Raw genomic sequence first — 136,119 nt, forward strand, 5'->3', positions numbered from 1 at the left:
GAGATCTGGGGGTTGTTTGTTGAGGTAGCTAGTGCACGCCACCACACTGCATACAATACTACTATTATTTCTGCTTGAGGCCAGGTCATGGCCTGTGGCCACACGGCTCATAAGCGGATAGAGCCGGAACCCACAGTCAGGCCCAACTTACAGGGCCGGTTTTTCGAAACCGTCCATCCCTCACCTCATGACAGCCTGTCTTCAAGCACTGCTATCACATCTAAGATCTTAAGAAGATGTCCTGCAGGGACAGCCGGATGAGCAGCTCGAACAGTCAGAACACTTGGCAAGTTCAGTGTGAAATCCTGTCATTCTGGATGGCTCTGAGCACTTGAAACACTAGTTTGACTTCTGCTGGTGCTGGTGGTTCAGGATAAGCAACACACAAGGAAGACATGGCTTGCCCTGGCTTGGTGGACTATAGCTGGGGACCGGAACGCTCATTGTGCAGAAGGACTCACAAGGGAAGAATTCCTCCAGTGTCACGGTTTCACCCTCAGCCCTTACCCGCTTGTGCCCCAGCCCAGAAAGGCAATTCCACAAACTGTAAGCTTTCAGAACTAGACTTGTGCTTGAATCCCTGTTCTGCCACTTACTGGCTGTGCAACCTTAGGTAAGTCACTTTGCTTCTCTGAGCCTCAATTTCCTCATCCTTAGCAATACTAAGTCCTCATAGGATGGACTCCGGCATTAGAGATGATGGATGAAGGGTACTCAGCATAGTGCTTGGTACGTGTAAGCTTGTTTGCAATTTTTTTTAATGCTTATTTATTTTTGAGAAAGAGAGAGCAGGAGAGGGGCGGAGAGAGGGACAGAGGATCCCAAGCAGGCTCTGTGCTGACAGCAGAGAGCCCAATGCAGGGCTCAGACTCACGAACCGTGAAATCATGACTTGAGCTGAAGTCGGACGCTTAACAGACCGAGTCATCCAGGCGCCCCACAATTTTTTTTTTTAATTAAAAAAGATTTTTTAGTTAAAAAGAGAGAGGCAGAGTGAGAGCGGGGAAGGGACAGAGAGAGAGAGAGACACAGAGTCTGAAGCAGGCTCCAGACTCTGAGCTGTCAGCACACAGCCCGATATGGGGCTCGAACTTACAAAGTGTGAGATCATGACCTGAGCCAAAGTCTGGTGCTTAACCAACTGAGCCACCCAGGCACCCCAATTTTTTTTTTTTTAATTTTAGGGAGAAAGAGAGAGAATCCTAAGCAGGCTCTGTGCTCTGTGCCTCTGAACCTTGGGAGGACCCAAGGTTCAGAGAGTAACATGAGGCTCGATCTCACGACTGTGAGATCACGACCTGAGCCGAAATCAAGTCAATCAGATGCTTGACTGAGCCACCCAGGCATCCTGTGTAAGCTTGTTATAATCCAAGGCAGACTGTTTTTCTCCCAGGGATGACCAGGGGGCTTCCCAGGGAAGATCAGAGGAGAGGGACTCCATGTACAGATTTATACCAAGATTGCTTATATGTTTATTTACAAATAGGAGACACACACACACACACACACACACACACATATAGATATCACTGGACATTTCAGGAAACTTGGACCAGGGAACAGCCCTTCTTCTCTGTCTGCCTCTTCTCTGGGCTCCCTCCAAACTCAGCTTGAGCTCTCTAGAAAAGGGCTCCTGACCCTTTCTTGCTGGGAAGCCTGTGGGTGTTCTGTTCTGGCTGGGCTCTCGTTGCCTCCCATGTCCAAATCTGCCTGTCCCAGTGGGCCATGGGCAAGGGGCTGTTAGCCTTTGCTCAGTCATTCATGTCCAAGCCAAATTCTGCATACAACTCTTTGGTGGTGACACCTCGGATCACGGCTGAAAGGAAAGAAGGAAGAAAGAATGTGTCCGGGTGGGAGGCATAGGAAGGAGAATGGCCCAAGGACTGAGCTACCCAGGACCCACTCCTACACCTTATTCCTTCTCCTCTAGTTGGCCGAGATACCCTTCTGCTACTCCTTCTAGACCCCTCCACTGTGGGCCCTGCTTGGCCACCCCAAACTAGACTCATTGAACCCTCACCCCACTTCGCAGAGGAGCCAAACAAAGCTGAGACTGCACTGAGCATACGCTGAAAATGTAAATTTATATTCACATTGCACCTGGGGCCTGCTGAAAACTCTCACTCCTTAGGCTGCCCTATGGGCCATGTCCTGGCCATTTGGTGATGCCATGCTTCCTGCTCCCTCAAGGACTCTTTTTTCCTCTCAGGGAAAAGAGGTCTCCTCAGAGGCCTTCTCTAACCACCTTAGCTCATCCCCACCCGCCACCCTGTTCATGTCTCAGTATTCCCCAGCTCTGGCATTTGTTTCCTTCATAGCAGTTAACACATTTTATAATTCCTTTCTTTGTGCTCCTTTGCTTACTGAATAGGCCCCAGAAGACTGGGAACCAAAGCCCTCAACCTGGCAGGTTGGTGAGTTCATGCTCAAACCTGTCTCTGGCTCTGATGCAGGCTCTATACTTGAAGGAAAAAACCTCAGGGACTCCTGTAAGAGCTGTCCAGCTGCTTTGGGGCATTTGGGGAGCAGGGCAGCTGAGGATGGGAGGGCTGGAAAATTAGAGGGCCCAGGAACAAAATCCAAACATCCTGGGGAATGGGGACTCCTTCCCTCTGAGCCCTGGCTACTCCTCTGGGGTCCTGATGCTCACCTAGCTTGCCTAGCAGCATCTGGCCTACATCCTTGATGTCGTTATACTCGTGGAGCTGGGAGATGTGGTCCTCCAGTTCATCCACACTATAGCCTCTGGGATGAGGGATGGAAGAGAGAGAGAGAGAGAAAATGTTTAAGAAAGCTGGGGAGGACCCAAGGTTCAGAGAGTAACAAGGCATCTATTTAACAAATGTTCACTAGGGGCCTACTAGGGACACAGGGAGGGCCCTGAGGAAACTTACAGTAGGGCGGGGATCTGTTCAGCCCCTCGCTCCTGGCAAACGTCTCTGTGCCCTTAGGGGGTGGTTCCCAGCCACACGCTGGTACTATGTGACCCTGGCCATAGCCGAGGGATTCACAGATAAGCACAGGAGTGGCTACTCAGATCCCCTCATGTGTGAAAGGCACATTCAAAGGCTGCTCAGTCTATGCCACATGGCCAGAGCATGGGGCATGGGAATATCTAGGAGTTGCGAAAGAGCCAGCTTCCCCCCAGGCACTGAGAATCCCACCTGCAGAGAGAGAAAGAATGGAGTCCGTGTGCAGATGGGAGCAGAGGCAGAGAACCAGGGCCGAGAGAGACCGCGAGAGGGATGACCTCTGTTCTGGACAGCTTTCCTCTTCCTAGTTCCAGGTCCTCCTGGGTCTGACCACACCCTACCTGAAAGATTCAGCTGAGACACCCTGAATCCAACAGCAGGGCATGGGGTACGGTCCTTAGTTTTACACTAAGCTAGTGTGGCTGGGTTTCAGTTACTGGGCACTGGTTAAAAGTTATCTTAAACATGCTGAGGGGTCCAGCAAGACCCCAGCAAGACTTACTCAGATATTAGTTGGGAGATCTCCGTGTCCAGCAGGTCCCTCTTCTCCTTCAGTTTCTGAATGTCAAGGTGCAGAGAATCCTCACTGGCTCCATCAGCCTGGCCAGACTTGGGAGATGGCCGCTGAGGGGCACAGAAAGTCATTAGCCAAGGGCGCCTGGATGGCTCAGTTGGCTGAGCATCCAACTTTGGCTCAGGTCATGATCTCATGGGTTTGTGAGTTCAAGCCCCACATCAGGCTCGCTGCTGTCAGCGTGTAGCCTGCTTCGGATCCTCTGTCCTCCTTTCTCTCTGCCCCCCCTCCCCTCAAAAATAAAGCAATAAAAAATAAAAAAGTCATTAGCCACACTGACCCATTATCCACAATTTAGAACCTACAAGTTGTCCTCAACAGCCTAGCCCTGCTTCTGCCTGCTGACAGACTCCCCCCACCTTTTAATAAGATTACATTTCCCTGCTTCCCTTGGAATTAGATGTGGTCCCTGTAAGTTCTGGCGAGTAGAAGTTAATCAGAAATGGTGTGTACGTCTGGGAACTGTCCTTCCAGGAAGAGGGCCTCCCTTTCTCTGGCGTTCCTCTTTCCCACTGGCTGGGATGTGAATCTAATGATAGAGTTGATCAGTATCTTGGGCGATGAGGTGGAACCCATGTTGAAGATGTAGTAAAACAAGATATAGACCTGGGTCCCTGAGGGTTAGGGTTAGGCCACCATTATTTGGGGTTTTCTTTCATTCCCAGCCAGACGTAATCCTAACCAGTGGGCTCACCCTGGCCCCTAATCTGACCTCAGATAATCTGCTTCAAGTCTACTTCTTGGATTCTCAAGTCTATGATGTCGCTGGGCTTATCATCTCATTGGATAACAAAACCCTTCCCGGGAGCTGCCGTTCACCTTTGCCCTTTCTGCCTCTAAAAGCTGCGAAGTCCAGTGCCTGGGACGCTGCTAATCCTCAGGAAATGTGTGTTGGATCAACTGTCTGCACAGGACAGAAGAGACCGAGGAAGGGATTCAGCAACGGATAAGACCGCAAGCCTGGCCCCTGCCTTCACAGAATGTATATACAACAACCAATAACTGTTTTCCCTCCAGAGAGCTCCACTGAAAGCTCTACTCACACTTCACCAGAAAGGCCTTGCCTGGCCACCCCGCCTAAAACGGTCACTTCTCAATGGCCCACTATTCCTTTGTCCTGATACTTTATAACATCCATCACCACCCGACATAGACGTTTCATTAATAACCTTATGCTCCTTGTTGGCCTTACACCACTGGAGTGTAAAATGTATGAGGGCAGGGACTTTGTTTTGTTCACTGTGTCCCCAACAGTGCCTGGCACGTGGTGGACATTCAATAAAATGTGCCAAATGAATAAGTGAATGACAAATAATTAACCAACTAACAACAACCCTGAAAAGTGCTTTGAACTTGAAGTACCTTGTGCTAAGGGAGCGCCTAACAGGGCAACCGGACTGAGCCAGAAGTTGGGGTGAGGCTTCTCTTAGGGACTTCAACTCTAAAGGATGAGCAAGCATCGGCTTGGCAAAAAGCTGGAAGGAAAGTATTCCAGAAGGGGAGCGTGTATCTAGATGGCCAAGGCAGGAAAGAACACATGCGTCTGAGGGAATGAGAATGGTTTCTGCGTGGGGTGGATCGTGGTGTGAAAAAGAACAAAACCAACCACTTGTGGTGCTGTCAGGAGGGAGGAGAGACAGAGCCGGCTTGGAGAACGTGGGGTACCGCTGGCAAAGGCCAGGACACCGTTTCTTCTTTGAAGCTTGGTGGGCAGGAGGAAAAGAAGGGGAAGGCTTGAGAAATGGCCTGGAGTTTCTCAGCAGAACAAGGTCTGCTGGGTGAAGGCCTGACGAGGGCTGGGGTGGGTCAGCTACTGTTGGGGACGGGGAGGAGGGCTGGGGGCAGCACCCACTTACCGCCGTGGAGGGTGAGAAGGGGGGCGGGCACAAGGGTACTCACAGGGGATTGGAAGGCCCCGCGGCAACTTTTGGAAAGTCCTGGTTGAGTCCTGGAGAGGAATCCGAGGGAAAAAAAGACTGATTGAACCTAGAATCCGCGCTGGGAGGAAACGGGTATGTGGGGGTGTAGGAGGTAAGGAGTTGGGAAGGGGGCAGATAGGGTCCGGGATCAGGGCAGGGATCCTCAAGGAAGGAGGATTCTGAGAAGGGGAGTGTGGAGGGCTAGATGGGGGCTCTGGAAGTGATCTCTGAGATGAGAGTTGGGCAGGGCTATGAGGCATCAGGAAAGGGGCCGTGAAGGGATGCGCTTTCGCCCTGCTGTCCGCTCTTCGCCCACCTTCTGAGCCCTGGGGTCCGGGGCCCCCGACTCGGGGGAGTCTGCAGTGCAGGAGCGTCCAGGGCGGAGGCGGGAGAGCGGCCTCTCAGGCCCGCCAGGTAACCGGAAGCTTAGGATGGAGACCGGCAACGGACAGGTAGCGAGCTGCGCGCGCATCCTGCTAGCCCAGGACCCGCCCCGCCCCCCGAGGTGGGCGGGGACAGCGGCTGCGCGCGCAGCTTTCATTGTGACTCCACCTGTCCGTTTGAGCTCGCGGGGCTCTAACCACGCCCCTTTTCCCTTTCATCTCTCTTATCGACCAATAGGATTGGCGGATTGAGGCCACGCCCCACCCAGCTGGAGCTAGAAACGCCCCGTCCCTCCTTTTCTGGCCATCACGTCTGCGCGGTGACTACCGGGAGCAGTTCCGCAGTGGTTGCTGGGATCGCGATGATGTGGCCCCCCCCGCCCCCCTCCCCTTCCCGTGATGTCGGAAGAAACCCGACAGAGCAAATTGGCTGCGGCCAGGAAAAAGGTAAAGCGTGCCGAGTCGCGGCTCCCTGACCCAGCCAAAGGCCCCTTCGACGGCCGGGCGGTGGTCAGAGTCTGTGCTGCCCCTAAGGCACACAGGGAGAGCCCCTCGGCGCCCCTTGGCGGCCCCCCGCCCCCCCACCAAAGTCTTCTCAGGCCGTCCCGCCCCCTGGCAGCCCAGCCCCCGCCCTCTCCCGTCGCCCCTGGGTGACTTTGGGCAGTGACTCCCTGGGCTCCCCACTCCGGGCTCGGCTCTCGCCTTCTGCCACCCAGAACCAGACGACCTGGGCTCCCCGGGCCGATCCCGGTCTCCAAGGACCTGGGTCCTAGCCCTGCCTTCCCCTCCCCCACCGCGGAGCGGAGCCGCGGGCGTCGGTAGGGAGGAGTGGAATGTAGTTACGTCACAATCCCCCTCGGAACTGTCATTAGCGCCAGGAGCCTGGTGTTTGATCTTAACTACTCAGTCCTATGTTTTCATCCCCTTTCCGGTGTCTGGTCATGGCACAAATTTCCAGTTTGAAGGGAACTGGGGACTGTAGGACCTAGGTGGGAGGGGTTTCAAGCGCCCTTACTAGACTGTACCCCATCCTTAGACATTGACTTCACTAGTGATCGAGACACGTTGATAACACCTTGGTGACAATGGGGAGAATGTGTTTCCTTTAGTTTGGTATCCTCCTAGGTTTCTACTGTTCAGAAAGACTTCTGACATTTTAAATCTAAATCCTCTACCTCACATTTTAATTTCCTATGATTCTGGAACCAGTGCCTCTTAATCACTGCTCTTTGGAGTGAGATCTGCTTACCCTCTGTGGAACAGATCTCTGGAAACTGAACTTCACAGCTGGGAATCTTCCCCCAATCATCATCTGAACATGGAGTGTCCTGAGTGCCACAGGATAAATATGGGACCAAAGCCTCAGTTTTTGCTTAGTTCTCTTGAGAAAAATCCTTTTATGTTAATACACCTAGGGATGACATTTGCATAGATTTGTAAGATTATAATAGACTTCTCTCTGAAATGGTGCTTGGGTTGCCCTTGTTCTGTTGTGTTTCCAAATTCACCAGGCGTGTGCCTTCACTGCTTTCTGCTGTCAGGGTCGGTTGGTGTAAAAGTTTGAGAAATACCAGTCTGCAGCCTTGACAGATGTGCAGGAATGGACTCTGATGTCTGATTATTCAGATGTTTCAGATGTTTACTTTTCCACCTCTGTGCCTCTGGGATTGCCTCTTGGCACCTGCTGATTTTGTAGCATAACCCCAGAACTCAGAGGCAGAAGACCGGGTTTAAATTCCATTATTGCCCCCCCACCCTTTATTTTAAAGCCCCGTCACCTATCCATTTCTGCAGTCATTAAGGATTACAACATCTTGTCGGGTTGCTGGTGGCATTAAATCAGGTGGCGGATAGAGGAGTATATTGTAAACAGCAAAGTTGGATGTGAATATGGGGGTTTACGGTTCTCACGAGTCCTACTGCTTTTCCTTGCTGCAGTTGAGAGAGTATCAGCAGAGGAACAGCCCTGGTGTTCCTGCAGGAGCGAAGAAGAAAAGGAAGATTAAAAATGGCAGTAACCCTGAGACAGCCACTGCTGATGGTTGTCACACTCCTGAGGATGTGAGTATTGGCTGGCTAGGCTTCCGGGGGCACAGGGGTACGTGAGGGGTAGTAAAGGGCAGTGATGAAGGTTGTGGAGAAAGTGTCAGGTACAGGTTTGAATCCAGCTGTCCCTCTGCTGGAGACCTGTCCCTGCTGGGGATATACTTCCACGTCAGTAAAAATTGGGGTCATTGTGGTCTGACTTACACTTGTGACACTTATACTTGAGATGATTGATGTTGTTTTTAAATTTTTTTTTTCAATGTTTATTTATTTTTTTTGGGACAGAGAGAGACAGAGCATGAACGGGGGAGGGGCAGAGAGAGAGGGAGACACAGAATTGGAAACAGGCTCCAGGCTCTGAGCCGTCAGCCCAGAGCCCGACACGGGGCTCGAACTCCCGGACCGCGAGATCGTGACCTGGCTGAAGTCGGACGCTTAACCGACTGCGCCACCCAGGCGCCCCTTGATGTTGTTTTTAGAATAATCCCTTAGTATAGGGCCTTGTGCGGGGTAAACATTCAGTCAGGGGTGGTGCTGTGTGACTGATGGGGTGACTTTCCTCATCCCCAGCTTCAAGGGGAAGCCAGGCAGTGCGAACAGCCATTTGCCACCACAGCCTTCCCTTAGGAAGCACCAAGAGAGGCCCAAGCACTTGGGTCAGGAGACAGTGGGTTTTGAGTCCATCTTTGCCACCTGTTGGCTGGGAGACCTCAGGAAAATCACTTCCTCCCCCGGGCCTCAGTGGCCTCATCTGTAAGATGATATTGCTGGAGCAGGTCAGTGTCTTCCAGACTTCTAGCTGGAGCCCCCTTTGTCCAAGTGAACCCTTCCCTCGGCAGTCTGGTTTTCAAAACAGAGATGAGATTCCTGTCAGATTCATCCCCGGCATCCTGGGCCTGAGGAGAGGGTCTCACGGATGTATTCAGAAAACAGCTGCATCGGGCAGGTGACTGCATTCTGTGTCACTGCATCTTTCAGGGGACTTTTCTCTCTGTGCACGTTGATTTCTGCAAGGTGCCAGGTGGCCGTTTGGGAAGGCGGCACAGGCCGTGGATTCGTTCCCGTCTCTCTTTTCCAACATTCCATTCTCGTGACCCCATCTCTTCTTCCTTCCCTGACTCTCTCACCTCTCTCTAAGCCACTTTTCTCTCTCTCTCCCCCTGCCCTTGTTTCTCCCTTTTCGCCTCCTGTAGATTCAGGACATTCTGAAGGTGCTGGTGTCCGACCTTAACCGCTCCAATGGGGTAGCGCTCCCCCCATTGGACAAGTGGAAGGTGAGGCAGTGCCGAGCCCCCTCTCTGGCTTGCTCTTTCCCAGCTGTGCATGCTCCAAGGCTTCTCTGGTTTGGGGGATACTTTGCCTCTGGCTTATTTTATGTTGCTGTCATTAACCCTCAGCCTGTTCATGTCTGCTTTTTCACCTGCTTGGTTGATTGGGTTTGTTTTCCTTCCCCCACATCTTTTATCATCTTAGAGAAGGTGAGACATACCTTATGGGCTCAGAGGAGCTGCTAAGGGGCATGGGGAAGGGAGTACAGGCCTAGAGGAGTCTGGAAGCTTGTATTTGCACTGAGTTCTACGATTCCGTGTCTGTATCCTGCTGTGGTCCTGGAAATGAAGACCCAGATCCTTCTTGTCTTATTATTTTTAACGTTTACTTATTTTTGAGAGAAAGAGAGAGACAGCGTGAGTGGAGGAGGGGCGGAGAGAGAGGGAGACACAGGATCCGAAGCAGGCTCCAGGCTCTGAGCTGTCAGCACAGAGCCCGACGTGGGGTTTGAACTCACGAGCTGTGAGATCATGACCTGAGCCGAAGCTTAACTGACTGAGCCACCCAGGTGCCCCTGCTTGTCGTTTTTTAAACCCTCTCTGTCTCAGTAACTGTTTCCCACTTTGATTTTCTGCTCCCGCAATGCAGGCTTGTGGTTGCAGGGTCCTGGACAGAGCTGACAGCATTTCCAGAAATGGGGAATCATGGAGAGATTTGTTTCAATGGGACATTTGGAGGGGGTGGACAGTGTTTTTTAAACACTCCAGACTTTAGCTACAAGACCTAACGGTGTGAAATAACCTGGTTGTTCACAGGATTGTCGTGTTATATATACTTAAGTCCTCAGAAAATTACTTTTGTCCTTTTCTGAACTTTCTTGTGTTCAGTGCTAGGGATCCATGGGAACCCAGGTTCCCTGAACAGGTTGGCATGGCAACACCAGGTTCCGGGGTCAAAGGTCACAGCACGGACAGTAAACATGCAAATGATTCATCTTCAGCTCCCCAGGCTCTGCAGCATTTGCTCTAAGGAGGGAGGTAGGGGTGGGTTGTCAGAGGCCAGGGCTGATGGGTCCAGAGAGCAGCTAGCCCTGGGCCCTGCAAGAGGTATGGCCTCCTCCTGCTGGCTTCACTGGCTGGGCCTTTGCTCCCTAGTCCTCTCCCCTCATCAAACTTGAATTTGTCAGCCATCTTCCCCATCTCTTTGCTCATCTGTCCTGTAGGACATGAGAATCTCTAGGGGCCAGACGCTTGGACTAAGTGTCAGGCCTGAGCCTGGAAAGAGTCTGGGTGGGGCTCTGGTCAAGCAAGTAGGTCCAGGTAGGGAAGAGGAAGTGGTTTCTCCATGGCTCCTTGTCCCCACTCCCAGGATTGTTCTCCAGGATGTCAAGAATCAGAGGGTAGACATCTTCCCTCTGGCTTTTCGGGTTGGTTCTTGGTTTTAGAGCCAGGAGATTGGGGTGGGGGTAGTGGCCATGTTTTTCTTTTTACTTGCAGGCATAGGGTGAGGCTTCTAGTTGGGCAGCTGCTTTCCCAGAAAAGGCCTGAATAAGGCAAACATGGCCAGTGATTGGGGGGAGCAGCGGGGAGAGGAAAAGAGAGCAAGAGAGGAAGGAGGCAGAGGGTGGCGTTGACCACATCTCCATCACCACCACCCTCTTGCCCAGCAGGGGCTCAGGGTGAGGGTCACTCTGGCGTTCCGGAAGAGCCGTGCCTGTCTCCTCCCTGACTGGGCACACCTATCTTCCACCTGCTGTGGCTGCCAAGGTCAGAGCCTGGTACTGTCTCTTGCTGAGCTCCAGGGAGAGCAAAGCCATCATGTATTCATGAAGGAGGTCATGCATACCCTGCTTTGAGCTTTGGCCATCCAGAAGGTTGCAGAGCGGCCCTCCACGCTCCAGAGTGGCTCCCAGCATGTGCGATTGTCACTCTGACCACAGCAACCCCAGTCCTGCCCGCTCTGTACCCCTGCATCCATGGCAGCAAGGCACCTTCTTACCTGCATGGCCCCTAACCCCCTGCTCTGTTCCGTGACAGGCGCCCAAAGACCGCGCCGCTCCTGCTGCACCAACTGTTGATGACACTGTGTCACCTGGCGGTGTCCCTTCCCCCTGTGCTAGTCCCCCCCGTGTCACTAGCATGGCATCAACTCAGGTTTGTGCCCCCTCCCCCCTTGCCTGCCACCCCACTGTACGTTCGCCCCATGCTCCTCCTCAGAGGACCGTACCTGCTTTGGGCCCTCGTCCCCTTTCTTCAGGTAGTTTGGTTTCTAGAGCCAAGCACCCTTCCCGAGGACTGAAGTGAGGGAGGCCAAGACCAGGTCTTTCCTTGAAGTTTGGGAAGATGGAAGGTTGTCAGAATGAGCTTGGCTCCCCCCCGCCCCCACCCCTGGGTGGTCTTATCAGAAATTGAGTGACTACCTCATGCATTTCTTCCCTAACAGAACCATGATGCAAAAAATGAACCTTTTCTCATGGAAGAAAGCAAGTGAGTAACTCCTATGGGGGCAGCGGTCCCTAGGCTGAGGGAGTTGGGGCGGGCCACTGCCCGTGACCCCCTCTTTCTCTTCGAGCCTCCTACACCCCTGACTCCTGTGTTCATCCGCAGATGTCTGTCATCTACCGAGAGCCTGCGACAGCTTTCTCAGCAGCTCAATGGTCTTGTGTCTGAGGTACCCCAGAACTTGAAGCCCAAAGGGGAATAGATGGGGAGGGAAAATATAATAGAAAGCAACAGAGGCGGAGAGAGGGAAGAGCCTGGGACCAGCTGGCCTGCTGGCTGATGTGTAGCTCGTCACAGCTCCTCTGAGTATCCTCTTTGAAGCTCCCCGAATGAAGGGGTTGGACCTCGAGGCTGGTTACCTCGTTTGATCCTGCTGCAGAAAGCACAGAGTGAGAGCTGCCTGGGAGGGGGATGGAGGAGGGGGAGATAAGAACCAGGAGGAGTTGGTACAAAGGGGTTACTGCCAAGTTAGAAAAGTTTGCAGTTGTTGGGCAAGACAGGAAGTTGGAGAGCTTAGGCACCGAGGGGGACAGCGCGCGTCTCCATGTGAGCCCTTTCGTGTCTCCTAGTCTTCATCCTACATCAATGGGGAGGGCCTGGCTACTTCTGCTAACATAAAGGATCTGGAGGTAAGTTGGCCTGGACCACGGCCCAGTGATCCTGCAGGCCAGCCCCCACCTCCTCCCACAGCGGGGGCTGGGTGCCCCTCTGCCAGCTGAGACAGCCCAGACAGCCCCCAACCCTAATGACTGCTCTCTCTACCTCTCCCCCCGCCCTCGTCCAACTCCTCCTCCTCCTCCTCCTCTGCATGCGCCTCAGAGCCGGTACCAAGAGCTATCACTAGCCCTGGACTCCAGCAATCTAACAAACAAACAACTCAGTAGCAAGATAGAGGAATTGGTAAGAGTCCAGTGGGGTCCCCTGGTTTCACGCTGCCAATCTGGGGCTCTAGTTTTCCCCTGGGGCTCTGAAGAGAGGGGCTGGGGGCCCCTGCTGCCAAGGGAGAGTGGGGTGCTGGGGGGCCTAGGTCTCAGCTGGAGGGACCCCGGAGCACGGAGCATGCAGCATGGCTCTCTGTGGCTGTCCTCTTTGTCTCATCTCTGTTCTCCAGACACCCCTGCTCGAGTCCTCTCCCCACTTGCCCCGGGGCTGTTGCCTCTGGAGGAAGCACTGGCTTGACTGGTGTGGTCTGGCCCTGACTCAGTCCCTAATTTGCTCTGTCTCTGAACTCGGACAAGTCACCTTTCCTCTGTGGGCTTCAGTTTCCTGAGGAGGTAGAATTCGAGGTGTCCGAGTCTGTCTGATTTAGCTCAGAAGATCAGGGCCCTTCATTCCCATATCCCTGCTGTTAGGAACCGAACGGGGCCTATGGTACATGCTCAGTAAATATCTGCTGAATGAGTGCACCCTTCCAAGCCACGAGCTGGCAGAAGGGTAGTCTCGTTTCTCAGCTCCCATTTTAGAGGTTTATGTCCTTGGCCTTTTCATGGGTATTCTGGATTCAGACTCTCACTTGTGTAGATGTGAGGCAAACCACCCAAGACCCAAGGTCTCTTTCCTTGGGAGCTTGAGGAGAGTCTGTCAGTTCATGTCCCCATGAACTTTCCCTTTAAAACCCATTTCTGGCCCCTGCCCATCCCTCCGTTTTGGTCTGGGGAGGGTAGTAAAAGGGGGACAGCCTCAGTTACCCTCCTTTGACTCTCTCCACAGAAACAACAGCACCAGGAAACTTTGGATCAACTGGAAAAAGTAACGTAACATGATTTGTCTGCTGATTACGTGGCGGATAGGTTTGGGGAGGATTCAGTTGTAGAGGCCCATTCTCGTCTGGGTCTGCTCCCAGCCTGGAGAAATAAAGGGCCCCCTCTTCCCGCACCCCTGCCCTACCCCTCTGCTGCCCCCCCCCCCCAGGGCCCCAAATCTGGCCTCATTGTTGGGCCTGTCCTGGGCCATCGGTGTCATTCCAGGAGCGTGTCTTTTGCTGTTTCAACTCTGCCTCCTTCCAGTCAGGGATGTTGTATCCTTCTTGCAGGAGAAGAAGGAGTTTGAACAGAAGCTTATGAAGGAACAGGGTTCTCTAAGGGAACAGCTACAGGTGTGTGGTGTCAAGGTCTCCCTCCCACCCCCCAGGAAACGCTTCCTTTCCTCCTCTTGACTACTGCTTCCCCTTTCCTCCCAAAGGTTCACATCCAGACCATAGGGATTCTGGTGTCTGAGAAGACCGATTTGCATACAGCCTTGGTCCATACACAGCAGGCAGTCAGGCAGAAAGCAGGTAGGAGTCTAGACACCCATGTCTCAGCCTGGCACATTGGCAGGGCTTTGGTGGGATTCCTTCCTGGGTCCCACTTCGAACTCTTGTCATTCCAGGAGAGTCTGAAGATCTTGCTAGTCGCCTGCAGTCTTCCCGCCAGCGCGTAGGAGAGCTGGAGCGCACGCTGTCTGCTGTCTCTACACAGCAGAAACAGGTGGACAAGGTGAGCCCAGCAGCTGACCCATCCACTGGAGGCGCAGCTACCCTGACAGGGGAATGGCCTGAAGGTCCCTTCTGTACGACGGGGTGTCTTGCTGCCCAGAAGGCAGCACGGGCCATTTCTCGCTGCTTTAAAGTTATGTGGTTATTAAAAGCAACCTGGGGCTGAGCTGGCTGACTTGAGGGAGTTGGCAGGGGTGGGAGCTGCTTTCTGGAGGGAGCACTGAATGCAGAGCCCAGAGGCTGAGAGCCAGCCCTGCCCTCCATGGGCTGTGGACCTTGGCCAGTACAGAACAGTACTTTTTTTTTTTTAATGTTTGTTCTTGAGAAAGACATGTGCCAGTGGGGGAGGGGCAGAGAGAGAGAGAATCCCGAGCAGGTCCCAGGTGGTCATCGAGCCTGCCTTGGGGCTCGATCTCATGAACCATGAGATCATGACCCGAGCCGAAACCAAGAGTTGGATGCTTAACTGATGCAGCCACCCAGGTGCCCCTAGAACGGTACTTTTAGTATGCTACCATTTGTACAGGAAGGGGAGAAGGGTGTGTGTGCTAGACACGAAGTGTGTGAAAGGATGTATAAATACCCAGGGAGAGAAACAGAGTAGCTGGGAGGCATGTCACCTCTGTCCTTCTGGGTGGTGGGCTGTGTGAACAGACCATCCATTAAAAAAAAGGAACAGAGATCACGATGCAAACTCACTTCCCCTCCTTGTGTCTGCTCCCCCACCCCAGGGGGAAAATGGGTGAAGAATCAGATGTTTAATCCCAGCTCTGTCTCGGTGACGACTTAACTTGTGCTACTCTGTGTTGTTCACCTGTAAAACAGACATGCACCCATGCCTCCCCCAGGCGGTGATCGCGGGGATTCAGTGCGATTGTTAGCTCGGCGCCCAGTAAAGTGCCCAGTAAAGGTTCAGAAGTGCTGGTGCCGCTAGTAATAATGATTGCAATCCTATCTGCCCTGTGTGGGCCTCTGCTAGCCAGCTGTGGCTCTCTCCCACCCTTACCAAGTTCTTAGCTGAGGCACGTGAGAACATGGGCTTGGGAATGCTTTGAACAAAATGTCAAGGGCGGGTGCGGGCTGAAGAAGCACAGCTCTAGAGGAGTCCCTGTGCTGCCATTAGTCCTTGAGACGCACCTTCTGCCTGCCCGATCCTGACCTCGCCTTTCTGTGTTTGCAGCACAACAAGGACTTGACCAAAGAGCGAGATGCCCTCAAACTGGAATTATACAAGAACAAGTAGGATGGCTGGGGGCTGGGAAGTGAAGTGGGAGGGGGATAGGAACATGGGCGGGGGGGGGGGCATATGGGTTAGGACAGATGCAGAGCCAGGCTCTGGGCCCAGCTGTGCAATCAACACAGGCCGTGGCCTCAGGCCGCTCCTGTCTTCTCTCTGGCCTGCCACTTGTGACTCCTGATCTCCGGGTCCCTTCCGACGCCACTGTTCTGTGGCTCTGTGGTGAGGGTGGTGGGTGGATCACCAGAGCGCTCTTTTCTTTTCTTTACTCGTACCTTTCTTTGCTGCCCGTGGCTACAGCAAAGACAACGAGGACCTAAAGGAGCATAACTCGGAGCTGGAAGAGAGGCTGCGTGTCTGTATGAAAGAGAAGGAGGCCCTGCAGCTTGGGGTGCAGGAGCTGGAGAAGAAGCTGGAGATGTCGGAGCTCCTGTTGCAGCAGGTAAGGCCAGAGTCCCAGGGAGTTGGGGCCCCATCCATCTGGGGCTGCCGTCTCCAGCCAGGAGCTGGAAGATTTGCATTCTCGTTCTGCTCCTGCCATAGAATCCTGCTGCAGACATTGATAAAGCATCTACAAATCGGGCCCCGCCCAGACCTGTGGAATTAGAATCTCAGGGATGGGGCTTTTTTATTTTTGCTTTTTTTTAAAGCGCCCCGGTTGAAAACCATTGTCGTATAGATGATAGTTCCGAGTCATGACACATAACAAGGCAGTTCTAGCCCATGCGTCTGTCTGCTTCCTCTTGGAGGCCGGGCCACCAGGTCGTCAGGGTGCCTGGGTCAGAGAGCTTCCCCTTGTCAGTGCTTCTTCACACTGAGTAACACTCAGCCTTCATGTCACTTCCTTCGGCAAGGCTCTTCCTTCCAGATCAGCACAGGAAAAATCTTGCCTCTTGCCCAAGACAGACCCTCAGATACTCTGAGAAGGAGTGTGCGTAGGTTCCTTGTCCTCCCTAAGATCTTTTCCTACCGAAACAGCCCCAACTGTTTCTCCCACGGTCTGTCACCCTCCTGATTGCTTTCTTCTGGATGGGATCTGAATTGTCAGGGCTCCTCTGACAGTCAGTCTTCCAGAGCAAAACACGAGTCTGCAGATTCGGCCTGGCCTGGGCAGCATACAGAGCTCTGTATCCATCCATCCACCCATCCATCCACGCAGTACGACTGGAATGCCTCCTTTGTGCCCATTCCTGTGATGGGCAGTCTAACAAATGGCCTGCTGGAGATAGAAAAAGTGAGGGCTTATGCTTGCTCCGGAGTTGATGGATGCCTGTCCTCTGTGACATGAACACCCCATCTCTGGGACAAGCACCACTCTGTAGCCTTAATCATTATAGCCAGAAAGGATCTGGAAGGATGAACACCAGGTTGATGGGCCTGGGAGGCAGAGGGCCACTTACAATGAATATTCAGAAAACATGAGGCTTGCGGATGTAGTACTAATGACGTGAGGGTGGACCTCTTCATCGATGTGGATGCACGTTATCCTAGCGCACACCCGTTTGCGGGAACCTGCATAGAGCAGCCCGGTTTCCCAACGCTAACCTTCTCATTTTCTACTCTCCAGTTTTCTAGTGGGTCTAAACCCCCCGACAGCAACCAACAGTTACAGCAGGCCCTGGAAGAACGGGCACGGCTGGAGACACGTGTGGGGCAGGTGAGGCCTTGCAGGGCGAGGGGTGTGGAAGCAGGATGATCGCAGGCAAGCAGGAGCTGGTGAGGCCCCGTGGCTGCCCCTGCTAACCTCTGTGCCCGTTCTTGCAGCTGAAAGACACCCTCAAGCATATGCAGCTGGAGAGAGACAAGTACGTAGAGAATCTGAAAGAGGATAATGCCTTTTGGCAGGAAAGGATGAAACAGATGTCTGAAAAGGTAAGGTGTGACCTTCGGCCCCCCCACCTTAGGTCATTTGATCTTTCGGGGCGTCAGTAAAATGGGAAGCCTGTCACTTGCTGTGTGCAGCCAGAGGTGGCTGGGTGGTTTTTGCGGGGGCGGTGGGGGTGGGGTGGGTGGAGAGGGCGACGGTTGCCTGGCCGTCCCTCCCTCCGCACCCCCCACATGTCCATCCCTTCTGTGCTCTGGGCAGATGCAGCAGTTGAAGGAAGAGAAGGAGCACAGCGTGAGTCAGGTGCAGGAGCTGGAGGCCAGCTTGGCTGAACTGAAGAAACAGATACGTAAGCTGGGGCCGGAGTGGTAGGGGAACAGGATTGGTGTCAGAGGGCCAGTGAGGATGCCTTCGAATGCTCTAGGAAGGCGGACAGATGGAAGGGCACTGTGGCCAAGGGAAGGAGGTCTGGACCAGGAGTTGGCATATCTGGGTTGAGTGCCCACTGTCAACTACCCAGAGTTGTCTTGAGCATAAAAACGTGAAGAACTCTCTTCATAAGTGTCTGGAAAGATTGCACGTCCTATGAGTGTGAGGGATTATTGGTCAGGAAGCCAAGGTTTGGGGTGGGGAAGCCCAGTGGGGAGCCGTGGACCAAGGGGCGCCTGGCTGGCTCAGTCGGTAGAGCGTGCGACTCTCGATTTTGGGGTCGTGAGTTCCAGCCCCTTGTTGGGCATGGAGCCTCCTTTATTTATTTATTTATTTATTTTTATGTTTATCCATTTTTGAAAGAGAGAGACAAAGCACAGGCAGGGGTGGGGGGAAGAGAGAGGGGGACACAGAACCCCAAGCAGGCTCCAGGCTCTGAGCTGTCAGTACAGAGCCCAATGCGGGGCTTGAACTCACGAACCGCGAGATCATGACCTGAGCTGAAGTCGGATGCTCGACCGACTGAGACACTCAGGCGCCCCGTGGAGCCTCCTTTAAAAAAGAAAAAAAAACAAAAACTAGGAGCTGCGGACCAGAAAGAGGGGTTTTTTGAAGGCACAGGGATAAGAAGCCTCTACCATGTGCCCCCCGCAGAGGTCCCCCCAGCCCAGGAACCTCCAGCAGGGCCCTCGGAGGTGGAAGAGCGACTGCAGGCGGAGGCTGAACAACTGCAGAAGGAGCTGGAGAACCTGGCAGGGCAGCTGCGGGCCCAGGTGCAGGACAACGAAGGTCTGAGCCGCCTGAACTGGGAGCAGGAGCAGCGGCTGCTGGAGCTGGAGCGGGCCGCCGAGTGCTGGGGGGAGCAGGCTGAGGAGCGCAAGCAGATTCTGGAAACCATGCAGAATGACCGTACCACCATCAGCCGTGCGCTGTCCCAGAACCGTGAGCTCAAGGAGCAGCTGGCTGAGCTGCAGAATGGCTTCGTCAGGCTGGTGCGCAGCCCTTCCTCCCTGGCTGAGTTCTTTGGTGCTGGGCAAGACTCTTGACCTCTCCGGGCCTTTGTCTCCCCGCCTGTAAAATGGGGCCGGTGGGGGGCGGGGTACGGACCTTACGTGAAATGGTGCCAATCACGGCACCTGTGAGCGCAGATGAGTGGGGTGGGGGGATTTTCCCACCTGCCTCCACCTTTCCCTGAGCTGTGGGAGGCAGACACCAAGCTCTGGGGTCTCCAACCACACTGGGTAGCCGCTGATTCCTTCTCTTCGTCCAGAGCAACGAGAATATGGAGATTACCAGCGCGCTGCAGTCGGAGCAGCATGTCAAGAAGGAGCTGGCCAAGAAGCTGGGCCAGCTGCAGGAGAAGCTGGCGGAGCTGAAGGAGATGGTAACCCCTGCGTCAGCTGCGGAGGCCCCGGGGGGGGGGGGGTGCGGGGGGCGTGGCCAGGACCCGCGGTTCCAGCCTGGGGTTGGTGGCGGGGGCATGTGACTCCAGAGTCCTTCTGAGCACAGCTCCTCGTGGCTCCTTGCTCCTGACTTTGAGAAGTGGGTAGCCCCGGGCCGAAGGTCATCATTCCAGCTAGAGCCTTCAAGCTCCCAGTGAGGGGGGAAAGCTTCTTGGACTCAGCTGTGGCTTCTGACCCCAGTGGTCACTCTTCACTTCTCATCTCTCAGGCTCAGTTTCCTTAATCTAGAAGGGAGATGACCCTTTTGCTCACAGAGGTGTCGAGGGTTAAATGACAACCATGCCCTTAAGGGGAGGGGGGGGCCCGCGCTTTGATTTTCCACTAAAGTTAAAATGGAAAGAAGGTTGTCAGGAGGTGTGAGGCTGGGTGAGGGAGGCGTGGGGCTCTGCGCCAGGGGGCAGTCACTTAGGTCCCGGAGTGAAGGAGCCAGCCCCCCCCCCCCCAACCGCCCACGGCAGGGCGGCAGAAAGAGCTGTTGCCCCTACTTCCCCGGTCCCGGCTCGGAATCTGCAGGCCGCCACCTGCCTCACTCCCAGGGTCTTCCCGCAGGTGGAGCTGAAGAGCCAGGAGGCCGAGAGCCTGCAGCAGCAGCGAGACCAGTACGTGAGCCACCTGCAGCAGTACGTGGCGGCCTATCAGCAGCACGTGGCTGCCTTTCAGCAGCTGGCCTCCGACAAGGAGATGCTGCAAAAGCAGGTGCTGCTGCAGACGCAGCTTATGGACCGGCTGCAGCACGAGGAAGTTCAGGGCAAGGCGGAGGCCGAGATGGCCCGCCAAGAGTTACAGGAGACCCAGGTGAGGGGCTTGGAGCGCCGGGCCCCCGGGGAGGGCCTGCGGCCTGTATCCCTTCTCACTCCTTCCTGGCCCCTCAGGGACGCCTGGAAGCTGCCACCCAGCAGAACCAGCAGCTCCAGGCGCAGCTGAACCTCATGGCTATGCCTGAGGAAGGTAAGCGGGACCTGCCCAGGGAAGAGGACGGAGCCCAAGGAGGAGGAGGGGGGACTTCAGGGCGGCGAATCCTCCTCCTCCTCCGGGGACGCGCTGGCCCAAGGTCGCTCTGGGAGGTGGGGCAGAGCCGGCTTTCCTCCCCTGCCCGCTCCACCTCCCCCGTTGGGTTGTCTGAGGCCCCTCCGGCTGCCTCGACAGGAGACGGACTGGACGGTGAGGAGAAGGACGGGGAGGCAGCCCCGCCAAAGCTGAGCATGCCGGAGGACCTAGATAGCCGCGAGGCCATGGTGAGCGGCCCTTCCCCGTCCCACCTTCCCGCTTCCCTCTGGGGTCCCCCGCCACCCTTCTCTCTTGGTTTGCCCCCCTCGGCTTCTCTTGACCCCCAACCTCCCCCGGGAGCCGGTGGTCCGGCCTTGCACCATCCTCGAAACACCAGGTGTGCCCACCGAGGCAGTGAGAGGAGCTCCTCTCTGCCTCCCCGGCCCCGGCTCGTCCCGAGCTTCCCCCACAAAGGCGCACGCGTACACGTCTTGCCCGCAGGTGGCATTTTGTAACTCGGCCCTAGCCAGTGCCGAGGAGGAGCAGGCGCGGCTGCGCGGGCAGCTGAAGGAGCAGAGGCTGCGCTGCAAGCGCCTGGCTCGCCTGGTGGCCCCTGGGACCACCGAGGACAGCGTGCCTGGGGAGACCCACCAGGCCCTCCAGGTGGCCATGGACAAGCTGCAGGTGAGTGAATCGGCTCCGGCACGGCTCCGGCACGGCCCCGGCGGGGGGCGGAGATGGCTAGGGAGGGCTGCCGAGCCCTGATCCCGCTGCTGTGGCCGCAGAGCCGCTTCCTGGAGCTCATGCAGGAGAAAGTGGATCTGAAGGAGCGGGTGGAGGACCTGGAGCATCGCTGCATCCAGCTTTCTGGAGAGACGGACACCATAGGTGAGCGGGCTGGCCAGCCCCCGGGGTCGGGGGAGCTCCGTGAGGGCTCGCAGAGCCTGAGCGTCAGCCGGTCTGCCCCGCAGGAGAGTACATTACCCTCTACCAGAATCAGAGGGCCGTGCTAAAGGAGCGGCACCGGGAGAAAGAGGAGTACATTAGCCGACTGGCTCAGGACAAAGAAGAAATGAAGGTGGGCCCTCAGCGTCCCCGGGAGCAGAGAGGGGGCGGGGTGGTGCCGGGGTAGAGCTGGGGCTCAGCACCTCTCCCTCCAGGTGAAGCTACTGGAGCTGCAGGAGCTGGTGCTCCGTCTGGTGGACGAGCGAAATGAATGGCAGGGCAAGTTCCTGGCCACTGCCCAGAACCCTGCTGGGGAACCCACTACGGCACCCCCAGCCCAAGAGCTTGGCGCTGCCAGTGGCCGCGGTGGTGAGTAGAGCCCGCGGGCGGGCGGGCGGGCGGGTGGGTGGTGGGGGAGGGCTTGCACAGCGCTCAGGGCCCCGCCCCTCTCTCTCCCCGAAGATGATCTTCGAGAAGTGAGCCTGGCCGACAGTGACAGTGCGGAGCCTCCCCAGGGAGAGGCCCTGTCACGCCACACTGGAGCTGAGAACCCCACCGCTCAGCAGATCATGCAGCTGCTGTGTGAGATCCAGAACCCCCGAGAACGCCCAGGCTTGGGCAACAACCCCTGTGTCCCCTTCTTCTACCGGGCCGATGAAAATGATGAGGTGAAGATCACGGTGGTCTAGGAGTTAACACTAGCACACAAAGCCTAGACAAGTGGGGCTGGGGGCTCTGCCCCCAGCCTGTCCCTACCACCCTATCATTCCTTCCTGACCACGCTTTTATCCTTAGACTACCAAGATAAGACCCTCGAGAGGGGTATGATGAACCCCCTAACGAGGGAGACAAATATGTGCAGACCCCTTGCCACCTTGGCAACGGCTGTATCTTTATCTCTGGGCTGTTCACAGTTCCAGAAAAACAAAGAGCCAGAGGCTCAATAAATATAGTTTATTTAGGAGGTTGCCTCTTTTGGGGAGCAGAGGCTCCCTGGTGGCCTCCTCGCCCCCATCAGGTAGTCCTTCATTCAGAGGGGCTCATGCATCCTCTCTTCAGAGGCACTTTGGGGCACAAGTGGCCCCCACACTGTCCAGTTAGGTGACTGGGCAGCACTCTCCCAGGCCTTGGGATGTCAGGGCTAACTGAGGCCAAGCAAAGGCGTAAGCTGGTGGTGGGGTGGGCTCCTCCCCAGCTCCCTCCCCAGTGTACATACTTATCTGTGTAACATTTTGTATATTCTGGGGATAGGGCAGCCCCTGTACCATAGCAGAGGTTTGAACTGGCAAATGGGGAGAAACTTCTATTAAATATTTGAATATAGGGCAACTTATTTATTGATAGCATAGGACAGAGAGGAAGGGGGTGGGGATGGGGTCCTGCAGGGGTAATTCGACTCCTGTTTTGCTTTTTATCTCAGAATAAATGGATTTAGCCATACTGCTTGGCCTCGTGTGTGCCTCTTTTCCAGTCACCGGTCACTAGGTCCTGGGGTCTGTGCTGTGGGTGCTGAACAGGGAGCAGGTCCTGCCAGCAGAGGGCAGGCTTCTGGATTGTGCAAAGCCCCGCTGTGTCTGAACCTGCCCAAAGGAGCTGTGAGAGACGGTCCAGCCCTGTCGCCCTCCTGTTGCTTGGGGAAGCCTGGGGGATCTCAGGGGGACTCGAAGGTGGGTGGGGGTGGGGAGGGGCAAGCAAGGTCCCAGCACTCAAGAGTGCCGACTTCCAGGTCAGGCAGTTTCTGTGGCGTCACCCTGCCCCTCTGGTGGCCTGTTGTCCCATCCCTCCATAGTGCGTGCCAGTGCCCCCAGTCCTCCCTCCAGGCTGAGTTAGTGGCCCTGCCCCCCTAGTGGGCAGAGCAGGCTTCCTAGAATAAGGACCTGTGAGCCCCCCGGTGCTTTCCCAGTAGGCCTGGGAAAGGGTGAGGCCTTTCTTTGCCACTCCTCACAGCACACTAGCAATGACTGGGCCCTTCCCCACCCCTGCATCCCAGGGTTTAAGCCTTCACCTTCTCCTGAACTCCACAAAGAACACAAGCCGACACAGGACAGTTTCCCATTGTCCAGAAATGGGTTTTATTCTCAGCCAACAGACAGCAAGACTGGTGGTAGTCAGGGAACCACACAGCTGCCAGTATGGCACCCCCGTGCTCGACTGGGGGAGGGACGGAAAGGTGGCTGTCCACGGGCTGGGCATGATGGGGAGGCTCATCAGAGGTGGCACACGCTGGAGAGGGGGATGTCAGGGTGACAGTGTTCCCTTGTAGTTGGGCCACAAGACTCCTCAGGGACAGCATGGTGATTGATTCCCAACACTAGCGGCGAGGCTGTGGCGGCCGTGTGTGTGTGTGTGTGTGTGTGTGTGTGTATGTATATATATATGAATATTTATAGATATTTATAGAATGGGGTAGGAGCAATACCACAGAGGGGGCACAAGTTTTCACCAACATCACGCCTGGATGTGTCAGCTCACCACTACAACAGACTAAGTCACAGATGAAGGGGGAGGCTTTGGGGCTGGGGAGCCACTGTCAAGTCACAGAACAGCCGTCCAGGCAGGCTTGGAAAGGGAGGTCTCCGAGGAACAGAGGGATCTGGTTAGAGGTCGAAGGGGGGCCTGGGGCTCTCAGGACGGGATGGACTTGCCTGACCCGATCGGCTGGCAGTTGGAGAGAAAGCAAAGAGAGAACGGAGAGAAGGAGGGAGAGAACTGGTAAGGCAAGCAATGCCAAGCCCGGTGGGGCAGGAGGGGAGGGCAGGGGGAGAAAAGGAAGCTGCGGGTATGGGCAAGGGTTCTGGAATGGAGGAGAGAGATGAGAAAGGGAAGGTGGGAGAACTGGAGATGAATGGGGGCCACAGCTTCCCCAGGGTCTGGGGTGGAGGTCAAGGCAGCCCCCCCCCCCCCCCCCGCCACGCACGCTGGTCTCTCATACACCACCAGGCAGTGCACCCACAGCTCCAGACACATGCTCGGCCCCTCTGCCTTCCCTCTTTTTGTGGCCCCCTTGTCTTCCAACGTACTGGCCCAGGGCCACCCCTAGCCTTGGAGTGTGGGGCCGCGTGCCCCGTGGCCACAGCTACCAGTCCTCATGGAGAGAGACAGGAGAAAGAACACTGTTTGAGCCAGGAGGGCGAAGCTAAAAGGATGGCTGGAGGGGGCACTGGATACCCCTCTGGGCGGGCAGAAAGCCCGGAGTCCTCGGAAGGGACCCTGGGGAGGCAGGGAGGTCAGGCAGCCGGATGCCAGTTGGCCACAGGCTTATAAGTCTAAGAGGGGAGCCTCAGCTGGTCGGGGGACCACAGGTCGCGTAGGTGAGGCTGGGCCCTTCCTGCTGGGGAAAAGCAGAAGAGCAAGAGTCAGCGGCAGGGGCAGAGTGACAGGCGGGTCGCTGGGTGAATGTGCGGCCCAGACAGGGTGGGACTCGGAGAAGTTGACTAGGCTCAGGTCAGTGGACACTGTTGTCCCCTTGGCTGAAAAGTGTAGGTCACCCCTAGGAGCAACAGGCCCAAGCCCATGAGCCCGTGGACGGGCTATGGTGCTTTGTCTAGGGCCGAGGATGCTGTGGTTTGTAGTGTGCCTTCACAGGCGTGACAACACCAAGGAGGTAGGGGAAGGGGCCGTGTGACCCTGCCTCACCTGTGAGGTGTGGACAGGGCCCTCCAGCTTTCAGAAATCAGCACATAACCAGAGCCTTAGCCCCAGATTGCTGCTCAATCGCTGGCTATCTGATAGAGGAGATGGGGCTCTGACTTCCTCTGCCCTACCGTGGATTCGGTTCCCAGAGCTCCTTGCCCCAATAGCACAGCTCAGATGGGGGAATGAGCGTGGCATCCCCAGGATGAAGTTCCAAGGCCTCTGGCTGTCTGAGTCCAGCCCCACACACAACGACGCCCGCCCCCTCCGAGTTCCCTGCCTCTACACCATAAACTGTGAGCTCTCTGCCCTCCCTGACGGCTCCAGAGAGCACCCATGTCTGCCAGCCTGGGTGCGGAGCCTGTCCCAAGAGCTCCCCAGGCTCAGCCATGGAGGTCTTGAGCAGTGGCACTGAGTCCCGAGGCTCGCTGAGAAGGGAGGTGAGAGAGCCAGCTGGCAGCAAGGACAGAAAGAGGAAAGAATAAGTCTGGAGCTGCAGAAGGGAGAGGGAGGGGAGCCTGGCTCTGAGGTCCCGGGTGCGCCCCCCAATGTGGAGCTGGTGCAGCGGGGGGCAGACACACCGTTCATGCAGCAGGCAGAGAGGCATGTATGTACCTACCGTGGCTGACGCTCCTCAGGGGTCACTGATAGTGATTCTGAAAGACAGCACGAAATCAACATGGCAGTTCACACGCACGGACGGGGCAGGCCCGCGGGGTGGGGTCACGCACACGCACACGCCCGGGCGTGCACACACATGCTGTGAGGCCCCCTGGCCCCGCATGCGCACGCTGACACATGCCCACAAACAACACGCACACGTACACACCTCCCCCGCCTCCCGCTGCCCAGCAACCTCACTGGCCGGCACGTGCAGCACGGATCCGGGGCATGCAGCCACTCGGCACATTGAAGCACACGCGCGGGCTGAGTCACAACACAGAAGCTCGCCCGGACACAGGAGGCATTTGCACCAGCTCCCTGCACACTCGTGCCTGGCGTGCTCAGAGGGCCACCTGCAGTGCTCCGTAAGGGACAGGTCTTGCTTTCTCAGGGTCCAGCTGTCATTTCTCTGCCCAAGAACCTCCCAGGGCTCCCTACTCCCCACAGCATTGAGCCTCAAGAAGACAAACTTCTGTGAACTTTTAAGGTTTTGCAGCCTGCCCCACTGTACTCAGGGCAACCTTTTCTTATTCTTCCTCATTCCGTCTGCACTCTCCTCTGGCCAGCGGCTCTCCTCAATGCATCCCCACTAAACCTTCGCCCACACCACCGCTCCATACCCAGATGCCCCTGACTTCTCACCACCTGAGACTTATCCCAGTCAGCCCCCGGACCTCCCCCATGTCAAGCTGTCTTGAAGCTTCCCAGACTGTTCTCTTCCCCGAGGCAGGGCCGTGACTTGCCAAGTGTTTCCTGTGTGTTGGCAAGACTGGAGTTAGAGAAGGTGCCAGATCTTCCTCTTCCCCTATGTCACACCTCAGCGCGCACCTGGGCGTGCCAAATTCCCTTAAGAATCTGAACACCCAGGGAAGTTAGCAAAGTGTTCCTACAGCCACATTTGCACTTCATGCGGCTTCTCTACAGTCACTGTCTCTCTCCCTCCATCTTCACGCCAACCCTGGGAGAAAGGCAGAATGTTAAGTATCATGTGGTAGAAGGGACACTGAGGCCCTGGGAGGGAAAGTGACTTGCTTACAAGCACAGGGTTAACCAGAACCTCTGGGCTCCAGTCCAGCGCTCTTGACCAATACCATGCTGCCTGCTTTACCCATCTGCTTTGGTCATCAGAGCACCGTGGAAGCAAGTCCCATCTCTGCTTCATCTGGGGTTCATGGAAACTAGACCCATGAAGGCTAGGTCCTACCCTCCAGCCATCTGGAAACACAGGTGAATGCTATTGGTCTGATGTGCTCTTCCTCAGAGAATGTGGCCAGTGGAAACACGGGCTGAGATATTAGCACGAGCTTCCTTGAAAAAGGGTCATGAATCAAGAAGGCAAAGCCAAGGAATGAAGTAGAATTCTTTTCCCTGGAAATCTCTGGGAACGGGGCAGCCTTTCACCCACTGCTGCCCCCCACCCACCATGTTGGTCCAGGCCAGGTAGGGGCAGGGGGAAAGAAGAAAGCCATTAGATTGCCCCGTCCCTCCCAGTCCCCTTTCCCAGCTGCTCGGCGTCCTAGCCCCGTGCCTGAGTGCCATTCTTACACTCACACCCGTGTGCACGCCCACACACACATCACACACACCTTGCTGGTCACAGTCACAGCCTGGCCTCTGTTGCTGTGGGCCAGAGGCCAGACACCCCTCTTGGGACAATTCAGAGTCAGGACTCAGAAGGGGGGCATCAGAGTAGCCCTGAGGGTAAGTGAACAAACTCCACATCTGGAGAAGATCTGAGTTCAAATCCCCAGACGTGAGGTGGGTCACTAGGGGCTGGGAGAGAGAAGTGGAGGACGGAATGGAGAAGGCGGAGAGCGAGGAGAAAGGAGGAGGTAGGCAACAGTGGGAGAGAGAAGTGAAAAGGGAGGGAAGCGCCATGCAAGTGCTGGAAAGAAGGGGGCAGGTGGGATGAGTCCCACGGCCCCCTCCGCAGAAACGACCACCTCCGGGACTCAGCGCTCCCTGGGGGGGCAGGCTCCGCCAGCCCTCGGCCACACCTCCCGTAGCTCCGGCACCCACGTCCGAAGCGCCCCGGATGGAGGGGGTCGGCTCTGGCCCCACCTCCCTCCCGGCCACGCCCGCCCGGTGGTCTCTTCCGACGCTTTCAGCCCCTACTCACCTGGGGACCCCGGGCGGGGCGCGGTTGGGGCGCGAGGGCACCTGGGGGGGAGGACCGAAAGGGTCAGGGGAAGCCCCCGGCCTGGAGGGCACGGGGGGCGCCCCCCCCAGGGCGGACCCAGCAGGCGGAGGCCCAGGAGCAGGGCCCCGCGACCCGGGCCGGGCTGGGGGCACGGCGGGGGCTCGGCGCTGCGGAGTGGGGCTGGACGTGGGTGACCTGCGGGCGACAGGGTGCGGAAGACAAGGAAGGGAGAGATGAGCAGCTCCGCCCCACCCTGAGCCCCGCCCCCAGCCCCGTGCCGGTCACGCCCATGCGCGCAAGCCCCGCCCCGCCCCGCCCTACTCGTTCCCGGAGTTTAAGGCCCGCCTCCGGTGGCTCTAAAGTTCCAGCTCCACCCAGCCCCGCAGCCAGCGCTTCACGGCAAGCCCCGCCCCGCAAACAAGCCCCGCCCATTTCTAAGCCCCGCCCCCTGCTCCAGGTGGGAGCCGCTCCGGCGACGCGGGCGCGCCACTGCCCGGTCCCGGCCCTCCTCCCGCGGGCCCCGGGCTGGGGGGCTTTGGGGCCGTGGGGGCCGGCCCTGGTACCTGCGTCCGGCCGGTACGCTCTGCACCTGCAGCCAGGAGTCGTCCACAGGCGGGGGCATGGGCGTGCTGACAGTGGTCGTGTTGATGTCGCCGATGATGCTGAGCGCCTCCTTCAGTGCGTGGTACATGCGCAGCATCTCGTCGCGCCGCTGCGCCTGCTCCGCCGACTCCTCCATCAGTGTGTTCTGGTCCCCGCACGAGTACAGGTTGGCCAGCAGCTCCGAGAAGATGAATTCCTTCGTCTGCGGGCGAGGAAGCGAAGAGAGGACAGGCTGGGCTCTGACGCCTGTACTACACTGACTGCGCCGTGGTGTGTGCGCTGGACTGAGAACTCGGGGCCGGGGGAGAGGGAAGTGTCCTGGCTTTGCCGCCACCTGAACTCGGAGATCTCCCCCGCCCGCCACTTCTCCGTCTCCGTCCTTGCTCTTTCCTCAGATAGTCCAGAGAGGAAAAGTGACCTGTTCCAAGTCATAGATTGGGGAGGGCTCCCAGGGCCTATCATGCAACCAGGACACCTAGTTGTTCAGCTTTGTTTCGGTCTCAGTTTCCCCATCTGTAAAATGGGGCATTTGCACCCTGTCCAAGGACTTGCATGCTCCACTGGGCCAAAATAAGGTGGATGACAGTTTAAATTTTCTGAGCCCTTGAGTGACAGGTGTAAATGTGTGTTTGGATTGGATGAAATGTATCTGTGTGTGTAGGGGGTTGGGGGGGGGAGTTAATGTTCTCCTTAAACTCCGCAGGTGCTACCTGGCCCAGGCTCTGGGATATTCACGGAGAGGCACTGAGGTTTTTTATGCCACAGGCCTGTGTCTTACTTACTCATTCGTTATTCAGTGATGTGCTGAGCACCTACTATGTGCCAGGCACTGCGTTACTCTGTTCTTTTTATCCCTTTAATTCTCAACTCTGTTATTATCCATATTTTACATACAAGGGAGCAGAGGCTCAGAGAGGGTAGTTTACTGAAAGTCAAACAGAATTTGTGGCAAAGCCAGGATTCAAACACAGTACTAATTCTCTGGCAGCCATGCTTTTTTTCACTAAGCCATGGATGGTAGTGGTTCTCTGGGGTATGTATTTTTTTTTTCCACGTTTATTTATTTTTGGGACAGAGAGAGACAGAGCATGAATGGGGGAGGGGCAGAGAGAGAGGGAGACACAGAATCGGAAACAGGCTCCAGGCTCTGAGCCATCAGCCCAGAGCCTGACGCGGGGCTCGAACTCACGGACCGCGAGATCGTGACCCGGGCTGAAGTCGGACGCTTAACCGACTGCGCCACCCAGGCGCCCCCTCTGGGGTATGTATTTTAAAACACAGTCTGGGACTTCTCAAAAGATGTGATTCCCAGTCCCTTTTGGAAAACATTTAAGAACATTTGTAGTGACTTGGATATGTGAATCTACAAAATAATACAAGGAACTCACATTTTATTTCTTTTGGACAGCTCTGGCGTGGCCCTATACCTACCTCTCTAGACCTGGTCCCATGGGACTGGCCTGTGCCTCCCCGGGGCCAACCTGGCTGCTGCTTCCCTGGTCCCAAAAGAGCACCCACCGCCCACGAAGCGTTGCACCCACATTGTTGATCATGAGATGCATGATGGTCTTCGGCATGAGGTCCCTCACGGTCTTGTTAACGATGGCCATGTACGAGTCCACCAGGTTCCGGATGGTCTCCACCTGCCGCTCTAGCTGTGGGTCCATGGAGTGCATGAAGTTGTCCGAACCATTCTCCTCAGTCTCGCTGGCCTGCCATTGAGAATAGAGGGCATTAGGGTGGCTGGGCTCTCGCAGCCAGGTTCTAGGCACCCCCAGGGGCTTGGCCCCTCCCTCCAAGGGCAGCCTGGAACACTGAGGCGCACAGAACAAATGGCCTGCACACACAGATGCCAACTCCCCCAAACGCTCTGCATCTGGGCTCTGCCCAGTGCCTCTGAAGACCCCAGACCCTGTTCAGTCTTATCTCGGCTCTCAGTCTAGTGCCTAGAATTTGCCTCAGTTTCCCAGTCCATCGATTAGGAAAGGCTTTCCAAGGTCCCTTCCTGATTCTAAAGACCTGGCCGGAGCTGTGGCCAGGCTGGAGACACCTGGCTGAAGGCGAGGGAGGGGCACACTCACTTTCTCCTTGTCCTGGGAGGCCCACGCCAAAGCCACAGAGGTCACGCCACCAGCATTGCCACCGCCGCCGCCACCAGCAAGCAGAGCCGGAGCAGACACACACAGAGAGGAGAAGGGGAGTGAACTCAGGGCACCCTACCCCCACTCTAAAGCAACTCTAGACATCAGGGAAAGAGAGGAGGAAAGTGAAGTAGCCACAAGAAACCACCATTATATGCAGGGGATGCGCGAAATGCCAACGGGGCAGAGGAGGGGGCAGAGGAGGGTCACGTAAAACCAGCATTGGAGGACGGGAGGAAGGCTTAACTCTGATCCCGCCCCAGGACAGGTAGGGGGGGGATCTGTGCTGTTTCTGAGCCCGTAAGGGCTGAGGCTGGTGACCCAGGTGGATTGGCCCCCTCCCGGCACTACCACTCACCCCAACGCGCTCCGGATACACGCCAGCCCTCAGGAAGGAGGCCTTCCAGCTGTCCACCTCCTCCTGTGTCTCACAGGCCAGTTCCAGCTGCCGATAATCCTTGTAGACATTCCTGCAAGGGCAGGCAGGGAGGGGAAAAGGCATGAAACCCACTCACCCAGGTGGTTAAGGGCATGCATGGATGGGGGGGGGGGCGGTCATCATGCCTGGGGTCCAGTCCTGGCTCTCTCACTTCCCAGCTGTGTGACCCTGGGCAATCCTCCTCTCTCCAAGCTTCAGTTTCCTTGTCTAGAAGATGGGTTAATAATGACTCCTACCTCCCTGGGTCACTGTCAGGATTCAGTGAAACCAGCAGTACGATGCTCTAAGAAAAAGGGGGACTGAGCCCCTCATAAGAGGGGCATCCCTGACCAGGCAGTCCCCAGTGGCTCCCTCCCTGGCCCTCTGGGAACCTCCCTGATGGCAACTGTACTGAACCCTCATCTCGAGGGAGGTGAAGCCCACAGGAATCAGCCCTGGCTTGGGAGGGGAGAGACCCGGTATTGTCACGGACCCCACTGGACACTGAGCAACAAGAAGGGGGCCAGGCCTGATGGGCTTTTCTTCGTCCCCAGTGCCCGGCAGAGTCTATGCAGAACAGGCACTAACCCACTAACCGAATGACTGGAAGGTGGGGGGTGGGGGCGGCGGAAGGGGGAAGGAGATTTTGATATGAAGTCCAGCACCGAGTAGGGACTGGGTAAATATCTGTCAAATGAATGACACGCTGTGGGGCTCAGGGCAGGGTCCCTCCCCTCTCTGCCCAGTGAGGCTGGTTTGGGGCTTGCAGGGTCTGGGGACCCACCTCTGCTCAGTGTTAAAGAGGGCAAAGATGTGCTTGCTCGACATGAAACCTTTCTCCACATCCCGCAGCTTCAGGTTGTCCACGGAAAGCATGTATTTCTTCTCTTTCTCCTGCGGATAGAGATGGGAGCAACGGTGAGGGGGGCCGCGCCTCACGTCCGAAGAGCACTCTGTGCTGGGGCGGGGGGCTGGGGCTGCGGACCCCCAGAGTGGCCCCGGGCTTCTGGGCGCCAGGGCCCCCCTGCACTGAACAGGTGCTGTCTGAAGAGAGCTGGAGCCCTGGGCCTGCTGAGCACCTCTGGTGCCCAATGACCTTCAAGCCGTTCCCAAGAGCGCAGGGTGGCCAGGCTGAGGGTGGGTCCCAGTCCCACCCCAAGTGAGCCCTGGATGCAGTCCAGGCCGGCCCTAGCCAGGGACCCCGCCCTCAAAGCCTCTCTCCCCGCCGGCCCGGCCAAAGGAGACCTGCTTCGGATAAGCTGCTGACTTCATTTCCTGACTGTGGAGACAGAGAGACAGAGAAGGGGGGGCAGCCGGCAGCCCCGGCGGCTTCAAAGGGCCGGCTCAGCCCACTCCCCCCAACCCACCCATGTGTTAGCAATCAGGCGCGCGGCACAGACCCGGAGGTGGTACGCCTGTGTGTGCAACGTGTGTGTGGCCGTGTGCCTGTGCGAACGCATGCCGGCCCGAGCACGTACGCTGTCACCACCGTGTGTCAAGGCGGATGTGTGCACGCTTTTGTAGATGCGGGTGGCAACTGTAAATACCTGTGTCGTACGGAGCGTGCCCGCGGGCCACACTGTGGGCACACACATTTGCGTGCCTGTGGCCTGTTTAATGGGATTGGTTTGGCCGGAGCCCTCTGGGAGGAGTGATGTGTATCTGTGGATGCGCATGTGGGCACCAGGCCGACGTGCACGCGCGTGTGTGCCTGCCATGGGCTGAGATCTGTCTGTAGGTTGCTACGTTCAAGGGAAGGCCCGGGGATCTGCGGACGAGATAGTCCAGGATCGGGCTCTGGGAGGAGGACAAGGGTTTCTGCTGCCGGCACCCCACTTGCCCACACCGCAGGACCCATGCTGTGACCGGGGGTGGGGTGTGGGGGGCGGGCGGGGATGTCTATGTGGGTCTCAGGGACTCAGGGCTTGGGCACGAGCCTCGACCAGGACCACGGGTCAGGGGCTGGGTTTAGGAGGGCCCTGCTCCCAGTCCTGCCCACCTCCTTCTGCCCCCCCCCCTCCACCCGCCTGGCCCATCCAGCCACATAAAGCCTTCTTTATGCCAGGCGGGTGGCCAGGAGCCCCAGAGGGCGGCTGGGGGAGGAGAGGAGGAAGTTGCACACGCGGCCAGGGAACATCTGGAAGCGTTCGAGGGAGGCCCCGCCACCACCCGCCCTGCCGCCCTGCCTGCGCTCTGGGGTTGGACTCTAGGTAGGAGCGGCCTCCTCCCCCCACCCCTCCCTTCCTGCTGGCCGGCCCCCTCCCCAGGCTCCTCCTTCCCAGCCACAGCTCCCGCTCACCCCTGCCACGTCAAAGGAGGCAGAAGGGGAGTCGGGAGCAGAGAGGGGACCACGGGCTGGCTGGGCTGGGGCTGGGGGGCCTTGGATCTCCAGGAGACGGGGCCGAAGCTCCCACCCGACCGACAGACACTGCTGCCTGGATGGATCAGAGGACACCTCCACTCCGTCTACCCAGTGTTTAGACTATCTGTTCAGGACTCCCAAATTGTACAGTAGTCTGCACATTGGTTAGGCTGGGCTGGGTTAGACCCTCGGCACCGCCGCTGGAGAGCTGGACCGACCCCCACACGCCATCCCAGAACCGGAGTCTGGAGACCGGGCAGGGGACTGGTGGGGGGGGGGCGGGTTGGGAGGGATGCTGGGAGGAGGTGCAGAGGGAAGGGGGGGTACCCTGCTGTGAGACGGGATGTGGGTGCTGACGGGTGGCAGAGGAAGAAATGAGAAGCTGGGGGGTCAGCGAGGGCTGGGGGTTTGGGCAGCCGCCTGTCTGCCCAGAGGGCCACCCAAGTCCCAAAGGCCAGAGGGCTGGCGGCTGGGGTACAGAGGGGGACAGATCACGCTCCTCACAGCCCAGACCACCTCCATGTCCCCCAGGTGTTCTAGTGCAAAACTCCGCTCACATCCAACACACACACACACACACACACACATGAACTCAACGAGTCGACACGCACACCCCCCACAACTCAGGCACATACATTCCCACACCCAAACTAAAATCACACATCTGTGACTCCTGCACATCTCACGCACACACACGTGCGCGTACACGCGCACCCTCACCATGGAACACCGGCCCTCTCCCATCCTTACGTCCCAAGTACATGCATATTGTTCCCTGTGCACACCCTCCCTCCTCAAGTCCATCTGCCACATACACGCACCTTCACTTATACACCGAGCACAGGCGCACACGCCCCAGAGTCAGACCTCAGGCACACAGTGTCTGCCCCCAACCACACCTAGATGCTTACACCCCAAACGCTCTCCCACAACCCCCCCCAACATCCACCAGCCTCGCACACCCCGCCTCCCGGCATTCACTGCCCACCCCCACCCCGCCCACACCAACTCAGCACGGCTCCCACAGGCGACCCCACTCGAATGTGCACACAAAGCTCAATGAGACCCCGTCACGGGAAGACAGGGCCCCTCTTGGATACATTTCCCTGCAGTGTAGCCCTCAGCCCCAGGTCACACGGTCCCTTGGCCCCGTATGAGGAGCCCAACATAAGGGCACCAGGAATTCTGGGGCCAGTGGTCAGCACCCCCGGCCCACGAGGGGTCTAGGTAGCCTGCCTGAGCGACAGAGCAGGAAGCGACCCCCCCCCAACCTCGTCACGCCACCTCACACTCCCTCCCTTCCAGGGGCCCCATGCTCTGGGAGAGGCCAGCGTTGGGGTAATGAGGTCCAGATGGCTTGGCGCCCCAGCCAGTGACGACAGAGGGCCCGGCCCAAGATGGGGGGGGGGGGGGCTTGCCCGGGATGACTTGGAGGGGGCGGGGATCAAGGAGGGGGCTCGGAGACCAAAATCACAGCCCCCACCCCAGCCCCACTCCCCCACCGAGAGCGCCCTCTCCTCTAAAAGCTTCCTCAGGAAGAGGGTCCCCTCCCCCACTCTGTGGCCAGCTGGAGTTCATTACTACAAGCCCCCCCCCCCCGCCCCCAGCCCTCCCTATTCTCTCTGGTCACCTCTGGAATCCAGATGTGGAAGCCAAATAGACTCATTCTTAAAGGAGACCAGCAGCAGGGGAGGGAGACGGCAGGGGCTCTGTCTGCCCCTGTGGGCAAGGAGGGGTTTTCCGTGGCTCCTCTACAGGGCCCCATCACTCCTGGTCCTTCAGCCTCAAGGCATCTGGGGCACCTCCTCTGCACCGACAGGGTCTGGGGGACTGGGGTGCAGGGGTTAACAGGGCGTCTGGCAGCTGGACGTGTGTGTGTCATAGGCCTGTGGGGGCCACGGGGGAGGCGGCGCGCCCTTGGAGCAGGAAAACAGGAAGGCCACAGGGCTGGTGGGGTCAGGGGGGTGCCCAGCACCCCTGCCCACCCTCTCCAGGGCGCTGAGCCCCAGGCTCCCCGATCCTGATAAGCCATCTTCTCTGTCCAGCCTGGATGAGCTCCCGGGATTGCCTGGATCTTTGCAGCCCAACTCCATCCAAGGGTCTTTGATGGGATTAAAAAAAACCCGTTTGTTGGGTGGTTGGGTCTACTCCTAGCCCAGGGTGTCTGAGCCTCACCCCCTGACCAGTGGCTCTTTCCTTACCTCGTCATCCTTATACCAGGACAGATTCTCGGCCGTCAGCACAAACCAGTACTCCTTGGAGCCCCCCTTCATGATGCCAATGTTGTTGATGGTCAGCCAGCCCTTCCGGATGACCTGGAGGGTGAGAGGGCAGGAGGTCAGTGGGCAGAGGCCTGGATTCCCTGCGGAGGATGGGGTAGGCAAAGAGAGGTGCTCAAAAGCCCGCCCCTCTTCTAGCTCTTGGAGGCCTGGCCGGTCAGAGCAGGCCAGACCTGCTCTGGTTTGAACCACAAGTGAATAGACTGGAAGAGGCAGGAAGGCAGAGGTCGGGTCGGGATAAAGAGCCTTTTGATAGTTAGAGCCACCTGAGTAGGGGACTGGTAGCCTTCGTAGGGGATGAGCCCCCCACTGCTCAAAGTGTGGAGTCGAGTTGAGGTGGCCAACTGGGCCACACGATTCTGAAGGTCTTTTCAGCTTGAGATGCACCTTATTGTAAGACTTGTTTCTGACCTCAGGGACTTCGCACATGCTGCTGCCGCCTCTGCCTAGAACGCACTTCCCCTCCTGTTTGTCTGTCAAATTCCTATGCCCCCCCCCCCCCCGCCCCGGGCATCAGCTCAGCAGTCACATTCTCAGGTGGGCCCTCCCTGGCCCCCAGTAGGAGTCAGGACCCCCACTATAGTCTTATTGTCTTTTATCACTCCCTTCTGTGACAATGGCTGATATTCAAAATTGTGTGTGTGTGTGTCTGTGTGTGTGAGAGAGAGAGAGAGAGAGACATCATCTCTTGATGCCTGTCTTGCTAAATTGTGAGCTCTCTAAAAGCTCACTGGTATATTCCAGCACCTTGCAGTGTGCTTGACAGGCAGAAAGTGATCAATAAACATCTGTGACATGAACACATGAATGCAACAGAAGTAGGGTTCTCCGGGTCTCTGGCCCCAGGCTCTGGACAGGAGTGGGGTGTTGGGGAGTGGGAGCAAGGGGAAGGGCTGAGCACGAACTGAACAGGCCCCTTTGTCCCTGGGGAGCCCAGAGTAACAGGCAAAGGTCTCTTTTCATTGTAGGAAGCTGCTGTCCCCAAGACCATCCTGAGCCATCACCGCAGACCAGGGCCTGCAGATTCTACTCCAAGGTCAAGGCCACTAAGTAGACCCTAGCGGTGGGCCATCCTGAGTGTGAGGAAGCTTCTTCTGCTCCATCCCCTGGCCCTGACCTCCCTGGCTTTTCTGAGCATCCAGAGAAAACAAGAGGAGCCTGGGGCTCGCAGGAAAGCCCTCTGGGGTCAGGCCCACTTCCGAGGCCCCCAAAACCCTCCTGGAGCCTTCCTTGACCCTCTCTGGCTTCCCCAAGAACCTTGCAGAGAACCCAAGTCACGCGGTGGATCAGTAGCGGCGTAGCTGTCTTAGCCTTTAACAGAAACAAGAGAGCCAGGTGCCCCATGATCCTGCTTCCACCCTGTCCCGGTTCGGTGAGGATCCCCTCAGTGTCTTGCCACTGTCTTCAGAATTGAGTCCAAATGCCACGCCCCGGCACTCCATGCCCCAGGATCTGACCAGCAGACCTTGTCATGCTACTTCCTGCTGACTTGCAGCCTTCATCCTCCCTCGGCCACCCCCAGCTCTGCCAAACCTCCTTCCAGAGCCCCTGCACCAGAGACCTCCTGCTCTTCCAGCTCCCACCCTGCCTGGGTCCTGACTGCAGGCTCAGGTCTCCAAGGGACAGCACCAAGGTCTGACTCCTGTCCAGGGACCAGCACAGCGTAGACGCCACCGAGCGTTTGCTGAACCGAAGTGCCCTGGGATATTACATTCATCAGTGCCTTCATTCTAGGGAGCACCTACTGTGTGCCAGGCCCTGGGCTGAGGGCTGAGAATGTGCTGATGGACAAGAGAGACCCAGCCCTTTCCCTCATGGGGTTTGAGAAGGAACCAGATATGAAGCCAATAATCACACAAACACCTAGATTATTGTAAAGAAACTATAGCCTCTGGACAATTCCAGATTATGGCTTGTGTGTACAGGTGAGGATGAGAAGTGGTGTTTCAGCAGAGATCTGAAGGGCAGAAGAAGGCAAAGAGGGACATGTTTCTTGATATTTCACTCATCTCTTTACTCAACTCTCTGGTGGGGATGGCTACCTTAAAAATAGATTTCTCTCTCATCCATCCATCCATCCATCCATCCATCCATCCAACAGATATTTAAGGAGCACCTAATGATTTCCAGGCCCCCACCAGCCATTTTCACTCACCCGGCCCATATGATCTACCTCTGACTGAAGTAGATACTTAGCTCATGCACGCTGATGGGTAGGCTGATGGGCTCTGTGTATGGCTAAGCCTTGACTCTGGACTGAGATCGTGTGTGGACACCCATGTGCTGGTGTGTGCAAGCAGCTCAGGCCAGGGTGCCCTTTCCCCCCCGTGTGTCCCCACTACAAATGGGCCCCCTCCTCCCCCTCACTACATAAGCCAAGAGCCCCAGTCCTGGTACTCACCAGAATCTCATCCTGCAAAGAGGTAACCATAGCAACCACGAGAAGCATCGGGAGAGAGGAGAGAGGGTTACTGAGGCAGAGTGGGAGGCTTGTGGCTGGCAGCTGACAGGCTCCCTGGCCCCTGTGAGACCCTTCCCCTCGGGGGGGAGGGGACTCTCAGAGCTTGGCGTCCGTCCGGCACCCTCCATCCTTCCGGCTGGGGCACTGGGGTTCACTCACCTGGTTCCCTGAAGCCTTCTTCTTGTTCATCTGGTTGCTCCTCTGCTGAGCACTAATAGGGAGCAAAGGAAGAGTCTCAGAACTTCTCTCAAGAGGCCTTGCTTCAATGCCACTACCCAGTGGGCACCACGCTCAGAGGGTCAGCCCAGCAGGCCTGTGTCCTATACATGCATGCATGCATGCGCGCGCACACACACGCACACGCACACGCACACACACACACACACACACACACACTCCCGGGAGCTGTCACCTTCTCTGCCTAGGGAGCACTCACTTGGCAAAGCCTATGAAGTCCTCATGATTGGTATTCATGTAAGCCAACTCAATATCGATGAGAAGCATGACCTTTGAGGATGCACACGTCAGCAGGCAAGGGTAAAAAGTACGGCAAAGTTTTAAAATGCAGGAAAAGCTGGAAGAAATATACTTATGGCACCTATAGAATCCATAATAAATCAATCAACGCGTCAGTAATAGTATCCATAATAAATAAAAGAGTTCCTACAAGCCAATAAGTGAAAGGCAGACAAGAAACACAAATCAAAAATAGAGAACATGGTTGCATAATTCATAGAAGAAACGCATATAATCAATAAGGATGTGTAAAAAAAAAAGCTCACCCTCATTAATAAAGAAATGTAAATGAAAACAATGAGACCCTTTCATAATCTATCAAATGAATAATAAATACTGATAGTGACCAGTGCGGGCACACTGTGGGGAGACAGATTCTCATACACTGTTGGTGGGAATGTAAATTAGCATCACCTTCTTGGAGGGTAATTTGGAAATATTTAACAATATTAACATGCACATATTCATTTCTAGAAATCTATTTATCTATCTATCTAGCCGGTATCTATCTGGTAGATAAGCTCATCAAGTGAGCAAAGCTATGTATCCCAGGGTGTTCAGTGTGGTGTGGTTGGTAATAGTGGAAAATTGGAAACAAGCCAACGGCCATAAGAAAGTGAAATAAATTATGGTCGCTTCTAAGCAATAAAGCACTCTACAGCTGTTCAAAAGAACGAGTGCCTGGGTGGTGCAATCGGTTAAGCATCCGACTCTTGATCTCGGCTCTGGTCACGATCTCGCAGTTCGTGAGTTCGAGTCCCACGTTGGGCTCTGCGCTGATGGTGCAAAGCCTACTTGGGATTCTGTCTCTCCTTCTCTCTGCCCCTCTCCTGCTTGTGCTCTCTCTCTCTCAAAATAAATAAATAAACTTCTGAAAACTTAAAAAAAAAGAATGAGGACAATTTCTAAGTTCTGGGATGGGAAGATCCCCTTTGCAAATAATGAGGACTAATGGGATTCAGAACTGAGTCACGACCAGAGTGACTTTTTTTTTTTTTAAGTGGAAAGTGGAAAAAATAAAATTTCTTTAAATGTTTATTTTTGAGAGAGGGAGAGAAAGCAAGAGCGGGGGAGAGGCACAGAGGGAGGGAGACAGAGGATCCGAAGTGGGCCCTACGCTGTCAGCACAGAGCCTGACGCGGGGCTTGAACCCACAAACCGTGAGACCGTGACCTGAGCCGGAGTCGGCCGCTCAACCGCCTGAGCCACCCAGGCGCCCCCAGAGTGACATTCCTGAGGCACACTGCCGGGGTTTGACCCAAGCCCCACTGCTCCCTGTAATAAGCCTGTGCTCACTGAGCCTCAAGTTCCACAGATGAAGTGTTTCTGCCTCACAGGAGTGGTGAAGACACATGAAATGAGGCAGATCACATGTCTGACATGTAACGGGGGCTCCACAGATGTTAGCTACCACCACTATCGTTAGGGAAAAAAGGCAAGGCACACAGCAGGGCTGTGGTTATGGAAGATTAAGATGGAATCTGGAATCTGGATGCGCCTAGAAGAAAAAAATTCCTGGGCCTGGAAGGGAACACATCGAACTGTGCGTGATGGCTATTTCGTGGGAGGAGCTGGGGGCAGGGAAGAGTCAATGAAGGAACACTTACTTGTAATTTAATCGCTTTTATACTGACTGAATATTTTATTAAGTATTTATCACTTTTGAAATGAAAGAGATCTGTAAGGATTCAAAGACACCACATCCAAACAAAGACGTGGACAGCACCATCATGGAGAAGGGCTGGGAATTGGGAGCCAGAGGCAGGTAGAGACAGAAGGATGACTGAGAGATGGACAAGCAAGGAGGACTCGCCTGTGAGCTTCGTGAGGGCCACGAGGGAGCCTGCTCATCTCTGCTCCTCCGGCTCAGAGGCAACATTCAGGGACCATGTTTGTGATTGAATGAATCAGTGAACGAATGAATGAATGAATACTTGATAAATGACTACGTAAATGGAAGAGGGGGTGGCTATGACAGGTATATGGTGACCCGGAGAAGTAGAAAATAGAGAGAGAGGCCCCAAGAGAGACGACGAGAGGACAGACTGTCAGAAGGTTGAGAAGGAGAGAGTGGAAATGCAAGATGGCACAGCTCCCGTAAATAGTATGGAAATAGTATGGAAATACTATGGAAATAAATAGTATGGAAAACAGTATGGCGGCTCCTCAAAAGGTTAAATACAGAATTACCAAATGATTCGGCAATCCCACTTCCGGGTGTATACCCCAGAGAGCTGGAAGCGGGGTCTCAAAGAGACATTTGCACACTAATGTTTGTAGAAGCATTATTCATAAGAGCCAAAAGGTGGAAACAGCCCAAATGGATAAACACTATGCGGTATATACCTTAAAAGGCTTTCAAAGGACGGAAATTCTGACACCCGCTACAACAGGGATGAACCCTGAAGAAATTGTGCTAAGTAAAATAAGCCCGACACAAAAGGACAATTGTTGGGGTGCCGGGGCGGCTCAGTCAGTTAAGCGTCTGACTCTTGGTTTCGGCTCAGGTCATAATCTCACGGTTTGTGAGATCGAGCCCCACATCAGACTCTGAGCTGGCAGCTCAGAACCTGCTTGGAGTTCTCTCTCTCTCCCTCTCTTTCTGCCCTTCCCTGTTCACACGCCCTCTCTCTTATCTCCCTCTTGTTCTCAAAAATAAATAAACTTAAAAAAAAAAAAAGAAACAGAATTAAAAAAAAAAAACAGGACAGTTGTAAGCTTCCACCTAGAGCGGTCAAATTCATAGACACACAAAGTAGAAAGATGGTTGCCAGGGGCTGGTGGGGAGCAGGGGACGGCGAGTCCCTGTTTAATGAGGTTCAGTTTGGGCAGATGAAAAAGTTCTGGAGACAGATGGTGCTAATGGCTGCGTGACACTGTGAATGTGCTTAAGGCCACTGAACTGCATGCTTAAAAATGGTTAAAATAGTAAATTTCATGTTATATATATTTTACCACAATAAAAAAGAGAAGCAGAGGGGAGCCTGGTGGCTCAGTGGGTTAAGCATCCGACTTCCGCTCACGTCATGATCTCATGGCTCGTGAGTTTGTGAGTTCGAGCCCCGCGTCGGGCTCTGTGCTGACAGCTCAGAGCCTGGAGCCTGCTTCCGATAACGTGTTCCTCTCTCGTTCTGCCCCTCCCCCTCTCACGCTCTGTCTCTCTGTCTCTGTCTCTCTCAAGATTAAATAAACATTAAAAAATTTTTTTTTAAAAAGAGAGAGAAGCAGAGAGTAGAGGCGAGAAAGTGTAAGGGAGATGGAGACAGAAGAGACAAAATGGGAAGGAGGAGGAGAGCCGGGGGGGGGGGGGGGGGAGGGGGGGAGAAGCGGGGGGGGGGGGGGGGCAGGAGGGACTCACCTGCTCCTTGGTGCGACCCTCGCGCTCCCGGATGTGGGTGGTCACGATGCGCTCCATCTCCTCCCGCAGGCGGGGGTACTGCTGGAGCTGGGGAAGGGCGGGAGGGGAGAGAGCCACGTACACAGGGGGCACCGGCGGGGGGCACCCCCACCCCACCAGAATCCAGGGATCCAGGGGCGTGGGGTGGGAGGCACACACAGAATGCCCGAGATGAGGGGAAGAGAGGCCTGGGGTCCCAGGAAGCTGAAGGCACCAAGCCACGGCCACCCTTTCCCCCAAGTGTAGGATCCAAATGGCAATTCAAAGGTCTTTCTGGTTCCAGGCCCTCTTCTCTGGCCTACTTGGGCAACTTCCGGGGGAGGGCAGTTCCCAAGGGCGGAAATGCCACGGGGCTCAGCCTCCTCGGCCGCCTTGGTGGCAGCCATCTTGTTTGGGGGACCGTTAGCTCCCAAAGCTTTCGCTGACCCTTGGGGCTACTCCTTGTCCTCCCAGCAGCTTGGAGGAATCAGGTGGAATCAGGAGTCGGGTGGAATCAGGCAGAGAACAGCCTCGAGATTCCTATCCAGGAAGAGTCTGGGGAGGGCAGGGCCCAAGGTGCCAGCTGGCCTCCTGAGTCAGGCTGGGGACAGGCAGTGGCCCTGTCAGAGCTGAGGGAGGGGCCAGGGGAAACAAGCAGGCACATACTGGACATGCAGGAGCCCCAGGCAGGACATGCGAGGGCACAGGGTGGGCGGCATGCGGAGTGGGGTGCCAGCAGCATGAGCAGTACCCCGCGGGGGCCTGACTGGGCCCCGGGCCCTCTTGGTAGGATCCACCCAGTTTTGCCTCCCTTTGCATGCCCCGGCCTGGCACCATCATCCCCAGCGGTGTCCGACCAGCTCTGAGCTGGCCAGGCGACCGGTCTCTACCCCACTGCTTTGGGGTAGGAGCTCAGCAGCACCCATTTCCCTCCAGTTTTTATCAACTGAGGACGAAAGGGAAGTTGCTCCAAACCTTTCTCTCTCTGCCTGTGAACTCTGCCCTCAGCTCAGCCCGGCTCTGGACAAAGCCCAGGCTGCTTCATTCTCCTTCAAGACTCTTGGCTGCCACCTCCTCCAGAAAGCCTGCCCTGACCACCCCAAGAGCTGGGTTAGGGGCCTCTCTGTGGCCCCCCCACCCCATGAACAGGATTGTGGCTGCCCTGAGGGCAGGGGCAGGGCCAGGCATGAGGCTGGGGCTCAAAGAGGGCATGTTGAAGGAAAGACAGAATGAATGAAGGATGGATGTCTTTGCCCTCCTTGCCAGGGTGAGTGGACGCCAGTTCCTCTGGCTCACGGTCAAGCTCCTCCTCGGGGAGGGGGCCTCGCTGAGCTCCTGTGGGAACCCACCCACAGGAACCTCGAGTCCCACTGGCCTGCCCTCCCCACTTGGTGGTCACGTGGGACCCAGGTAGGGCCAACCTCAAACCAGTCCTGTCCCTCTTCCCATGCCTGGGTCAGGCCCCTCAGGTGAATCCTCCTATGTGGGAAGAGACCTGGAGGTTAGCGTGCCTGGGTCGCAGGTAGTGATTCTGAGGGCGAGATGGAGGCTGAGAAGATGGGGCGGGGGGGAGGGGGCACGGGGAGAGGCAAGAGGTTGGGGAAGAAAGTGGCACCCTGGATGCCCAGGAGAGGTAGACATGAGAGATGGGACATTCCCCCCTCCACCCTCGGCCATCCCATGCCTATGCCAAGGTGCGGCTGACGTGGCCAAGCACAGGGGACCCGGGGGAGAGGTGGCCTGAGACCTGGGGCTTCAAAACAAACGCTGGCTGGACGGGCCTGGTGGGTCCGCTGCCCCACGAGGCCCAAGGAGGGGCTCCTACTCCTCCTCGAAGTCTCCAACTTGGGGCAGAGATTCAGGACTGAGTCACCACCAGCAGAAGGCTTCCTCTGAGGTGGTCCCAAGCGCTCCCTCCCAGGGTGGGGCTGTGACAGGGGTGTGGGGGGGGGGGGCCGAGGGAGCAATTTGCCAAAGACCATGACCAGTTCTCCCACCAACCGCCTGGACGTTACATTTGTCAACTTTTCCACGTGTCACACAGGACAGGGCAGCCTCAGCCTCTTTGAGAAGTTCTGTTCCCTTTGAGCATCTTTTTCCATTCTGGCTGCCTCTGAGCATTTCCAGGACTTTTAGCCAGTTTTTAAAATGGAACATTTCTCTCTCAGTCCTTGGCTGAGGGAGCGCGGCGGTCAGTTTGGAGCCCACGAGTTCGTGGCCAAGGACACAGGCCCTGGAGCCACATGACTCTTGTTTCAGAGCCAGCCCCTGCCCTGCCGACTGTCCTTAAAAAAGTGACTGCAGCCTCTCCGAGCCTTGGCTTCTCCACACGTAAAATGGGGTAGTAACAGCACCTTCCCTTTTGGCGTTGTTGAGAGGATTGAGCAGTACGTCCCACGTGTGACATTAAACTTTAGATTTTATCCAAAGAGGAAAGTTGTAGTCCCAGCAGGTCTGGGAATAGTTAAGAGCTGACTATTTAGAAGCCTCTGTCAGGGGGGGCCTTGCTAAACTTCTAGAAGACTTGGGGAGGAAAAAATTAGACGAAGATGGGTGTATTTTGCCGTGTAAAGAAAAGAGATCATTACTACTCATTAAATAAATCAAAAGGCAAAATTATTTTTTAGAAATAATTTATGGGGCACCTGGGTGGTTCAGTCGATTGAGCGTCCAGCTCTTGGTTTCAGCTCAGGTCATGATCTCACAGTTCGTGGGATCCAGCCCGGTGTAGGGCTCTGTGCTGACAGTGTGGAGCCTGCTTGGGATTCTCTCTCTCCCTCTCTCTCTCTCTGTCCCTCCCCCACTCGCTCTTTCTCTCTCAAAATAAATAAACTTCAGAGATAAATAATTTATAAGGTTTCCCCTTTAAAGTTTTTGTTGATCCATATTCCTCCTGACAAAAATCTACAGACTCACCGTAAGACTAAATTTTTCAGAGTGGAAATGAGAAAGTTCCCATTTTTCCTTGCCTGCTCTTTTTTTCAACGTTTTTTTTTTTTGTTTTTTTTGGGACAGAGAGAGACAGAGCATGAACGGGGGAGGGGCAGAGAGAGAGGGAGACACAGAATCGGAAACAGGCTCCAGGCTCTGAGCCATCAGCCCAGAGCCCAACGCGGGGCTCGAACTCACGGACCGCGAGATCGTGACCTGGCTGAAGTCGGACGCTTAACCGACTGTGCCACCCAGGTGCCCCTCCTTGCCTGCTCTTAAAGTAACAGTTAGCAATTTGGTGACTGTGCCTTTGGGATTTTGTTATTTATCTATATTATTTCCTCCCCCCAAATATTATACATTGTCTTCTGAAACCTGCTTTTTCCCCCCACAGTACACTGTAGAGGGACATGTGAATGGAAATAAATATGCCTGCCCTTCTAACATATAGTCTGCCGTTGACTGGGTGATACTTTACATAATCGATCGCCTCTTGGTGGACATCTGGGTTGTTTCCAAAATTTTACCATATACGATAATTACTGCTTTCTTTTGGAATGCAATTCAGCAGAGTGTTTCACAGTTTTTATTTAAAAAAATTTTTTTTAATGCTTATTATTTTTGAGAGAGAGAGACAGAGACAGAGAACAAGCAGGGGAGGGGCAGAGAGAGAGGGAGACACAGGATCGGAAGCAGGCTCCAAGCTCTGAGCTGTCAGCACAGAGACCGACACGGGGCTCAAACTCACAGACTACGATATCATGACCTGAGCTGAAGTCAGCCGCTTAACCGACTGAGCCACCCAGGCGCCCTGTTTCACAGTTTTTAAAAAGTGTTTGTATCTAGTAATCCGTCTTCTAGGAATCTATCCTAAGGAAAAAATCCTAGAGATAGAAAAATAAACATTTGAACAGATAAAAGATGTTCGGGGGCGCCTGCCTGGCTCAGTTAGTGGAGCCTGCGACACTTGATCTCAGGATTGTGGGTGTAGAGCTTACTTAAAAAAGGAGGGGGGGAGGTGCCTTGGTGGCTCAGTCGGTTGGGCATCTGACCTCGGCTCAGGTCATGATCTCACAGTTCACGAGTTCAAGCCTGGTGTTGGGCTCTGTGCCGACAGCTCAGAGCCCGGAGCCTGCTTCAGATTCTTGTCTCCCTCTCTGCCCCTCCCCTGCTCACACTCTGTCCCTCTCTGTCTCTCTCAGAAATAAATACACACTTAAAAAAAAAAAAAGATGTTCATTGTCAGATTATTTATAATATTGAATAACTGGAGACAATTTAAATGTTCACCAATAGGAAAACTGTTATGTAAACCATGATAAACCTATTATGCAACCACTAAAAAATGTTTATGTTGACTCTGTGATAATACCCCCCAAAATGTATGCTACTAAAAGAAAAAGCAGAATGCTAGTACGTTTACAGTGTGACTACCTAACAGAGTAAATAAACCTACATATAGAAAAAAATATTTGGAGGAATAAGTAGGTAACACTTTCTGGGGAGCACTCTTGTGGAAGTTACCAAAATCGTGAAATGCTCATCTCTCTCGACTAGGCGATTCTCTGGGTAAAAATTTGCTCTAAAGAAACAACAGGAGAGGCATCTGGATGGCTCAGTCGGGTAAGTGTCCGGCTCTGGATTCAGCTCAGGTCATGACCTCACGGTTGGTGAGATCGAGCCCCGCGTTGGGCTCTGCGCTGACAGCACGAAGCCTGCTTGGGATTCTCTCTCCCTCCCTCTCTCTCTCTCTCTCTCTCTCTAAATAAATAAACATTAAACCAAAGAAGAAGCAACAGGATATATGTTGTAAATACATCTATAAGGATGTTCGCTGCAGCACTGTTTGTAAGAGAAAAAAAGTTTGAAACAATCTAAATGTCAAGAGGTATTGAATATGTAGATCACAGCACATTTCTACCGTGGGCTACGATTCAGCAGTTCAAGGGCACATCTTCCTGTAGTTACATTCCCATGACACACTGCTTGGTAAAAAAGAGTTCCCGAATCAGTGTGTGGAGTATGGTCCATTTAGGTTAAACTGGCATATATACGTAATTAGTTAGGAAGCGTGGTCCACGTATTTTTTCTTATCTTCAGAGTTGTTCAATTGTGGGGATTTGCTTTCTCTGTGCTGCTTGAATATTTTTATAACAATCCTGCATGATCAGAACAAAATCAAGAAGGATCGTTTCTTTTTCTTTTTTTCTTTCTTTCTTTTTTTTTTTTTAAAGGAGTGTACATTGCAAGAAATGTACAAAAATCTCCATGGTGCCTCCCTGGAAAGGGAGGGGGGCGGCCTTCTCTCTAAGCCTTGGCGTTTACCAAACTTTTAAAACGGAGAATGTACTAGTTTTACAATTAAAAGCCAAAGTTAAAAAAAAAAATGTAGTCATACCTTGTCTTCGTTTGTAAAGAGATTTGAGGCAGCTTAAACTAAACTCGGTATTTTTAAAAATTTAACAAAAGTGAGATTGTGTGGCTTAGTAGTCAAGGTGCAGTGGGACCATGACTCAGACGTCGTGGTAAATACTATGCAGTGGGGAGTCCAGCCCAGATTTTATTCCACCTGAAACAGGGATGGAGTGGATGTTAATTTGCTTACCGTCTGCATTAGGCATGAAAAGTGGGCAAAGTGATAGAGGATAACGAGGGGGGGGGTGCACATGACTAATTATGTACGAGCCATGAAAACCCATGTATTTGAAACATGAAGTTGGGGCAGAAGGACCCCCACCTCCCAGCATAGGGAGCTTTTTCAAGTACAGGTGAGGCTGGGCTCTCCCTGAGATTCTGATTCAGCCAGCTGGGCAGGGACATTTGAATTCTGGAAGAGTTCCCCCAGGCAACTGATTCTCATGCACTCCCCCGAGGGAAGAACTGTGTTGGGAATATCTGGCTAAAAATCCTCAAAATGCCCCAAAGTGGACAAATAGGAAGAAGGCATCTAAAAGGTCACAGACCCAAAAGAGGCTGACCCTGTCGAATGCATATGGATTACTAGAAAGTGAATAATCCAATATGCTTTTAGGCAAATTTGTTTTAAGGAACTGGGATAGTTCCCCGACTCCAGGAGGCCCTGATCCCAGGTCTACTCCCTCAGCTTTCCTAAATCAGAACCCCACTCTGCTCTTCTTGTCCGAGACTCAGTTTGTTCATTGTAAAATGGGGATAATACTACCCACTTCTTAGGGTTGTTGAGAGGCTAACGTGAGATAAAAAGGATAAGCACTTAGCTCGGTGCTTGGCACATAATAGGTGCTCAATAAATAGCAGCTGTCCCCTTAGCATTGTCGCCATTGTCCTTATTATTGGTGAAAAGGGGCCACTGAGGATGCGCGGGTTCTGGCAGAGATGGGGGCCTAAAAGGATCATAAATTTAAACAGACCCAGGGTGATAAGCTGGCACGAAACTTAAGGGCCCGGAGTCACCTGGCCAGCACAGGTGTTTGGGTCCACGTGGGTGGCCGAGAGGCTGCCGGGTCTGTTCAGCAGATGGTTCTGCCCACGGGAGTCCCTGGCCATGAGGAAGGGACGGCCAGGCCCAGCCCCGCCCTGGTGGCCGTCATACCTTTTCGCTACACTTTCTGATGGTGGCCGTGAGCTCACTGACTACCATATCCACACACTTGATACTGGGCTCTTTGAGCTTCTGCACCTGCTTTTTCACTGTGGCTTCAAAAGCGAGGTCAGGTGTGAAGAGGCCCGTCCTGCACCCGGGGAGGAGGAGGGGACAGGAGGAGAAGCAGCCATGGGCAGGGCCAGGAGAAGGAAGGGGAGTGAAAGCCAAGCAGAGCCAGGATTCAGGAGTGGAGGATGGCACAGGCGTGGGGGAAAAGAGAGAGACACCGACACAGAGAAAGAGAGAACAGAAGACAATGTGAGTGTGGGACCGGCCCTCCCTACCGCCCCCCAGGGCCGGCACCTCCTAGGAGCGGCCAGGTATCTTGAAGGGTTCTGTGGGTATGGGGCGGGGGGGGGAGGGCTTCTGAGGGACCAACCCCCTGTTCTGTACAAGGCCCCTTACTGAGTTCAGATCCTCTCCCCAGGGCTTGGCGTCCTCCACCCCCAGCTTACCCTGAGCCGGCCCTCTCTGTCTTTCCTGATGCTATCTTTGTCCCAGCCTTGAGTCCTCCTAAGGGGCTGGCCCAGGCCAGGACCCCACCCACCCATTCTGTTCAGTTCTAGGTTTGCCAGCACCTCCTGCATTCACTTCATCCTGACTCCGAAGCCCAGCACAATTCCGTACGTCCACCAGGATTACTGCATCCAGCTGCCCAGGCTGTGCACTGCAAAACTCCAGGGGGCTCCATTTGCATAGACTGTGGTGCAGATGATGCCTCCTGGAGTTGCAGGGTAGCTGCCTGACCTCCACTCTCCAGCTCCCTACTCTACTCCTGCCCTTCCCTTTCTCCTCAAGGGGCATCCTTTGCCTCTCTTCCAAAAGGGTCTGGAGAACTCAGCTGGGAAAGACAGAGAGAGAAGAGGAAAGACAGAAAGAGTGGAGGTGGTAGAGAGGGGCCAGGGCAGTAGTGAAGAGAGGAAAGGAAGGGAGGCTGGGGGGTGGAATTAAACAAGGACTGGATTTGGAGTCCAAAGCCGTGGCTTCGAGTAACAGCTCTGCCATCTGCCGGCTCATATGACCTTGGACAAGTCACTCGATCTCCTAAGCCTCAGTCTTCCTGCTGTGACATGGGCACCATCCTCCCTGCCCTGCCCTTCCCTCCTTGCGTGGTTCTGTGAGGCTCAGATGACATAGCAGATGGAAGAGGATTCTGTCCCTGGAAGGTTGGATGTGGATGGAAGGGAAGGGCAGGGTCCTGAGTGAGGCTAGGGTGGGAATGGGGGGGGGGGGTGAAGGACAGTGGGGAGTCAGGTACCTGCCAGACCTGGGTCCTCTGCACCCCTCTGGCCATCCAGATCCCCAGAGCAGCAGCCAAGTAGGCCTGTAGCTCTCCTGTCTGCAGGGCCAAGGTGTTCCCCAAGACCCCTCCCTGGAGCCCCTAGAGATGACCTCACCTCTGAGGGCAGGAAGAGGGCTCGGGGCCCTTCAAGGCCTATTCTCCCTGAGCTGGGGGAGCTCTTGGTGGGCTCTCAGGACAAAAGCCACCATCACACCTGTCTTATCAATGTCTGTTCCCTGTGCCTGGGGGCCAGGAGGTGGGTAAGGCCCCCTCGGAGAGGCCCCCCATCTTGGTCTGTGGTGGCCTGCCTCCCCCACCCCGCTGAGGTCTGTACATGCTACCGAGGAGGCAGTGGGGGGTGTGGGAAAGGAGAGCCTGGCAGCAATGCAGGATGGGGGCAGAGGCGGGGGGGGGGGGGCTGGCCCGGGCCACCGGGTTACCTTCTTGGTGCACTGTCTAACCGTGCTGATTAGCTCCGAGATAACCATGTCCACACACTTGAGACACGGTTCTCGGATCTTCTTCACCTGCTTTTTCACAATGGTCTCAAAGGCCATGTCTGGGGTAAAGAGCCCCGTTCTGAACGCCCGGAACGGGAGAAGGGCACAGTGTCACAGGCCAGCTCCTGCCAGGAGTGCCAGGTCAGGGCCCCACCCCGACCGCCTGAACTCTGCCCTTGGGGTCCTCCCACTACCCCTCTCTGGGCTTCAGTGTCCTTCTCTGTAAAATGGGCAGGAGGGATTTGAATGAAGGACATTCCATGGATGCTCTTTGGGGGCAAGGCAAGGTCTGCTTATAATTGTCATGTATGTCCGGCTTGCTCTTAAGATTCTATTCATACAAAAGTTTCTATGGCCAGAAATGGTACGAAAAATGCCAAACTGGGTTCTCTTTAGGAGCCTTTCTGGGAATAAAACATTTTATTTTAAGCTGAGGAGTGATATATATATATATTTTTTTCTGTGCCTCGGCCAATGCAGTTATCAGTCTGTAAATTCCATACCAAACCTTGGAATTCAACCTGTATAAAAGCAGGGACATTTTGTCTTGTTCACTGCCTGGCACATAGCAGATGCTTTAAATTTTCTTGTTGAATGAACGGTGTAGATCTGGGTCCTTGAAGGGGGCTAAGCTTTTAAGGAACAATCTTTTTTTCCAGTCCCCCCCTTCCTGTTCCAAAGGCAGTGGGGTTAGCTAGAAGGAGGGAAGTGGTGTAGAATGGGGCCCACTTCGGGCTAATGGGACTATGGGAGGATCTGGAGGGTTGAGAGGCCCTGTCCTATCATAAAAGGACACAGACCAATACCTCGATGCTCCATCCCAGACCCTCCCCAGTGGTTTGGCCAGCTGTGTGCAGCTACCTGGATAGGACTGGGGGAAGCTGTCTCATCCTGAGGACAGGCAGGGGCCCAAGCCCAGAGAAGCTTCCCCAGCCACCTATGTCCTGGGCTCTGCCCACCTGGTCCAGCCTCCAGGCCCTGCTCCCAGGGACAGCAAAGGAGGACAGCAGGTGCGGGGAGGGAGCGGCCCAGGCCTCCCGTCCACCTCCCCCAGCTCGAGCCCGTTTGAGCTGGAAGCCAGAAGGGGTTGAGGGGACTGGGGACCAGAGCTCTTGGTCTTTCCTGAGGGCGGCTCACTTCACCACTCCCTGTGCCGTGGCACCAGAACCCCTGCCTTCCAGGGCTCAGCCCCCTTCCCCAGTCCCAATACGTGCCTAATGCCATGGATATTCTTGATGGCGTAGCTGATCTCTCTTCGGAGCTCCTTCTCATCAAACTCCATCTGTGTAGGAGAGCCAGAGACAGCCGGTCAGGGCCTTCCTCCTCCCTGGAAGGCCAAGACAGACAGACGCCCCACACCCGGGGCTGGGTGCCAGGTCAGCAAAGATATGTGTGAAAGTCCTGGGGGGAGGGTGGTAGTTCTAAGCCTCCCCTCTCCCCCCGCCCCCGGGGAGATCATCCTACCTTGACTAGCTCAAAGGGGAAGCGCTCATGGAAGATCCGGTTGATGCGGGCTCCCCCTGACAGTTCATAGGTGTCGATCTGGTCCCCTGAGCCCTCAATGCGCTTCTCAAAGTCCACGGCAAACTGCTGGACCATCCTGGGGGGAGAGTGGTGCGACGTCAGGAGCCTAGTGGAGGGAGCCCTGGGCGAACCCCGCGCTGGAGGGCAGCTCAGTGCTGGGGAGTCAGGAGTTGGGGAGGGCCTCACTGCAGCAGAGCCTTGGTCTTGCGAGCTGGGTCATCTGGCCGGAAGTTCTTGTACTCCTCCACCTCCTTCTCGATGGACAGGAGCTGGCTCTGCAGCTTGTTCCGAAGCCCCGGCAGGGTGTCCCGGATGTGGTTGGTCAGTTGCTGGGGCGGGGATGAGACAAGGGTTAAGGCCATGGGCACCAACACAGATCCCCACGGGGTCAAGAGGGACCAGGATGCCCGGGGGCGGTGGAAGGGGGGGGGGTACTGTGGGTGTGGTCAGGTTGAGAGCTGCAGAAGGCAGCCATGACCCTGCCCACTACTGCCCTGCCTACGAGAAGGAAAGCTGCCCAGGGCAGGGCCTGGCATACAGGGGGGTATTAACTAAATTCATAAGCGAATAATACAAGTTTCAACAGAAGCCAGAAGTCTAGATTTTTATCTGAAATTACCTGATTTTTGACTAACAATATTTTTAGACACGATGAGGGCCAAATAAAATCTCTCTGGGACAGGGATGGCTGGGGGGGCTGTCCCCTTGTACCCTCTGGGTTTAGGCCTCCTGTAAGGTAATTCTCAAGTACTGGGGCTCGCTCTGGCTCGGTCCCCACACACAGTATCTCCCTGAAGCTACACAGGGATCTTATGAAATGGGGCCTTATTCCCATCATCAGGATTTTACAGAAATGGAGGTTCAGAGAGCTCAAGTGTCAGGTCTGTGGCCTCCAGAGTCCCCAATTCTGCCCCTACACCACCCTGCCTTCCCCACTGCCTCCCTTCCATCATCACATACACACATGCCTCAGTTCTGGAAGCCCCGTTCCAGATGGAGAAACATCCTAGGGAAGCCCCTGGGATCGCCCATCCCTGTCTCCAGACGAGCCAGTCTCCATTTCAGAAGGAAGCAAGGTCTTCGGCCAAGTACACTCTAGTGATGGCCCCCAAACCCAAGCCCTTGTCAGTGCCACCCTCCACACAAGGTCTGGGTCTTCTCTCCACCCGCAGGGGCTACAGGGCTCCCTTTCCAGGCCCCTGTCAGGGAAAAGTCAGCAAAGCTCTGGTGCTACCTCACGGTGGGTGGGGCTGTGGGCAAGTTGCTTTGTTTTCTGGGGCTCAGTTCGTACGCACGATGTGGACGCTAACCTCTGTTGGCCACCCTCCCAAAACACATGTAAATGATTCTGTCCTCATGCTGGTTTCCCCAGGCCTGAGCTTCTACCTGGTTGAGGACCTTCTGCAGGTAGGGCGTGCCCATGCGGTCAGCCAAGTGGCGGTAGGACGGATGGGAGAGGAAGAACTTGCGTTCAGCGGCCAAGGCCGCCGTGATGTCCTTCTTGCCATCAATGTCCTTCTGGCTCCGGTTCACCACCCCAATGTAGCCTGTGGAAGGGGGTCCAGGTCAGGGGCAACCGGCCTGGCACAGGGCGGGGTGACAGGGAAGGGCAGTGGAGCGGGTCAGGGGAGGAGCCTGCCTACCTCTGCGCAGGGGGAGCAGTTTGTTCTCCAGCACATCACGGGCATCTGTGCCCTCGTCCATTAGGTCCAGCTTGGTGATGACCCCGATGGTGCGCTGGCCTGAAGGGGAGGGCAGCAGGAGAGGGCCGTCTACACCTGCACTTGCCCTCCCATGGGACCCACATGCACCCCGACTGCCATCCCGCTCCCCACATCTCCCTCCCCACGCCCTCCCTCCCCCACTGCCTGCCTCTGCTCTCCCGCCTCATTCATTCTTCACAGAGCAGCTCCCTCCGCCTGGCACTGAGAGTAGACCCCCAGGGCCTTGCACTTTGCTGCCCTTAGGAACCTACCCTGGGGGTCCACCTCCTTGGCAACCTTCAGAGCATCGGAGTTGGCCAGGTCGGAGTTGGCCGGGGATACAGCCAGGATGAGGCAGTTCTCTTTGGTGACGAACTGCATAAGCATGTCCCGGATCTGGAACTCGATGTCAGGAGGTTGGTCCCCCACCGGGACCTTGGTCATTCCGGGCAGGTCCACCAGTGTCAGGTTCAGCACTGGACAGGGCGGCGAGAGGGCGGGCTCAAGGCGAGGGGCGTGGCCGTGGGCGGGCGGATTAAGGAACAGGGCCGGGTTTAGAGAGGATCCATTTGGGAGTTTGGCGGCAGGTGGACGGGATTAGGGAAACGCGGGGCTAAAGCGGCGGCCCGTTAAAGGCGTGGCCAGGGGTGGGCGGGGTCATGGCAGGGTGGAGCTTGGGGTAGGATGGGCAGAGGAGGGGTCGCTGTGGGGGCGGAGTCTGCAGGAGGCGCGGAGCCCGCCTTAGGAGGAACCAGCGAGGGGGCGTGGCCAAGACTCAGTCCCGGGGGCGGAGCTAAGCGAGGGAGCCAGGAGGCCGGGGGCGGGGCCACGTCTCCTCACCGTGCGGCGAGTAGACGCGGAGGTTGATCGGCACCGGCGAGATGCCCTTGTTAGTGCCAGTGACTCGGTCGGTCTCAGCCTCGATCTCCAGACGCACCTCCTCAAAGTCGGTGAATTTCTTCCCCTTGCAGTGCAAGAATTCGGCATATTCTGCCCCCAAAGTGTGGGTGGGGTGGAGGGAAGAAGGGTGGATGGGTAAGCATCTTAGCCCGGAACCCACCTGGGACCCATCTTCCACTGGGAATAGACCCCCACACACTCCCAAATACCGCCTTCTCTCCCCTCCCTCTCCACAACAACGCCAGGTCTAACGTTATGCATTTTTGTTCCCCACTGTCCTGGTGGGGAATCTAGGGCCAAAGTCACACAGCAAGCAAGTTCAGCGGCTAGGTTGGACTCCTCCCTGGGGGATAGGGTGGGGGACTGAAGAGGCCCGGTGGGGATGCTCGTGGACGAAAGCGCGTACCTGTGGTGGCATTGACCAGCTGCAGGACCAGGGGGCGTCGGGTGACGATGCCTGACCCTCGGGGCAGGAAGTCTCTGCAATGAGTTGGGAGTGAGAGGAGGGTCAAGGCCTGTCCCAGGGGCACCTGTCCTGCCACCGGGAGCTCCAAAGCTCTCCTAAAGTGCCCACTACACCTTAGCCTGAGGGTTTCAGGTCACTAAGGGGAGATGACAGGCAAGAAAGGTGGAAAGAACCTCCCCCATGTACCCTGGGTCACAGATTTATGCGTGTGAGCTGCCAGGAGACAAGACTAATAACTCCCAGATTTCTCTCAGGTATGCTCTGTGTTGCTTCTGGGCCAACAAGTCGCTGCCTCAACCCAGGCACTGCCATTCAATTGAGGCACGGGGTACCCCACACGCCCAAGTGTCCAGTGGCCACAGAGTGCGTCTCAAAGAAATGGAGCTGCACCTTCTTCCCTCCCTTCCGCTGTGGGGAAAGGCAGCATCTCACTTCCCCTTCCCAGGGCCCCATCTGGCTGGGGTTGAGGATGAGGGGGCCATGGGGGAAAGGAGGAAGCAAGGACAAGAATTCATGCTTCTTAAGTGCCTACTGCATGCCAGGCTCTTTGTGGGCAATCTCTCGTGATATTGCCTTGTGAGGTAGGTGCCATTATTATTATTTTTATTTTAAATATTTATTTATGTATTTATTTATGGAAGAGCACAAGCCGGGGAGGGGCAGAGAGAAGGGGAGAGAGGATCCAAAGTGGGATCTGCGCTGACAGGCTGACAGCAGTGAGCCCAATGTGGGGCTTGAACTCACGAACTGTGAGATCATGACCTGAGCTGAAGTCGGATGCTCAACCCACTGAACCACTCAGGCGCCCCGCCCCGGTAGGTGCCATTATTATCCCCATTTTGCAGATAAGGAAACTGAGGCTCAGAGGTGTTTAGGTTGCACAGTCAGTATCTAGCAGAGCAGACCCTGGATGCAGATCTGTTTGACTCTGCAGTGAGAGCTCCTTGCCCTTCGGTCCCCTGAAGACCCAGTCTTTGAAGGACTGGACCTGAGCTTCCTAAAGTCGCCCCTTGCCCTAGACCTGATGTCTATACCTCAGATTTCTGCTTGTGCCAGTGTGAACCTCAGCAGTCCTTTTGGCTAACCCTTGTGGGTGGATTCTCTGTCCTGTCAGCTCTTCTCATATCCCCGCCCGCCCTTGGCCCCACCCAGGCCAGCACAAGCATGAGGGTGGGCACCTCTTCAGGGACGAGGCTGTCAGAACTGCAGTCACGGGATCCCCAGGACCCAGGAAAGGGGGAGCAGGCTACAGCCTGAGGGACCATAGGGCTCCAGCTGGCCACCTCATTCATGGAGAGGCACATGGAGGCCCAAGAAGGGGAAAACACACATTCAAGTTCCTATAGGACTTGGACAGAGCCCGAGAAGAACCCAGGCCTCCTACCCCCAGCTCAGAGCCTGACCGGGACCACACAGCTTTTTGCACCACCCCCCGGCCCCCACTCCCTAGCCTGGAGGGTCCCGGGCACAACAGAGTAGGCCCAGGCTCCTGGGTTCAAGGTCTCTTCTTGGGCCCTGGGGAGGACTCTCTCATCCTGTTCTCACCCTGCCCCTCCTTTGGGGAGGTTAGAGGCTAATAGGGAGGAGTCAGCCACTTCAATGAGGAAGGAGAAGCATGATGAATCCTGCATTTATTCATTGTTTCCAGGTGCTAGGCAAGCACTTTTCATTTTTGCAAGACTAAGCCTCTGAAGGGCAGGACTGGCGTCTTCCTGTCCACCACTGTATTCCACTGTCCAGCCCAAGGCTTAGCACCCAAGAGGTACTTAATAAATGTTGACTGAATCCCCAGGTCCTCAAAACAATGCTCTGATATGAAAATTGCTTTACAGATGAGGCATCTGAGGGTCAGAGAGGTGAAGGGACTTGTCAAGGTCATCCAGATGGGAATGGCAGAGCTAGGATTCAAACCCAAGGGTCTGTTGGGCCCCAGAGCCTGGGAACTTCCCTGTCAAAGTGTGCTGCTCCTTCAATCCAAGAAGCCAGACGTGGCTTTTTATGTAATTCAATTAAATTCAGTCTAGGACATATTTGGGAGCAGCTGCTCTGTGCCAGGCCCTGTGCTGGGCCCTGGGGAAGCGAGCTGATGAGTCAGACCGCTCCCTACCCGGAGGAGGAGCTCACAGTGTGGTGGGAGAGACAGACAAGTAAACAGATAATGCAATACAGTGTGACATGTGCTGGAACAGAGGTGCACCAGTCAGCAGAGAGAAGGAGGGGATTAACGGGGGTGGGGGGGGGGTTCCTGTCTCTATCTCTGCCATCCTTTACTCATTCCTTTGGGGGGGTAACCCTCTAGTATTTGGGATCCCCCAGGGCTGTGGAGATAGGACATCTGTTCTCAGAGGCTGGGTTGGGCTTGGGGGCCTGGGGTCCACCCTTTTCCCCACCCGCTCCTCACCCAGCGATACCATGGCAACAGTAGTTGCCATGGAAACTGCAGGAGGGGCTGGAAAGGATGGGACTCCCCACAGAAAGCCCCCCACGCAGAGACATGGACCTTCCCTGGAGCTCTTCCCTGAGAGGCCTCCCCTGCACAGATGGGCCCACTTGGTCCCTGCCGACCTGCAGGTCAGAAGTCAATGAGGTGCCACCTAGAGGGTACCGGGGCGGCGCCCAGGGCCCAGCTGGAAGGGTGGTCAGGGGTCTGGGCCAGCGGGCCCCAAGTCATTGCCTCTCCAGGGCTACTTAAGGGACAAGCAGCTTAAGGGAAGCAGAGATTAGAGGGGCAGGGCTATGTGTGGGAGTAGAGCCCCTCCTCAGACCAGGATCTCGTGCGGCCAGGGTGGGGATGGAGGTGCCTGGGTGGGGGGAGAGGCCCCGTCTCTATCACGGCCCAGGTTCTCAGAGTGAGGCCCTCACATGGCCTGCACTTGAATCCCTGGGCTCGAATCCCGCCTTGGCCATTCTGCCGCCTGGTGCCCTTGGGCAAGGTGTTTCACTCTCTGGGCCTCAAAGCCCTCAGCTGCAAACTGGCCTTATAGAAACCGGGCATTATCCTCTAGCACACGTGGGCTGCAAGAAGGCCCAGCAGCCTCGGGGGGGCGGGGGGGGCATGGAATAAGCGTGGCTTGGGTCTGGTACACAGTAGGCGCTCAGCAGCCCCCTCTCTAGGAGGGTTCCCAAATGTCACCAAGGAACACAGATCCCACAGAACCCTCTGACGGCCTCCTCCTGGCACGACTCGGATCTCTGGACTCTGACCACGAAATGTTAGATGGAAATGATGAACACTGAGGAGAAGTTTTCAGAGACCGTGTCATTCCCCCATTATTGTCCAGAGGTGGGGACAGAGGCCCAGAGAGGGGCAGGGAGGTGCATTGAGGGAGGAAGTGGCCTATCGGGGGTCAGGGCTCCAGGCCTGGGCGGGTGCAAAGAGCGCCAGCGGGTTCGCACGTCCAGACTGTGAGCTCCTTTCTCCCCGCTGGACTCCTGCGCTCACCAGAGGCCTGGCACATAGTAGGTGCTCAGGCGATGCTCAAAGGATCAAGCATGGCTAAATAGCTCCATGGCTTCTGCTTCCCACCTGGACACACTGTCCCACAGCGCTCTGATAAAGTGGGGGTTCGGGCCTGATCTGGCCTCCAGCCAGCGCCACCCTGCACCTCCCACCCAGCTCCTGCTTAGGCTGAGGGAGGACAGAACAGGTGCCCAGAGAAAAGCGTGCTGGGCCCACCAGCCTCGGGGGCCACGTGGGAGGGGTGCGTGGTGGCATGCCAGCTCTCCCTACTCATTCTGGACAGATGGTGGCTTCCCGAGGAGGCCTTGCCTTGCCATCTGCAGAGGCACCTTCAAACCTGAAGCGCAGGGAGGATGAAATGCACACCCCTCAGGACCTCCAAGCGCCGCACGCTCCCTGCCTGATTTGGTGCTGTCCCGCCCAGAGGGGTCCGGAGAAAGTACACCAAACGTCCAAAGTGACCCTCCCCTACTCTACTCTCATACCTGAGAGCTGTGGCCAGAGCTCAGGGACCCTGCTTCCCCCGTCCTGTGGAACGCAAAAACCACCAGAAAGCAGCATGTTTGGTCTGTACCCAGTCTTGCTTCTAAGCCTCCTGTTTCCTGGGCTTGGCCCGGCGTTGAATGTCAGAGCTGCCACTCAGGAGCTGTGTGGCTGTAGACAAATGGCTATACCTCTCTGAACCTCAGTGTCCACATCAGTAAAATGGGTTGCTGTGAGGCTTATATAACTTGAGGCCTGAATCAATGGTAGCTATTATGGTTATAAATAATATAACTTGTCGAGCAAGCTGAGAACACGGGCTGGGCTCCCACCAAATGATGCAGCAGGGAGGAAGTTGGAAGGTGGGTCTCCCGGGGGCTGTCCGGAAGAGTGGGCGGGTGGGCCAGGATATTTCCAGCCAAATCTTGCCCCTGAAAGCGGAAGGTAAGGGAGGCGGGCAGGCTCTGAGGTGCCCTCTGAAGCACGGAGCTGGGGTGGAGGCGAGGAAGCGGGTGGGCCAAGAAATACAGTTGGGAGGAGGTGAGGCCGCCTCCAGGCAAGAAGTCCCTCTCTGTTCCCATTATCCCAGGAGGCCCCAGGCATGCCCACATCACACAGCCTGTGAATTTCCAGCTGCGGTTTGAACATTTCAGGGCAGTCCTGGCCTGGCTTCTCCCGATGCTCTGATGTCCTGAGAGCAGGGACTGGGCTGCTCCTGTTTACCAGTGTCCCCAGCCCCCAGCATGGAGCAGGGCAGGTAGCTGGCACTCGAGGTAGCCCAGCTGGCCAAAAGAATGATTTGAAGACGAGCTCCTCCAGTTTTCCCACCATCACCCTCATTGTATAGGTGTGGAAACTGAGGCACAAGGTGGGAAAGAGTGTTGTCCAAGACCACAGTGCAAGTTGGTGACTGGGTAGGACTGGCACGCGGGGGTCTGGACTCTGAGTACACAGTCTCCCCTCAGCAACCACTTTCCCTACTAAAAAAAATCCATGATCTTTCCTTTCTCCTTATCCTTCCCTCCTTCATCCCTTCTTTCCCTCCTTTCCAGTGTTGATGACTTTATATTTTCAAGATGGAAATAGATTTCTCTTTTGCCTCCTACTTGTAAAAGTCGTATGTTCTCCCTTTGAAAACATGTTCAGAAAATACACAAAATGTTTAAAAATAAAGAGCAACCATCACCCCAACACCTGGGGCTCTCCATTGTAAACATTTTATCATTTACAATAATAATCATGGCAAACGCTGATGGATCGGGCACTGCTGGTCAGGGGCTCCGCCAGGCACTTGAAAATCTGCATCATCACGAGGCTTCTTTTTGGGGTGATGGAAGTGTTTTAAAATTAGATTGTGATGATGGCTGCACAACTGTGTAAATGCGCTAAAAATCATCGAGCTGCGCACCACAAACAGGTGAATTTTATGGCATGCAAGCTGTACCTCAATAAAGGTGTTTAAGAAATCTCCAACCTGCTTTTATTTTTAAGATTTTATTTTTAAGGAATCTCTCCACCCAACGTGGGGCTCGAACTCACGACCCTCAGATCAAGAGTCGCATTCTTTACTGACTGAGCCTGCTTCGGTGTCCCCTGCGTCCTCTTGATTGCTCCTTGCAAGGCTGGGTGAGGCTGGTGGGACGGGAGACGAGGTCAGGTACCCCTCACGTGCCCATACATGCCCCGGCCTCCGGGGCACACTTAAGTAGCGGCTCTGTTTGCCTAACAGCTCGTCAAGGACATTCATCAAGTCATTCAATATGGAGCTACATCTGGATGCTCATTTCTTATCACCAGCAGCTTGATGTGAAAGTATCGTAGCGCTACCACTAAATTATTTCCCTGCTCCGAACCTCAGTTTCCCCATCAGTGAAATGGGCACAACCCAGCAGCTCCCTCCTAGGGCTGCTGAGATCCCGGCTGTGGGAGGGTCTAATGGAGGGTGTCCATTGGTGGTGCCACACGAGCCATCTGGCGCTCGTAGGCGAGGTGCCTTGTGTGTGTGCTAGGGAGCATTTCACTCCTTCAAATTTGGGACTCGGGTGAGAGGTGAGTGCGCATTCACCTGCTGAGATTTTTCTCCCCATCCTGGCTGGTGGCCTCAGTCCCCTGTGCTCAGACCAGGCACGCCTGAGCCAGAGTCATGAAAGGGCTGAGGCACTAATAAACAGGTAAGATGTCCCTGGTAACTGCGGTTGGAACTGCAGTCGGCCGGGAGCCCTCAGCCCAAGGCAGTGGCCTCGCTCTTCCTCCGCAGCCCCTCATCGTGGGAGAAAACTGAGCCCTACCCCACACACCGAGGGTCAGGTCACAGGGGAGAGGGTGGTCAGGGAAGACATCCTGGAGGAGGAATTGGCTGATGTGAGACTTTGAGGATGAGCCAGTGAAGGAGGAAGACGAAGACACGGTGAAGGTGAGGACCCATTTTTCCCCATGAACTGTAAGCTACGAGGGCGCACCTGCAGGGAGAGGCTGGACGGGAAGCGAGGCTGGGTTAAAGCAGGCAGGCCTCAGGGGCCCAAATCGGGAGCAGGAGCGAGGGCTCTGTCTGGAGGACAGGGGCCAAGGAGGGCGTTAAGCAGAGGGGATCAGATTGGGAGGCCACAGAGAGTTCTATGCTGCCGGGTGGAGAATGGGTTGGGGGCACGAGAGAAGGCTGCCCCAGGAGCTAAGACAAAGGAGGGGGCAGCTGAGATACACAGAGGTGGGTGGGCCGGGGGCCGGATCTACAGGGTTTGGGCCCGACTCGCGTGGGGAGGATGACACAGGAGGGGAGGCTGGTCCAGGAGCCTTTGGCCAGGGCAGTGGGAAGATGCCACTTCCTTAAACGCCTTCCAAGGCCAACAGTCCTTTTCCCTGGTGCCTGTAGTAATTAATTCCAAGTTGCCAGAGCTGCCTTCCCCGTACAGCTCTTGCTCCTTTCTTGGATTCCGGTCCGGGGAGGGGTAAGGGTCCAGAGAGACAACCAGGGAGAGCAGAGGGGAAGCTGAGGGGTGTGACACGTACACACACGGGTGGGGGTGAAGACGGTGGACGCTGACCCAGAGGCAGGAGACCGGGGCAGTTTCCTGTCCTGCCTCTAATTCCAGTGCTGTGGGGCTTCAGGCAGGTCCCTACCCTCTCTGAGCCATCTCGCCATTTGAAAACCCGGGATGATAGTCTGCCTCTCCTACTAACGGGCTGTTGGTTCCAAGAAAATAATGAGCACTGCCCTTGGATGTGGGGAATCAGGGCCTCTGCCCAATCCTTTAGGGGGGTCGCTTTTTGGATCTCTAGAGCAAGGAGCCCCCAGGGGCCGAGGGTCCCAGCTGGAGCCCATGTACCCTTCCTAGGCCACACTGGAGTGTTCTGGAATTTCCCGTCGGTCTCAAGCCCTCCCTCAGGGTCTGACCTAACTGTTAGGGGCAGTCCCAGGCCCAAGGGGGGATCCTTTCTGCCACCACGGACAGAGCTCAGATGTGAGGGCTGGGTGTCCACATGGGAGCCCAGGAGGCCCCTTGTGGTGCAGGCTGGAGTAAGAGACAGGGGCAGGTCGGGGAGAGGGGCCACCTGTCCCCACACTCTACCTCCCATCACGGAGCTCTGAGGAGTCTGAAATTCTAATTCAAACCCGGTCGGCCAGGTCGTTCTGAAGGTGTGTTTGCCAAGGTGGGAGGACAGAGTGTATCGTATTCAGCAATCCCTTCGCTTGATTCGTAACTGGAATATTTAGACATATGGCACGTGGGCCTCCCTTCCCGCTCTTGTTCCACGCCTGATAACACTGTGCCCTAGACCGGCCTCCTCCGCAAAGGCTCCCCTGCATCCCCTCTCCCGAGGTTCTGACCCTCTGACCCCGGCCAAAGTCTGGGAAACTCGATTCTATTGGAGCCGGGATCAGATGCTGTCTGCCAGAGTCACCTTTCATGCCTGACTCCTTGGGGCCACTGGGTAGGGTGGGGGTTTGGAAAAGGTGTTCTCTGGCCTGGTCTCACTGGGGCCTCCACTCCTCACTCGGTGACACTGCTGTTTGTCTGGCTTCTCGAACCCACGGGGGGCTCTTTCCCTCCTTGGGCCTTTGCTCGGGTGGGACCCTGCACCTGGAGTGTGATCACCCCTTTGCCTGACTGGGTCCCTTTCTTGTTCATGTCCAGCCTCAATGGCCACCTCCTCGGGGGTCCACACAACAAAAGAGCTCTTTGTGTCACCTAGTGTCTGTCTGTCCTGCTCAGTTGTGAACTGCCCCCCCCACCCCCCACCCCCCAGAGCAGGGATGGGTCCTGCTTGCTCACAGCTGTATCCCTAGGGCCTGGCACACTGTAAGTGCCCAGCAAACGTCAGTCCCCTCCGTCCCCTCCAGTCAGTGACTTTCTACCTATGATGTCTCAGATATCCCCTAATCCTCTTTGGCCTCAGTCTCCAAATCTGGGAAATGGAACCATTCAGGTGTATCCCAAAGTGTTCGGAAGAAGAGACAGAGCTTAGTAATGGGGAGTGGGCTATCCCCCACCGGAGGGGCTGGGCTTGACCAAAAGAGGGGCTCTCAGAGGCCAGAGACCAGCACCAAGCCTGTGCTGGGCTGAGAACGTAGAGGAAGGGGCAAGGAGGTTGGTAGGAGGCAGGGAGCCTGAGCAGGGGTAGAGGCAAGAGGCACTAGGGAAACCCAACACCTTGCCTCTCAGAGCCGCCTCCTGGCAGAAGCCCACCCACCAGACCCCCTGCCCTCCCTGCACCCTGGCCCGCCTCCCAGCTGGTTCGGATGGAACAGAACGGGCACGTCCTCTGTGCTAGGCCTTACCCTGAGTGTTTTGTGGGCATTATCTCAACACTCGGCACAGTCCCATGGGGGGGGGTGCTATTATTATCCCCATTTTGCCGATGAGGAAAGAGCAGCTGAGCAGGGTTTAAGAAACGTGTCCAAGGTCACTCAGCTTGTAAGTAGTAGGGCCGAGCTACAGACCCAGGGTCGATTCCAGAGCCCGAGCTCTCACCCCTCAGCCACATTCGCACCGGCCTTGGCCTCCCCAGGGACCAAGAGGGGAGGAAGGGGGGCCACTATCCACTTGTCCAGTCGACCGGGCACCAGAACGAGGGGAGCAGAGCCTGAAAGCTTGCCCCGGGACACCCCACTCTTGGGACTGGACAGGTGTCGCAGGGAGCGGGCACGTAGCCAGGGGCAGACAGAGGGTGGCCCGGGCAGCAGGCATCTGCTCACAAAATGCTGGGGTGTCTTGGGCCCCCCGCACCCCTCTGTCTGCACTTACCCCGAGATGATCTCATCTACTCCCATGGGTTTAAATCTCACCTCTACTGGGACTTCCAAATTTACATTTCCAGCCCGCCTTCCCCTGAGCTTCAGGCTTGCATCACCACACGGCCCACCTTACACTTCAGACTGAACATGTTCAAAAGCAAGCTCCCGATCTTACCCCCGTGCCTGCTCCTCCCGTCCTCCGATAATGGCACCAACACCCACCCAGAGTCAAAGACACTGATGTCAGCCTTGAGTCCCCTTTCTTCACCCTCCCCATCCCCATCCCAGCAAGTCTTGTGGGGACTTCCCTCCAAAATGTCCCCTGAAGCCCACCATTCTCCTCCTCCCCACTGTGAGAGCCCTGGGCCAGGCTCCCCGACAGCTCTGGCTCACCGCAGCAGCCTCCTCCCCTGTCCCTCACCCCCTCCCCAACTTACACACTTGCTGGAGTCAGCTCAAGGCACTCTACTACTTAAAAGCTTCTGGCAATAATGAAAATGCACCCAACTCCGCATCGTAGCCTCAGGGCCTTGTAGACCCACCCCCTGCCCATCTCTCTCTGATGCCATGTTGCCCTTGCCCACCAAACAACCAGCTACCGTGGCTCCTTTCTGTTCTTTGAACACACCAAATGTATTAGTGCCCCAGGGCCTTTGCCTTTGCTCCCTCCACCTAGAATGCTTCCCCGTCCCATGGCTTCTCATCTCAGATGCTACCCCCTCCTAGAAACCTTCTCTGACCTCCCTGTGGAAAGCGGCCCTTCCTCCTTCCACGGGACTGACCACATTCTCTGGTTGCCTTCTTCATATACCTGTCCCTGTGTTTACTATTTCAGAGGTTTCCCCCTCTGGAATGCAAAGCTTTTGTCTTTTCCACCCTGGAATCTCCAGTGCTGTGACACTGTGGACACTCTACGAATGTCCGAGTGACTAAATGAATTAGCCTCAGTTTCCCCTTCTTTCAAAATGGGATGAAGAAAGAGCATAGGCCCAGAGAAGTCCTAGCAGCGTCCTGGGCAGCTGCAGGGCCACTTCCGTTGCACAGCTGCCACCAGGGCCCCCCCCCCCCCGGGGTGCCCAGGAGCCCGGGCTGGCCCAGAGCAGCCTCTGCTTCCCCTGGTGCATTTTCCACTTCCTCTCCATGGGGTGTTGGCTCCTGGGAAGCCCCAGGAGGCTGAGCGGCTGTTACCATGCTCACCAGTCTGGGGACCCAGCCCTCGGAGGAGAGGCCAGGAGCCCGTGACACCCCGCCTATCCTCCTGCGGGGCCACTGTCAGGTGCAGGAGGCATAAGAGGGCCCAGGTTTCCTGGAACAGAGTCCACATCTTGCTCCAGTCAACAAGCTAACAGCGGCTACAGTCAGCTGGGGCCTGGCTGGTCTGCTGGACAGCGAACTCCAGGAAAACAGGGGCCAGGTCTGCCCTAGCACGCATGGGTCCCCAAACCTAACTGACCATCAGCAGCTCCCTCCCAACACGGGCTTTTACACTCAGGGACTCACCGGAGCCCTGCGCCACCCTCTCAGGAAGGCAGGGCAGCCACTGCCAGTGTTCCCATCCCACAGATGGGGAAAATGGAGGCCCATGCTCCTGCATGTCCCCGTGTCTGGTTCAGGGCCTGGTTCTCGGGGGCTCTTAAGATTGAGATTAGGAACCTGGGCTTTGGAATATAATAGATGCTGTCCTTCCTGGCTGTGTGATTCTGGGTCTGTTTCCTCATCTGCAGGATGGGCACCATGGTACCTGCCTCATGGGGCTGTTGTGAGCCGTCCCGAGAAGATTGGTGTGGGGCACACGAGAAGGGCTCAGCAGATGGGGGCTGAGGTCACCTTCCCTGCCCCCCCCCCCACCTCCTCGGCCCAGGGCACACAGCCTGCAATAAGCAGGCGTTCAGCAAATGTTCAATAGATGAAGGTAGGACTATGGTCTGTACACGTAAAGTGCTGCATTTCCATGGGTGCCATTAAAGCACTAAGACCTCTGGGCTTTACTGTCTCCAGAGTCCCCCCACTCCCTCACCCTGACTGCTGGGCCACAGGGAAGGGTCCCATCTGTGTATCTCTTGCCGGTTTGTCTCTGCAGCTCTGGGGGGGTCACGTGAGCAGGAGGGGGGCTCTGTGGGAGCCGGTCCCCAAGAGACAGACGGCCTCCCCCTCTGCTGACCAGATGGGCCCAGCCGCCCCCAATGGTGGCTTTCCCATGTCTCCCAGATACACTGCTCCAGTCAGAACCCTTCCCTTGAGCCCCAGGGCTGCCCCTGGTCTTCTCAGTCATATGAGGGGCAGGAGCAACCATCCAGTCCAGCTGTCCTCATTAGAGGTGGGGAAACAGGCTCAGAGAGGGCAAGTGATTGGTCTGAGGCATCACAGCAGAACCTGGCTTGGATCCAGGATGTCTCCTTAGAACCGCTGCCCTCTGAGGGAGGGGCCTCTGCCTCCCTCGCCAGTGGCTTCCTCAGCCTGGAAGGTCACTGGGAGAAAGCTAGGGTTTCTGAAGAAGGTGAGGGAGGGACATGCCAGAGTGCGGAGGCCAGTGTCACTGCCTTCTCCCTGTCTGCCCAGCCCCCATCCCCCTCCCGGGAGAGCGTCATCCTCTTCTCAGCAGGAAAAGCCATCCCCGCGTCCATTTTATTTGGGGAGCCTGGGCAAGGGGGTCACGACCCTACCTGCCCCCCTAAACCCAGGACCTTTTGTCTTTGCGGTTGCCCCCCACTCCCTGCCACCTGGCCCTCCCAGCGCCCTGTGGGATCAGAGGCAGGAGGGGGATTAGGTTCTGCAAATGGCTCCCCCCTCCCTGCCATCCTGCTTCCCTGTCTTAGTCATCTCTGCCCTCCGCCGCCTTCTCCCTCCATTACAAGCCCTCTCCCAGGCCCCGGGGAGAGCGACGGCGGCAGGCGCCCCCCACCCAGGGGCGGCGGCGGAGCCAGCGGCCGGCGGTTCGCAAGAGGATCAGAAGCGGTCTCACCGCCACCCCCATCCTGGTCCTGCAGTTCCCCCGACCCCCCCCCCCCCCACCCCCCCGGCCACCGCGCTGCGCACGGATGGCGGCGGGAGCTGCAGAGGTGTGTGTGTGTGTGTGTGTGTGTGTGTGTGTGTGTGTGTGTGTGAGGGGGGAGGCTGTGCCTGGTCCTCGATGCCCGGGGGCTGTGTCCTCTCCCAGGGACACAGCTGGGGAGAGGGTTCCCAGCCTTGGCCCAGGGATCTTCATGGGGGAGGGAGCTGTCTTCCGTGGAGCCCAGGGCCGGGGAGCACTGCCCCTGGGGTGCTGCCCGCTCCGGGGAACGCGGGAGCCGAAGGGAGGCGCTGAGTAATGCAGGCCCCCTTGGTGCCTGTACTGGGGGAGGGGGGACCCTTTGCCAGGGTCTCTTAGCAGAGCGCCGTCTTCCCTAAAGGATGTGGCAGAGGAGGGGGGCGTGATACCGTGGTCGGTGGCTTGACGACGTTTGCGGGCAAGCGGGGGGCGCTGCTGCCCCTGAGAGGCTCTCGGGGAGGGGGGGCCGCCTCCTTCTGGCTGGAGGTGGGGGGCGCGCCGTCCGCGGGTACAGCGCCAAGGGCTGCGAGGTCGCGGTGCCGTCGGGGCTGGGGGGTGGGGGGCGGAGGCCCGGGGGCCCGGGCGGGGGGAGTCCCCGCTCCGAGGCGCGCCGCTCCTACCTGCCGACGAAATTCTCGAGCACCGAGCTCTTGCCGGCGCTCTGGCCGCCCACCACGGCGATCTGCGGCAGGTCGAGGTCCGCGTTCTGGCCGATAGCGGAGAAGGCGTCCTGCAGCCGGTTGACCAGCGGGATGAGATCCTCCATGCCGCGGTTCCCCATGGCTGCGGCGGGCCCCGCGGGCTACGATCCGGCCGCTGCTCCGGCTCCCGGCTCCGGCTCCCGGCTCCGGCTCCGCCGCTGCAGCCGCGCGCTCCGACTGCCTGTGCCGCGGACCCCCGCCCCTCCGGGAGTGGATCGGAGCTCTGCGTCAGGATGCCGCCAGAGGGCGCCCACGGCGCTGCGGGATGGCAGTCGTGCGCAGGTGCAGCCTGCGGCACCATGGGGATTGTAGTTTTCTTCATCTGCGGGTTTGGGGCGCTGGAGCCGCGTCTGGCGGGGGGGCTCTGATGCTGCAAAGCGGTATCATTCCTGGAAATGGGCGAGGTGTACCCCTAGTGCAGGGCCTCTTGGATAGTGGTCATGGCTGTCTCACTCAATCTTACAGATGAGGAAACTGAGGCTTGGAAAGAGATGGGTCTCCTTCAAGGTCACAGTATCCTGACCTGGAGTTCCACTTGGCCTTATTGCTTTCTTCTACTCTAGGTTCTGATACTAATTCATGGCGGCATGCCCCTGCCCGCCTTTGGGTTTCAGTTTCCCTGTTTCTAGAAGGAGAAAGAACATTAATTCAACAAATATTTATTGAGCACCTACCAAAACCCAGTCCCTGTTGTAGGCAGTAGAGATACAACAATAAACAAGACCAACAATGTCTCCACCCTTACAGATCTTACGTTGGGTGCTGGAGACAGACAGCAAATGAATAACCAGGTGAATGAAATAGTAATAGTGAAAATAGTTCATACCAATAGTGATGGAAGAAATAAACAGGATGTGAAGAGAGGTACCTGTGTTGGGTGCGCAGGTCTACTTAGCCTGGGAGAAGTTGGGTGGTTCTCTGAAACAGTGACATTTGAGAAGAGACCTAGATGATGAGAAGGAGCCAGCCACAGGCAGATCAGGAGGGGAGAGCAGGCCAAACTGAATGAACAGCAAGTATAAGGGCCCTGACCCTTGCAAGGCCTTCTTTCTGAGAGTGGGGACTTCTTGTCCCAGAGAGTGTCAGACTTTGCCCCAACCCATCAGGGTGCTGGTAAAATTTGGATTTGAATCCAGGACTCCTATCTATCTACCCTATCTATCCCTTTCACACGGAGAGACCAGGGGCCGCAGGCCTAGCCATTCACCTCTGCATTTAAGAAACCTCATTTGGACAGCCCACAAAGAGTCTAGGGAAGAGAGGTCAGCATACCCTGTGCTGCTGGGCATCAGCAGGTCACCCTGTATGTGAATGTGAGGGGTGGGGGTGGGGGCCACTGCTGGGAGGGCAGCGGCCTGGGAATCAGAGACTGTCATTCATTCACCCATTTAATGCCTATTAACTGAGCCAGGCACTATGCTAGACCCCAGAGATAAAGCAGGAGGCAAAATGAACAAAGTCCTTACCCATATGTGGAAAAAGAGAGACAAAGTATACACAAGCCAATGAATATGACTCTGTCAGATCGTGATGGGAAAGTCAGGGGCAGGGGAGTGTTTTTTAGGGTGATGAGCATAAGATTCTGGTACAAATGTAAGCAGAGACCTGAAGGAAGTAAGGAAACGACCCGCGTGGACATCTAGGTGTGGGGGGTGGGGTGGGGCTGGGGGTTCCAGGCAAGCAGAGGAAACTGAACAGACCTTGCCCCAGGAGCCTGGCCTGGGCTTTAGTCAAGCTGTGTGATTCAGGTGCTCACATGCCTCTGGGCCTCAGTTATCTAATCTGGGTAATGGGGATAATGAGAGAATAGAATCCCTGTGAGAGCCTGGCCCTGGCCTGGTGCTCAGGAGAACGTTATTAAACCAGTGCTTTGAGCCCTCCTGGCAGCTGGAGCTTCAGCTACCCATGATGCTCATCTTGAACAGCTGCTTAGAGCCAGCCACTTTATGATGTTCTGAGAACCAGAGAGGGCGGAGAGGAAGCCTGGAGTGGAGCCTTTAGTTTGGGGAGGGGGTGCAGTTTACAGATGTCTGCCTGGAGGGGCACCGTCATGGCTGGGTTGTTTTCCCTAATTACAGTAGTGAAACTTACTGTAAAAGACTTTACCAAATATTTGAAAGCTTCTGGTCATCCTCCCACCCACAGATAACTATTATTTATAGTTTTAATTATTATTATTTTACAGGGGGGAGAGAGGGGCAGAGGCAGAGAGAGAGAGAGAGAGAGAGAGAGAGAGACAGAAACAGAGACAGAGAGAGACAGAGGGAATCTCAAGCAGGTTCCCCACTCAGTGCAGAGCCCAGTTTGGGGCTTGATCCCACAACGCTGAAATCATGACCTGAGCTGAAATCAAGAGTTGGATGCTTAACTGACTGAGCCACCCGGGGGGCCCTTATAATTTTTATAGTGTTTATTCTGTGGGTTTTCCATATATATTCATTTTATTTGATTTTGTTTTTACAGAAATGGGATCATACTATAGGTCTGGTACTGCTGTATCACTGATGCAGCAAGGCCGGCTGCTTGGGCATCACCTGGGGTTTGTCAGAAATGTGGAGTCTCAGGCTCTACTCATGATCTGTTGGGTCATAGCCTGCGATTAACAAGAACCAAAAGCCCCAAAAGATTCCCATTCTTTCCCCAGATACCCTATTCCTTCAACTCCTATTGAAGTTGGAGAAACTCTGATATATATTATTATATGCACCTTGGGATCGGGTGGGGAGTTGGGGGAGGGTTTTAACAAAATCATTCTATGATTTACCTGGAAAAAAGATGTTATATGATTGGGAATTTGGCAAGACATTTTTTTTTTTTTTTGTAAAGCATGACAGTGTTGGGGGCTTGTGCTATGGAGGCATTAAAATATATTCCAAAACTGTAATAATTACATTATATGGTAGCATCATGGGGAGAGATGGGTAGATTCCTGGAGCAGAATAGGTCTGGACATAGATCTTTGTGAGTCTAAGAGTTCATTACATAATAAAGGTGCAGCTTGAATTAGAGGCAAGAAAGAGGCCTCCAGGTGATGGTACAGCCTCAGACTTCATTTCAGATGCAAGGAGATGGGGTTTCTCTTTTGCCTCAGAATCTAGTCCACTGGGGGGCTTTGCCAGCAAGGTATTGGTTAAAAGCAATTAACACGAGTCTAGTGCTGAACAGGGTCCCCAACGAGTTACCAGTTATTATCTTGTCTGGTCTTCAAGGAGTCAGCACAGAGTCAGATACATTTTTAAAAATTCACTCCCTTCCCGTGATAAAGTCATCCAAACCCATCACAGCAAAAGTGAAAGCGCCCCACTACACACATATATTTATTTTTTCCAAAACCAGGATCATAATTGTGTATACGGTTGTGTAACCTGCTGAGTTCACTTCACATCATATTGTGAGTGTTTGCATACCCTTTGAAACATAATTTTTCAAATCAAGTATATATATTTATTTATTTTCAGGAATAGAATTTAGTGATTCGTCACTTACACATAACACCCAGTGCTCATCTCAACCAGTGTCCTCCTTAATGCCCCTCATCCCTTTGCCCCTTCCTCCCACCTAACACCCCACTAGCAACCCTCAGTTTGTTCTCTGTATTTAAGAGTCTTACGGTCTGTCTCCCTCTCTGTTTTTATATTATTTTTGCTTCCCTTCCCTTAGTTTCATCTCTGTTTTAAAAATTTTTTAAATGTTTATTCATTTTTGAAAGAGAGAGACAGAGCACAAGCAGGGGTGGGGCAGAGAGAGAGGGGAACACAGAATCCGAAGCAGGATCCAGGCTCCAACCTGCCAGCACAGAGCCCGACGTGGGGCTTGAACTCACGAACAGTGAGATCATGACCTGAGCTGAAGCCGGACGCTCAAACGACTGAGCCACCCAGGTGCCCCATATGTTCATCTGTTTTTATCTTCAATTCCACATCTGAGTGAAATCATATGATATTCGTCTTTCTTGACTGACTTATTTTGCCTAGCATAATACACTCTAGTTCCATCCACGTTGTTGCAAATGGCAAGATTTCATTCTTTTTGATCGTCAAATAATATTCTATTGAATATATATACCACATCTTTATCCATTCATCAGTTGATGGACATTTGGGCTCTGAAAGCATAATTTCTTTTTTTTCAAATTTTAATGTTTATTCATTTTTGAGAGGCAGAGAGCAAGCAGGGGAGGGGCTGAGAGAGAGAGAGAGAGAGAGAGAGAGAGAGAGAGAGAGGAATACAGAATCAGAAGCAGGCTCCAGGCTCTGAGCTGTCAGCACAGAACCAATGTGGGCGGAACCCATGAACAGTGAGATCATGACCGGAGCCAAAGTCCCACACTCAACCGACTGAGCCACCCAGCCGCCCCTGAAAGCATAATTTCTCATGGCTGTTTGCCTGCCACTCCTTAAGAGGCAGACCCCATGATTTACCTAGCTGTTCCCCTAAAGTTGATTACTTTCCAGACAGCTATTATCAGTAATGTTTCCATGAATGACCTACTGGCTTTAAAAAGTCTTGTTTCTGATTAGTTTCTTGGGCTAGTTTCCTGCAAGAGGGGTTACCAGGTCAAAGGGCAGAACACGTTCAATAGTCTTGATGGAGAATTTACAGTAGATTTTCAGAAAGATGAATCAACACAGGATCACCAGCATGAACATTATTTTTAGTGTTTTGTTTGTTTTTACTCTGGCAATTTACTAAACTCACACTGTGTCAAGTGCCAGTATTAAGCATTACATAATATTATCTTCACCCCCACCATGGAAGGGAAGAAGAAACCGGCTCAGAGAAGACTCCCCTGTCAACCCGGGTCACCTAACCAGAAGGTAGTGAAGCCCCGATTCAATTTCTCCAACTTCTGCTGGCACTCAGACCAGGTGTCAGCGTGCTTGGACCTGGGTGGAAGCCTAAGCGATCTTGACTCGGCTCCTTCTCTCCCTCCCCATTGCCTCTGTCTCGGTTCTCACCAGAGTGAGTTTTCTAATCCAGGCGGATGCGATGCCCTCATACCCTAGCGCTCTCTGCCCTGCGGGGATAAAGCCCAAGGCCAGGCCTTCAAAGCTCCCATGCTCCAGGCTGCCCTTCCACCCAAGGGCGCAACGTCCTGCTAACTCGAGCCACTTTCGCGTCTCTAAATCCAGGCCGAATTAGGCACCTGTGCTGCTGCCTGGGGCTGCAGTGGAGCCGGTCCAGAGCTCTAGGACAGAGCTTGTCACACGACTGCAGGGATTGGCTGACACTCAGGTCTCCGCGCCTAGGCGCGCCGGGCCGGCCTCCAGTCTGCGCGCCTCTAGCGCCACCGTGCGCGGTGTCCGCGCACAATTGGCGCTTAATGCAAAAGAAGAGGATTGCCCCCGGCGGTTACCTGCATTGACGACTTTAGGTAATAGAAAAGCGAAAAAGGATCGCTACTTAGTAACCGCCGGTTGTTTGGCTCAGTGACTCCACGTGGGGATGAGGGAGAGGGGCGTCGGGATGCGGGACTGAGTCGTAATTAAAGGGTCCTTGGGGCAGGACAATTTCAGGATCAGGATGAACGCCGTTTTTAATAATTGAACTCGGCCCTCCTCACCCCCTCCCGAGTCAAATCGAATAAACACCTCCAGGCGGACCTCGCCACCCCCGTTTTAGGGCAAATTCTTCTGTCCGCTGTGCTGGTCACCCTCTCGCCCGGTCTAGGTCCCCGAATGTGCCGCTGCCGGCTGCACGGCCCCTCCCACCTCAGCCCCGCGCGGGGCCCCAGGATCGCGGGACAGTGGCGACCGCGGGGAGGTCGGACGGTCCTCCTCGAAGTAGCCCGCGATGTCCCCACCAGACGACAGACCCCTCCGGGCGACAGACGGACCTCGGGTTCGGAGCCGCGGGTTCCCGGTGCGGAGGATGCGGGGCGGAGGGCCTGAGCTGCCTCGCGCCCCCTCGCAGCTCCAAGCCGCTCCAGCCGAGCCGCTCCAGCCGCAGCCGAGGCGCCGGGTAAACGGGTGCCGCCCCCGCAGCGGGACGCGAGCTCAGCTCAAGATCTTGCGCCAGGGGCCGCTGCATCGAGTCCTCCGGTCCCCCAGAGGGCGCTGCTGTGGCCCGGTCAGGCCCCAGCGAAGCGAAGTGCTCGAGCCGCCCCGCCCATTCTGCCGGTGGGGGCGGCGCGATTGCGGCGGGGGTGCGGGGAAGTGAGGTGCGCGGGCCGAGCGCCGCTTGGGGACCCACGGAAGGGTTTAGGGGCCATCTGGATGGAGGCTGAGGGCGTCGCGCGCAGGTGGGGTAACCGGATTTGATGTGTAAGCCTGGCTCGATCGGCAGAAGAAGGGGTTAACAGAATGGGGAGGGAAGCCTTCCTCCTACTTTGTTCAGAGGCCAAAGCGAATGGTTGGGGGTGCTGTTATTGACACAAAGTAGGCGCGAAGAAGAGGGTGGGGTTGTCGTGGAGGGGGGCTGGCATCGGGACGCGGTGGCGCGAGAAAGGCTGGAGGCGGGGTGGAGGTGCATTTGGGTAGGACTCCCCGGGAAGGACAGAGCCGTGGGAGTAGGGGAGATGGCAGGCGGGGTTGGGCATTTGAGGGAGGGACTGTCGACAGGATTTACGGGAAAGTGGAGGGAGGCGGGGGTTATTGAAAGCGTGAGGGTGCAAATGCGGCGTGCTCTTGGCAGGACTGGGGTGTAGGCAGGCCTGGGGTGTAGCGGTGAAGCTCAGCGGGCAGGTATTTGAGGGCCGTGGGCGGGGGAGGAGGGAAGGAGGGGTCCCGCCTTACTCCGCGCCCTCCCTTCAGCCACCATGTTCAACCAGCAGCAGCAGCTCCAGCAGCTCCAGCAGCAGCAGCTGCAACAGCAGCAGCTGCTCCAGCTCCAGCAGCTGCTCCAGCAGTCCCCACCGCAGCCCCCCCTGCCCATGGCCGTCAGCAGGTGAGTTCCCCTCTGGAGGGGTGGGCGGCTTCAGTCCCGCCGCTCAGATCCCTGTGGCGGAGACCCCATCCCAGTCCTTTCGCCCGGGGTCGTCCCTGTTTCAGTCCTGGGAGCCATCAGTTCCCACCCTAAGAGGTTCCTCTGTCTGCCGTAGAGAGGGGGCAGAGGATGGAGGTGAGGGAAGAGGGAGGGTCCAACTCTCCCGAAGCCCTCTGACAGCCCCTCCCAACACACAGGGGGCTGCCCCAACAGCAGCCACAGCAGCAGCTCCTGAACCTCCAAGGCGCCAGCCCCGCCTCCCTCCTCAACGGCTCTGTGCTACAGAGAGCTTTGCTTCTGCAGCAGTTGCAAGGTATAGCTACTGGCCCCTTCTCACTGCATCTTAGTGGTGGTGCCCTAGCATCCCCCTTTTGCGCTAAATCTCCCCCAGATCCACACGCTAACTCTGAGAGAGAGCTACTCTCAGCGTCCTCGTTTGCGGATGAGGACACTGAGGCTCCAGGAGGTGGAAGTCCCGAAGTTGCTCAGCTGGATGCCGGTCTATGCTGATCACCGAGGTGTGCCCTTGGCCATGGTGCTGACTCTGTGGGCTGTCCTCAGCACCCCTCACTCACATTCAGATTAGAGGACATGATGGGTGAAAAGGTCTATTTTGACACCCCGCCCCCTGCCCCCACGGCCCATTTGATAGATGAGGAAGCGGAGGTCCAGAGATGGGGGAAGTCATTTGTGCTGGATCACACAGCTAGATTAAGGCCTGAGGCTCCTGACCCCCTGGGTCTCTGAATGGGCGTCTCTAGCCCTGTGTATCAAGCCGGTGCCCTTGTCTCAGTTTCCCCATGTGGAGAGCAGTCTCTCAGCTCTTCCTTCTAAGATGCTGCTTCAGATACTTCAGCCCCTTTGGGAGTAATCTTAGGAGCCCAGTGACCTGCGGCCAGCTCAGGTTCAGACCCAGCCCCTCCCAGATGGAAGCTGTGGCTTGCTGGGTGGTCCTTCTGGGCGGGGCACTGTGCTGAGACCTTTACATACACAATTCCTTGACTCTGCTGACAACCCTGGGAGGGAGATACCATGATCCCATTTTACAGATGAAAAAACTGAGACCTAGAGAGGCATCATGTGCCCATGGTCACCCAGGGAGTAGATGTGGATTAGAGGGAGAATTAGAGCCCAGAGCCATGTTCTTAGACACCAGGCTATCCTGCCATCCAGCTGGGTATGCTGCCAGGTCAGAAGATGTGGTGGCTGTCACTCTTCAGCCCTGCCACGTAGGCAGGGATGGTCCTGGAGCTGATTGACAAAGGATCAATGGATAGTTGGAGAAAGAAAACCACACACAGGGACCCATGATGTATACATATGTATGTATCCCCCCTTTTCTTTCCCATTTAAAAAGTCACACTCCTCAAAGAAAAGTGAAAACAAATTTTTGAGAGGACAAGAAAACCCAAATTGTCATAGATAGACTCACTCACCTCCTGAAGGAAAGCAACAATAGCAACAACAATAAAAAACACCCGTGAAGATTTTGGTGTATTTCCTCCCAATTTTTTTCTAGGCACAAACTTGGGAATTTGTATATGATTGTGGTTGGTTATTGATGTAAGTGAAAAGCTATATCTTGTTTCTTTTTCATGGAGTAGAATGACTTGGTCATTTACCAGATGATTTGACAGTCTCTGTAAAGATTATTTTTTAACAGCTGTTTTGTTTTTGCTCTTGCGTACCTACACTCAGCTGCTTCCTTTTTTTCCCCCTTTTTTCTTTTTTTTCCCGTATTCTTCTTTTTTTTTTTTTTTTTGTTTTAAATAACCCTGGGGTGAATATCACGTTTGAGACTATTTTCGTAGAGTGGATTCCCAAAAGTGGATGACTGGGTCGGGGGATGGATGTTTTATGGCTCTTGATAAGTATTGCCAACTTGCTTTCCCCAAGGACTGGACCAGTTTGCAATGCCACCAGCCACGTCTGACAGTGTCGGTCTCACCATGCCCACAGCAACCTTGGGTATTATATGCTTTTTATATATATATATATATATATATATATGTATACACGCATACAACTTACTAACTTGGTTGGCAAAAAAGCTATCATTAATCTTTCAGTTTACATTTCTTGGAGTGTTAATGTAGCCAAACGTTTTATATTTGTCTGTTTCAACATTCATATTTCTTTTTGTGACTTGTCCATGTCCTTTGTCCATTTTTCTTTTAGATCTTTTAGATCTCTTGATCTTACTGTTTTTAAGAGCCGGTTGGCTCTCTGCACATATGTGTACATGTATTTGTTTTAATGTTAACTGAACGCTGACTCTGTACCAGGCACACTCGCATATGTCATTGAATCCTCATAAAACAGTGAATCAGGCACTATTATTATCCCATTGTACAGATGAGGGAACTGAGGCTAAGAAGAGGGAAATGATTTGCTCTAGGCCACAGAGCTTGGGCTGTAGGACTCGAACTAGCTCTTACAGCACATCTGACCCACGCTTTCAATCCTGTGCTTCCTGTCCCAGCTTTGGGGCAAGGATTTGAATTGTCTTTTATGGCTCAAACACTTCCTGAGCACTGGGCCTCTGAGTTAGATGAGGTGCCTGCCCTTAAGGAGTTCCCAGTGTGGTTGGGTGGTGGGCAATGGGAAGCAGACAAGGAAATTGTGCAGCTGGTTCTAGAACAGGGAAGGAAGTCTGCCTCTGGGGACACAGGGAAAATGTGGGAAGGTCTCTCAGAGGATAAACACCTAAAGGGAGGCCTGAAGGATGACCAGGAGGTAGTGGGCGCTGAACAGCTCAGGCAGAAGGAATGGCATGTGCAAAGGCCCAGAGGCAGGAAGAAACCAGGCTTGTTGAGGTAATGCACAGAAGCCTGTGGCTGAAATGTAGTGGGTACGTGTGTGGGGAGGAGGGCAAGAAAGGAGGTCTGGGAGGAGGGCAGGGCCAGACCCTGCAAGGTGAGGAATGGGCTTCTCTCCAAGCAGCAGGGAGCTACAGAAGGGTTTAGGCAGCATGGGGAGGGGCAAAGGCAGAATGTGCAGAGATCTTGGCCAAGTTACATCTCTGCTTTGCGTCTGTTTTGTCATTAGTAGAGATCTTAATACCTACCCTGATGGTGGCTGGGCCCAGTGGCGGAGGCCGCGCATGCAAAGTGCTTAGCAAGTGCCTGGTTCCCAGTAGACTTTTGATGAAGGGGTAGAGGGATGGGGGTAGGAGAGTGTTTTATTATTCCAGGGACCAGTCAGTCAACTTGCTGGTTCTCCCTATGGGTCCTGTGCTGGGTCTGTCGCATACCTTAAGGTGTACCCTAAAGCATGCCTGCGGGTGAGTGGGGTTGCTGGGAATGCACTGGGAGTATGACCAGGGAGGCAGCCGGGGACCAGGGAGGCATCTGGAGAGGGAGAAGGCAGTGCCTCTCTCCTCCTCAGCTGGAGCAGGAAACCAGCCCTAAGGCCCCTTCACCATTAATGCCCAAGGTGGGGGTGGGCCTCTGGCTCTCATCTCCCTCCCCTGGCTGCCCTTGTATGGGAAGGGTTCCCTTTCAAGTGATCTGTGCTGTTTCCGTGATGCTTTGGGGGGCTGATGCCTGACCCTGGCCTCTACCGTCCAACCATGTTGTTAACCTCTTCTCCCCTCTTCCTGCCTGCAGGTAACCTCCGTGGCTACAACCTGCCAACCCCGAACCTGACGGGCCCCAGCCTCACGGTCCCCCAGCTGGCCACCCCAAATCTACAGCAGTTCTTTCCCCAGGCCACTCGGCAGTCCTTGCTGGGGGCCCCTCCTGTTGGGGTCCCCATAAACCCCTCCCAGATCAACCTTTCAGGGCGGACTCCCCAGAAACAGGCCCGCACCCCCTCCTCCACCACCCCCAATCGCAAGGTGAGTGATGGCTGGGGCGCAGCAGGTGGGGATGGGCGTGGGAAGGTCATACCTGGTATCAGCCTAACTCCACCCACTCTGGCACACACTGGGCCTTTGGGCAGGTCACATCCCTTTTTGTCCTCGGTTTCCCCATCTGTAAAAAGGGGGAAGGGTTTAGTGAGTTGGACTTGTCTAGTGTTTCCCAAATTTCAGATCTTTGTGACTCTCTGATGGGACTTTTGCCACGTCCAAACGCCACCAATCCTGTTGTTTACCTGATATTTCTCTCTTTGTAAACACACGGAGATACAAATGACCCATAACACTGTATTTGTATTAAGTGTCCTGTCACAGTTCTCGGTAAACCAGCGCCACCCTATAGAAATAAAACATGAGGCATAAATGGAATTTAAATTTCTTTAGCCATCACATCAACAAAGTAAAAAGAAACCAGTGAGATGAATTTCGGTAACAGATTTGAGTTAACTTCATACGTAAAAAACATGACAACTTCAACCTTCAATCAATATTTTAAGACGCGAATGAGGCGTTTTGCATTCCTTTTTATTTTGTACTGAGTCTCCAAATTCTGGCATGTATCTCCATTTGGCTTGCTACCTTTGGAAAACTCAAAAGCCAGGCACCCGCGGCCAGGGGTTACTAACTGTAGTAGCTGAGCTTTAAATGAATTCGCTTCTCCTCGGTTACATTTATTTAACAAGGAAACATTACGTCACTACCTGAAATTTCAAAAACAGTCCAAAAGAATTGTTGTACACAGAAGTGAAAGAAAGGAAAGGGTAAAACAACATTACAGGACCCTAAACTCTACAGTGTTGTCATTGGAAGGTTCTGGAGCTGCACCGCCACCTCCTTGGGCCTTGAAGAGGGTGCAAGGCATTAGAAGGAGGCTCACCCTGACATAAGCAGAGTCAGTCCTTGACAGAAGCAGAAAGAGTCGAGGGAATAGCTTCTCTGGGACTGTCGTGTCCCTGAATGTCCCGGCAGCCCCTCACATATGGCACCCTTCTGAGAGCATTCCAGGGGGCAGGGATGACACTGCCCTTTCTGGGCTGCTCTCAGGCCGGCCCACATCTGGAAGTGAGGCATTTCCCTCCAGAGAGCGGTCCTGGCTTCCAACCTGCCCATTGGGCCCCTCCTAACATGGTCTTGTCCGGGGTTCTCCCCCACCCATTTTACATATGGGAAAGCTGAGGCTCAGGGAGTATGGTGGAGGCTGCCCCATGCTGCACAGCTGTCAAGACAGGCCCAGAGCCTTACAGGACAGTAGGGCCCGTGTCATGCAGGGTGAGAGGCAGGTAGTTCTGAAGGGCATGGAGTCCTGATGGGATGCATGTTTCCACTCAGCGCTGGTTCTTCGGGCTTAGGAGGAGGGACAGAGGCTGTGGGCAGGCTCCTGGGACTAACTGGAGTGCCCAGGACCAGCCGGAGCTGTGCATTTATTTAGCAAACATCTGTAAGTCTGGTAGGAGCCCCAGTGGTACAGATGGTGTGACTGGCCTGACCCTCCTTGGAGGTCTTAGCCTGGGGAGGAGGGTGTTAGCAGTGGTAAGACGTGAATGCAAATAATGTTCCCACCAGTTAATTCACATTGTGGCAAATGCCACAAAAAGGAAGCCCAAGGTCCTCTGGGCCTGTGTTAAGGGTCTATCTACTCTGGGGTCAGGAGGGCTTCCCGCAAGAAGTGCCTTTGAGGCTCTGGGTGAAGCCCTGGGGCAGGGAGAGACCTAGGACCTTGGGGAACCAGAGAGAAGGCCAGGGTGGACGTAGAGAGGGCAAGGAGGCTAGTGGGGAGTTGGCTGGAGGTGGGGGCGTAGGGGCAGAGGGCAGATTGGGTTGGCTTGGGTGAGGAAGGAATACTCTAGAGTCGGAGGAGTCACAGGAGGGTTTCAGCCTGAAAGAGACAAAAGACATGATCAGGTTTGCGTGTTAGAAGGACCCTTCTGGCTGCTTTGTGGAGAAGATGGTTGGGAAGTCAGGCAGCACCATGGGCCCGCCAGGAGGGGGCTCTGTATCCCCCAAATCTGGGTTAACAGCCAGGTAGCCTACACAGGATTCCTGGGGTGCTGAGGATCGTCTCTGGGCAGCTCTTCATCCCCTGCGGGACTGTTGAAGCTGCTCTTGGGCCAGGGGGTTGCTTACGAGGGTGGGTGGCAGGTGTCAAAAACAGTTTCTGAAAGGAAGCAGGATTCTTCTTCTCAGACGGTGCCCGTGGAAGACAAGTCAGACCCCCCAGAGGGGTCTGAGGAAGTTGTCGAGTCCCGAACAGACACACCAGAAGGTAAGGGAGGGAGGCTGCTAGCCCTCTGGGTGGGACACAGGTTGGGGCAGGCGGGTGCAGGGGTCGGTGATGGAGGCAGACCTGGGAGGCAGGGATCTTGGTGTGGGGCGAGCCCAGGCCCCACCTCGAGGGGGGAGCTCCTAGTTTGTGCTGCTCATGGCATTGGCGGTCACTCATCTGCCCTCCATTCCAGACCAAGATTCCCCACCCTGCCCAGATGGCATCGCTAAAGAGAAACACACTGTAGCACCTGAGCCCGAGTCTTGTGAGGCATCGGAGCCACCGGCTAAGAGGTCAAAGAGGTAACCAATGCTGAAAACCTTCCCTGGGCCCAGGGGCCCTGTACTCTCATTCTTGCAAAGCCTGGGGGAGGGTGTAGCTGATGGCCAGGACCCTTTATAGAGAGCTGGAACAAGGAAAGGGCCTTGACCTTTGGCTTGGAGGAAGGTCAAACCCAATTCTGCATCTTACTTGGGAAGACCCCAGGCCAGAGAGTCTCCGGTATCTTCACTGGGCCTGAGTCACCTGGTGGCCAGTTCGGAGAGGTGAACATGTGCATCTGGGACCTCAGAGTGGGTGGAGGATGGGCGGCTTTGCAGGGCCTTGGATACATAATAGCAGGTGGTGGGAGGCGGGGGGGGGGGGGGGGGGGGCGAGTGATCCTGCCCATTTATTTAGGTACAGCTGGGGCCAGGAGAGCCGGAGGGGCTCGGCCAAATGCCCGGCTCGGGCTCGCACGTGCTATAACTAGGACTGAACGTGGGTCTTGGCCTTTTTGAGGAGCCCCTGGGGCCAACTGGGAGACATCGGAAGATCTCTTTCAATCCTCCCTAGCTCGGAGTTGCCCACAGAGAAGGGGGCCCCCGGGCAGCTGCAGGCGAAAGTCCAGCCTCAGGCCCGGACCACGGCACCGAAGCAGACCCAGACGCCTGAGCTGCTGCCTGAGCCGCCGGAAGCCCGAGTGCTGCCACGTTTCCAGCCGCGGGTTCTGCAGATCCAGGCCCAAGTGCAGCCACAGACGCAGACGCAGACGCAGCCGCAGCCGCAGCCGCAGCCGCCGCCGCCGCCGCCGCCACCCCCGCCTCCAGGGGACACCCAGGCACGGCCCAAACTGCAGAAACAGGCACAGACGCAGACCTCTCCAGACCACTTGGTGCCGCAGCAGGTGCAGCCGCAGCAGGTGCAGAAGGAGGCGGAGCCACAGAAACAGGTGCAGCGCCAGGCACATCCGCAGCCCCCTGGGCAGGCGCAGCCGCAGCAGCTGGCACAGACGCAGACATATTCTCAGGTCCAGCCACCAGAGCAGCCACCAGGACAGCCTCCCGTGCAGCCCCCTGACCGGACTGAGGGGCAGCCTCAGACCTGGCCGCAGGTGTCCATGCCAGCGTCGGAGCGAGCACCGGTTCCGGTTCGTTCCACGGTGCCGGAGACACCACCAGATCCGAGAGACGCCGGAGCAGGTAAGTGAGCACTGGCTCCCAGTTGCCCCGTGATGGGACAGTTCGGCCTGGACCCTTTGCCCTTCCCCTGCCATTGTCTCCACCAGAGGCTTCAAGGTCCTGGCTGTGGGTAGAAACGGTGGCTCTCAGGCCCGGATCACTTTGGGCCTGGGTGGGAGATGGACCCCTCTGTCATTTCAGGCCTGAAGGAGGCCTCGCCAGAGCCAGGAGGCTCCCAGGTCAGCGTGGAGAGCCAGGAGGAGTTGACCAGCGGTCTGGATGTGGGAGAATGTGAAAAAAGGGCAAGAGAGATGCTAGGGGTGGGTAGATACGCTACCGTGGCTGTGTGCTTACCGCGGGGCCCGGCAGCGGGAGGACCCCTTGTGTTTCCCCACCCGTGAAAGGTGACAGCCGCCCTCTGCCGGGGCCGTGGGTTTGATGGAGGGTCGTCAAGCTCCTGTGTGGTGTGCTGCCTTCACATGCCTTTGCTCTGAAGAACTAGAGGTACTTTTGGTGACAAGTCCCTTCCAACCTGTTCATCCCTGGAATAGAGCCCTTGGTCCCTGACGGGGGAGCACTGCTCTAGTAGAGAGAACACAGAGGGCAGGCCTATGCATGCCGTCTGGGTCCCAGCTCTACCTCCTGCTGTGATTGTGGCCAAACCCATTCCCTTCCTGGTGTCTCCATGTCTCCACGTGAGGGTGGGGTGGGGTGGACTTCACAGTTGGGTGGGCTTGGGTTTGAGTCCCGGCTGTAGTACTCCCTAGCTCTGTGAGCCTGGGCAGTCACCTGCCAGCTCAGTGCCTCAGTGTCCCCATCTGTGAAGCGGGCTGTCAGGAGGGCCCAGTAAGACCCTGCTCGCGGGTGTTTAGCACAGGGCCTGGCCCACCGTAGGTGCCCAGCTGGTGGTAGCTCTGCCCCTGTTCCTGGTGCAGGTGTGGGGTGCCGGGGGCTCCCTGAAGGTCACCATCCTGCAGAGCAGTGACAGCCGGGCCTTCAGCACAGTCCCCCTCACGCCCGTGCCCCGCGCGGGTGACTCTACCTCCGCCACCCCTGCCTCCGCCAGCACACCCTCGAAGCAGACCCTCCAGTTCTTCTGCTACCTTTGCAAGGCCAGCTGCAGCAGCCAGCAGGTACCTGCCAGCCAGGCCCCGGTACGGGGGGGAGGGCCGGTGGGCAGAGTGGAGGGTGTCTCTGGAGGATGCCCAGGCCTCCCCGAGGCGCCTGAGTGGCCACGAGGGCCCCGTGAGCACCATCCAGGGCAGCTGTGTGTTTGCCCTGAAAACAGTTCCTGACCAGCCAAGAAGTTAGGAATTTAGAGTCCGGCAGACCGGGTATAAATCAGCCCTGACTAGCTGCGTAGACCTCAGGAGGTGAATTCTCCTCTTTATGACTCCCATTTCCTCATGCATCAGATGAAGAAGCGCTTAGAACCCACCTCACCTGGAGGTTCCAAGGATTCAGTGACCTGACATTGAAATCATGAGCCCCAAGCGCCCCCTGGAGCGAGCAGCACGTTAATAACAGCCTTAGGCTCGTAATAATAACAATAATTATTATTACCCTTGCTATTGCTACCTCTGTCATCCGGAGCAGAGCCATGGGATCCGGAGGTTAATCGGACTGCTCCCTGCCTTTGAGGGGCCCACACAGTCTCCGGAAGGAGCAGAAGCTCCGGCTGCTCTGTGCCCACTTGGTGTCTCAGTTCACCATCCTTCTGTGGCCTCCACGGGGCTGTTGTAAGAGAGACAGCTTCGGCAGCGGCGGGGTGGCCATGAAGCCGAGGTTGGAGGCCTCCTCCTCCACCCTTGCCCGCTGTTCCGGGGCTCGTTCTTCAGGCCCATCCTTCACTCTGCTGGCTACAGGAGTTCCAGGACCACATGGCGGGGGCCCAGCACCAGCAGCGTCTGGGGGAGATCCAGCACATGAGCCAAGCCTGCCTCCTGTCCCTGCTGCCCGTGCCCCGGGATGTCCTGGAGAGAGAGGACGAGTGAGTGGGGGATCTCGGAGGCTCTGTACTGGGGGGTAGACAGTCTTGCAGGCCAGGCGCGCCTGGGAAGGGCCCTGAGTCTGCCATCTTCAAGGTCCGCCTTTGGGTTAAGCATTGCCCTCTGCCAGAGGCCTCTCCGCACCATTAATGGTTTAGCCTCGGGCCTCAGTTTTCCTCATCTGTAAAATGGCCTGGTGAAGGATGCAATGTAAGAATTCATGAACTAGATGGTCTCTTAAGGCTCCATCCAGGCAGGAACAGTGGGACCACCCACATGGGAAGGAAGTGGGTTGTGGCACAGAGCCCTGCTTCTCCGGCATATGTGCTGACCCCAGCTGGGGGTGGGGGGGGGTGGGGTGGGGACACACAATGGTGAGGATCGTCACCTTGTGGCCTGAGGTTACAGCTACACTGTGCCACCCCTTTTTCATTGCCATAGGGGCTTCATTGACCCAAAATATGTGCCCTCCTGGAGTCCAAAACTAGCTCTTGGGCTAAGAAGGCCTGGTGGAAGGTACAAGACCTTTCAACACCCTGTGGGCAGTCATGGAGGCCTGCTGGGGGGCTGGGGGGGCGGGGGGGGAAAGCAGGTAGGCACTGCCTCAGGCCATGCTAGGGGACATGGGCTCTGTCACAGAACAGCTGCCCCACAGCTCCAGGTCTCCTAATTGTTCCAGAGAATCTAGAAACCCAGCTTTGTATGTGAAATCTCCCAATTTCAAAATGTTAGCAGCTAGCTCAGAATCAAGATGAAACAAAGCCTATGGAGGCCGAACCAAACTCCTTCACAGGCTGGACAGTCCCCGAGGCAGTGGTTGGGGACTCAGCCTTGAGCGCTTACAGAGGGTCACAGCTTGGAGCTCCCTGTCCGCATGCTCTGGGTGACAGAATACTCTCTCCAGAGGCAGCGGTGTCTCTGTTAGGTGCTTCTTTGAGAAGAACTTCCCTACGTGGTTGTGCAGTATGTTCTCGACCTTTAAACCTCCCCCTGCTTGTGGACCTAGGAATTATACTTAGGTGAAATAATCATAAATACAGGAGAAAGATGACTCACAAAGATGTTCCTTGCAGAGTAATGTAATGGTGACAGATTTTAATTGGAAACTTTCTAGAGTATCGAAACCTGCGGGATTAGTTAGATCAGGCTTGTGCACTTGGTGGAGTGCTTCTAATAAACAGGACAACGGCAGGGAATTCATGAGAACGAGGAAGCAGGTATGATGCAACATCAGGTTAGAACAGGTTCAAAACTGCCACGTGCAGAATGAGCTTGGGATCTCGTGACACAAGAAAAGCAGAAGGATGTGGCCCGTCTATTAACAAGCTTTAAGTGCGGGAGATTCACTGAACTGTCTCCTGATGACGTCTCCCCTTGAATCCTGACCTGGCCCCCTGAGGCCAGTCCTGCAGACTGGCTGCCTCTCCTTCCTCCTTGGTTATTATTCTTGTTTAAGGATTCTTCCAGATGAATCTCAGAACCGTTGATAAGTTTCTAAAAAAGCTCCTGTTGGAACTGCATTACACTTATGGGGAGCATCTTGGGAGAGCGGCTGTCTTTCCAACAAGGACAGCATCCCATGTATATACTTGTTTTGGTTGCCGTCACTCAGAGAGCCCCCGCCGAGGCGTTGGTGTAACACCTGCCAGGTCTACTACATGGGGGACCTGATCCAGCACCGCAGGACTCAGGACCACAAGGTATGAGGGCCTGTGTGCTGCGAAGGTACCCACACATCTATCTCCAAGCCCAGGGTTGGGAAGGAGGGAGCCGAGGTTGGGGATGGAAAGACAATTGCACTCTTTGTCTCTGGATGGTCACAACTCAGAAGCGTGGCTTCTCGATGTTTCCTCTTTGGGCTTCAGTTTCTCCATTTTTCCAAGTGGGTGAAGCACCATCTCATCCTGTCATTCAGCCACGGGGCTGGTGGGGTCCTCTTGGCGGCTACTCTCTCTCCCCAGCTCGTCTTCTCTCTGTCCTGTTGCCATCTGCCATCCCGTCTTGTAGCCAACAGCACAGGGAGTGGATATGTTTGCCCATGTTCTGGTAAAGGGGCGGGGCACAGCCAGCTGGTTACAGATGTGGTAGTCTGCGGGTGGGAGATGAGATCTCACTGGGCACAGCCTGGCTGCACCCGGGGACACTGCCTGCCACCCACTCGGCCTGCCCTCCTTTCCCCAGATTGCCAAGCAATCCCTGCGACCTTTCTGCACTGTTTGCAACCGCTATTTCAAGACCCCCCGCAAGTTTGTGGAGCATGTGAAGTCCCAGGGGCATAAGGACAAAGCCAAGGAGGTAACCCAGCTCCCTCACAGGACATGGGCCCAGAGAGGTACAGAGCCTTGGCCAGGGCCACACAGCAAGTTGAGGTTTTTCCCAGCCTGAACTCATACCAGGTCTGGAGGGATTGGGATGCTCAGAGTTGTGGGGTGGGTGGGGTGTGGCGCTTAGGCTGCCCAGAGCTGACCTGAGCCCTGGCCTACTCTCCTGGGCAGCTGAAGATGCTTGAGAAGGAGATCGCCGGTCAAGATGAGGACCACTTCATCACGGTGGACGCTGTGGGCTGCTTTGAGGGCGATGAAGAAGAGGAGGAGGAGGAGGAGGATGAAGAAGAAGAGATCGAGGTTGAGGAAGAATTCTGCAAGCAGGTACTTGGGGGGTGAGGTGGGGTGGGAGGCAGGCTGGAGGCTGGGCTCCCAGCCCAGGTGGGACCTCGCCCCACCTCCCGGGGCCAGGGGGCACAGTGCTGACATTTGTAGGCACTAACGGGTGCCACAATTTAGTACAAATAGGACTGTATTCCGTATGGCTAGGTATAAATACACATCACGATGACTGCAGGGCGGCCGGTTACATGGGTGAGGACCTCAAAATCTGGCTGAAATTTTGACCTGCATTGAGGAAGGGAAAGGGCATCTTAGGCCAATAAGGGCACGGAGGGAACTATGCAGGGGACACGGAAGAGTCAGCATAAGGTGATGATGACGATGACACCCATAGCAGACGACACTTTTTGAGCAGTTACCGTGTGCCAGTTATGTACCAAGCACTTTCCTGGCAGAGACCCACCCACTTGGATGTTGGGAAGTGAGATGCCAGAGCCCGTGCTCCTAACACCGCAGCTCCTCTGAGCCACGCCCTGGTGCTTGATGTGGGGATACATGGGGATTAAGGCCTGGCCCTGCCCTCCCAGAGCTTGCCCTTGTAGTCCGGGGGTGGTGGGGGGGTGGTGAGCCAGGCAAAGGGGCATCGTGGAGGGGCTGTGGATGGAGTGTCGCAAGGGTGGCCTCCAGCCCTATGCAGGTTTGTGAGATCGCTTTGTTACCCAGCAGTTGGCCGTGGTATGACCTCAGGCAAGCCCCTTGCCTTCTCTGAGCACCCCCCCCCCCCCCCCCCCCGTTTCCTCTGCTTAGAACTAAGAGTCCCAACTCAGGCTCTAAGGAAGGGCCGAAGCCCGGCCTGAGGCGGGGGTGGCAAATGGGAGTGGTTGTCACTCCTGGAAGGCACATTTGTTTGCTTGGTAAGTGGAGGAGGGCGCTACTAAGCATGGGCTGCTGTGGCTGGAATCAGATGGCCCTGTCTGGAAGGGGCTCATGTCTGGTAGGTAGGAGGAGGGGTCCTTAGTCACCTGAGCAGGTCACTGCAACATCAGATAGGAATTCAGGAAGCTGGCAGGGGGCTCGTGGTTAGAAATGTCACGAGGGCCTGGGGCCCACCAGGGTTAAATACGCTGCTCCTCCGTAAACCCTGGGCCAGTGAGTTACTGTGCCTGGACCTGTTTCCTCTTCTGTAAAATGAGCAAAGTGTAGAAGGTTGTTATGGAGTTCAGAGACGACACTTGTGATGTGTCGGGCACACCTGGCATGGATTATGGAGGGCTTCCTGGAGGAGGGGACTGATGGAGCTGAACCCAAAAAAGTATAGGTCGGGAAGGGCACTCTGGCAGGATAGGCATGTGCAAAGGCTCAGAGAATGCCACCCACAACCTCCTGGGGATCATCCTCCTGGGTATCAAGGGAGTGGTGTCGAAGAGCTCAGGGAAGTCAGAACTGAGGCCCACACTTGCCTATTTCCAGGTGAGGTCCAGAGATATATCCATAGAGGAGTGGAAAGGCTCAGAGACCTATAGCCCCAGTACTGCATACGGTAAGACCCAAGCCCTGACCCCGCCTCCCCTCGTCCCACTCAGAGGCTGGGTGAGCAAATGGGCCCCTAGGGAGGGCGGGACACGGGTTGGCCTGGAGGGACGAGTGCACAGATGCTGCCGTCCTACAGGTGTGGACTTCCTGGTGCCCGTGATGGGGTACATTTGCCGCATCTGCCACAAATTCTACCACAGCAACTCGGGGGCACAGCTCTCCCACTGCAAGTCCTTGGCCCACTTCGAGAACCTGCAGGTGAGCCAGGCTTCCTGCCCCACCCGCCCTGGCTGATGGGTAAGGCCTCAGCCCTGGGGCACAACCCCCCAACAGAAGGCCCTGCCCACAGAGGGAATCAGAACAGGGGTAGTGCCCAGCTCTTTCTGCTGTCCTGGCGGGGGACGGGGGGGGGGGGGGGGGGGGGCGATGCCGAGGGCCAGGCTGTTAGCTCCAGAGCTCTGGCACGGGGAGGCTGAGGACATCTCATAGCATCACACAGTGTGTCCGGTGCAGCGTCAGCCGGGCTGGGGAGGCAGCCGCTGGCAGGGAGCGTACCTAGTGGGGAGGCAGCCCTGCCTCATCTGCACCCTCTGTGTCCAGAAATACAAGAAGGCCAAGAACCCCAGCCCTACCAGCAGGCCCGTGAGCCGCCGGTGTGCAATCAACGCCCGGAACGCCCTGACTGCTTTGTTCACTTCTGGTGGCCGCGCGCCCACCCAGCCCAGCACCCAGGACACAGCTAAAACCCCCAGCAAGGTGACAGCCCAACCCCCTCCTCCCCCACTTCCCCGGCGTTCAACCCGCCTCAAAACCTGATAGAGGGAGCTCCTCATGCCCATCCCGTCTGGGTCTAGGTCTGCTTTGCTTTTTAGAAGTCTGTGTGGAAATTTTGACATGGTTGGTGTTTTTACTGAAAATCTAATAAAAGAAGGTAGTTTGGCTGTACAGGGCCCACCAGCCTTTCTGTCTGGGTGGACAGGGTGAGGGGGCAACCTTGCCAGCTCTCAGCCAGAACCCACCCTCTTTGGGCACGGTGTGGTGGCCGAGCTGGAAGGCCAAAGACGGGCTCCCTAACCAGGGACTCTGAGGTCACAAGGCACTTCACCTCCCCCAGAGTCTGCTTCCCTCTTGATGAGGTGGTCAGGGCTAGGGAAAACACCTTCAACTTAGATCTGCCTCAGCCTTCAGAGTCTGGACCCTAGGGGGCAGGTCTTCTTGTTATCTCCAAATTATAAGTGAAGAAACAGGTGAAGAGGCCTAGCAAGGTCAAGTGACTTGCTGAAGGCCATACAACTGGTCCTGGGCCTGAGCTCTGGCTCTGTGCTGGCCTTTCTGTCCACCTGAACCCTGTGGGAGCTTAAGTGCAGGAGTGGGGACCCTCCCCACTCCTCTGGTCCCCCCCCTTGTCAGGCGACCCTAAGATGAATCATCTGTGAACAGGGCCGAGGCTGAGCTGGCTCTTTCCATGGGCTATTTCCCCATTTGGAATGACCCTTAGAGATAGACAGCCAGACCAACCCTGTTATTGGCCAGTGGAGAAGACTGAGGCCAGGAGCAAGAGGATGATGGCCAAGGTTACACAGCATGAATTGCTGTTGGCTGGCTGAGTGAAAGGCCCTAGTACCCAGAGAAGCTGAGTGTATCACATTGGGTCACACAGCGTGTCTGATGGGCTGGGCTGAGGAGGCAGCTGCTGGCCAGGAGTGCACCAGGTGGGGAGGAAGCCCTGCCTCACCTGTACCCTCTGTGTCCAGAAATACAAGAAAGCCAAGAACCCCAGGCCTACCAGCAGGCCCGTGAGCCATCAGTGTATGATCAGTGCCTGGAATGCCTCCACTGACCTGTTCACCGCTAGTGGCCAGTGGGGTCCTCACCCCAGGATACAGAGGAGAGGCACAGTGATGTTGGAGACCCATTTAATGTGGATGCTCAAGGCCTGGGCAGAGTGGGGAGTGTCCTGGAATTGGGCAGGCAGGCAAGGTGGGTGGGTCGCAGGCCCACACCTGACCCCAGGAGGGGACGTCAGGTGTTGGGGGCTGGCCCAGGCATGCCAAAGGAAGTACCAGAAGGGTGGCCCAGGCAGGCAGACCTACTAGAGGGACCTGCAGACCCGCCCTTAAGAAGGTATCTAAGCCAGGTGGTGAGTGCCCAGGCCACAGCCTAGCCCAGGAAGACAGGGTTGGGGATGGTTGGAGGCTCCCAGAGCCTAGGGACTGGTATCGCTAGGAGCCTCCCCGAGCTGCTGCTGGAACTCAAGGCGTGTCTGCCGGTTGGACTCAAGCAGCTCCTGGAGGCGGGCGTGGAGGTGGTCGTTCTTCTCCTCCAAATGGTCCAAACAGGAGTTGATCTGGTCCAACATGGAGTTGATGGCAGCATATTCTGGGAGGAAGGCAAAAGAGAGCCAAGGTTCTGTGTCTCCTCGAGGCTCACAAACATCCCCACCCACACTGTGTCCCAACCTGGGGGACAAAAGGGCTTTGGGCAAGTCCCTATTCCTTCCTGAGCCTCGGTGTCACCGTCAGGAAAATGGGTGGATGCCAAAAGTGAAAGGCTTTGGGGACATAATACCTTAGTGCACCATCCTTTTTTCTATGGTTAGGGTGGTCGGGGGGAGGTCTGCCAGACATTGTCCTGCCAATGCCAGTTTTCTCTCCACTTCCTACATCAGCTGCCTGGAGGTCAGGGCCCACCTTCCCGAGTCGGGCAATCAAAGCCCCAGTCCCCAGGCAGGCTCTACTCTCCAGCCCTTCTGAGGCTCCCTCTGCCCTGAAGGAAAAGAACCTCCCAAGCCCCAAGGCCCCTCCCCCTCTCTAGCCCCGTCTCCCATACCCTTTCCTTTCCTCACCCGCCTTTGCCCATCTTGGGGCCCCTAAAACATGCTGCTGTTGCCTCTGCCTGCAGGGCATCCTTCTCCTGTCTTGCTTCCCTCCCTCTCTCCTCCTTCAAGTCTTAGCATGGGTGTTGCCACAGAGAGACCTCCCAATGCCCCAGACGGGATCAAGCCTCTATGTCTGACCTCCTTGCCCTCCACATGCCTCCACTGTCCTCCTTCACCTCTGGCCTGACTGCTACGTGTGCTGCTGTGTCTCCCCGACCAGACTGCAGAGCTCTTGAGAGGGGGAATGCTCTTGTGTTCACTGCTGTTCCCCTGACGCCCTCATTGCCACACTATAAGCACTTGTTGAATGAATGAATGCATGAATGAATGAATGAAGCCTCTGACTTTCTAGCCTTTCTGCCTTTGCTCACCTGTCTCTGCCACTCAGAATGCCTCAACCACAACAGCTATTCAAGGACCAGCTCAAAACGCCTCTTCTAAGAAGCCTTCCCTGGTGTCCACCAGAAACCATCACTCCCTCCTCCATGGCCACTCCTGACCTGCCTCTCAGCAACACAATGTCCCTTAGGATCCAAGGGCTGGGCCTGTGCCCACTGCGGACCCAGTTCTGAGCCAGCCCATGACTCAGATACACTCAGGTGCCAGCTTGGGACAGAGGGGAAGCGGCTGGCAGTGTTTGGAAAAGGCCAGGGCTGGAGGAGTGTGTCTGGAATATGGGTGCAAGTGTGTCTGGCTTCGGGGGGGTGGGGGGGTGGGGAACCACCATCACCCAGAGCTGGCACACCTCCCAGAGGACAGAGTCCTGGAAAGTCTCTGCTGGATCTTAAGAGTCCAACCCCCTTGTGGTACAGATGGGGAAACCGAGGCCCAAGAAGGAAGGGACCTACCCAGGATCCTCCAGCTGGTTGGTGGCATAGCCAAGATTTAGAGCAGGGGCACACGGGTTTCATTCCCAGCTCTGCTCTGCCCTAGCAAGTGACTGCATCTTTTGGGAAGGGAATAAGGGCTGGGTTGTTGCAAGAATTCAAATACATTAAGAACTCAGACAGGGTCTGGCCGCGACAAGTACTTAGTAGGTGATTATTATCAACACTGCACATTTTGTGTCATGAGACACAGGCCCGAAGCAGGATGGGGGAGGCGAGTGTTTCCACACCACTGGGGCCAGGCTTTATCCATGTCAAGGGCCCTTCCCAGTTCTAAGCTTTGCCATCTGCCTGGGACAGCCTCCTCCCCACTGCACCAAGTCCTGTGAACCTGCCAACATCTACTCATTGTGACACTTAAGTGGCTTTTCCAGATCACTCCCACCACTGCAGTGGGCTCCATTTGACACATCTGGCCACTGTTGACCTGCGGTGCCTAGGGAAAACTGGCCAGTCCACCATTTGCCACCCTGTGGGAGGCCCTCTACCTTTTTATTAAATGCAGACCCTGGGTGATCAAAGTGTTCTAAAACTATTGTGATGGATGTACAACTCTGAATATCCTAAAACCCACTGACATGTAAAATTTAAATGGATACATTATATAGTATGTGAATTATAGCTCAATAAAGCTGTTATCCAAACAAAACAAAAAGCAGACTCCATACTTATCTCACATTTACTAGGTCCTGTCTTCCGACTCGAGAAACCCATCTTTATTACACTAAAGAGAATAATAACTGCTCACTTGCATGCTTCGAACCTACTATTTTCCATTTGTTTTTTCATTTAATCCTGACACCTCTCAATGCAGGAGACACATTATTATTCTTACTTTACAGATGGGGAAACTGAGGCTCCCAAAGATGAGAGGGGAGCTGATGCTTCTCTCTCCACCACCCATCCGCCCCCTCCCCCGCAGCGCTGTGTAGGCAACAGGCTGCTCGGTAAGCAGGTCGCATTCGCCAAGACTTCCAGATCACAGCAAAGGTGGCTGGGGATGCTGACTCAGCAGGGCGGGTTTGCCCACCCAGACAGCCCCTCCCGCTAAGCCAAAACGGCCCACTCGCCCAGCCCCTTCAGGAACTTCCCTCGCCACAGGGGCTGGAGGAAGCGGCTGGAGCAGATGCCAAAAGGGCGAGTGACCCTGAAGCGGTCTCAGTTTCCCCATCTGTAAAACGGGGCCGGTTGCCCGCAGTTCTCCAGTGCTGCGGTTTCCAGGGACCCACTCACTGACGCTCGCCCTGAACCTCCAGCCAGCGCCCGCAGCTGCAACCCACCCAGGAGCGAGGGGTGGGAGGGCTCTGGGGTCCCTTCCAAGTCCCCAGTCCGACCCCGATTCTCCTTTCCAGGAGGCAGCCCTGAGAAAGCAAAGGTCGCTTCAGCAGCCCCCCTGGGTCACCTGCTTCCCCGAAGCCGTCATCCTCGCCTTCCACGCCCGCCTCCGCCGGCATGCCCAGGTCCCCGTTGGGGCCCGACATTGCGGGCTCCGGCGCCGCGAGGGCAGCACGACGACGGAACGGGGCGACCGTCGCGCCGAGAGCCGGCGCCGGGCGGAAGGTGGCGGCGCCGGATGGAACGCTGGGCCGGAAGAGTGGCACGGCGCGGCGGAACGGGGCCCGGCGCCCGCGGCCCCGCCCCCAAGGCCGGAACCGCGCGGCCCGAGCTCCGCCCCCACCCCGCCCCGCCGCCAGAACTCCTCCCCTGCCCGCCGTCAGACTCCGCCCCCGCGTCCCGCCCACACCCTGCCTCACAGTCGAGCTCTGAGCCCCGCCCCTCTCCAGGCCGCTGGGCGTGGCTATCCGGGCCGCTGGCTGAGGAGCCTAGGTGGTGGGGGCGCAGGCCCTCAGCTAGGGCGAGCGAGCCCGGCCGAGGGGTGGGGGCAGCCTCCACTGTGCCCTTCCTGCCGGTGGGGACCTGCGAGTTCCTGAGCCGGAGCCTCCGCGTGGGCAAATTCTGAGACGCGTGGCTTCTAAGGCTCCCTATGGCTTCAGAAGATAAACGTTCACAGCCTCAGCGAGAGTCAGGGTCTGGGTTGGCACAGGGCTGCGTGCGGCTTCGGGATAAGGTTGGCCATCATCCCCCACCCCTTTTTTACCAGCTGAGAAAGGGAGGCATGCCGAAAGTCACCCACCAAGCAACTGTCGCTCCTGAGCTGGACCCAGCTCAGCTGGACCCAGTGTGATCCTGGCCAGGGGTCCAGCTGAGCCAGACCCGTGTTCCAGGCGAGAGGGGACTGGGACTCTGCCAGGAGGCCCTATGGAAGCAGCAGCCCGGTCCTGGGCTCACACCGGTAGTTCCTGTGGGCAGGACATCTTGGGCTAGGAGTTAGGCTTGTCCATCTGGAGCCTCCACCTTCAGCCTGGCGCTGGCTGTCGGAGCAACCGGACTGTCACTGCTTTCCATTGTTGAGCCTGCGATGTCGGGCCCCAACGGGGACCTGGATATGTCCCAAATGATGACAACGGGGAGGGATCTTCTCTGTCCCAGAAGCTGCCCGGTCATTTCACCTGAGGAAGGTAGAGGTGAGGTTGAGTCCACTGCCTGCAATCAGAGCCACCACGGACTTGCACTCTTGGCACCCTTGCCTTCTCCCTGAACCGGCTTGAGTGGAGGTGAGGCCTGCATTCAACCAGTGGGCAGGGCTGAGAAAGAGGGCTGGGCATCTGCCTTTGGCTGAGGGGTTAGAGGTCCTCTGTAGGATCAAGCATTTCACCGACCAAGAGAGCAGAGCCCCAGGTGCCCTGCCTGGCATAGAAACACCTGTATCTTCATGTGGCACGCAGGTCTGCAGAGACATGGCAGAAACACAGATCACACACGTGGACATGCTGACATAATCCAAACACATTTATCCTTGTAAGCATGAGACAGCCAAAGAAAACCACGGGCACATGTTTTTCTCTGTTTGAAACCACGCCTGGGATCACAGGCCTTGACTCTATGTGTGAGCCCATAGACCAGGGAGAAGCATGCTGAATCCAGGGCACATGGGATGGGCTAAAAAACCCGGAGAGACAGGCAGTTTCTGAGAAACACGCCAAGGCACGCTCAGGTACACCTACTACGCGGATGCAGCAGGTGGCTGTAAATGCGCATGCGTGGAGCCTGCACGGGGTCGCACGAGGCCCAAGTCCACCCACCTCCAGGGGCAAGTGAGGGCTCCTGGTTGGAGGCTGCTGTGGTCCCAGGGAGGGCCTGTTCCTTTGCCCACTTCACTCCTGTGGTTAAGGCCCATAAACCGGACCACAGGACAAAACAGCCACCAGCTCCCTCCAGCGCTGATGGGGGAACGCCGTGTGCCGGGGTGCTGCCCTGCTTCTGGGGTACCTGTTTACCTCTGTCTCCCTAGCCCACAAGCCCTGCCATCATTCCCTCTCTAAGCCCACTGTGGTGGTCCACCCTCAAAGATACCTGGATCTTAATCCTGAGAACCTGAGAGCAGTACCTTATGTGGAAAAAGGGCCTGTACAGATGTGATCACATGAAGCGTTTTTATTTATTTATTTATTTATTTATTTAATTTTTTAAGTTTATTTACTTTGAGAGAGAGCATGAGCCAGGGAGGGGCAGAGAGAGAGAGAGACAGAGACAGAGACAGAGAAGCCCAAGGAGGCTCCACTCTGCCAGTGCAGAGCCCAATGTGGGGCTCGAACCCATGTACTGTGAGATCATGACCTGAACTGAAACCAAGAGTTGGGCGTTTAACCGACTGAGCCACCCAGGTACCCCGACATGACGTGTTTTGAGAGGGGGAGATTACCCTGGATTAGCCAGGTGGGCCCAAAATGTAATCATAAGTGTCCCTATAAAGAGGGAGTCCAAGGGAAATTTGTCTGCAGACAAGAGAGAAGGCCATGTGATGACATCACCAGAGAGAGAGAGAGATTTGGAGATGCCACACTGCTGTCTTTAAGGAAGAAAGACCCCCAAGTTAAAGAAGGAGATTCTCCCCAGAGCCTCTGGAGGAAGTGCCGCCCTGCTGAGGCTTTGATTTTAGCTAGTGAAAGTGATTTCAGACTTGGGACCTCTAGAACTGTAACAGAACAAATGCGTGTTGTCTTGAGCTGCCAGTGTGTGATAACTTATAGCAGCAATAGGAACCAATAAAATCCAGTGACTCCAGGAAGAAACACAAAGCCCATTTGCGTCCTAAGAATTTGATCCTGGAAGACCCAGGAGGCCCCGGGTGGTGGCAGGAAGCTGTATGCTTGGGCCAAGGCAAAGAAACTGGCTGTTGCCCAAAGTGGAGCCCAAGCCCCGGGCGTGCTGGGTGCACCTGCCGCCCCCTCGGCCAGCTAGTGGCGTTCTAGCCAGCAGTCCCTTGGGTGCCCTTCTGTGTCTCTGGACTTGGGCAGAGCCTCCATCCGTCCCTCAACCCAGGCTGCAGCAAGCTGGTCTCTTCCTGGATCTGACCCAGACTCCTGAGGCTGTAGCAGTCAACCCTGTCCTGCCCCCTGGAGGCTGAGGCCAGCACTGCTCAGAGCTCCAGTTACCTCCCCACTCCCCCAACCCAAGGGTGAAGGGGTAAGTATGCAAGTCTGTGGGGTGGATAAGCCTGGGTTTCTTCAGAGCCTCGCCCCCTCCAGCCTCTGACCTTGCAAGGGGAGAAGAGACCAGGGAGGGGGTTCACACAGAGGGGTGGACAGAGGCTGGTCAGGCCCCAGACACAGGCCCGGCCAAATGAGGGATATAAGGCTGGAACCCTTGAGTCTTCTAGAATCTGGATTCCTGGCAGCATATTCATTTTCATCCTTGCCTCCTCTGGCCTTGCCCCAGGTTCTCCAGAGGTCCTCATGGTGGAGGGATGTGGGTGAGGGGCAGCACTCAGAATGTGGTCGGCATGGACACTGCCACCCAGCAGTGGGCCCATAGGGGGCTGGCAGAGGGAAAGGGACCACCTCTGGTGACACTCTGTGTCTGGCATGGTATCCAGCTGGGCAACCTTCTGCCTCACCCACTGTGCACCCCTCTATTGCAATCTTCCAGCATCCATGGGGTCCTGATGAGGTAGGGGTGACAGCACCTCAGCCCTCCAACCCTCTCCAGCTCCCTGGGCCTGGGCCTCTGCCATTGGACCTGCTTCAGGTGGCTGGACATGAGTGTGAGATGTGCCCCCTCAGTGTCCTGGGAGGCAGGGGCAAGTGAGGGCAGCTGCTGGTCTGGGGCCGGGCCTGGGGTTGGAGCCAGGAGTGTTTAGTCAGAGCTGGACTCTGCTTCTGTGGCCTTCATCCCTTCCAGGGGACCACAGTTCCTGGGAGGGATGCTAATAGGAGCCTGCCTTTTGCTCTTTATCCCCCTCAAAGGGCCCAGAAGTCAAGGAGCACAGACTTGGGACTGGGGGGCATGTGTTTATTAGCAACAAGGAGGGGTTCTGTGAATAGGGCAGCCTGGGAAGCAGCTGGTGAGCTGTGCAGTGAGAAGGGTCCCCTGGCTCTCTCACTGGTCCAGGCTGGTGGGGACAGCTGGGCGGTGCCCTGGGCAGAGATTGGCGAGAGGGGGATGGGGTGGAGAGAGCCCGAGGGCACCTGAGAGGGCGTCAAGGGAATAGAGAGGGCAGCAGTGCTGGGCAGGTGGGACAAAGGCAGACCTGGAACCCCCTCCCAGCTGCACCCTGGCTCCCATCAGCCCCCTTTGTAGCCATACTTACCGCACACTTGCTCACTTATATATGCACTCATCTGTGGGGGACAGAGTGGTCAGCATGGGCAAGGGTGTGTGGGGGATCCCTGACCTCCAGGGCCCCTGCACTGCCCCTGGGCTACCCTGGGCCTCAGCCTGGTCCAGCCACAGAAGCTCCGGGGCTCCTTTCATAGATGGTACAGAAGAGGGTTGGAAGATGGGGCAGGGGACTGGAGGAGAGGCCTGAGGACAAGCAGACCTGGGTGACCCCTGTTCTCCAAAGGAGGCAGGTGAGGCCCAGCCACACTCCTGTTTGGGCACCAAGCCTTCTGCCTGTTTACCTGCTGAGTCCTGACAGACCCTCAGGCTTTGGAGGCACCTGCCCAGGCCAGGCAGCCTGAAGACAAGGGCACCTCCTAGGTCAGTGGTGAGCCAGTCCCAGGGCAAAGGGGGAGGTGGCCAGGCAAGGAGACTGAGGAAGCTTCGCCCCATGCCTGCAATTCTCGTGTGGGCAGGCCCGAGCGAGGGTGAGGGAGGAACACTAGGGGCCCAGAACCCTGATTGTGGCAGGGTCTTCCTGAACCTGAAGTGGCTTCTGGGCCTCCAGTGACCACAGCACCACAGCAGGGCTCTGCCTCCCTCCTCTCCCCCGTTCCTTAGTGAAGCAACATCAGGCCTGGACAGTCCCCATGGGCCCTTCTCCTCTCCCCAGCTGGTGATTACCGTTGGGGATTGGGAAGATGATGTGGTCATCGGTGAGGCCCAGGGCTTTGGCAAAGCTAATGAAGTTTTCCTTCAGCTCCTGGGTCAGCTCCTTGGTCCTCCCTGTGGCCAAGATGGCTGGTGAGTGGCTGGCGAAAGCTCCATGAATATTGTGGAACCTGTGAATGGTGCCTCAGACCCCTCCCTCCTGAGGGGTCTGTGGAAAGACCTCTCTCCCGCCTCCCAGGGCTCAGAGTGAAGGGGACCTTGGGGGCTGGGTGTCGTGGGCCTCTTCTCCCCCAGCACGAACAAGAGCCGGGTCCCAGGGGGTAAGACCCACCATAGAGGGTGACCATGAAGAACTCCTGGTTTTTGTAAGCTTTCTTGAAGAAAATCATGGCAACCTGGTTGTAGTCTGTGGCCACCACTTGTACAGTGTAACTCTGGATTCCAGGGTAACCTGCATGGTGGACAGTGAGGGATCAGCCCTCCCGGCAGAGGGAGCTATTGGTTCCTCCCCTGGTACCACAGGATGGTGTCTGTGTGGAGGGGCAGTGAGGTCCTTGCCCCCGGAGACCCACTCCACTCAGGACTCACGCTCAATGTTGCCCAGGCTGAATTGGCCTGGCTGGAAACTTGGGAGGAAAGTTGTGATCCAGTGGTCACAGCGCTGGATCCTGTGGAAGCAAGAGATGGGTGGGTAAGAGGGTGACACCCCACCCTGCCACAGCAGGAGGCCTGCACGCCACCCCTCAGATGGGCCTGTCTCTTCCCCGCTGAGCCCATCCCTGCCTGTCCCTGCCTCCTCTGCCCTCAGCCACCTGAGCTGCTCAGACTCTCCCTCTGCATCTACTGTCTTCCTTCTTCGAGGCTGTTTCCCCTTGGTGGCCTTCCCTCCATACTGTCCCCTTCACCCGCAGCATTTGTCTCCTAATTTTTTTTTAATTTTTAAAATGTTCATTAATTTTTGAGACAGAGAGACAGAGAGAGAGAGAGAGAGAGAGAGAGAGAGAGCCTGAGTGGGAGAGGGGGGAGAGAGAGAGGGAGACACAGAATGCAAACCAGGTTCCAGGCTATGAACTGTCAGCACAGAGCCCTACACAGGGCTCAAACTCAAAACTGTGAGATCATAACCTGAGACAAAGTCAGAGGCTTACCCGACTGAGCCACCCAGGGGTCCCCTATGCCCTATGCCTATCTTATGGCTTCCTGCTATAACCTCTCCTGGGGGAATCAACAGAGGCTCCAGTCTGCTGGATGCCGAAGACTCCCTTAGCTGCTGGGCCAACCCTGACCTCTCACCTGCATCCCATCTGGTCCCCTGGGAACCCAGAGCTGATCCCCCACACCTGCCCTTCTTCTGCTCCTTCCATGACAGATGCTCTAGCACCATCCCCAAGTGCCAGAGCCAGAAGCCCAGGGGCGCTGCGGAATCCTTGGCTCTCCTCTCTAGGTCCTAATCTGCCCCTGCTCTGGTCATCTCCTACCTATGACTGATCAGCCTCCTGGGCTGCACACCATCATTCCTCTCTCTGCTACAGCCACACCTGCTCTTCACCAGTACCTGAGGCTCCTGCCAGGGTGGCCACCCCCCACCCTCCAGACTGCTCATCAGCTCCTGCTCACGGCGGCCATGAGATGGCTTGCTATTTCTTGAAGAAGTGGCTCTCTCTGACTCAGTCCAGCAGCCCTGCCATAAAGGTCCCAGGTCTCCTGACGCAAGTTGGTTTCTCAAGGCCCAGCCCACAGACCACCTCCCTGGAAGCCCTGGACAAAGCTCAAGGTAGGATTCCAGGCTGGATCCACCGACCCTCCTCCCATTCTAGGACACTCCGAGCTCTCTTTGTCTTGTCACTGATGACCGCTTTTGTCCAACCCCAGTACTGTTTTGTGTCTGTGCTGAAATGACCAAGAAATGTTGATTTAGTAAAGAAGGAATAAATATAGGGATCCAGTACCCAGCGGTAGGATGAATTATCATCTTTCAGCTATGGCCAGCCCTCGGCTATGACATCAGTCTGCCTCTTAGACCCCCACGGCAGCCCTCTGGGCCCCCCATGTTCCCCTAGGAGGTGATGGATCTCACCAGGGCAGGACAAAGGTGACATTGTAGCTGTTGTCTTCGTTCAGCTCGTAGGTGATGGTGTACATCTTCAATTGGCTGTGTTTTTCTTTATGAATTTCCTTCCCTGCCAGTCCCAAGATGTACCATTTCCCCTGGAACTACAATGGGGGCTGATGATAGGCAGAGCCAGGAGCAGCCCCAGGGGGCCCTCCTGCTCCATCCCTGCAAGCACCTCTAGGCAGCCTGGGCCTCAACCAGAAGCCCCTCTAGGCTGCTGGGACCCAGCTGGCCACACAGGCTGGGCTGATGAGCCTGGCAGGAGCTGGAGACCATCAGGCCAGGCGGGAGCCCTGAGTGTGTCAGGGACAGGGTGACACTTGGCAAGTGGCCAGCTGGCTTCCCTGAGCCTCAGTTTCCTAATCATGTAGAGGGCCTGAAGATGTTCCCACCTTGCAAGGACTACAGGGATTATGGAAGAGAGTGTAGACCAGGGGAGTCTGCTCAGCTGACCCTCTTGTCAGCAAGGTTGGGTGGGGATGGGAGCATGGGGTGTGCCTTCCATCAGGGCACCCGAGAGCAGATGGAGCTAAAGCCTGAGCCCATCCTGCCTCTCCTCCCCTCTGTTTACACTCTTCCCAGGGCCTCCCTGCACCTAGCCCTCCCAGGCCCCTTACCAGCTCATTTTGGAAGTCAGGTTGCAGAGGGACCCTGTGCAGAGGCGGGGTTGGGATCAGGTTTGGGGTGGAATCCTGGGCCTGGGTCTGCAGGGCCCCTAGCAGGACAAGGCCCAGCCACAGGAGACCTAGGGCCATGACTTCAGGGCTGAGGAAGCTGGCACCACTCCAGATATTCCCTGAAAGAGGAGATGAATGAAGAGCCTTCTGGGGGATGCTATTTATGGTCTCTGTGGCCAATGGCTCACCCCAGGGTGGAGCGACTTATCCTTTGCCAAATCCTGGAAGGGTGAGACAATTGCCAGCAACTCATGCTGAAGATCATGGCAAGCTCTCTGCTCTTTCCTCCAGGCCAGGATTATGCAAGATGAGGGGCCGTAAGGTCTGGGAAATGAGAGGGTGCATTCCCCATATCTCCACATCTCTGGCGGGGACTCTCTTCACAGTCTCTTCCCCCTGGTTATCACTGTGTGTGGTCATGGGTCTCTGATCTGGACCAGCTGTCATCTCTGACCTCTAGAAGCCTCTCAGCTGGGGCCTAGGTGCCTGGTGGATTAAGTGTGGTGGGGCCCCCTTCCTGCACCTGATGAAAACAGAGAATGCCTCGCATCAACAGAGCCCATGCTGCTTGTGGTTCTCCAAAGGGAAGGGAAGGGAAGGGAAAGGTAGGGAATGGGAGATAGTTGGAAGAGGACATTCCTGGTAGGGAAGGACAGAGTGTGCCCTGTGCTGCTCATGGAGCCCAGATCCTGGCCCTCCCAGGTACCCACCCCCGGCCCTGGCACCCTTCCCCTCCCCTCCCCAGAGAAGGCCTGCTGGGGAGTGCTCCTGATGAGGGAGCATAAGGCAAGCTGAGGGCAGAGCACATGCTAACATGCTCCCCGAGCCAGAGGTGGGATCTGTGTGACATTCCTCAGGCACTCCTGGCTGCCCAAGAACAAAGGAAAGGAAAGAAAGAGTTAAGTGATAGAAATCACAGTCCTCCATCAGTTTACCTATATCCTAGAAAATTAGGAGGAAAAGGTGATCTTATCAATAGCCTATCTCTAGCATCCTATACTCAGTTTCCTGGAGCCCAAATATCACCTACCTCCCTAGTGATATGGGGAACAAAGGCAAGAAGGAAAAGTCAGATGGCATTAAATTTCATTATGACCTGCAGCCGTTGACAAATACTTGAAGTGCATATGGAGTATAGCATTTCTCCAGGAATTCCCTACAGTCTGAATGTTAATGCTTTGCTAGAGGAGAAAACAACCTTAGCTTGACAACAGCTAGGCCTCCAGTAATGTGGGAGTCTACTTGAGCATATAAAAAATCCCTTTAGAAAATTCCTCTTGACTTTATCTCCCCCAACCCCATGGTATATAACCAGTCACTCTTCACAACCCCAGTGCAGCTCTTTCTGCCCAAAAGTCCTGTCCCTGTGAATTAACAAAATCATCTTTTTTGCACCAAAGATGTCTCTAGAATTCATTCTTGGTTGTGAGCTCTGAACCCCACCATTCCAAAGCCCCATCATTCCCGTCTTGAGTCAGCCCCTCCCCCTCATCCATGCCCCATTGGCAGGGTGGGCCCAGACCTCAGCTGGCCCGTCAGGAACTTGGCCCCTCCTGTGGGCCCAGTGGTCAGAAACCCGAAGCTGGGCATGCCAGCCACAAATGAGACAGCTTGACATAGCAGAGCTCTGAGGCTACAGTCTCAGCTTCATCCTGGTGGGGGGACAATGGGGGATATGCATCCTCACTGTGTGAAAAGGGGTCAGGGGCTAGGGCCCAAGGGGGCTCTCTACCCTGCTGCTTTGTACACTGAGTAATTTGGGTCACAGTGAATGCAAGGACTCAGCCTCATTCTTGAGAGATCACGGATACCATCTGCTCTCTCTGGCCAGTCTTGGGGTGTGGAGTCCAGGGGCCTAGGCCTGGGCCCCCAGAAGTGTTCCTGCCATGGCTGATCCCAGCTTTGTCCTGGAGGGAAGTAATTTCTTCATGGAGGTTTGGCTGTCTGTGGGAGGCAGTGATGGGTCCCAGCCCTCTGGTAGTGTCTCCTAGATGTCACCACATGGGCCAGGGCTGACAGAATGCCTGACCTGAGGCTGTCCTGAGGCCTCACTGGCTGCAGATGAGACTCCTGGAGACCTCACGGGCTTTCCACCTGCTACAAGGGAACCAGCTCCCCTAGCCTGGGCTTTGGGTGGTGGGCCCTGAGAGAGAGACTCTGGGTGAAGAGGGAGCATAAGGCAAGCTGAAGGCAATGTACAAGCTAGAACCTCCCCCCTCCCCACAAAAAGGTGGGATACGTGTGATATTCCTCTGGCTGCCCAAGAACAAAGGAAAGGAAAGAAAATAAATGGTTAATGATAGTGATCACAGTCATGCAGGACATGAGTCTCCATCAGTTTACAAATATCTTAGTAAATTATAAGAAAAAGGCAATCTTATCAATAGTCTAGTCTCCAGAAGCCTATAGACTCAGTTTCCTGGAGCCCTATTAAGACCCTAACCTCCATGGTGATGTGGGGAAGAAAGGCAAGAAAGAAATGGCAGATAAAATTAAATTTCTGATACCCTGCAGACCAGTGACAAATCCTTGAGGCAAATACCAAGTACAACAATGTCTCCAGGAACCCCTACCATTCCTAATATTAATGCCTTACTAAAGGTAAAACAACCTTAGCTTGACAATAGCAAGGCCTCAGGTAGATTAGGAGTCCTCTTTAGCATATCAAAGTCCTTCTGGAGGCCTCCCTTCCTTTTGACTTTACTTCCCCAAACTTCCTGGTATATAACCAGTCACTCTTCACAACACCAATGCAACTCTTTCTGCCCACAGGTCCTGTCCCCGCGATTTAATGAAATCACTTATTTTGCATCAGAGATGTCTTCAAGAATTCTTTCTTGGCTGTCAGCTCTATAATATGCGCCCCGCCCAGCCTCATCATTTGGCGCCTATATGGGGTTGTGAGTCTTTTCATCTGGACTCTGAGCTTCAGTGCAAATGTGGTGAGTGTTTCTCTTCCTTTACTCATATTTCAGAGGCTTTTCAAGGAGTCTGGTCTTATTAGAACACTTTCCCTGTAGCCCGTGGCTACTCTATGGGGAGGAGAAAGCCTGCCTTTTGGCTGGAAGTGAGTCCCCAGGCAGGAATGGTAAAAATACCCAGAAACTTGTGCCTTCTCTTTCTTCTTGTCCTTATATAGTGTTGTCTGTCGTGGGGATGGAACAGACATCTGTATGACTAGCATGGATTCCAATCTTTAGAATATGGCAGAAGTTTCCTCCTCATTGGTCTAACGTGATCCCCTTCACATCCATGGTCTAGTCACTTATGGCTGCGGGACCTCTTCTGTTGCTGGTGAAACCAGTACCTGATTGAATTAAAATGTTCCCCAGCCAGGAACTATTTCCTAGGAAGTTGGAATGTAAAGACTATATGTGTTGGAATGTCACTTGGATCATGATGGGTTTCTGTCTTCACTGTTTTGGGTCAATGTCTTCTGCTAACTACTACTTAAATGACAAAATTGGGCAATTCCCGCTGGTAAAACTTTCCCAGTATTTTCCATGGGTTAAACACGGTGTTTTCTTCAGCCTTCTCAGCAAGGCAAAGTAGGTCCATCTGCCTGCGCCTATTTGTAGCCTAGGATACCATGGGAAATCGGAGGGATGCCGGCATCCCTCCCACAGAGGCCCTTAGGGACTGGTTGGTGATCATAGCAATTTTGTTTGAAGTTCGCCTCGGGTCACTTTGACACCTCAGGGACCTCTGATATATCCTGCGTGTGGGACACCACCTGGGAGTTGGGGGGGATTTTCATGGTAATGGACTTTTTCTACTTTTCTCTCTCTAGGAGGAGGATGGGACCTTCTTCTCAGTCCCCAAGGACTCTCCCTTGGGATGCCTCTTCAACCTGCTAGAAACAATTTGGATTGCAAACTTTAGGAAAGAGGTGATGTCATGTAACACTGCGTGGCCTTAGTAAGTTCTAGCAGTTAGATCTCTTCTGCAGGAAACAAGGTCTATGGATGGAGGCACCCTAGGTCCAGGCCTTCACAGCTCTAAGTGAGGACCTGGGCCAAAAGGCCTGTTGCAGAATATATTTGCTCTAATACGTTTGGCTAGTAAACTCCCTCCTGACATAGCGGATGTCCTAACAGGCCTCCTCTTGATGGAACACAGTTGCTAGAGGAAACATAGACCATCCCTGACAAAGGGGATGCTGACTCTTTCTCTCTGTTCCTCCTCCTAATAGATGTGGGGACCTCTCCCTCATTCATTTCCTGTGTTAATGGCTTTAATTGGAGCCAACTATGGGTAGTCTACCTTGGCACATGGACTTTAAAGAATATTCCCAAACTCCATTTGTTTCAGGGAAATTCCCTGTCTTCTCTAGCTTGACATAGACTCCTTATTTCCACTTTGGTGGAAAACAAACAAACAAACAAACATGGGGTCTCCTCTTTCCCGGTGACAAGGTTTAGAACCAGGAATCCTCTCTGCCTTCTGGCACTTCCATTCTTCTGCCTGCTTCTCCCCCTCCTCCTGTTTCTGCATCATCTTCCATGCAACCTATATAATTGGCTTCTATACCATCCTCCACCCTCGATGTCAAGGAGTGCTGAGCACCCCCTTGAATCGCCCACTTCAGATTCCCCCATTGGTGTCCCAGGTAAAAGTTGACAATGGGGAACAAATTGATCATCCTTTAAGTGAATGCAGGTGGAACATGTTTGGTGTTTACGCTTATTTAAGTTTGTTGGTTTAACTATGACAGACATGTATTTGGAGTTTTCAGCATTAAATATGAAACTTTTATTCTATCAAGGTTTCCTAAAGGTCAAAGAAGCTCATGTTGTCTCTGTTGCAATTTGTTAGCAAAAAGATGACTTAAAAAAATGGTTAATTTTGTGTACCTCAAAGTTTTCACAGATAATTCTTAAGGTAGCTTTCAAAGTATTTCACAATCTGAAACTTGGATAAATGGGATTGAATTTATTGCATATCTAGGTCTTTTCCAAATAGATTGATTACTGAAGCATTGATTACTGAATATAGGTTTGTGCTTTTGACTCCTTATTGCAGAGAAACTAAGAAAATCTGGGTCTATTGGAAAACATGGTTTGTGATTCATTGATTCATGATTTTGCCATCTAAAGAATTCTGGTGTAACAGTTTATGATTGGCTACTAAGTTTTTATCAGAGACTAAGTTTTCTAAGAGTTAAAATTCTGCTAAGTGTACTTCAAATGGATGGAAATAAGGAAAGCAACTCTGTATGTAGGAAAGTGGGAGATATGTAACAAAGATAAAGAATGGAAATACATTTTTCGTTGTTGAGGGTACAAGAAAGTAATTTTGTCCCAAATGAGACTGGTTGTTTCAAGAAGAATGGTTTGGGCCGAAATTTGAAGGCAAAGGAAAGTTGTAGAAGGTTCATGAAAAGAATCTTTGGAAAGGAATTTTTTTTATTTTTTTTTTAATTTTATTTTATTTTTGAGACAGAGAGAGACAGAGCATGAGCAGGGGAGGGGCAGAGAGAGAGCGAGACACAGAATCTGAAGCAGGCTCCAGGCTCTGAGCTGTCAGCACAGAGCCTGACGCGGGCCTCAAACTCACGAACTGCGAGATCATGACCTGAGCCGAAGTCGGACGCTGAACCGACTGAGCCACCCAGGCGCCCCTGGAGAGGAATTTTATGCGTGGTCAGGATGGACTAAGGTTGAGATGAATGGATTTTATTTTTTTATTTATTAAAAAAATTTTTTTTAATGTTTATTTATATTTGAGAGAGAAAGCACAAGCAGGGGAGTGGCAGAGAGAGAGAGGGAGACACAGAATCCAAAACAGGCTCCAGGCTCTGAGCTATCAGCACAGAGCCTAATACGGGGCTCAAACTCACAAACTGTAAGATCATGACCTGAGCTGAAGTTGGACGCTTAACCAACTGAGCCACCCAGCTGCCCAGAGATGAATGGATTTTAAAAGTACATGGGCCTAAGGTTGATACGCTGCTTTTCTCTGTTTTCAAAAGACAAAGTTTTCTGGCATTGTTGATCTGCTCTTGATAAGAAAATGGAAACAAATGTTTTTTTCTCTTTGTCTACTGGGAAGACGAAAGCTTTAGGTTTCCTCTTGATCGAGTCTTTGATTACTTAAGGTTAAAACTTCTCAATGGTAAAGGAGCTAGGTTTTGCTAACAACTATACAGTGCTACATATTTGCCTTTGGAATCTCTTATTGCCATCTTGGTTAAATAAATAAAGTTTTAAAATTTGTAATGATCTGTAATCCTATTTAGAATGTGCTGTATAACTTTCTAAGGTTTTAACAAACTTTCCCAAGATTTTGACCAATTAGACCTTTTTATTTGGTATGCTAAGTTACTTGGAAAAGCACTGTCAAATAATGGTAAACCTTAGTTGTATTGCATGGCTAAATGCTGTAACTGCTCAAATATATATACAATTCCTAAAGTTTTAATGTTTTGGTATAAGGTCCTCCCTTGATATTCTGATTATTGAAGTGTTATGGGTTACAGAAATAACTGTTTCCTTGTCAATCGCATCATCGTGAACTCTCATCAGATCTTTAACAATGTCCATTTCTGAGATCTTGTCATTTTTAATTGTTCTTGCTCTCCCACAAAATGTATTTCATCTTCAAGGAGATTCATAAAAAGGACTTTTAGGAGAAATACAGGTATTCGACATCTTTAAGATTAAGCTAAAACGGGAAAGAATTTCCAGAACTAAAAAGCTTCGTTCAAACTGAACAAGCATTAGGAACATGGCACTAAATAAACTGAGGAAGATTATAGTTTTTGTGACTCTTGTTTGAAATATTGCTGGTTCTGTGATGTTTCCTCTTCCGGATCAAGGGAATTTTCTCTTAAGATATCTATAATGTACAGAGATGTCATGAAGTTTTCATTTGTAAACTGAAACATTTAACTTTTCTCTCTCCCTAAACCCTCTGAAATTCAACCACTCTCAGTGAGTCTTCTTTCTTTCATGGCAATTACAGATATTTGCATAAGTACAGTAAGATTATTCTTGTAACAAGACACCTTTGGAAATACTGGTTGTTTTGCCAAGGCTTTGACTGGAATGTCCTATTTGAGAGAAATGCATAGACCCTGATATGACCAAATGGCTTTAGGGAACTAAGGTTGACTTTATGAAACATGGAGCCATAAACCCCTTGAAAACGTTGGTCAGGGGCGCCTGGGTGGCTCAGTCAGTTGGGCGTCCGACTTGGGCTCGGGTCATGATCTCGCGGTCCATGAGTTTGAGTCCCGCGTCGGGCTCTGTGCTGACAGCTCAGAGCCTGGAGCCTGTTTCGGATTCTGTGTCTCCCTCTCTCTCTGACCTTCCCCCATTCATGCTCTGTCTCTCTCTGTCTCAAATGAATAAATGTTAACAAAAAAATTAAAGAAAAGAAAAGAAAAGAAAAGAAAACGTTGGTCAGATACCTTGCTCAGAGAATTCCCAGCAGCTTTACTGCGTGAGTAAAGAATGTCACTTCTGGGCAGGTACAGGGAACTCAGGATATCTTGGGGACCTTGTGGAGAGAAATTTGCCCAAATCTACAAGTATTGCAGGCCTGTGTGATGCAAGTACTTGGCTTGGCTTCTGGTCTGGAGAGGCCAATCAGTTCAGTCTCCAGTTCAACCTGGAGATTCCTTATAACAGGTTCCAGCAAAGCAAACTTTAAAAGATCCTTAGGATCAATCACTATTCTAGCTGAGCTTATGTAAATCATTAGGCCAAATTTGTTAAAACTGGACTTAATTTGCAAACGAATTAGTCTTGATTTGGCCATCTCTGGAAATGAGGGTTTTTAGACAGAAAAACTATGTTTCTATAATGCAGCTCTCTGGACGTTAAATTCTAGTTCTGATTGTTTTTAGATGTTTGCTGTTTGTCTAAACTAGACACCTTGAGGTAAACTTCAGAAAAATTGTCACAATATTTCATGTATAGAAAAATATTCTGCTTGTTATTCAGTGGAGATAATAATAAATCCCTGTGAGCATAGTTAAAAAGCTGGAAAATGGGATGGATTCCCCCAACAATTGTATGCACAGACTTTTCTCACTATAGACCTATGAGTAGATAAAGACTATAGTGCTTTACTATTCACTGGAGGCCAGGTTAATTCCTAAATCTCTAAATATGCCAACCATATCCTCCCTCCACCTGATCTGACAGTTACTAGAAATCCACCCCATATAAACCCAAAAGACCTGGTTTATTTAAAGGATGGAAAGTCTACTACAACAGGGGATTTAACTCCAAAATGGAAGGGTTCCTACTGGGTCTATTATGTACTCCCACTGCAATAAAGTTAGAGGGGCACACTTCGTGGGCTCCTGTATCTAAAATAAAACCTGTACCCCCCTCACAGGAATTCAACGAGCAAACTAATCTGCCTTCTTATTCCTGTGAACCTGTGGAAGACCTCCAACTTCTCTTAGGATGGTTGTACCTTTCTTTTTCATCCTCTTTTCCCAATTTCTACTAACAATTTCTTCTTACAATGGTCCGTTCAAAAGGATCACCACAGACATTTGAGATACAAGCCAAAAGACTGATGTGATTCCTGCTGCCTGTTCCCAGAAACATCTGAGGATACTTCAAGCCTAACATCTAACAATTCTCACTGGCAGCACTGGGAGACAGTGGGTTTGTAATCTGCTCTAAGCATTAACCTGTATTTTTCTTGTTTCTATAAAAGTACCTCCTATTAATGACGTGCTGGCTTACTAAACAAAACAGAGTCAATATAATGAGTATACACCACCTGTACACAGTTGAGGCCTTAAATGACTCTCAAAATAACATTATATTACTAAATATTAAATAAGTCAAATACAGAAATCAGTTCTACAAAACAGAATAGCATTAGATGTTTTAAGTGCTGCACAAGGTGGAACTTAAACTCTCATAACAACAAAACGGCGTGTATACATTCGGACTACTTCAAAATATTTCTGGATTTCCAACTGACATGAATACTCAAATTGGTGGATTAAACGATCCCTCTCTTACCTTAGCAATTGGTTAAGCTCTTGGTCTGGAGGATTTTTGTTAGCTACCAAAGGACCTTTCATTTGAGCTAATCTGTCTAGTTATTCTACTTATGTTTTGCTGTTTTTCCCCAGGTCTCTCTGCCTGGTGCCAAGATTCCAGCACTACAATAGCTTCAAGCCAAGAGATGATCCTTTCTACTCAAGGATGTTCATACACGTTGTCCACCTTGGGTTCAGCTGCCTCACCTTAGCTGCCCTATATGTTTCCTGATGGACCAATATTGACCCATAGGTAGGGACGGCTCTATGCCCCTACTCAGCAGGATGAAGCTATAGAAGATGAGACCTTCTTCCTACAACAACCTTAAAGACTTAAGGGTCAAAGTTGTTCAGGGGGGACATGATGAGTTAGGGTGGGGCAAGCTGAGGACAAAACAGGCTGGCACATCTTCCCCTCCCTTCAGGTAGAATATGTGCATTATTCAAACATTTCTGGCTACACAAGAACAAAGGAAAGGCATCTAAGTGCTTGCCATGGTGATGTGGGAAACTAAGGCAAAAAAAATTAAATCCCTTTACTGCCATCACCCCATTGATAAGTTCTTGAAACAAGCAGAGTGAACTCCCTCTTCAATCTCTGCTGCTTCAGTGTTGACATTTTGCTAGGGGCAAAGAGAACCTTAGCTCAACATTATCCCAACCTTGAGGATACTGTAAGTCTACTTCCTTTCTCACAACTGCCCCAAGATATATGCTGGCAATCATACTCCAAGCTTATAGCCCCCAGTATGCATCTGAAGGGTCTCACCACTGAGGTTTTATTCAATGGTAATAAGTGGTGTTTCCTTAGCAACAGCGAGCCCCTCAAGGTCCTGAAAATCTTGCTTCCAAAATAACTTAGAGACTTTATCCCTGACCCCCTCCCAACCTGAGGGTATATAATCAGTTACCCATCGCAACCCCAGTGCAGCTCTTCCTGCCCCTGGGTCCTGTCCCCGTGCTTTAATAAAATCACCTCTTTGCATCAAAAACTTCTTCCAGAAATTTTTCTTGGCCATTGGCTTTGGACCACCGCACCAATCTCCAAAACTTCATCAGTATACATTCTACATTATCACACAAAATTTCTGGATTTCTAACTGACCTGAACACTCAAATTAGTGCTTTAAGCAATTCTTCTTTTCCTTTCATGATTGGTTCAACTTGTGAACTTGAAGATTTTCATCAATTACCAAAGGACTTTTATTTGGGCTGTTCTTTCTTGTTATTCTAATTACATTTGGCTGTTTTCTCCTATGTCTCTCTGTCTTGTGACAAGACTCCATCACTACAATAACTTCAAACCAACAGATGATCCTTTCTTCTTTTTTTAATTTTTTTTAAATGTTTATTTATTTTCTAGAGAGAGAGACAGAGCTCAAGAGGGGAAGGGCCAGAGAGAGAGACACACACAGAATCCGAAGCAGGCTCCAGGCTCCGAGCTGTCAGCACAGAGCCTGATGTGGGGCTTGAACTCACAAACTGTGAGATTGAAAGGGCGGGCCTACACTGGCTGACTCCATCTTGTTCTGTGTCCTTCACCTTGACCACACCTCCTCCCCTTGAGTAACCCCTCCCCCACCTGCCTAACAGGACTCAGACCCTTCCCCAGCCAATTGGCTGAGGCCACAGCCATTACCTCACCAACTGCCTCTAGGCCCCAATAAAACCTTTGTCCTTTTGAAACTCGCTCTCTCAGGTATCTCACCGCTGCCTCGGTGCAGGTAGGGGATTGAGCTCGAGCTAGCTCAAATAAAGGCTCTTTTGCTTTTGCATCAGACTCGGCTCCCTAGTGGTCTTTGGGGATCACGAATTCTGGGCATAACATTTGGGGGCTCGTCCGGGATCCCCAAGACCCCCGAGGGACCCCCGACCCGGAGAGCCTGACTGGCTACGGTTAGTGTCTATTTGTTCCGTCTTTTCTGTATGAGCTCATTTCTGAAATTCTGGTAGTGCTCGACGTGGTCTAAGTGGACGCACTGGAGGACCACGGGCTGGGAGTTTCGGAAGACATTCCGATCCTCCCTTCTGGAGGGATGTGGATTCCCCTCATCGGTTTTGGAGGGACGTGGAATCCCCTCAAAGGTCTGAGACGAAGCGGGTCACTCCCGCTGGTCGGTGTGAGGCCATCATCTAGCTTTCGGTTTTGGAGGGACATGGAATCCCCTCAAAGGTCTAAGCTAGCTTTCAGTTTTGCTTCCATGGAGTTGGAAGACTTTCTAAGGGCCCTCGTTTGTCTCTTTCTGTGTTTCTCTGTTTTGTTCTGTGGACTTACTGGATGGACGCTATGGGACAAAATCAGACTACCCCTCTACCTACCCTCTTGGCTTAAGGCCTTCTTAGCCCCACTCCCTCCGGAGCCAAAACCCATTCTTGCTTTGCAGGGGACAAAGAAGAAGGAAAACAAGAAATCTTACCCAGCCTTCAGCACCCCTCTACCCTGTCCTACAGGGGGGACTGAAGAATTAATTTTTCCTTCCCCGTATAACCCCCCCCTAGGATGCCAGAAGAACACCATCCTCCCCCTTTGGGGGAGGCAGACGCTGTTCCAAGAGCGGGAGGTGGAAACGCTCCAGTGGGAAGCCTGCCCTTCACCAGACAAAGGGCTCAGAGGGAGCAATCCGCCTCCACCGCCGACTCCACTATTCTGCCCCTGTGAGCCACTGGACCCCCAATGCGGAGGGGAATCAGCCCCATCACTTTTGGCCTTTCACCACTAGTGGCCTCTACAATTGGAAAGCTCAGAATCCTAAGTTTTCTGAGAAACTGGCAGGGCTTATTGATTTATTAGACTCTGTCTTTTTACCCATCAGCCCACGTGGGACGATTGCCAGCAGCTTTTGCAGGTCCTGTTCACGACTGAAGAAAGAGAAAGAATCCTCAATGAGGCCCGAAAGCTAGTTCCGGGCACAGACGGGAATCCCACCACCAACCAGGCTCAGATAGATGCCTCCTTCCCCTTAACTTGGCCCCAGTGGGATTTCAACATGGCAGAAGGTAAGGAGAGGCTCCGGGTCTACCGCCAGACTCTAATGGGGGGTCTCTGAATGGCTGCTAGAAAGCCAACCAATTTGGCCAAGGTAGGAAATGTACAACGGGGAAAAGATGAATCTCCGGCTGCCTTTTCAGAATGGATCATGAAGGCATTCCGTACCTATACCCCCATGGATCCAGAGGCTCTGGAAAGCAAGGCAGCTGTTCTCATGGCCTTTGTAAACCAATCGGCCATAGACATTAGGAAAAAATTACAGAAAATAGATAGACTAGGAGAAAAAAGTCTGAAGGACTTACTGGTGGTAGCCGAAAAGGTATATAATAACTGGGAGCCTCCTGAGAACAAGCAGGCTCACGCCATGGCGGCTGCCAGCAGTAAGCAGACTCGAGACCTGGCCAGAATACTACTAGCTACCACTGCTGACTCCCCCGAGGAACGAGACCGCCATCTCCGGCAGCTGGCAGACAATGCAAGAAAAGGTAAAGGAACCGCCAAGGGGGGGGGGGGGGAAGCAGAGGCTGCAGAAGGATCAGTGCGCATACTACAAGGAGATAGGGCATTGGGCCCGAGATTGTCTGAAAAGGGCCAGCGGGAAAGGAAGCAAGACTGATCGAGTAAAAGTCCTAGAGCTAGATGAACTAAGTGATTAGGGGAGTTGGGGTTCGGACCCTCTCCCCGAACCCAGGGTAACTCTTAAAGTGGAGGGGACCCCTGTTGACTTCCTTGTCGACACCAGAGCACAACATTCGGTCCTCTGCACCCCACAAGGAAAACTAGCCAGCAAGAAGTCCTGGGTACAAGGGGCAACTGGTATGAGCCAGTATTCATGGACTACCCGAAAAACAGTAGATTTGGGGATGGGCCGGGTATCCCACTCCTTTATGGTAATAATAGAATGACCCTACCCGCTGTTAGGACAGGACTTACTGACCAAGATTGGAGCTCAGATAACTTTCAGACAAGGGGGGCTTCAGGTCACTGATGGCAAGGGCCACCCCATCCAGGTCCTGACCATGAAACTGGAGGATGAATACCACCTCCACCAGGAGGCGCTCCCGAGAGAGGATAATATAGACAGATGGCTCCAAGAATTCCCCTCAGTTTGGGCAGACACGGGGGGGATAGGACTAGCCGCTCACAGGACCCTGGTCCTGGTAGAGCTCAAGCCAGGAGAGAGTCCGGTAAGGATCAAACAATACCCCATGTCTCAGGAGGCCCAGAAGGGGATCCAGCCACACATCCGGAGACTATGAAGCCTAGGGGTACTAGTTCCTTGCCAGTCTCCCTGGAACACCCCCCCTACTGCAGGTCAAAAAGCCTCACACAAATGACTCCCGACTGGTACAAGACCTCCAGGAAGTAAATAAGAGGGTCTCGGACATACACCCAACTGTTCCCAACCCATATACTCTCTTGAGCTCCTTGGCGCCCTCCAGGGTCTGGTATACTGTACTAGATTTAAAGGACGCCTTCTTCAGTCTGCCGCTGACACCCCAGAGCCAACCCTTGTTCGCCTTCGAGTGGCATGATCCGGAGGAGGGCTACAGTGGGAAACTCACCTGGACACGGCTACCTCAGGGATTCAAAAATTCGCCCACCATCTTCCACGAGGCACTACACGAGGACCTGGGTGAGCACAGAAGGGAGCACCCTGGCCTCACCCTTCTACAGTACATACATGACATCCTGATTGCTGCCAGCATGGCCAAAGACTGTGAGCGAGGGACCCAGGACCTGCTGGCTACCCTGGGGGCCTTAGGGTACCGGGCATCCGCGAAGAAGGCTCAGATATGCAGGGAGAGGGTAAGTTACCTGGGATATATCCTGGAGGGCGGACAGCGGCGGTTATCAGATGCCAGAAAAGAAACTGTCCTAAAGATCCCTACTCCCACCTCCCGAAGAGAAGTAAGGTAATTCTTAGGATCAGCCGGCTACTGCCGCCTCTGGGTTCCAGGTTTTGCTGAGATCGCCAGGCCCCTATGTGAAGCTACCAAAGAGGGGAAAACATTTAAGTGGGCTGAAAAAGAAGAAACTGCCTTTAATCAGTTAAAAAAGGCCCTCCTAAGTGCCCCAGCCCTGGGCCTACCAGATATTACGAAGCCCTTCCACCTCTTTGTAGATGAACATAAAGGAATAGCAAAAGGGGTTCTAACTCAAGCCTTAGACCCTTGGAACTGCCCGGTGGCTTACCTGTCCAAGAAACTAGACTCAGTGGCTGCCGGCTGGCCTCCATGCCTAAGAATTATTGTGGCGACAGCACTCCTAGTCAAGGACGCAGACAAACTGACCCTAGGACAGGAGATCTGGATCACAACCCCACACGCCATTGAAGGGGTCCTGGAACAGCCTCCTGATATATGGATGAGTAACAAACATATGACTCATTACCAGAGCCTCCTACTCAACCCTCCACGAGTGCGGTTCCACCCCAGTGCAGCCCTCAATCCTGCAACCCTGCTGCCCAACCCTGAGCTAGGTGCTCCACTACATGACTGTGCGGGAATCCTGGAACAAGCACATGGATTCTGGACAGACCTGACCAACTGGCCCCTCCCCGATGCCACTTGGTTCACTGGTGGCAGCAGCTTTGTGCGAGATGGACACAGGTATGCGGGTGCAGCGGTGGTCACCGAAACGGACACCGTATGGGTGGAGGCTCTACCCTCTGGAACATCAGCCCAGCGAGCAGAGCTCATAGCCCTCACCAAGGCGCTGATGCTGGAAGCTAGAAAACGGCTTAACAACTACCGGACTTGGGAGACCCAGTTTTACCAGACCAGCCCAAATACTCCCAGGAGGAGTTACAGTGGATCAAGAAACTCCCCATGGTCCAGGAGATAAAGGGATGGTGGTATACCCCTAACAAGGAGCTCATGCTTCCAGACCGGCTCGGAGTCTCAATATTAGAGCACATGCATCGGTCTACTCACATGGGGGCCTGAAAATTAAAAGACTTAATCCGACATGCCAGAATCAAGATTCACCAACAGGACACCAAAATAGAGCAAGTTGTATCTGTCTGCAAGACCTGCCAACTCACCAACGCGAGAGCCACATCAAATAAAAAAAGGAACCAGGCTCAGAGGCACCAGACCGGGAGCCCAATGGGAAGTCGACTTCACTGAAGTCAAACCAGGAAAGTATGGTTATAAATATCTTTTAGTATTTACAGACACCTTCTCTGGCTGGCTGGAGGCATACCCAAACAAGCATGAAATGGCTTAGACGGTGGCTAAGAAGCTACTAGAAGACATCTTACCCAGGTATGGTTTTCCTGCCATGGTAGGATCAGACAATGGACCAGCTTTTATCTTGCAGGTAACACAGGCAGTAGCCAAGGCGGTGGGGGCACACTGGAAATTACATTGTGCTTATAGGCCCCAGAGCTCAGGACAGGTAGAAAGAATGAATAGAACCCTAAAAGAGACCCTTACCAAATTAACCATGGAGACTGGCAGGGACTGGGTGACTCTCCTACCGTATGCCCTTTACCGGGTTAGAAACACTCCTTACACTCTGGGTTTTACTCCCTATGAGATCATGTTTGGCAGACCACCCCCTGTTATTCCCAGCCTTCGAGCTGAACTTCTTGCTGAGTTTAAAGATCAAGAACTTTTTCTTTCCTTGAGAAGGCTCCAGAGGGCGCACGAGGACATTTGGCCGTGCCTCCGTGCCATCTACGAGGCTAGCCTGACCCCGACACCTCATCAGTACAGGCTGGGAGACTGGGTCTATGTCAAGAGGCACCACCGAGAGACCCTCGAGCCGCGCTGGAAGGGACCCTACATCGTGGTGCTGACAACCCCCACCACTCTCAAAGTAGACGGCATCGCGACCTGGGTCCATCACACCCACGTTCGGACCCCTCCTCGATCCGGAAGGACTTCGTCACGCGATGGGCCGTCAGTCGGGACCAACACAACCCGCTCAAGCTCAAGCTACAGCGCATTCGACCCACCTAATATTGGTAACTCTGTTAACTCTGCTTGTCATTGCTCATGCTGCCGGGAGTCCCCACGCCCCCCAAAACATCACCTGGCAGATCATAGACACCAGCTCAGGGACAATACTTAATCAGACCTCCCAGAGCCACCCCAGGGACACTTGGTTCCCAGAACTTTGCGTAAACCTCCAAATTCTGTTCCCCTTGTCACCATAAATGCAGCTGGTCCCATGATTGGGTCGGTAAGCTACATGACAGGGGGGAATGAAAGGGCAGGCCTACGCCGGCCAACTCCATCTTGTTCTGTGTCCTTCACCTTGACCACACCTCCTCCCCTTGAGTAACCCCCCCCTCACCTGCCTAACAGGACTCAGACCCTTCCCCAGCCAATTGGCTGAGGCCACAGCCATTACCTCACCAACTGCCCCTAGGCCCCAATAAAACCTTTGTCCTTTTGAAACTTGCTCTCTCTCCGGTATCTCACCGCTGGGTCGGTGCAGGTAGGGGATTGAGCTCGAGCTAGCTCGAATAAAGGCTCTTTTGCTTTTGCATCGGACTCAGCTCCCTAGTGGTCTTTGGGGATCACGAATTCTGGGCATAACAAGATCATGACCTAAACTGAATTTGGATGCTTAACTGACTGAGCCACCCAGGCGCCCCTACAGATGATCCTTTCTACTCAAGGAGGTTCGTACTCATTGTCCACCTTGGATGCAGCTGCCTCTGCCTTCTGTAACTCTTTTATATGTTCCCCAACTGATCAATATTGACTCATAGGTAGGGACATCTCTATTCCCTTACTGAGCAAGAAGAAGCTACAGAAGATGAAACCTTCCACCTCCAACTACCTTAAAGATGTAACGGTCAAAACTGTTTATGGGGGATATGATGAGGGAGCATAAGACAAGCTGAGGGCAAAGTACAAGCTAGCATTACTCCTCTCCACCCCAGGCGGGATGTGTGTGACATTCCTCAGGCACTCCTGGCTGCCCAAGAACAAAGGAAAGGAAAGAAAACAAATGGTTAACTGGTAGAGATCCCAGTCATGCAGGACATGAGTCTCCATCAGTTTACAAATATCTTAGTAAATTATAAGAAACAGGCAATCTTATCAATAGCCTAATCTCTAGAAACCTATAAACTCGGTTTCCTGGAGCCCCCACATCACCCCTCATAGTAATATGGGGAAGAAAGGCAGGAAGGAAATGGCAGGTAATGTTAATTTCCTGATACCCTGCAGCCCATTGACAGATACTTGAGGCTGGCAGAGAAGAACATTTCTCAAGGAACTCCTTACTGTCTTAATGCTAATGCTTTGCTAGGGGAAAAAGTACCTTAGCTGGACAGTAGCTAGGTGCCCAGTATTCTGTAAATCTTCTTTAGCATATGAAAATCTCTTAGAAAACTTCCCTTGACTTTACCTCTTCCAACACCAGAGTATATAAGCAGTCACTCTTCATAACCCCAGTGCAGCTCTTTCTACCCATGGATCCTGTCCCTGTGCTTTAAAAAGTCCTATTTTTTGCACCAAAGATGTCTTCAAGAATACTTTCTTGGCCCTTGGCTCAGAACGCCCCCCATTACCCCCAAAACTTCATTTCTGGTGAAGTGGGGTGACATAACCTCACACCTGGCCCTCGCTGGGCCTCTGCCATTGACCTGCTGCAGGTGGCTGAACATGGGGGTGAGATGTGCTCCATCAGTGTGCTAGGAGGCAGGAGCACGTGAGGGCAGCTGTTGGTTTGAGGCTGGGCCTGGAGTTGGGAGCTAGAAGTGTTCAGTCGGAGTTAGACTCTGCTTCTGTGGCCCCCATCCCTTGCTGGGGACCACAATTCCTGGGAGAGATGCTAATAGGAGCCTGCCCTATGTTCTTTAACCTCTCAGAGGGCCCAGAGGTCAAGGAACACAGACTGGCACCATGGGATATATGTTTATTTAGCGAACAAGGAGGGGTTCCATTAGTAGGGCAGTCTTGGGAGCAGCTGGTTGGTTGTGCAGTGAGGAGGGTCCCCTGGCTCTCTCAGTGCTGTCCAGGCTGTTGGGGACATCTAGGTGGTGCTGTGGGCAGAGGCTGGTGTGAGGGGGATGGGCTGGAGAGAGCCAGAGGGCACCTGAGAGGGAGTCAAGGGAATAGAGAGGGCAGCAGTGCTGGGCAGGTGGGACAAAGGCAGACCTGGGACCCCCTCCCAGATGCACCCTGGCTCCCACCAGCCCCCACTCCAGCCATACTTACCGCACGCTTGCTCACTTATCCATGCACTGATCTATGGGGGACAGAATAGTCAACATGGGCAGGGCTATATGTGTGCTATCCCTGACCTCCAGGGCCCCTACACTGCCCCTCGGCTGCCTTGGGCCCCAGGCTGGACCAGCCACAGAAGCTCTGGAGTTCCCTTTGTGGATGGTACAGCAGAGGGCTAGATGATGGGGCAGGGACTTGGGGAGAGGCCTGAGGACAAGCACACCTGAGTGACACCTGTTCTCCAAAGGAGGCAGGTGAGGCCCAGCCACAGTTCTGATTGGGCACCAAGCCTTCTGCCTGTTTACCTTCTGAGTCCTGACAGACCCTCAGCCTTGAGGAGGTACCTGCCCAGGCCAGGCTGCCTGAAGACAAGGGTGCCTCCCAAGTCAGTGGTAAGTCAGCCCCAGGACAAAGGTGAGGTGACCCAGGACAAATATGCCTGGGTGGAGGGGGAGGTGACCAAGCAAGGAGACTGAGGAAACATGGCCCCGGTGCTGCAATTCTCATGTGAGCAGGCTCAAGCTTGTGTGAGGGAGGAACACTTGGGGCCCAGAACCCTGGATGTGGCAGGGTCTTCCTGAGCCCAAAGTGGCTCCTGGGACTCCAGTGACTGCAACAGGGGCCTGGGTCACTCCCCTCCCCACTTTACTAGTGAGGAAACATCAGACCTGGACAGTCCCCATATGTTCTTCTCCTTTCCCCAGCTGGTGATTACCGTTGGGGATAGGGAAGATGATGTGCTCATCAGTGAGGCCTAGGGTTTTGACAAAGTTGATGAAGATTTCCTTCAGCACAGGACGCAGCTCCTTGGTCCTCCCTGTGGCCAAGATGTCTGGTGAGTGTCTGGTGAAAGCTCCATAAATATTGTAGAATATATGAAAGACACCTCAGACCCCTTCCCCCTGAGAGGTTCTGTGGAAAGACCACTCTCCCACCTCCCTGGGATTGGAGTGAAGGGCAAATTGGGAGCTGGGTGCGATGGGCCTCTTCTCCCCCAGCATGGCCAAGAGCAAGGTCCCAGAAGGGTTAAGACCCACCATAGAGGGTGATCTTGAAGAACTCCTGGTTTTTGTAAACTTTCTCGAAGAACACCATGGCAAACTGGTTGTAGTCTGTGGCCACCACTCGGACAGTGTAGCTCTTGGTTCCAATGTAACCTGTATGGTGGATGGTGAGTGATCAGCCTGCTCTAGCCAGGCAGAGGGAGCTATTGCTTCCTTCCCGGCCTCCACAGGATGGCATCTGTGTGGAGGGGCAGGGAGGTCCGTGCCCCAGAGACCCACCCAACTCAGGACTCACGCTCGATGTTTCCCAGGGTGAATTGGCCTGGACGAGAACATGGGACAAAAGTTCTGATCCAGTAGTCACAGGACTTTTTCCTGTGGAAGCAAGAGATGGGTGGATAAGAGAGTGATAGACCACGCTGCCATAGCAGGAGGCACACAACCCACCCTACATATGGCCCTGGCTCTTCCCAACTAAGCCCACCCTCTCTGTCCCTGCCTATTCTGCCCTGAGACTCCTGACTTGCCCAGACTCTCCCCCAACACCTACTCTCCCTCCTTCTTCGGGGCTGTTTCCCCTTGGTGGCCTTCCCTCCATACTCAACCCCCAACCTGAGGCATTTGTCCCTATTCTTTTTTTTTTTTTTTTTACCTTTTTAAGATGTTCATTAATTTTTGAGAGAGAAGGAGAGAGACAGAGCACGACCAGGGGAGGGGCAGAGAGACAGGAAGACACAGAATACAAAGGAGTCTCCAGGCTCTGAGCAGTCAGCACAGAGCCCGACCGGGGTTCTAACTCAAAAACTGCAAGATCATGACTCAATGCAAAGTCAGATGTCCAACCAACTGAGCAACCCAGGCGCCCCTGTCCCCTATTCCTATCTTGCAGCTTCTCGCTGTAACCTTGCCAGGGGAATCACCACTGAGGCTACAGTCTGCTGGATGCCAAAGACTCCTTTAGCTGTTGGGCCAACATCTGGTCCCCTGGCACTCCAGAGCCGATCTCCCAACACCTGTCCTTCTTCGGATTCTTCAATGACAGATGCTCTAGCCCCATACCCAAGTGCCAAATCCAGAAACCCAGAGGAGCTGGGTAAGCCTTGCCTCCCCTCTCTAGGTCCTAATCTGCCCCCGCTCTGGTCATCTCCCACCTATGACTGATCAGCCTCCTGGGCTGCACACCATCATTCCTCTTCCTGCTGCAGCCACACCCACTCCTCACCAGTGCCTGAGGCCCCCACCACTGTGGTCACCACCCCTCTCCAGACCGCTCATCAGCTCCTGCTCAGGGCAGCCATACAATGGCTTGCTGTTTCTTTAAGAGGTGGCTATGTCTGTCTCAGTCCAGCAGTCCTGCCACGAAGGTCCCAGGCCTCCTTCTGACACAGGTTGGTTCCTCAAAGCCCAGCCCACAGTCCACCTCCCTGGAAGCCCTTGAGAACATCCTAGGTGGATCTAGTGACCCTCCTCCCATTCTAGGTCACCCCTGTTCTCTTTATCTTGTGTCCTGATGTCTGTCTGTGTCCATCCCCAGGATTGTGTTCTGTCTGTGCTGAAGTGACCACAAAATGTTGATCCAGTGAATGAGAGAAAGTTAAATGCAGACATCCAGTACCCAGTGGTAGGATGAATGATCATCTTTCAGTTTTGGTCACCCCTCAGCTATATCATCAGTCTGTGTCTTGGACACCCACCACAGCCCTCTAGGCCCCCCATGCTTCCTAGTTGCTGGTAGCTCTCACCAGACCACGGTAGAGGTGACATTGTAGCTGTTGTCTTCTTTCAGCTCGTAGGTGGTGGTGTACATCTTAAACTGGCTGTGTTTTTCTTTATTAATTTCATTCCCTGCCAATCCTATGATGTACCATTTTCCCTGGAACTACAATGGGAGCTGATGATAGACAGAACCAGGAGCAGCCCTAGGGGGCCCTCCTGCTCCATCCCTGCAGGCACCTCCAGGCAGCCTAGGCCTCAACCAGAAGCCCCTCTAACTGGGCTGCTGGGACATACACATACAGGCTGTGCTGATGAAGCCAGCAGGAGCTGGAGCCATCAGGCCAGGTGGGAGCACTGAGTGTGTCAGGGAGAAGGTGACCCTTGGCAAGTGGACAGCTCGCTTCCCTGAGCCTCAGTTTCCTCATGATGTAGAGGGCCTGAAGACGTTCCCACCTGGCATGGACTGGGGGGATTATGGAAGAGAGTGTGGACCAGGGGAGTCTGCTCAGCTGACCCTCTTATCAGCAAGGTTGGGTGTGAATGGGAACATGGGGTGTGCCTTTCATCAGAGCACCCGAGGGCAGACTGAGCTAAAGCCTGGCCCATCCTGCCTCTCCTCCCCTCTCTTCACACTCTTCCTGGGACCTCCCTGCAGCTGCCACTCCAGGCTCCTTACCTTCTCATTCTGGAAGTCAGCCTGCAGAGGGATCCTGTGCAGAGGTGGGGCTGGGATCAGGTTTGGGGTGGAATCCTGGGCCTGGGTCTGCAGGGCCCCCAGCAGGACAAGGCCCAGCCACAGGAGACCTAGGGCCATGACTTCAGGGCTGAGGAAGCTGGCACCACTCCAGATATTCCCTGAAAGAGGAGATGAATGAAGAGCCTTCTGGGGGATGCTATTTATGGTCTCTGTGGCCAATGGCTCACCCCAGGGTGGAGCGACTTATCCTTTGCCAAATCCCGAAGGGTGAGGCAATTGCCAGCAGCTCGTGCTGAGGATCATGGCAAAGTCTCTGCCCTTTCCCTCAGGTCAAGATTATGCAAGATGAAGGGCAGGAAGGTCTATGAGGCTGGAGGATGCATTCCCCATGTCTCCACATCTCTGGCAAGGACACTGATTCCCTCCACACTCTCTTCCCCCTGGTTAGCACTGTGTGTGGTCATGGATCTCTGATATGGACCAGTTGTCATCTCTGACCTCCAGGAGCCTCTCAGCTGGGGCCCAAGTGCAGGGTGGGCTACATGTGGTGGGGTCCCCTTGTTGTACCTGATGAAAGCCGAGAATGCCTTGTGCCAACAGAGCCCATGCTGCTTTGTGGTCTTCCAAAGGGACAGGGAAAGGGGTGCAGCTGAAAGTTGACATTCTTCGTAGGGAAGGACAGAGTGTACCCTATGCTGTTCATGAAGCCCAGATCCTGGCCCTCCCAGGGACCCACACCAGGCCTTGACAAGGGTGAAAAACCCTTCCCCTCCCCCTACCACCGAAGGTCTACTGGGCAATGTTTGTGATGAGGGAGGATAAGGCAAGTGGAGGGCAAAGCACATGCTAGCATGCCCCTCCCTCCAGGGGATATGTGTGACATTCCTCAGGTACTCCTGACTACCTGAGAACAAAGGAAAGGAAAGAAAACAAATGATTAAGTGATAGACATCACAGTCCTGCAGGATGTGAGTCTCCATCAGTTTACCTATGTCCCAGTAAATTAGGAGAAAAAGGGAATCTTATCAATAGCCTAATCCTCAGAAACCCATACTCAGTTTCCTGGACACCCAACATCACCCTCCCACCTCCCTTGTGATACGGGGAACAAAGGCAAGAGGGAAATGGCAGATGGCATTAAATTTCATTATGAACTGCAACCCATTGATAAGTACTTGAGGCAAATATGGAGTATAACATTTCTCCAGGAATTCTCTACTGTATTTATGGTAATGCTTTGCTAGAGGAGAAAACAACCTTAGCTTGACAATAGCTAGGCCTCCAGTAATGTGTGAGTCTTTGAGAATATGAAAATCTCTTTACAAACTTCCTGTTAACTTTATCTCCCCAACCGCAATGTATATAACCAGTCACTCTTCACAATCCCAGTGCAGCTCTTTCTCCCAAGAGTCCTGTCCCCATGCTTTAATAAAACCACCTTTTGTGCACCAAAGATGTCTCAAGAATTCTTTTATGGCTGTCAGATCCAAAGCCCCACCATTCCAAAGACACAACATTCCCACGTTAAGTCAGTCCCTCCCCTCATCTATGCCCCATTGGTAGGGTGGATCCAGACCTCAGCTGACCCTAAGGACTTGGCCCCTCCTGTGGGCCCGGTAGACAGAAACCCCAAGCTGGGCATGGCAGCCACAAATGAGACAGCTTGACAGAGCAGATATCTGAGGCTATAGTCCCAGATCTATCCTGGTGGGGGACAATGGGAGACATGCATCTGCATGTGTGAAAAGTGATGGTGGCTGGGGCCCAAGGGGGGGGGGGTCTCTACCCTGCCACTCTGGACACCAGGTACCTTGGGTCACAGTGAGTGCTAGGACTCAGCCTCATTTTTGGGAAACCACTGATACCATCTGCCATCTTTGGCCATAGTCTTCAACTGTGGAGCCCAGGGGCTAGGCCTGGGCCCCCCAAAAGTGTTCCTGCCATGGCTGATCCCAGCTTTGTCCTGGAGGGAAGCAGTTTCCGCATGGGGGATTAGCTGTCCATGGGAGGCCTGATGAGTCCCAGCCCCCGGGCAGTGTCTCCTAGATGCCACCACGAGAGTCAGAGCTGTCAAATGCCTGATCTGAGGCTGACCTTAGGTTCTCCCTGGCCTCAGATGAGACTCGCAGAGACCTCATGGGCTCTTCCACCTGCTTCTGGGGAACCAGCTCCCCTAGCCTGGCCTTTGGGTGGTGGGCTCTGAGTGAAGCGACTCTGGGTGAAGAGGGATCATCAGGCAAGCTGAGGGCTATATATAAGCTAGAAACCTCTCTGCCATGGTGGGATATGTGTGACATTCCTCTGGCTGCCCAAGAACAAAGGAAAGGAAAGAAAACAAATGGTTAACTGATAGAGATCATAGTCATACAGCACATGAGTCTCCATCAGTTTACAAATATCTTAGTAAGTTAGAAGAAAAAGGCAATTTATCAATAGTCTAACCTCCAGAAGCCCATAGACTCAATTTCCTGGAGCCCCTATTAAGACCCTAACCTCCATGGTGATGTGGGGAAGAAAGGCAAGAAGGAAATGGCAGGTAAAATTAAGTTTCTGGTACTCTGCAGCCCAGTGACAAATACTTGAGGCAAATACCAAGTACAACAATGTCTCCAGGAACCCCTACCATTCCTAATGTTAATGCCTTACTAGAGGTAAAACAACCTAGGTTTGACAATAGCAAGGCCTCAAGTATTTTAGGAGTCCTCATTAACATGTCAATGTCCTTCTGGAGGCCTCTCTCCAGTTCATCATTACTTCCCCCAATTTCATAGTATATAACCAGTCACTCTTCATAACCTCAGTGCAGCTCTTTTTGCACATGGGTCCTGTCCCCGTGCTTTAATGAAATCACTTTTTTTTTTGCACCAAAGTTGTCTTCAGTAATTCTTTCTTGTCTGTTGCTCTGGAACCCGCCACCCACCCCACTCTAAAACCTCATCTTTTGGCGCCAGTGTGGGGGTCTGAGTCCTTTAATCTGGTCCCTGAGCTTTGGTGCAAACTTGGTGAGTACTTTCTCTTTTCTTCCTTTACTCTTATTTTAGGAATTTCAAGGAGTATGATCTTATTGCAACACTTTCCTGTCCATTGCTCAGTCTGTAATCCTCTAGCTCGTGGTTACTCTATGGGAAGGAGAAAGCCTGCCTTTTGGCTGGAAGTGAGTACCCAGGCCAGAATGGTAAAAAAGACCCAGAGTCTTGTGCCCTCTCTTTATTCCTGTTCTTATACATAGTTGTCTGTGTTGGACACGGGACAGCCACCTAAGTGACTAGCACAGATGCAAATCTTAAGACTCCTGTGTGAGGTTTCCTCCTCATCGGTCTAAAGTGATCCCATCTACATCCCTGATCTAGCCACTTCTGGCTGTAGGCCCTCCCCTGGAAACCCATAGAACTAGTAACTGATTGAATTTAAACACAACTGGGGACCATTTCCTAGGAAGTTGGCTGAAAGACTGTATGTGTTGGCATGTAGATTAGATCATGATGGGTTTCTGCCGTCACTGTTTTCAGTCAATGTTCCTTATTAACTACTACTTAAAGTACAAAATTGGGCAATTCCCCTTTGTAATACTTTTCCAGTGTTTTCCATGAGTTAAAAATGGTGGTTTCTTCAGCCTTCTCAGCAAGGTCCATCTGCTGACACCTATTTGTAGCCTAGGATGCAATGGGAAAGTGGGGGGGATGCCAGTATCCCTCCTACAGAGGCCCTTAGGGGCTGGTTGGTGATCATAGCAATTTTGTTCAAGGTATGCCTCGGGTCACTTTGACACCTCAGGAACCTCTGATATATCCTGCACGTGGGATGCCATCTGGGAGGTGGGGGTGATTTTCGTGGTAATGGACCGTCTCTGCTTTTCTCTCTCTAGAAAGAGGATGGGAGCTTCTCATCAGTCCCCAAACTCTCCCTTGGGATGCCTTTTCAACCCACTGGAAACAATTTGGGTTGCAAAATTTAGGAAAGGAAAGGACTGATGTCCCATAACATTGCATGACCTTAGTAGAATCTAGCAGTTAGATTTCTTCTGCAGAAAACAGGGTCAATGGACGGAGGTACCTGAGGTCTAGGCCTTCACAGCTTTAAGGACCTGAACCAAAAGGCCTCTTATAGAATGTATTTTCCCAAATGTGTGTGGCTAGTAAACTCCCTCCTGGCATAGTGGATGTCCTAACAGGCCTCCTGATGGAACTCAGGTGCTAGAAGAAACACAGACCATCCCTGACAAAGGGCATGCTGACTCTTTCTCTCTGTTCCTCCTCCTAATAGATGTGGGAGGCTCTCCCTCACTCATTTCCTGAGTTAATGACTATATTTGGAGCCAACTGTGGTTAGTCTACCTTGGGCAGGGACTTAAAAAATATTCCCTTTAGGCAAATATTCCCTTTAGGCAGCTGCCTAAAGTCCCTTTGTTTCGGGGAAATCCCCTGTCTTCTCTAGCCTGACATAGATTCCTTTATTTCCACTTTGGTGGAAAACAAACAAACAAACATGGGGGTCTCTTCTTTTAGAGCTGACAAGGTTTAGAACCAGGAATCGTCTTTCTTTGCTGTTCTGGCACTTTACCTCTTCTTTCTTCCTCTCCCCTTCTTCCTGTTTCTGCATCACCTTCCATGGGATGTACATAACTGGCTTCTATGCCACCCTCCCACCCTCGATGTCAAGGAGCAATCAGCACCCCCTTGGATCGCCCACTTCAGATTGCCCCACTGGTGTCCCAGGTAAAATGTGACAATGGGGAACAAATTGTCCTTTAAGCAAACGCAGGTGGAATGTTGTTTGTGGTTAAGCTTATTTAAGTTTGTTGGTTTAACTAAGACAGACATGTGTTTAGAGTTATCAGAATTAAATATAGAACTTTTTTTCCTACCAAGGTTTCCTAAAGGTCAAATAAACTCATGTTGTCTCTGTTGCAATTTGTTAGCAACAAGATGACTTAAAATAAAGGGTAATTTTGTGTATCTCAAAGTTTTCATGGATAATTGTTAAGATAGCTTTCAAAGTTTGGTAATCTGACACTTGGATAAACGGGATTGAATTCATTGGATATCTAGGTCTTTTCCAAATAGAATGGAGTGCTAAAGCATTGATTACTGAATGTAGGTTTGTGCTTTTGACTTCTTATTGCAGAGAAACTAAGAACATTTGGGTCTATTGGAAAACATGGTTTGTGATTAATTGATTCATAACTTTGCCTTCTAAAGATTCTGGTGTAACAGTTTACAGTTGGGTATACTTAGTCTCTGCTGGAGACTAATGTTTCTAAGAGTCAAAATTCTGCTAAACATAGTGAGGACTGATGGAAATAAGAATAGCAACTGTATATGTAAAAAAGTAGGAATGTGTAAAAAAAAGAGAGAAAAAAGGAAATACATTTTTTGTTGCAGGTAAAAGAAAATAGTTTTGTCCTAAATGAGACTGGTTTGGAGAAAAATGGCTTGGGGAAAAATCTGAATGAAACAGAAAGTTGTAGAAGGTTCATGAAGGGAAATCTTTGGAAAGGAATTTTACGTGTGGTTGGATAGACTAAGTTGCAAAGAATGGATTTTTATTTTATTTTATTTTTTTTAATGTTTACTTATTTTTGAGACAGAGAGAGACAGAGTGCAAGTGGGGGAGGGGCAGAGAGAGAGGGAGACACAGAATCTGAAACAGGCTCCAGGCTCTGAGCGGTCAGCACAGAGCCCGACGCGGGGCTCGAACCCACGGACTGTGAGATCATGACCTGAGCCGAAGTCGGACGCTCAACCTACTGAGCCACCCAGGCGCCCCAAGAATGGATTTTTAAAAGTACACTTGTATAAGGTTGAAATTCTGCTTTTCTCTCTGTTAAAAGACAATTTTTTTTTGATTGTTAGGCTCTTGATAAAATAATGTACAAAGGATTGTTTTCTCTTTTGACTTCTGGGAAAACGACAGCTTTAGGTTATGTCTTTATCAGGTCTTTGACCACTTAGTTAAAACTTCTCACTGTTAAAGGACCTAGGTTTTGCTAACAACAATATAACCCTACATATTTGCTTTTGGAATCTCTTATTGCCATCTTGGTTAAATAAATACTTTAAAGCGTTAAGATTTATAATGATCGGAATCCCATTTCAGATGTGCTCTATCACTTTCTAAGGTTTAACAAATGACCCAGGATTTCAATTGTAAAGAAAGTCTTTTTGATCAAGGAGGACTTTTTATTCGGTATGTTAAGTGAAGACCCTGTTAAATCGTCATAAACCTTAGGTGATATTGTTTGGGTAAATGCTGGAACTGTTCAAATGTATGTGCAATTCCTAAATCTCTAAATGAATATGCAAAACATATCCTTCTTAAACCTGATCTGACAGTTACTAGAAACCCAACCCATATAAACCCCAAACACCTGGTTTATTTAAAGATTTAAAGTCCAATACAACAGGGGATTTAACTCCAAAATGAAAGAGCCCCTACTGGGTCATATCATGTACTTCTACTGCAAAAAAATTTAGAGGGGCACACTTCATGTGCTCTTATATCTAAAATAAAACCTGCACCCTCTACAGGGGAAATCAATGAGCAAACTAATGTGCCTTTTTATTCCTGTGAACCTGTGGAAAATCTCAAACTTCTCTTAGGATGGTTGTACCTTTCTTTTTCATCTTCCTTTCTCAATTTCTACTAACAGTTCCTTCTTACAATGGGCCTTTCACAAGGATCACCACAGACATTTGAGTTACAAACCAAAAAGATCAATCTGATTTCTACTGCCTGCTCCCATAAGCATTCAAACCTAACATGTAAAATTCGTGCTGGCAGCACTGGGAGACACTGGGTTTGTAATCTGCTCTAAGCATTAACCTGCATTTTTCTTGTTTCTATAAAAGTATCTCTTATTAATTACCTGCTGGCTTACTAAACAAAACTAATACACCACCTGTTACACAGTTAAGGCCTTAAATGACTCTCAAAATAACATTATATTACTAAACACTAAAATAACACAAATGGATAAAACACTTCTACAAAACACACAGAATGGTGTTAGATGTTTTAAGTGCTGCACAAGGTGGAACTTATATTCTCATAAGAACAAAACGGTGTGTATAAATTCTGGAGTACTTCAAAAATATTTCTGGATTTTTAACTAACATGAATACTCAAACTGTCGCATTAAATAACCCCTCTTTTTCCTTTAGTGATTGGTTGAACTCTTGGGCTGGAGGATTTTTGTTAGCTACCAAAGGACTTTTCACTTGAGCTAAGCTTTCTAGTTATTCTACTTATGTTTTGCTGTTTTCTCCCATGTCTCTCTGCCTGGTACCAAGACTCCATCATTACAATAACTTCAAGCCAAGAGATGATCCTTTCTACTCACCTTAATTACCATTTTTGTTCTCTGACAGGCCAATACTGACCCATAGGTATGGATGACTCTATGCCCCCACTCAGCAGGAAGAAGCTACAAAAAATGAGACCTTCTACCTTCAACAACCTTAAATATTTAAGGGACAAAACTGCTCAGGGGGGATATGATGAGGAAGTGTGGGGCAAGCTGAGGGCAAAACAGGCTGGCACATCCTCCTCTACCACCACCCCAAGTAGAATATGTGTGATATTCAAAGACTTCTGAGGGCTTAAGAACAGAGAAAAGGTGTTTAAGTGCTTGCCATGGTGATGGGGAAGTAAGACAAATGAAAAATTATATGCCTTTACTGCATTTACAAGTCCTTGAAACCAGCAGAGTGACCTCCCTCTAGGATCTCAGCTGCTTCGATGATGACACTTTGCTAGGGGCAAAGAGAACCTTAGCTCAACGTTATCCCAACCTTGAGGGTCCTGTAAGTCTACTTCCTTCTCTCAACTGCCCCAAGATTTATGCTGGCAATCATATTCCAAGCTTATGGCCCCTGATATGCATCTGAAGAGTCTCATGATTGAAATTTTATTCAATGGTGATAAGTGGCATTTGCTACCAACAGTGAGCCCCCTCAAATTCCTGGAAACCTTGCTTCCAAAATACCTTAGAGACTTACTCTATTCCTGACCCCCTTCCAACCTAAGGGTATATAATCAGTTAAACATCACAACCCCAATGCAGGTCTTCCTGCCCATTGGTCCTGTCCTTGTGCTTTAACAAAATCAATTTTTTTCCCACCACCAACGTCTTCCATAAATCTTTCTTGGCCGTCGGCTCAGGACCACCCCACCAACACCCCAAAACTTCATCAGTATACATTCTAGACTATCGCACAAATATTTCTGGATTTCTAAATTACCAGAATACTCAAATTGGTGCTTTAAAGAATTCCTCCTGTTCTTTTCATGATTGGTTAAAATCCTGGACTTGAGGATTTCCATCAATTACCAAAGGGCATTTATTTGGGCTGTTCTTGTTATTCTAATTACATTTGGCTGTTTTCTCCCCTGTCTCTCTGCCTGGTGACAAGACTCCATTACTACAATAACTTCAAGCCAACAAATGATCTTTTCTACTCAAGGAGGTTCATATTCATTGTCCATCTTAGACCCAACTGTCTCTGCCTTCTGTAACTCTTCTATATGTTCCCCAACTGATCAATATTGACTCATAGGTAGGGACATCTCTATTCCCTTACTGAGCAAGAAGAAGCTACAGAAGATGAAACCTTCCACCTCCAACTACCTTAAAGATGTAAGGGTCAGAATTGTTTATGGGGGATATGATGAGGGAGCATAAGGCAAGCTGAGGGCAAAGTACAAGCTAGCATTACCCCTCCCCCCCCCAGGTGGGATGTGTGTGACATTCCTCAGGCACTCCTAGCTGCCCAAGAACAAAGGAAAGGAGAGAAAACAAATGGTTAACTGATAGAGATCACAGTCATGTAGGAAATGACTCCCCATCAGTTTACAAATATCTTAGCAAATTATAAGAAACAGGCAATCTTATCAACAGTCTAACAACCAGAAACCTATAGACTCAGTTTCTTGGAGTCCCAACATCACCCCTCATAGTATTTTGGGGGAAGAAAGGCAAGAAGGAAATGTCAGGTAACATTAAATTTCCTGATACCCTGCAGCCTATTGACAAATACTTGAGGCTGGCAGAGAAGAACATTTCACCAGGAACTCCCTACTGTCTTAATATTGATGTTTGCTAGAGGGAAAAAACCTCAGCTTGACAATAGCTAGGCCTCCAGTATTCTGTAAATCTTCTTTATCATATGAAAATCTCCAAAAACTTCCCTTGACTTTACCTCCTCCAAAGCCAGAGTATATAACCAGACACTCTTCACAACCCCAGAGCAGCTCTTTTTGCCCATGGGTCCTGCCCCTTACTTTAATAAAATCACTTTTTTGCACCAAAACATCTTTAAGAATTCTTTCTCTGTCCTTGGCTCCAGACCCTGCACCATAGCCCTAAAACTTCATCACTGGTGAAGTGGGGGTGACAGCACCTTGACCCCCCAACCCTCTCCAGCTGCCTGGCCCTGGCTGGGCCTTTGCCATTGGGTTTGCTGCAGATGGCTGGATGTGAGTGTGAGATGTGTCCCCTCAGTATGCTAGGAGGCAGGGGCAAGTGAGGGCAGCTGCTGGTCTGGGGCTGGTCCTGGAGTTGGGAGCTAGAAGTATTCAGTCAGAGCTGGAGACTGCTTCTGTGGCCTCCATCCCTTGATGGGGACCACATTTCCTTCCTAGTAGGAGCTTGCCCTTTGATTTTTTTCCCTCTCAGAGAGCCCAGAGGTCAAGGAGCACAGACTGAGGACCAGGGGACATGTGTTTATTTAGCAATAAGGGGGGGGGGGTTCATGAGCAGGTCAGCCTGGGGAGCAGCTGGTGGGCTGTGCATTGAGAAGGGTCTCCTGGCTCTCTCAGTGGTGTCCAGGTTGGTGGTGACAGCTGGGCGCTGCCCTGGGCAGAGGTCAACGTGAAGAGGATGTGGTGGAGAGAGCCAGAGGGCACCAGAGAGGGAGTCAGGGCAATAAAGAGGACAGCAGTGTTGGGAAGGTTGGACAAAGGCAGACCTGGGACCCCCTCCCAGATGCACCCTGGCTCCCATCAGTCCCCACTCCAACCATACTTACCACACACTTGCTCACTCATCCATGCACTCATCTGTGTGGGACAGAGTGGTCAGCATGGGCAGGGGTGTGTGGGGGATCCCTGACCTCCAGGACTCCTGCACTGCCCCTGGGTTACCCTGGGCCTCAGCCTAGTCCAGCCACAGAAGCTCTGGGGGTTCCCTTTGTGGATGGTACAGCAGAAGGCTGGATGATGGAGCAGGGACTGGGGGAGAGGCCTGAGGACAAGCAGACCTGGGTGACACCCGTTCTTCAAAGGAGGAAGGTGAGGCCCAGTCAAGTTCCTGCTTGGGCACCAAGCCTTCTGCCTGTTTACCTGCTGAGTCCTGACAGACCCTCAGGCTTTGGGAGGCACCTGCCCAGGCCAGGCAGCCTGAAGACAAGGGCACCTCCTAGGTCAGTGGTGAGCCAGTCCCAAGGCAAAGGGGGAGGTGGCCAGGCAAGGAGACTGAGGAAGCTTTGCCCCATGCCTGCAATTCTCATGTGGGCAGGCCCGAGCGAGGGTGAGGGAGGAACACTAGGGGCCCAGAACCCTGATTGTGGCAGCGTCTTCCTGAAACCAAAGTGGATCCTGAGACTCCAGTGACCATGGCAGGGGTCTGCATCCCTCCTCTCCCCCCTTCCATAGTGAGGCAACATCAGACCTGGACAGTTCCCATATGGCCCTCTCCTCTCTCCACCTGGTGATTACCAATGGGGATAGCGAAGATTATGTGGTGATCTGTGAGGCCCAACGATTTGGCGAAGGTGATGAAGTTTTCCTTCAGTTCAGGGGTCAGCATCTTGGTCCTCCCTGTGGCCAGGATGGCTGGTGAATGGCTGGTGAAAGCTCCATAAATATTGTGGAACCCATGAACGATGCCTCAGACCCCTTCCTCCTGAGGGGTTCTGTGGAAAGACCCCTCTCCTGCCTCCCAGATCTGGGGTGAAGGGCACATTGGGGGCTGGGTGTCACGGGCCTCTTCTCTTCCAACATGACCAAGATCCTGGTTCCAGGAGGGGCAAGACTCACCATAAAGGGTGATCTTGAAGTACTCCTGGTGTTTGTAAATCTTCTTGAAGAACACCATGGCAAACTGGACGTAGTCTGTGGCTGCCACTCGTAAAATGTACCTCTGGATTCCAGTGTATCCTGTATGGTGGATGGTGAGATCTCAGTCTGCCCTAACTGGGCAGAGGGAGATATTGATTCTTCTCCCGTCTCCACAGGATTGCTTCTGTGTGGGGTGACAGGGAGGTTCATGCCCCTGAGGACCCACCCCATTCAGGACTCACGCTCAATGTTGCCCAGGGTGAATTGGCCTCGCCACAAAGTTGGGATGAAAGTTCTGAGCCAGTGGTCACAGGTCTGGTTCCTGTGGAAGCAAAATATGGGTGGGTGAGAGGGTGATAGCCCACCCTCCCACAGCAGTAGCCTTGCACCCCACCCAAGAGATGTGCCTGGCTGTTCCCCACTGACCCGTCCCTGCCTGTCCTTGACTACTGTGCTCTTACCCACCTGACCTGCTCAGACTCTCCCTCCACACCTCCTGTCCTTCCTTCTTCGGAGCTGTTTCCCCTTGGTAGCCTTCCCACCATACTGTCCCTGCCAATGAAGGCATTTGTCCCCTATTCTTCTTCTTCTTCTTCTTTTTTTTTTTTTTTTAGATTTTCATTAGTTTTTGAGAGAGAGTGTACGTGCATGAGCAGGGAAGGGCAGAGAGAGGGGGGAAACAGAATCCAGAGCAGGTTCCAGGCTCTGAGCTGTCAGCACAGAGTCCAACGTGGGGCTCAGACCCACAAACCATGATCATGACCTGAGACAATGTCATACTCTTAAACAACTGAGCCACCTAGGCTCCCCTGTCCCCTATTCTTATCTTGTGGGCTCCTGCTTTAAACTCTCCTGGGGGAATCACCATTGAGACTCCAGTCTGCTGGATGCCAACACTCCCTTAGTTGTTGGACCAAACCTGACCTCTCACCTGCATCCCATTGCCTCTGGCACCTCAGAGCCGATCTCTCCACACCTGCCCTTCTTCTGCTTCTTCCATGACAGATGATCTAGCCCCATCCCCAAGTGCCAGAGCCAGAAACCCAGGGGTGCTGCATAATCCTTGACTCCCCTCTCTAGGTCCTAATCTGCCCCTGCTCTGGTCATCTTCCACCTATGACTGATCAGCCTCCTGGGCTGCACACCATCATTCCTCTTCCTGCTGCAGCCACACCCGCTCCTCACCAGTACCTGAGACCCCTGCCACTGTGGTCACCCCCCTCTCCAGACCACTCCTCAGCTCCTGCTCAGGGCAGCCATGCAATGGCTTGCTGTTTCTTGAAGTGGCTCTCTCTGACTCAGTCCAACAGCCCTGCCACGAAGGTCCCAGGTCTCCTTCTGATGCAGGTTGGTTCCTCAAGGCCCATCCCACAGACCACCTCCCTGGAAGCTCTTGACAAAGCCCTAGGTGGGATTCTAGGCTGGATCCAGTGACCCTCCTCACATTCTAGGACACCTATTCTTTCTTTGTCTTGTTTCCTGATGACAGTCTGTGTCCATCCGCAGAACTGTCATGTGTCTGTGCTGAAGTGACCACGAAATGTTGATCTAGTGAATGAGAGAAGATATAAATACAGGGATCCAGTACCCAGCGGTAGGATGAATGATCATCTTTCAGCTTTGGTTGCTGCTCGGCTATGTCATCAGTCTGCCTCTTGGACTCCCACAGCAGCCCTATAGGCCCCCCATGTTCCTGTAGGAGGTGGTGGTACTCACCAGGCCAGGGTAGAGGTGGCATTGTAGCTGTTGTCTTCATTTAGCTCGTAAGTGGTGGAGTAAATCTTAAACTGGCTGTGTTTTTCTTTATTAAATTCACTCCCTGCCAGTCCTAAGACATACCATTTTCCCTGGAACTACAATGGGGGCTGATGATAGGCAGAGCCAGGAGCAGCCCCAGGGGGCCCTCCTGCTCCATCCCTGCAGGCATCTCTAGGCAGCCTAGGCCTCAACCAGAAGCCCCTCTAACTGGGCTGCTGGGACCCAGACTGGCCACACAGGCTGGGCTGAAGAAGCTAGCTGGAGCTGGAGTCATCTGGCCAGGGGGGAGCCCTTAGTGTGTCAGGGACAGGGTGACACTTGGCAAGTGGCCAGCTGGCATCCCTGAGCCTCAGTTTCTTCATCATGTAGAGGCCCTGAAGATGATCCCATCTTGCATGGGCTGCGGGGATTATGGAAGAGAGTGTGGCCCAACATAGTTGTCCTCAGCTGACCATCTTGTCAGCAAGGTTGGGTGGGGATGGGGTCATGGGGTGTGCCTTCCATCAGGGGACCCGAGGGTAGACTGAGCTAAAGCCTGAGCCCATCCTGCCTCTCCTCCCCTCTGTTCACACTCTTCTCAGGGCCTGCCTGCAGCTGCCCGTTGGGCCCCTTACCTGCTCATCCTGGAAGTCAGGCTGCAGAGGGACCCTGCGCAGAGGCGGGGCTGGGATCAGGTTTGGGGTGGAATCTTGGGCCTGGGTCTGCAAGGCCCCCAGCAGGACAAGGCCCAGCCACAGGAGACCTAAGG

At 53.9% G+C, this 136,119-nt stretch overlaps 8 protein-coding genes and 1 long non-coding RNA gene across 42 annotated transcripts in view; 3 read left to right on the top strand and 6 right to left on the bottom strand.

Annotated features, from left to right (window-relative positions):
• Positions 1 to 1,442: 1,442 nt before the first annotated feature.
• Positions 1,443 to 5,937, bottom strand: SWI5 (SWI5 homologous recombination repair protein). Its single transcript, XM_053205446.1, has 7 exons — positions 5,934 to 5,937; positions 5,782 to 5,890; positions 5,446 to 5,494; positions 5,153 to 5,248; positions 3,475 to 3,596; positions 2,651 to 2,745; positions 1,443 to 1,816 (listed from the first exon to the last, which is right to left on the bottom strand). The coding sequence occupies exons 1-7, from the start codon at positions 5,935 to 5,937 to the stop codon at positions 1,752 to 1,754; spliced, it is 540 nt and encodes a 179-aa protein (XP_053061421.1). The 3' UTR covers positions 1,443 to 1,751.
• A 200-nt stretch (positions 5,938 to 6,137) lies between these two features.
• Positions 6,138 to 22,466, top strand: GOLGA2 (golgin A2). Of its 6 annotated transcripts, XM_027035245.2 has the most exons (27): positions 6,138 to 6,295; positions 7,787 to 7,909; positions 9,088 to 9,168; positions 11,200 to 11,316; positions 11,606 to 11,649; positions 11,770 to 11,833; positions 12,234 to 12,293; positions 12,484 to 12,564; positions 13,375 to 13,413; positions 13,697 to 13,759; positions 13,846 to 13,939; positions 14,035 to 14,141; positions 15,321 to 15,379; positions 15,678 to 15,819; positions 16,945 to 17,034; positions 17,142 to 17,249; positions 17,464 to 17,551; positions 18,286 to 18,623; positions 18,902 to 19,015; positions 19,644 to 19,889; positions 19,967 to 20,042; positions 20,241 to 20,329; positions 20,583 to 20,765; positions 20,867 to 20,969; positions 21,053 to 21,159; positions 21,242 to 21,395; positions 21,489 to 22,466. In XM_027035245.2, exons 1-27 carry the CDS (start codon positions 6,248 to 6,250, stop codon positions 21,713 to 21,715), a joined length of 3,045 nt encoding a protein of 1,014 aa, XP_026891046.2. In that variant the 5' UTR covers positions 6,138 to 6,247; the 3' UTR covers positions 21,716 to 22,466. The 6 variants fall into 6 exon arrangements, with proteins under 6 accessions (XP_026891046.2, XP_026891048.2, XP_026891049.2 ...); XM_027035247.2 differs by lacking the exon at positions 12,484 to 12,564; XM_027035248.2 differs by lacking the exon at positions 11,200 to 11,316.
• A 603-nt stretch (positions 22,467 to 23,069) lies between these two features.
• Positions 23,070 to 67,673, bottom strand: DNM1 (dynamin 1). Of its 21 annotated transcripts, none has more exons than XR_008290915.1 (23): positions 67,371 to 67,673; positions 54,487 to 54,560; positions 54,021 to 54,170; positions 53,453 to 53,656; positions 53,121 to 53,219; positions 52,864 to 53,024; positions 51,664 to 51,806; positions 51,418 to 51,553; positions 51,168 to 51,235; positions 48,121 to 48,259; positions 41,601 to 41,687; positions 38,163 to 38,233; positions 37,886 to 37,937; positions 37,667 to 37,678; positions 35,188 to 35,301; positions 31,409 to 31,518; positions 30,565 to 30,676; positions 30,147 to 30,158; positions 29,607 to 29,777; positions 28,052 to 28,267; positions 27,442 to 27,657; positions 25,279 to 25,315; positions 23,070 to 23,684 (listed from the first exon to the last, which is right to left on the bottom strand). XR_008290915.1 is itself a non-coding variant. In XM_053204551.1 (23 exons), the coding sequence occupies exons 1-22, from the start codon at positions 67,529 to 67,531 to the stop codon at positions 25,294 to 25,296; spliced, it is 2,556 nt and encodes an 851-aa protein (XP_053060526.1). In that variant the 5' UTR covers positions 67,532 to 67,673; the 3' UTR covers positions 23,070 to 23,684; positions 25,279 to 25,293. The 21 variants fall into 21 exon arrangements, 14 of the variants coding, with proteins under 14 accessions (XP_053060526.1, XP_053060525.1, XP_053060523.1 ...); XR_008290911.1 differs by having other exon boundaries at positions 23,070 to 24,354; XR_008290912.1 differs by having other exon boundaries at positions 23,070 to 24,357.
• A 5,861-nt stretch (positions 67,674 to 73,534) lies between these two features.
• On the top strand, positions 73,535 to 92,483 carry CIZ1 (CDKN1A interacting zinc finger protein 1). Of its 7 annotated transcripts, XM_053204556.1 has the most exons (19): positions 73,561 to 73,714; positions 74,204 to 74,336; positions 74,573 to 74,688; positions 76,272 to 76,343; positions 77,984 to 78,213; positions 80,404 to 80,497; positions 80,691 to 80,799; positions 81,332 to 81,707; positions 81,786 to 81,957; positions 82,138 to 82,256; positions 82,872 to 83,069; positions 83,802 to 83,926; positions 85,537 to 85,624; positions 86,106 to 86,219; positions 86,420 to 86,572; positions 88,001 to 88,070; positions 88,200 to 88,321; positions 88,664 to 88,819; positions 91,330 to 92,483. In XM_053204556.1, the coding sequence occupies exons 1-19, from the start codon at positions 73,711 to 73,713 to the stop codon at positions 91,438 to 91,440; spliced, it is 2,562 nt and encodes an 853-aa protein (XP_053060531.1). In that variant the 5' UTR covers positions 73,561 to 73,710; the 3' UTR covers positions 91,441 to 92,483. The 7 variants fall into 7 exon arrangements, with proteins under 7 accessions (XP_053060529.1, XP_053060531.1, XP_053060528.1 ...); XM_053204554.1 differs by having other exon boundaries at positions 73,535 to 73,692; positions 81,332 to 81,957; XM_053204553.1 differs by having other exon boundaries at positions 81,332 to 81,957.
• Positions 89,963 to 93,455, bottom strand: BBLN (bublin coiled coil protein). Its single transcript, XM_027035244.2, has 2 exons — positions 93,231 to 93,455; positions 89,963 to 90,442 (listed from the first exon to the last, which is right to left on the bottom strand). The coding sequence occupies exons 1-2, from the start codon at positions 93,307 to 93,309 to the stop codon at positions 90,270 to 90,272; spliced, it is 252 nt and encodes an 83-aa protein (XP_026891045.1). The 5' UTR covers positions 93,310 to 93,455; the 3' UTR covers positions 89,963 to 90,269.
• Positions 93,456 to 98,073: 4,618 nt separating this feature from the next.
• Positions 98,074 to 101,657, bottom strand: LOC128312097 (neutrophil gelatinase-associated lipocalin-like). Its single transcript, XM_053204561.1, has 5 exons — positions 100,892 to 101,657; positions 100,239 to 100,375; positions 98,750 to 98,829; positions 98,493 to 98,612; positions 98,074 to 98,275 (listed from the first exon to the last, which is right to left on the bottom strand). Exons 1-5 carry the CDS (start codon positions 101,027 to 101,029, stop codon positions 98,121 to 98,123), a joined length of 630 nt encoding a protein of 209 aa, XP_053060536.1. The 5' UTR covers positions 101,030 to 101,657; the 3' UTR covers positions 98,074 to 98,120.
• A 2,058-nt stretch (positions 101,658 to 103,715) lies between these two features.
• On the top strand, positions 103,716 to 112,366 carry LOC128312098 (uncharacterized). Of its 2 annotated transcripts, XR_008290918.1 has the most exons (4): positions 103,716 to 103,893; positions 104,742 to 104,840; positions 109,298 to 110,214; positions 111,325 to 112,366. It is a non-coding gene; the product is annotated as an uncharacterized LOC128312098 (long non-coding RNA). The 2 variants fall into 2 exon arrangements; XR_008290917.1 differs by lacking the exon at positions 111,325 to 112,366 and having other exon boundaries at positions 109,298 to 111,295.
• Positions 112,367 to 119,143: 6,777 nt separating this feature from the next.
• Positions 119,144 to 122,810, bottom strand: LOC106966287 (neutrophil gelatinase-associated lipocalin-like). Its single transcript, XM_015062390.3, has 6 exons — positions 122,538 to 122,810; positions 121,888 to 122,024; positions 120,441 to 120,520; positions 120,179 to 120,298; positions 119,857 to 119,958; positions 119,144 to 119,163 (listed from the first exon to the last, which is right to left on the bottom strand). Exons 1-6 carry the CDS (start codon positions 122,673 to 122,675, stop codon positions 119,144 to 119,146), a joined length of 597 nt encoding a protein of 198 aa, XP_014917876.3. The 5' UTR covers positions 122,676 to 122,810.
• A 9,710-nt stretch (positions 122,811 to 132,520) lies between these two features.
• The window catches only part of LOC106966284 (neutrophil gelatinase-associated lipocalin-like), a 3,628-nt gene continuing 29 nt past the window's right edge, over positions 132,521 to 136,119 (bottom strand). The window contains exons 1-6 of one of the 2 annotated variants that reach the window (XM_015062386.3): positions 135,986 to 136,119; positions 135,330 to 135,466; positions 133,856 to 133,935; positions 133,593 to 133,712; positions 133,272 to 133,373; positions 132,595 to 132,614 (exon numbers count right to left, since the gene is read on the bottom strand). The exon at positions 135,986 to 136,119 is cut by the window's right edge and continues 29 nt beyond it. In XM_015062386.3, coding sequence (XP_014917872.1) covers positions 132,595 to 132,614; positions 133,272 to 133,373; positions 133,593 to 133,712; positions 133,856 to 133,935; positions 135,330 to 135,466; positions 135,986 to 136,119 — 593 coding nt within the window. Of the gene's footprint in view, positions 133,374 to 133,592; positions 133,713 to 133,855; positions 133,936 to 135,329; positions 135,467 to 135,985 lie in introns of both variants that reach the window. The other variant, XM_053204558.1, reaches the window with a different exon arrangement.

The sequence above is a fragment of the Acinonyx jubatus genome, chromosome D4 (assembly GCF_027475565.1).
Source record: "Acinonyx jubatus isolate Ajub_Pintada_27869175 chromosome D4, VMU_Ajub_asm_v1.0, whole genome shotgun sequence".
Lineage (NCBI taxonomy): Eukaryota > Metazoa > Chordata > Mammalia > Carnivora > Felidae > Acinonyx > Acinonyx jubatus.

What these genes read in the sequence shown, in the direction of transcription:
- SWI5 (XM_053205446.1), bottom strand. An exon ending in CGGACCCCAGGGCTCAGAAG is followed by an intron (nt 5,495 to 5,781) that starts GTGGGCGAAGAG and finishes ATTCCTCTCCAG; the next exon opens with GACTCAACCAGGACTTTCCA. An exon ending in GCGGGGCCTTCCAATCCCCT is followed by an intron (nt 5,249 to 5,445) that starts GTGAGTACCCTT and finishes CTGCCCACCAAG; the next exon opens with CTTCAAAGAAGAAACGGTGT.
- GOLGA2 (XM_027035245.2), top strand. Translation starts at nt 6,248, where the DNA reads ATGTCGGAAGAAACCCGACAGAGCAAATTGGCTGCGGCCAGGAAAAAG. An exon ending in TGGCTGCGGCCAGGAAAAAG is followed by an intron (nt 6,296 to 7,786) that starts GTAAAGCGTGCC and finishes TCCTTGCTGCAG; the next exon opens with TTGAGAGAGTATCAGCAGAG. An exon ending in TGAACTGAAGAAACAGATAC is followed by an intron (nt 17,552 to 18,285) that starts GTAAGCTGGGGC and finishes TGCCCCCCGCAG; the next exon opens with AGGTCCCCCCAGCCCAGGAA.
- DNM1 (XM_053204540.1), bottom strand. Translation starts at nt 67,531, where the DNA reads ATGGGGAACCGCGGCATGGAGGATCTCATCCCGCTGGTCAACCGGCTG. An exon ending in TCCCCTTTGAGCTAGTCAAG is followed by an intron (nt 51,236 to 51,417) that starts GTAGGATGATCT and finishes TCTCCTACACAG; the next exon opens with ATGGAGTTTGATGAGAAGGA. An exon ending in AGCGTACCGGCCGGACGCAG is followed by an intron (nt 27,658 to 28,025) that starts GTACCAGGGCCG and finishes TGTCGCCCGCAG; the next exon opens with GTCACCCACGTCCAGCCCCA.
- CIZ1 (XM_053204553.1), top strand. An exon ending in GCTTCTGCAGCAGTTGCAAG is followed by an intron (nt 74,689 to 76,271) that starts GTATAGCTACTG and finishes GCTTTCCCCAAG; the next exon opens with GACTGGACCAGTTTGCAATG. An exon ending in AGGAAGAATTCTGCAAGCAG is followed by an intron (nt 86,573 to 88,000) that starts GTACTTGGGGGG and finishes GCCTATTTCCAG; the next exon opens with GTGAGGTCCAGAGATATATC.
- BBLN (XM_027035244.2), bottom strand. Translation starts at nt 93,309, where the DNA reads ATGTCGGGCCCCAACGGGGACCTGGGCATGCCGGCGGAGGCGGGCGTG. An exon ending in TGACGGCTTCGGGGAAGCAG is followed by an intron (nt 90,443 to 93,230) that starts GTGACCCAGGGG and finishes CCTTCCTCCCAG; the next exon opens with AATATGCTGCCATCAACTCC.
- LOC128312097 (XM_053204561.1), bottom strand. Translation starts at nt 101,029, where the DNA reads ATGGCCCTAGGTCTCCTGTGGCTGGGCCTTGTCCTGCTAGGGGCCCTG. An exon ending in GTCACCTTTGTCCTGCCCTG is followed by an intron (nt 98,830 to 100,238) that starts GTGAGATCCATC and finishes TTGCTTCCACAG; the next exon opens with GATCCAGCGCTGTGACCACT. An exon ending in CAGCCTGGGCAACATTGAGC is followed by an intron (nt 98,613 to 98,749) that starts GTGAGTCCTGAG and finishes TCCACCATGCAG; the next exon opens with GTTACCCTGGAATCCAGAGT.
- LOC106966287 (XM_015062390.3), bottom strand. Translation starts at nt 122,675, where the DNA reads ATGGCCCTAGGTCTCCTGTGGCTGGGCCTTGTCCTGCTGGGGGCCCTG. An exon ending in CACCCTGGGAAACATCGAGC is followed by an intron (nt 120,299 to 120,440) that starts GTGAGTCCTGAG and finishes TCCACCATACAG; the next exon opens with GTTACATTGGAACCAAGAGC. An exon ending in CTTCAAGATCACCCTCTATG is followed by an intron (nt 119,959 to 120,178) that starts GTGGGTCTTAAC and finishes TCTTGGCCACAG; the next exon opens with GGAGGACCAAGGAGCTGCGT.